Here is a 144,179-nt window from a genome sequence, read left to right on the forward strand (position 1 = left end):
CCAGATATTAGAACAGTAACACAGCGGATCATCCCTCGTATATTCTAAGGGCTTTCTTTCTACAAATAATAGTGTAAGGTTCTAGGCTGGACTTGTGTCTTATCTACTGCATTACTATGTCATATTACAATGGAATTCTGGGTGCTATTTCCCATGCTTTCTTATTTTTGTTGAGATATTTATACTTGCTTAGAATACTAATAAAAAAGCTGTGCAGGAATCCAATTGCATAATTGGGCAGTGTGCCGCCACCCCCACCCTCCCCAGCACAAAATACACACAAACCCACACAGGCCAATCAGTGCTAATCAGTAATAGGATAAGCTTCCAGCAAACAGACAGAGGGTAAATATGTTCCCACAATGCAATGGGTCAGTGTGAGTGGGTTTGGGAGGCTGCAGGGGGGGGGCACCCAGGGACTTCTTTATAAGCACCTCTGTCTCCTCCTCATTCAGCCCAAGCACCCAGCCAGGAACATGTGGAGCTGCGCTCTTACCCTGTGCCTGCTACTCACTGCCTTCCCTGGGGGGGACCCCGCACCTCCTGATCCGTAAGGAAATATTTAATCACTGTTTCAGTTGAGTGACTGTTACCCCAATGTTTAAATATATTTGTAACCTTGTTATGGGCTAAGAGGGCCCAGCCTGAAGGCCAGTTAGGGGGGGATTTGGGGTGAGTGCTTATTTGTGCCCTGGGTACCCCTGGAACTATAGCGGGGTGACTGTTACCCCAATGTTTCTATATATCTGTAACCTTGTTATGAGCTAAGGGGGTCCAGCCTGAAGGCCAGTTAGGGGGGGATTTGGGGTGAGTGCTTATTTGTGCCCTGGGTACCCCTGGAACTATAGCAGGGTGACTGTTACCCCAATGTTTCTATATATCTGTAACCTTGTTATGGGCTAAGGGGCCCAGCCTGAAGGCCAGTTAGGGGGGGATTTGGGGTGAGTGCTTATTTGTGCCCTGGGTACCCCTGGAACTATAGCAGGGTGACTGTTACCCCAATGTTTCTATATATCTGTAACCTTGTTATGGGCTAAGGGGGCCCAGCCTGAAGGCCAGTTAGGGGGGGATTTGGGGTGAGTGCTTATTTGTGCCCTGGGTACCCCTGGAACTATAGCAGGGTGACTGTTACCCCAATGTTTCTATATATCTGTAACCTTGTTATGGGCTAAGGGGGCCCAGCCTGAAGGCCAGTTAGGGGGGATTTGGGGTGAGTGCTTATTTGTGCCCTGGGTACCCCTGGAACTATAGCGGGGTGACTGTTACCCCAATGTTTCTATATATCTGTAACCTTGTTATGGGCTAAGGGGGCCCAGCCTGAAGGCCAGTTAGGGGGGGATTTGGGGTGAGTGCTTATTTGTGCCCTGGGTACCCCTGGAACTATAGCAGGGTGACTGTTACCCCCAATGTTTCTATATATCTGTAACCTTTTTATGGGCTAAGGGGGCCCAGCTTGAAGGCCAGTTAGGGGGGATTTGGGATGAGTGCTTATTTGTGCCCTGGGTACCCCTGGAACTATAGCGGGGTGACTGTTACCCCAATGTTTCTATATATCTGTAACCTTGTTATGGGCTAAGGGGGCCCAGCCTGAAGGCCAGTTAGGGGGGGATTTGGGGTGAGTGCTTATTTGTGCCCTGGGTACCCCTGGAACTATAGCAGGGTGACTGTTACCCCAATGTTTCTATATATCTGTAACCTTGTTATGGGCTAAGGGGGCCCAGCCTGAAGGCCAGTTAGGGGGGATTTGGGGTGAGTGCTTATTTGTGCCCTGGGTACCCCTGGAACTATAGCAGGGTGACTGTTACCCCAATGTTTCTATATATCTGTAACCTTGTTATGGGCTAAGGGGGGCCAGCCTGAAGGCCAGTTAGGGGGGGATTTGGGGTGGGTGCTTATTTGTGCCCTGGGTACCCCTGGAACTATAGAGGGGTGACTGTTACCCCAATGTTTCTATATATCTGTAACCTTGTTATGGGCTAAGGGGGGCCAGCCTGAAGGCCAGTTAGGGGGGGATTTGGGGTGGGTGCTTATTTGTGCCCTGGGTACCCCTGGAACTATAGAGGGGTGACTGTTACCCCAATGTTTCTATATATCTGTAACCTTGTTATGGGCTAAGGGGGCCCAGCCTGAAGGCCAGTTAGGGGGGGATTTGGGGTAAGTATTTATTTGCTGTCCTTGATACCCCTGGTTATAACTATAGTTGGGGGCTAGTTCTTGTGCTGACATGCAGACAGTTTAGAATTTAGCTGGGTTCCAACTGAGGGAATGCAATTCTAGACAGAAACTGAATGCTTTATTATAAATATGTATTTAGTACCACCATATCCTTCAGCACTATACAATAAATGGGTGTATAAATTGAACATAGAGGTTCCATACAAAAACAACCAATAACTGATAGTGTACGTAGAGGGCCAAACAAAAGTTGGACCATAAGGGGGGTAAAACCATAAAAACCTGGCAAAGGTTTGCATTCCGGACACAAAGAAAGCCAGTTTCACTCATACGCCGGTCGGTACCCAGAAGGAAAAGAACTAGAGCTGAGGCTGAATGGTAAATAAATGCAAAGTGGCAATGATAATGGAGTTTCTGCTCGAGGCTCACATTTCTGTTATAGGAATTGCCCTGATACCCGGGGGATAATGTTGTGCTCACACTCCTGTTGTGCAAGCTCAGACTCAGGGTCCAATGGCCTCTGCAAGGTGAGGGGAACGCTGTTGGTTTTGGACTGGATAGAACTTGGCCGGACTGTGACTCCGCTGTGCAATTAAAGAGCAGAGATCACCGAGCAAAGCAAAACAGCCAATGGGAGTCCGTTTATTGGGCACAAACACACTCGGCCTTGTACCCCTAAGGGTCTGGCAGTGTATTTATAGCTTATTCAGCACATATTTCCCTTGTTGCCTCCTGGAAATCTCTCAGGTTCTCTCTCTTCCAAGATCAGGCTGTTCCGCAGTCATTTACTGGATGGAGGAGAGGAATTTTTTTAATTGTAATTAAAGGGGAACTCCACTCAAATAGAAAAATATTATAGGGGGCAGTACAAACTTATAAAGCCATCTCTCATGGGTCATTAACCCAAATGATTTGTCCTGTTGACTGATTAACAGGGGAACTCCCGAAATAGAGTAATGCCATTACAGGCTCCTCCCACAACTGTTTCTGAATGAGATATATGGCGGATCTTTTAATTCATGGGCCTGAATGTAACATTGTTCTCTATCTCTGGACTTACAGACAGTACCTGCTGCTGGTACCCACGGTCCTGCATGGGGCAAGTGAGGAGAAGTTCTGCCTGCTGCTCTCCCATCTCAATGAGACCGTTACAATGACACTGACTCTCTACCTTCCGACACAGAATCACACCCTGTTGGAGAAGCAGGTCACAGAGAAAGAAGAGGATGGCTGTGTCACGTTTATGGTATGACTCCTCGGGCCACCGTTGTTATCGTCTTGTTCCCAAGATGGCGGATAAGCTGATTTCCTATACCTACACTTATGCCTTAGCATAGCTAGTTGGGCAGCTGAACCCATTTTAGCCTGGTTTCCCAATTACCTTTTGCCACAGCCTTATAAGTGTGGATGAATAATGGCTTTGCTGGCCAACATGGCTGCCTTTCATTATGCAATTTCTGCTTTTAGATCAGCGGTTCTCAGCCTGTAGGTCGGGACCCCTTTGGGGGTGGAACGACCCTTTCCCAGGGGTCGTCTAAGACCGTCGGAAAACACACATTTCTGATGGTCTTGGGAATAATTTTATGGTTGGGGGTCACCACAACATGAGGAACTGTATCAAAGGTTTGGAAGGCTGAGAACCCCTGTTCTAGATGCTGAGAACATTTTGCTATGGATTCTCTGCTTGACCCTGTGCTACGGCTCCCAGCTTGGCATTTCGGTTACAGGAACTGACGGACTATTTCTCTCTTCTCACAGACTCCCAAGCTGGAGGTGGCAGCAGTCGCCATTCTCACTCTGGACGTTCAAGGAGACGCCTTACACTTTAAATCTCAGAGAAAAATCCTGATCAAACCTCTGCAGAACCCTGTGTTTATTCAAACTGACAAACCCATCTACAAACCTGGGCAGAAAGGTCAGACCTCTGTGACTGATTTAACATTTTTATAGTTAGATTCTGAAAAGAACCTTCTCTCAAAGTGTCTCGGTTTCTGGCAATTTCCAACACTTGTCCTACAGGCACTTCATATGCCATAAATGAGGTTATTCAGCTAAAAGACTATGTATAATTGTTACCCCCCACATTAGCCAATGAATGGACAGAGTTCTGCCTTTTGCTCCCACACTACTTCCTGTTACAGTTAGAGCTGCATCACTTCCTGTCAGCTGATCTCTGAGGGAGCACACAGCCCATCACAAAATGGAGGCTCAAGGGAAAGGATATAAAAGGGCAATATTTACTGATACAGGTATAGGACCCATTATCCAGAATGCTCTGGACCAAGGGTATTCTGGATAAGGGGTCTTTCCATAATTTGGATCTCCATACGCTAAGGCTACTAAAAAATCAATAAAACATTAATTAACCCCAATAGGATTGTTTTGCATCCAATAGGGATTATTTATATCTTAGTTGGGATCAAGTACAAGGTACTGTTTTATTATTACAGAGAAAAGGGAATCATTTAACCATGAAATAAACCCAATAGGACTGTTCTGCCCCAATAAGGGGTAATTATATCTTAGTTGGGATCAAGTACAGGTACTGTTTTATTATTACAGAGAAAAGGGAATCATTTAACCATTAAATAAACCCAATAGGGCTGTTCTGCCCCAATAAGGGGTAATTATATCTTAGTTGGGATCAAGTACAGGTACTGTTTTATTATTACAGAGAAAAGGGAATCATTTAACCATTAAATAAACCCAATAGGGCTGTTCTGCCCCCAATAAGGGGTAATTATATCTTAGTTGGGATCAAGTACAGGTACTGTTTTATTATTACAGAGAAAAGGGAATCATTTAACCATTAAATAAACCCAATAGGGCTGTTCTGCCCCAATAAGGGGTAATTATATCTTAGTTGGGATCAAGTACAGGTACTGTTTTATTATTACAGAGAAAAGGGAATCATTTAACCATTAAATAAACCCAATAGGATTGTTCTGCCCCAATAAGGGGTAATTATATCTTAGTTGGGATCAAGTACAGGTACTGTTTTATTATTACAGAGAAAAGGGAATCATTTAACCATTAAATAAACCCAATAGGGCTGTTCTGCCCCAATAAGGGGTAATTATATCTTAGTTGGGATCAAGTACAGGTACTGTTTTATTATTACAGAGAAAAGGGAATCATTTAACCATTAAATAAACCCAATAGGATTGTTCTGCCCCAATAAGGGGTAATTATATCTTAGTTGGGATCAAGTACAGGTACTGTTTTATTATTACAGAGAAAAGGGAATCATTTAACCATTAAATAAACCCAATAGGGCTGTTCTGCCCCCAATAAGGGGTAATTATATCTTAGTTGGGATCAAGTACAGGTACTGTTTTATTATTACAGAGAAAAGGGAATCATTTAACCATTAAATAAACCCAATAGGGCTGTTCTGCCCCAATAAGGGGTAATTATATCTTAGTTGGGATCAAGTACAGGTACTGTTTTATTATTACAGAGAAAAGGGAATCATTTAACCATTAAATAAACCCAATAGGATTGTTCTGCCCCAATAAGGGGTAATTATATCTTAGTTGGGATCAAGTACAGGTACTGTTTTATTATTACAGAGAAAAGGGAATCATTTAACCATTAAATAAACCCAATAGGGCTGTTCTGCCCCCAATAAGGAGTAATTATATCTTAGTTGGGATCAAGTACAGGTACTGTTTTATTATTACAGAGAAAAGGGAATCATTTAACCATTAAATAAACCCAATAGGGCTGTTCTGCCCCAATAAGGGGTAATTATATCTTAGTTGGGATCAAGTACAGGTACTGTTTTATTATTACAGAGAAAAGGGAATCATTTAACCATTAAATAAACCCAATAGGATTGTTCTGCCCCAATAAGGGGTAATTATATCTTAGTTGGGATCAAGTACAGGTACTGTTTTATTATTACAGAGAAAAGGGAATCATTTAACCATTAAATAAACCCAATAGGGCTGTTCTGCCCCCAATAAGGGGTAATTATATCTTAGTTGGGATCAAGTACAGGTACTGTTTTATTATTACAGAGAAAAGGGAATCATTTAACCATTAAATAAACCCAATAGGGCTGTTCTGCCCCAATAAGGGGTAATTATATCTTAGTTGGGATCAAGTACAGGTACTGTTTTATTATTACAGAGAAAAAGGGAGTCAGTTATAAAATTCTGAATTATTTGATTACAATGGAGTCTATGGGAGACGGGCTTTCCGTAATTCGGAGCTTTCTTGATAACGGGTTTCCGGATAAGGGGTCTGATACCTGTATATATATTCCAGTTTGGGGAGATTCTTTAATAGGTCACTTAACATAATATAAACTGTCTGTTGGTTACGTATTCATTCTGGGGGGATAGTTTTCCATTAAAAGCCAAGGACAAAACCAAATGTAATATAAGTTTGGAAGGCAGGTAATGGCTCCTAATGAGTGTGGGTTAATTGGAGGAAGTGATATGACAGTTGGCTGAAGGGCATTAGTGCCGGAATTTACAGTAGTGAAGTCTGGGGAACAATCGTGTGTCTCTGTCCCGACTGACACTTTCATTCTCCCTCTTTAGTTCAGTTCCGCATTGCAAGCCTGGATGAGAACTTTCACCCTGTATCTGAGAAGGTGAGACATTTACAGTCCCTGAGAAAAGAACATTCCCAGCCCCCCATGAAAGGGCTAGTGCACCTTTAAATTAACTCTCAGTAAAATGTAGAGAGTGTTGTTCTAAGACAATTTGCAATTGGTCTTCATTGTTTATTATTCACCGTTTTTTAATTATTTAGCAGCACTCTAGTTTGGAATTCCAGCAGCCATCAGGTTGCTAGGGTCCAGTTTCACCTTGCAACCAGGCAGCGGTGTGAAGGAGACTGGAATAGGAACAGAGGAAAGCTTAAATAGAAAGATAAGGAATAAAAAGTCACAATGACAATAAAACTGGAGCCTTTTGACTGCTGCTGGAGTCAGAAGATGAAGGCAAATAACTCAAAAACTATAAAAAAATAAAGATATAGACCAGTTGAAAAGAATAGGCCATTCTATTACAGGTGAAGGTGAACCTCCCCTTTAATCTGACTTCACAGTAAATATTTTATTACACGTTTCAGAACATAAGATGGAAGCTTCCTCATCCCCTTGCTGGAGACCTTCAGGAGCCCGGCCTTTATTCTTTCTACCGCTCCTTTAACCAAAGCACCCAATGAAAACCTTAAGAATGTGAATTTATGAATTTATCATTGCTCTAAATCAGGGCTCCCCAACCTTTTTTACCCATGAGCCACACTCAAATGTGAAAAGAGTTGGGGAGCAACACAAGCATGAAAAATGTTCATGAGGTGCCAAATATGGGCTGTGATTGGCTATTTGGTAGCCCCTATGGGGACTGGCAGCCTACAGGGGGCTCTGTTCGGCAGTACAGTTGGTTTTTATGCACCAAAACTTGCCCCCAAGTCAGGAATTCAAACATAACTCCCTGGTTTGGGGGCACTGAGAGCAACACCCAAGGGGTTGGGGAGCAACATGTTGCCCTGAGTCACTGGTTGGAGATCACTGCTCTAAATAAAGACAATCAGTGACATATGTCTTCCTGCTTCATAATAACATTTGCCTTTCAATCCTTTATCCCAGTCGGCCTACAGTGCAGAAAGAGATGCAAGAGATGTTCTCTTCCAAAGAGCTTATTAAAAATGGTGTTTGCGTCTGATTCATGGTGCTTATTGGTACGACCCAATGTAGGAACTAGGGATGCACCAGGTTCGGCTGAACCCCCGAATCCATTGTAAGGGATTCAACTGAATACCGAACCACATCTGAACCCTAATTAGTATTTGCTAATTAGGATACGGAAGGGGCACACACGGCGAAATATTCACACAGCGACATTTAGGCTGATGCCACACGTGGCGTGGGGCTGATTTTTTCGGCAAGCGGAAAAACGCTTGCCGAAAATTCAGCCCTACGCCTGCTACTTTGCATTCTCTCGCGTTTTCATGCGTATATGAAAGCGTATATCCGCTTGCCGAAAAAATCAGCCCTACGCTACGTGTGGCATCAGCCTTAACCCTTCAAATCCTAAATGCTAATTAGGATTTGGTTCGGCCAGGACCATGGATTTGGGCGAATTCGAACCCTGACGACAAAGGCTGGATCCTGCCCGAATACCGGGCACCCCTAGTAGGAACCCTGGAGCTGCCACCAGGTCCGGTATAATTGTAGTGCCAGGGTTTCCCAGTATCAGCAGATGCATTTGCAAACCATTCAACAGAAAAGGCAAGATGGAGGCATCGTCAGCCATGTGTAAGTGTATGAGTCTGTTTACATGCAGGAGCCTTAATGATCAATACGTGCTCCCCCCATTGCGTCTATTTTGGAAAAATCTGAGTTTGTAAATAAAGCTTAACTTGGACAAATCCCATAGAAACTCACAAGCTTTTAGATGATGACGTTTTTTACATTTGAGTTTTTAGGTTTTTTGGACTTTATAGGTACCAGACATTTCATTTTGTGAACCATAATTCAAGTTGTTTGAGTTTTAGGCTGATGCCACACCAGGCGTAGGGCTGATTTTTTCGGCAAGCGGAAAAACGCTTGCCGAAAATTCAGCCCTACGCCTGCTACTTGTGCCTGCACCCGAATGAATGAGATACGCTCGTGTGAAGGCACATGTAGCCGATATACGCATGAAAACGCGAGAGAATGCAAAGTCTCGCGTTTTCATGCGTATATCGGCTACTTGTGCCTTCACCCGAGCGTATCTCATTCATTCGGGTGCAGGCACAAGTAGCAGGCGTAGGGCTGAATTTTCGGCAAGCGTTTTTCCGCTTGCCGAAAAAATCAGCCCTACGCCATGTGTGGCATCAGCCTTAGCGCTAAAAAACTTGAATTGTGTATAAAAAACCCACTCAAACAATAATAAATCTCCCCCAAAACTAGACTATGAGCCGTTACTGAACCGCAGGTCCTATATAGCTTATTTGTGTTCAAAATTCATCAGTATCTGCCAATAACATCTTTTCCTTCTTTTTTTTCCAGTTTCCTGCAGTTTATATTACGGTAAGTGGCCAGTTTATATTTCTCCGTGCCAATCAATACATAGTCCCCTCAAGATGGCCTCCTAGACTTGTGGGAGGGGCAGTTGTAAATGAAACCTATTAGGTTTGTATTCATTCTTGTGTAACACTTGTTTGGCTATATTTAGGCAAAACCCAGGCTAGTATTTAGGTTTAGAGCAATGTGTTACATGCGACCCTCTTTCCCTGGAGTGGGCCTTCGCTATATGAAAGGAAATTAGCTGGATGGTGTTGTTGAATTACAACTCCCACTACCACTGTGTAGTGTAATAGCTCAGATTAAAGGATAGATGGACGCCAGGAGCTCTTGCAAAACAAAGTACCTGTTTATTTGTCCAAGACAAAGGTGGTAACGCAGGGTTAATCAATACTCACTCAGATGAGGTATAAAAGGCATTCAGCAGTACAATTGATATTAAAGCAGATTAAGCAGATGAAGTATGGTGTCACCGGTTTCTCGCTTCGCATAAGGAGGTAGGACAGGGTTAATTGCTGGCCTTTGTCCCTGGCACTTCTGTGTCCCTAATCTAAGGCTAGTGAGCCTGTAGGAGACGACTCCTGTACTCTCTCTCCTGGGTGGGGCAAATGAGCTGCTCTTTCTATATAAATCCTACCCTTCCTCACTTGCCTAGAAAGTGCTATGATATTATTTAACCTGTTCTTACCTCATTCACGGGGCCCTGTCCCCGACTTCACTAAGGGTCCCCCTAGGGCCTAACACTCGTGGGCCGGTGTGGGTCCCAGGCCTCATGGAGCAGCCACACAGTAACCCAAGAAGGAAGAGCCACCCCTTTCCTATCACTACATTATAGTGTGGGAGGGGTCTAGCCTTGGGCCAATAATCAGGTATATGTAATTACCAACTAGATACATTCATCCTGCCTAGTGACAAGGAAGGAAAGGGTTAACACCATAGGGGCACATTAACCCTATGGGTCCCTACATTTGCAAAGGACTCCAACATATTACTCTTTATTCTACATGCATTATGTAAGATTATATATGAGTGCTCCATACAAATAAGGAGACTTACCTTGTATTTCTGTCTGCTATTAGTGTCTAGCGGCACTTGTATTATTTGTGGGTCAGGACCCCTAGATACCCCTAGATACCTCACGGATACCCCTAGATACCTCACGGATACCCCTAGATACCTCACGGATACCCCTAGATACCTCACGGATACCCCTAGATACCTCACGGATACCCCTAGATACCTCACGGATACCCCTAGATACCTCACGGATACCCCTAGATACCTCACGGATACCCCTAGATACCTCACGGATACCGTGGTGAATCTGAGTAGCTCACAGATTTGTTCATTACTAAGTAATATCCTCAGTCATTCAATATGGCCATCGTATAGATACAGATTGAAACAGAGATCTATCTATGGCAATAAAGAAATGGATATCTGGCATTTTATCAAGCTTTCCCCTACCCCTACCAGCAATTTGGCCATCGGTTGTCCTTCTAAAGACCAGCTACTGACACTATTTAAATATAGGCAAGGCTTGGATAAATATACATTTTAAATTTCCTTGAATGACGCCTATTTTGCAGGACCCACAGGGCAACCGGATAAGCCAGTGGCTGAATGTGGAGCTCAAGAAAGGGCTTACCCAGGAATCCTTTCAGCTCAGCTCTGAGCCCACCCTTGGGATATACAAACTGACGGTAGGAAGAGAGAAAAGTGCCCCTGTTACTCACAGCTTCAGCGTGGAGGAATACGGTATGTAGCATGTACCTCACATCTACACATCATGGCTGGCCCTCATAGAATGTTGCATCTGCTTGTATATGCCGGCATGCAGGGCCGCCATCAGAAATCACAACAAATTTTTCTGGGCCCCCCTCCCACCAGTACAAAGGACTCACAGACATGAGGCATTGGTAGCCAGCAGGCCCCCCCCTAATACATAGTAGCCAGCAGGGCCCCCCCTAATACATGGTAGCCAGCAGGGCCCCCCCTAATACATGGTAGCCAGAAGCCCCCCCCCCAATACATGGTAGCCAGCAGGGCCCCCCTAATACATGGTAGCCAGCAGTGCCCCCCACTAGTACATTGGTAGCCAGCTGTGCCCCCCCTAGTACATTGGTAGCCAGCTGTGCCCCCCCAGTACATTGGTAGCCAGCTGTGCCCCCCCTAGTACATTGGTAGCCAGCAGGGCCCCCCTAGTACATTGGTAGCCAGCAGGGCCCCCCTAGTACATTGGTAGCCAGCAGGGCCCCCCTAGTACATTGGTAGCCAGCAGGGCCCCCCTAGTACATTGGTAGCCAGCAGGCCCCCCCTAGTACATTGGTAGCCAGCAGTGCCCCCCTAGTACATTGGTAGCCAGCAGGGCCCCCTAGTACATTGGTAGCCAGCAGGGCCCCCCTAGTACATTGGTAGCCAGCAGGGCCCCCCTAGTACATTGGTAGCCAGCAGGGCCCCCCTACTACATTGGTAGCCAGCAGCCCCCCCCCCCCAGTACATTGGTAGCCAGCAGCCCCCCCCCCCCAGTACATTGGTAGCCAGCAGGCCCCCCCCCCAGTACATTGGTAGCCTGCAGGCCCCCCCCCCCAGTACATTGGTAGCCAGCAGCCCCCCCCCCAGTACATTGGTAGCCAGCAGGGCCCCCCCCCAGTACATTGGTAGCCTGCAGGCCCCCCCCCCCCCCCAGTACATTGGTAGCCAGCAGGCCCCCCCCCCCAGTACATTGGTAGCCAGCAGGGCCCCCCACCCCAGTTACATAGTTAGTTACATAGTAATGATTGTACTTGGAACTTTATTTTAATTCTACCAGTGTTAGTGGAGTCCTGCAGCATCTGCCCTGGTGCTTTTTAATATATTTATTAAGGTCCTGGAGGTGGGGACTATAACTACTGTTTCTGTCTTTGCTGATAACACTAAAGAGAAAATAAACTAAGAAAAAATACAGAATATAATTTCCCTTTTCTTAAATACAAAATTGCAGAGAAACATGCCTTTTTCTCTAGTCGGCCCTCCTGTCAGTGCAGAACGTATGGGGTTTAGTCATCCTTCACCTCTGGAGGCAGGACAGAAGAATAAGGCTCTTAACCCCTCCTCCCTTGTATATAGGCTGGCTCCGCCTCGAATTGCCCAGTTTCTTTTGTCCTGCCGGAGGTGAAGGACAGTTCTCTATCATCAGCACAATTTTTCTTTATTTTACTTAGAATTTTTATCTTATTTTGGAGGTATGCTGCCTGCCTCCCAACACTGGGCTCACTCTCCCTCCTTGCCTGCCTGGGTCGCCGCAAGTGGAGAAGTGTATTCCCTACATAGTAGGTGTTTAGCCCAGCTCAGCACAGCCTACTGATGTGATGCATGTACACTACCTAAAGGCTGACAAGCAAACGGTCTCTGTCTCCCCTGCCTAGTTGGAGGCGAGTCCCTTACTTATATCATTGGGATCCCCAGACGGCTAGCAGCACCGTGCCCTGCACCCTGGCTCCTGCTTCCCCCCCTCCCCCCTTTTCGGGTTGGGAGCGGGCTGCTCAAACCCACAGGCGCACAGAGGGTAAACGCCAGGTCTTTACCTCCCTAGAAGCACAGGGGCCCCCCCTCCTCCACGGAGCGCTGCCCTCCCCACTGCCGAGCGCGCCGTGTCCTCTCTCAGGCCGAGCACACACTAAAACCGGGAACCGCCGCAGCAGAGGGAAAACTTCGGTCGCTCCCGTGTGACGTCACTATGGGCGCGCCCGTGTGACGCGTCCGGGAGCCGACATCTTGCGCTACTACACAGCGCCACGAGGGAGACAAGTGCAGTACCTGCATAGCACGGCTCCCCACTGATAGTAAAATAGCAGCAAATAAAGCTAAACAGCTATTCTCTCAGCCATTACTCTGCCTGCCCATACAATACCCGCGCTAGTGAGCGCTCATATAGTCAGCAGAGCACTAAGCATCTTATCAGGTAGGAACCGTTTTACAGGGGAACATTACCCCTCTTCAGTATTACTGTGCCTATTGTGCTCTGGAGCACCCACTTAAGCTCAACCATGTCGGACTCACAGCCACTACTCCAGCTAGTGGAGGAGCTACAGCCCTCTGTACCAGCCAGCACTAAGAAGCCCAAAAAGGCTGACAAGCAGCTCAAGTGCAGAAAGTGCAAACACAGCCTCAGAAGGCTGGAAGTTGATATCTGCTCTGACTGCAGGCCACAGTCCCCTGAGGCCCCTATGCTATCTCCTCAGCCTGTCTCCATTGCACCTACTGCACCTCTCCCTGCCACCCCTTCCAGTGAGGGAGCCCAGTCTCAGCATATCACAGACCCTCATACAGAGGCTCTCCCTTCAACTTCACAATTTCCCCCCCAGCTTGGCAGCTTCCTGGATTTTGTTAAGCAGACTATCCAGTCTTCCCTAGAAACTGCAGCTCTGCCAAAGAAACGCAAGGCCCCACACCACACTGCCCCAGTTTCCTCTGACTCAGAGGAGGGCCAGATTTCTGACTCAGACCAGGACTCACTATACCTGTCAGACCAGGAAGGGTCCAGTTCATCTCACCCCAACTCCTCAGACGAGAGTGAGGGCAATCACACCTCAGCAAAACCCGAGACGGCCAAACGCCTACTTAGGGAAATGATGCATACCTTGGAGATCAAGGATGAATCTGTGACAGTATCAAAGGTGGACCGGGTCCTAGGGGTACAGCAGAAAAAGGCGTGTACCTTCCCAATTTCCAAGTCCCTCTCTCAGATAGTAGAGACCGAGTGGAATCAGCCCGAAAGACGCTTACCCCTCACTCAAAGATTTTACAACACCTATCCAGTACCTGAGGAATATCGCAAACTGTGGGACAAGGCCCCAAAAGTCGATTCATCGGTAGCTAGATTGTCCAGAAACACCACTCTACCAGCCGAAGAAGCCGCTTTCAAGGACCCGATGGATAAGAGACTCGAGTCCACTCTAAAGAAGGCATTTGTCCAGTCAGCCTCCATACTCAGGCCCGCGGCCGCATCAATCGGCTTGGCCCGTACTGCCAGACACTGGGCGCAGGAACTAGCCCGCAGCCCACCAACTTCAACTCGACAGCTCACATCTGAGCTCGACCGGCTCAGCACCACACTGACATTCTTATCGGATGCGGCCATGGACATAGCTAGACTGGCCGCTAAGTCAGCAGCCAGCGCAGTAGTATCCCGACGGGCACTATGGCTACGCCACTGGACCGGCGACAACGCCTCAAAGCACAGACTGATTGCACTCAAATTTACAGGCGAGTCACTCTTCGGCCCAGACCTCAAGCAAATAATTGCGGATGTCACCGGCGGCAAGAGCACATTCCTACCCCAGGGTAAGAAGCCCAGACTTGACCAACCAGGACGACAGTTCACCAGAAGGCCATGGCCCTCCCAGAACAGGTCCTTTCGCTCCCGCCAGCCTTCCTTTCGCACCAACGCCTCCGATTCCAGCCAGAAGTCCGGCAGGCCGGCATGGCGACAACAATCCAGAGGCGCCAAAAAACCAGCCGGCGCAAAGCAAACTTCCGCATGACTCCCTCGCAGTTGGAGGACGACTTCTACAATTTTGCCACGTTTGGGACACCCACGTCTCGGATCCTTGGGTACTCAACATCATCCAACGTGGTTACAGGATCCCATTCTCCCCTCATCTCCCCCGATCGAGATTCGTACCATCCTCCAGGCCGCGGGACCCCCGCAAAGCCCAAGCCCTAAGGCTTGCGGTCACATCCCTCCTACGCGCAAGGGTCATTACACCAGTACCCAGCTCGGAGAGATTCAGAGGTTACTACTCCAATCTCTTCTTGGTCAGGAAGAAGGATGGGACCTTCCGACCCGTTCTGAACCTAAAATCACTGAACCCGCTAGTTCACAAACAAAAATTCAGAATGGAATCCCTGAGGACGGTGATCGCGGCCATGGAACCAGAGGTCTTCCGTGGACCTCCAGGACGCATATCTCCACATCCCAATCCATGCAACTTCCCAGAAGTTCCTCAGATTTGCCACGGGGGAGCATCACTATCAGTTCACAGCCCTCCCCTTTGGCCTAACCACGGCCCTAGTCATAGCCTACCTCAGAACACTACACGTCCGAATAATACCTCGACGACCTACTCATATTGGCCCCCTCCACAACACAGGCCACACAGGACACGGATACCTGTCTGAAGGTCCTCGCCCAACACGGCTGGCTCATCAACCAGCAGAAGAGCAACCTCACTCCGTCCCAGAAGATACAATTCCTGGGCCTCAACTTCAACTCACTAACTCAAATGGTCTCTCTCCCAGAACAGAAGGTGCAGAGGCTGATCGACGCCACTCACCACTTCCTACATCCGGGACCCACCTCAGCCGAGGATTGCCTCAGGCTACTGGGCCTCATGGTAGCCGCTCTGGAGGCGGTACCCTACACAAGGTTCCATCTGCGACCGCTACAGAACAATTTCCTCCGACTTTGGAATGGGGATCATCAACGGCTCTCACAGCCCATCTCAATATCACCACAGACACGAGAGAGCCTACTCTGGTGGACAGTCCGGCACCATTTGGAACGGGGCTGCAGTTGGTCACACCCCCACTGGCAGGTAGTAACAACAGACGCCAGCCTGTACGGCTGGGGAGCAATCCTCAGAGAACATACAATACAGGGCCGTTGGTCTCCGGAAGAGTCGAGGCTACCGATCAACATCCTCGAGATCCGCGCCATTACCCTAGCCCTCCAGGCTTGGACCCATCTTCTGCACTCCCAGCCAGTTCGAATCCAATCCGACAATGCGACGGCCGTCGCATATGTAAACAAGCAGGGGGGAACTCGGAGCAGCGGAGCAATGGCGGAGGTGTCACGGATAATCGCTTGGGCGGAGCAACATGTACCCACAATCTCGGCGGTATACATCCCAGGCATTCAAAACTGGGAGGCCGATTACCTCAGCCGTCAGTCCATCGACCCAGCCGAATGGTCCCTCAACTCGGCCATATTCAACCAACTGGTAGCGAGGTGGGGCCCCCCAGACATCGACATGTTGGCATCCAGACACAACCACAAGGTACCGACCTACTGTGCCAGGTCCAGAGATCCTGGAGCAGCCTTCATGGACGCTCTGGTAATTCCGTGGAATTTTCACAGAGTTTACGCCTTTCCACCACTGTCAATCCTACCACGAGTGATCCGGAAGATCAAGTACGAGGGAACCACCACCATCCTTATCGCCCCAGACTGGCCGAACAGGGTTTGGTACACGGACCTCCTAGACATGTCAATTGCCAGACCATGGCGTCTACCATTACGACCGGACCTCCTCACCCAGGGCCCAGCCAGGCACCCCAACCTAGGGATGCTCCATTTAACGGCCTGGCTCTTGAAACCAGGCTGTGGGAACGGAGAGGATTCTCCCGGGAGGCGATAGGCCTGCTGCTACAGGCCAGGAAACCCTCCACAGCAAGATCTTATTACAAGACTTGGAGAGCTTTTATCAACTGGGGTGAATCCGCAGGCCTTGATTGGACGAGGGCAGCGGTTCAAGAAATAGTCGATTTCCTATCCAAGGGGTTCTCGAAGGGCCTCAGCCTTAACATTCTGAGGAGCCACTGCTCTGCGCTTGCCGCTCTTCACCAGGTGAGATGGGCCGAGGAACCAGCCGTCAGACAGTTTTTCCAGGGCGTCCTCCGAGTCAGGCCCCCCTACAGGAACCCCGCACCACCATGGGACCTCACTTTGGTCCTTTCGGCCCTGCAAAAACCACCCTTTGAGCCACTCCACTCATGCAGCCTCAGGTGGTTATCCTTCAAGGTGACGTTCCTTATCGCCATCACCTCAGCGAAAAGAGTCTCCGAGATCGCTGCCTTTTCCTCCAAAAGCCCATGGCTTACTATGCACCAGGACAAGGTGGTCCTACGCACCCCCCCTGGATTCCTGCCAAAGGTAGTTTCAGACTACCACATCAATCAGGAGGTTATCCTCCCCTCCTTTTGCCCGAAACCTACGAACGACAAGGAAAAATCACTCCACACCTTGGACGTCGTTCGAGCCATCAGACTCTACCTGAAGAGGACGGCCAGCTACAGGCGGTCTGATTCCCTCCTAGTCTCTTTTGCCACGGCCAGGAAGGGCCTACCTGTATCTAAAAGGACTGTAGCCAGATGGCTTGTTTCGGCAATCAACGAAGCCTATGACCAGAAGCACGAGCAGAGGCCTTTTTCCGTACGAGCACATTCCACACGGGCTCAGAGCACTTCCTGGGCTCTCCACAACTTGGCCTCTCCTGAGCAGATCTGCAAAGCTGCCACCTGGTCCTCAGTTCATACGTTCACCAAGTTTTACAATTTACATGTTTTTGCCTCCGCACCAGCAGTTTTTGGTCGGAAGGTTCTGCAAGCAGCCGTAGCATAATGCCAGACGTTACTAAGTTTTCCAAGTTACATTTTTGCTTCCACACCTGCAGTTTTTGGTCGGAAGGTTTTGCAAGCAGCTGTCGCATAGTGCCGGACGGCCACTGTGTACGCCTGTTCCCACCCTACAAAGGGACAGCTTTTGGACGTCCCCATACGTTCTGCACTGACAGGAGGGCCGCTAGAGAAAAGGGGATTTTAGACTTACCGGAAAATCCCTTTCTAGTAGGCCCGAACTGTCAGTGCAGTAAGTCCCACCCAGGCTGTTTTCAGTATGCGGTTGGGTTTCACTCTTTCTCGCTATCCTTTCCAACTTTGTCTCTGACTTCTCCTTCTATTCTGCTGTCTCCACCTACCTGAGCTTTACAACGAACTGGGCAAGTCGAGGCGGAGCCAGCCTATATACCAGGGAGGAGGGGTTAAGAGCCTTATTCTTCTGTCCTGCCTCCAGAGGTGAAGGATGACTAAACCCCATACGTTCTGCACTGACAGTTCGGGCCTACTAGAAAGGGATTTTCCGGTATGTCTAAAATCCCCTCTTAAGGAAAGCTAAAGCCAACAGTTCAGTGTATATACAGTATTTATAGCTGTAATCTTTTATCTTTGCAGAAGAAATCCAGCCCAGTATTTGATTCAGTAGAGAACCTTCCAGAGACAGGGGAAGGAACTAGATTCAGCTAAAATGTATTTATAGTTAAATATCTCTTCTTATTTGGATGCAAAAATGAGAATAAAGATATGTATTTCTTTTAGTTCTACCAAAATATGAGGTTCAAGTCAAACTCCCGCCAGTTGTTGGGATCATGGATAAGGGAATAAAGGTGACAGTGTGTGGCAGGTGAGTATTACGTGCACTCTCAGATATACAGCCTTGCTGGGTATGTTAGGGCACAGTGCAAGGAGCTACAGAATTACCAGGGCTATGGAGTCACTGCATAAATCCTACGACTCCAGGTACCTAAAATTGCTTCCAACAAATTGACTCCATAGCCCTGGCAGGTACATTAAATCCTTTGATTCCGACTCCAACTTCTCAGTTTATGGTACCTCCGACTCTGACTCCGGGTACCCCAAATTGCTTCTGACTCCGACTCCACAGCCCTGGCAGTGCTATTGAGTCGGTACATTAAATCCTTTGATTCCAACTGCAACTTCTCAGTTTATGGTACCGCCGACTCTGACTCCGGGTACCCCAAATTGCTTCTGACTCCGACTCCACAGCCCTGGCAGTGCTATGGAGTCGGTACATTAAAACTCCAACTCTGACTCCAACTCCTCAGTTTATGGTACCTCCGACTCTGACTCCGGGTACCCCAAATTGCTTCTGACTCCGACTCCACAGCCCTGGCAGTGCTATTGAGTCGGTACATTAAATCCTTTGATTCCGACTCCAACTTCTCAGTTTATGGTACCTCCGACTCTGACTCCGGGTACCCCAAATTGCTTCTGACTCCACAGCCCTGGCAGTGCTATGGAGTCGATACATTAAAACTCCAAATCTGACTCCAACTCCTCAGTTTATGGTACCGCCGACTCTGACTCCGGGTACCCCAAATTGCTTCTGACTCCGACTCCACAGCCCTGGCAGTGCTATGGAGTCGGTACATTAAAACTCCAACTCTGACTCCAACTCCTCAGTTTATGGTACCTCTGACTTTGGGTACCCAAAATTGCTTCTGACTCCGACTCCACAGCCCTGGCAGGGCTATGGAGTCGGTACATTAAAACTCCAACTCCGACTCCACAGCCCTGGAATTCACTGATGAAAAACTCCAATACAATGAAAATATATAAATTATGAAGATATGGACTAATGGAACTCCTCAATGACATATAATTTCCTTATATTCAATATTTGCCATTTATTTTCAGTATTGTTTAAGCCCTATATCCAACACCTGCCCAGACCAGGCTTTTCATACAGGGACCCCTTTGCTTAGTGTAACCACTTACACTGAATTTTACAGACCACCCTAAAGGAATCCAAAACAGAACAAAAGGTAATCACACAAAGTAGAGTATGGGAATAACTCTTACCCACAGTTATGGTGGGTCCAGGTGCTCATGCCCCAGACCTCTCAGCACAAGGAGCCATCATGGGAAAATCAAACTTGGAAAAGGCAGGCACTCCGGATTTTTTAAACAAAGTTGAGAAATGCAGCAACAAAAGTAATTTACATTAAAAATGTATAAATTTTATTGGATCCATATGTAAAAACAAGAAGCCTTACGCGTTTCGTACCATGAGGTACTTAATCATAGGCCTAAATCCGGAGTGCCTGCCTTTTCCAAGTTTGATTCACCCTAAAGGAATGTTGTACCTGTGGCCTGGTAAATGCACCCAGATGCACCCCAATCACTATTTAGTCTAAAACTTTGCATCTGGCACAAGATTTTGCACCCACAATTACAGTGAAACCCTGGGAAAAACACTGAATTCCTAATGGAATACATGAGTGAGGAAAAAGTTGCGGTTGCATTGAAAAAAGCTGTGATCGCATCAAAGTCACAATCACAAAAAAAAAAAAGTCGTGGTTCCATTAAAAAAGTTGCATGGGGAAACAGTCACGGTCACAGCAAAATAGTTGCTGTCACGTCAAAAAAGTTGTGGTCACATCAAATAAGTTGCTGTTGCATCAAAAAAAAGTTGCATGCATCAAAAAAATTGCGCGGTAGCTGTTTCCCGAAATTTTCAGCAGTTTTGTGAAACTTCCATGAAGCGAAACGGGACATACACTATTCGCTCATCACTACACAAGGTTCAAATTTTTCCAAAAGAGAAGGTTTCCTGAAAGTCCATAGCCTTTCCCATAGAGAGGAACCAACATGGAAACTCAAATGCTGTGTGAAAAAGTCATACTCAATCATACTCTTGTCTATCTGTCCCTTGTCTGTCTATCCCTATCTGTACCTACTCTATCATCTACCTTTGCAGTTATCGATACGTGTGGCTATATATCATGAGCGCTAGAGATGCTGGGATTGGGTTGATGCACACACTTTACATTTCCCCATATTCTATTTAATTTAATGAGCCTAAACTACTACTTGCTGATAGTCTTCATCTGGGATTGGCCATTAGATCTCCAGGAACATGGTGGACTTTCACAGGGCTATCTTTCTTCCTTATCAGATATACATATGGAAAGCCGGTGTTGGGAAGGATCAAGGTCCGAGTGTGCAGAAAGTTCTCTGACCGTTACAATTTATGTAAAGGGGAAGAAGACGGGGTGTGCGAGGAGATTAACCATCGTGTAAGTAACTCTAGTCAACATCATATCTCTGCCTAATGGAAGATCAGCCTTGCAGTAGATGTACATAAGCAGACATTTAGGAGCTGATATTATTGTACTTTTTAGGCTCCCCTACACTTTTACTGTCTCATACTCTTGGCTATATTCCAGAAACTAGAATTTGGATAAATGAAAAACCCCTAATCTAGTCGGCAATTATGAATAATATACGGTGCTGGTTTCCCTTTGGACATACCGTATATACTCGAGTATAAGCCGATCTGAATTTAAGCCGAGGTACCTAATTTTACCTAAGAAAACTGGAAAAACTTATTGACTCGAGTATAAGCCTAGGGTGGGAAATGCAGCCGCTACTGCTAAGTTTCAACAATCAAAATAAATACCTATAAAATGACATTAATTGAGGCATCAGTGGGGTATATGTTTTTCAATATTTATTTCAAAGAAAAACAGTCACTAGCTCTGTAAGCGGAGAAGACGGTCAACAAAAACAATAAAAGTACTACCCCACGCTATATTATGCTCATTGCACATTGGCAAACTGGCAGCAGACCCGGTCCCGGAGGAGATGTAAGGGTAAATAAGTATTGCTAGTGGGAGCCTAGGCCAGGGCACTGGAGGGTCTGGTTGCGGGGGGCCTAATTTGCACACAAAGGAGAGAGGGTGCTAGTCTAGAGGGACCCATGGCACCCGACTCGAGTATAAGCCGAGGGTGACTTTTTCAGCACATTTTGGGTGCTGAAAAACTAGGCTTATACTCGAGTATATACAGATACTGTCTGTAAAAATGGCCCCTTTATTGGAGCTCCCTACAGATCCTCTCAGGTCCCTGCCTGTGTTTCCAGTATGGGGTGGGCGTGTCCTAACGGTCCCTGCCAGAAGCACCGTAGGAGGGGAGTAGCCAATCCCAACCCTGCAGTCACACAAGCAAACACAGGTGTCAGTTCCCTATCAGGTCAGCCTAGCTGCTGATTGGTTCCTATACTACAGTGCAGTGTGCTGAGTGCCATTGGCCCCCCTGCACATTCAGAGAAATCAGCCAGCAGGAAGTGGAACAGATGGGCGGGACTAGTAGGGTTTTGGGGGAATTTCTCAAACACAACTTTTGAAAGCACAATCCTTCTACATATAGAGGAGTATAATGCCCTGGTACATTCTTAATTGTCACATTGTATGTCTCCTTTAAGACATACCAGACGAGCGAAACCAAACCTATAAGTAACAGCACTAAACCTCTTTTTTTTTAGGCCGGTCCTAATGGCTGTTTTTCAGAAGTGGTGAGCACCAGAATGTTTCAGATGAGGCGCTCAGGTTATGAGGATAAAATCAGAGCTTCAGCCACAATCATAGAAGATGGGACAGGTAAGAACGGTGAATAATGACGACACAATTAACATGTTAGGGAGAGGTTACCATAGAAACAGTGAAGGACCAAGGCAATTATGGGAATTATGAACATGACCTTCTGATCGGTGGAGATCTAGATAATGAAGGGGCCTCGTTGAATTGAAACTTTGGACAAATTTCTACATTTATTCTAGAACACCATGTCCAAGGCCAATATGAAACTGTTCTTTTCCTTCATCTCTTGTGTCTGTAAGTCATTTGCTAAAAGTGTAGGGGACATCAAGTGGATTTTGGTGTTTGGCAGGTGTGGAATTAACTGCAGCAGTTTCTTCAGAGATTAAGAAAACCCTGGCTAAGGTGTCTTTCAGGCACCTTGACTCCCACTACAGGAAAGGCCTCCCCTTGTTTGGACAGGTGAGTAGATAATGTATGGAGATGGTATAACCCATGGAGGTCACATCTCCAGTCGGGTGAATCAAGAGAAGTCTGTAACCATCCTGTTACCTTTTCTATAATAACTGTCCTTGATATTACTTATAACTTTTATACACAGTTATTTCTGGAGGATGCGTCTGGAAACCCAATGGCCAATGAGACAGTGGTGATCTTTGTAGGTTATGGAACCAATTTCACCTACACCACTGGGCAGGATGGAACAGCAGAGTTCTTGATTGACACCAGCAATGTCCAGAAGTCATCGCTTCAGATCAGGGTCAGACAAACAAATCAATTTTTTCGCAATACCTTCTAGAATAAAGTGGATCTTTAGGTTGTCCTTGGGGCAGAACCTTTTCAGAAAACTCTTGTTAGTTGGTCTCTTGTTCTGGAGGCCCTGGAAAATGCCCCATTTGACCATTTAAAGAGGCCTTTGATCTAGAATGCCTGTGTTCTGACCGTGGAATTCGTAGTCTAAGAATACTTATTGCCACATGTTCTCATCATTTGCCTTTTTTCAGGCCAGATATAAGGAAGGAGAATCCTGCTACCAATACAGGTGGGTGAGTGTATCCTATCAGGGGGATGAGAGGAGTGTTAAAGAGTTCTACTCAAGAGCCAAGAGCTATCTAAAAATCCAGCCCATCTACAAGATTCTAGAGTGCCAAAAGCAAGAGAAGGTCATTGTCCATTTTATTCTATCGGCTGAGGGTGTTGGAGAGACAACAAATGCAGTTTTTCACTACCTGGTGAGTACTTTTTATTTTTGGGTTAACCTGATGCGGTCCCCGATCTAAGGGGAAAATGAAACCCGCCTGATTGACATCTGATCAATTTTAAGGCCAGCTATAGGTTGGGTAGGCCCCTTGGTGGTCCCCATACATGTGCAGATAAGCTGCCGAATTAGTCTGAAAGACCCAAATCAGAAGCTTAAATCTGCCCGTGGCCAACTGTACCCACGCATACATACGCCCCAGGGCAAAGATCTCACTAGGGCCCCCCACAGCAATCCCACATATTTTTGGCAGTGTTACCTTCACGTAGCTTGAAATAAAAATATAACACAGGGATCTCCCCATTTTTGTGGGCCTGCTAGAAAACAAACAAAGGGAACCTCACAATCTACCTCTATAAAGGACACCACAAAAGAGATACCATTTTCTTTTTTATTTGGAGAATCTTATCAGGAACATTTAAAGGAATAAATATGCTCGGGCTGTAGAGTACTTGATTAAAAAGAGGAGATCTTTGGGCAACATTTATAGCAGATGAAAACTCTTATGTGTACCCTCATGTCCTGCTCAGGCCTGTGCAAATACCTGTCTTGTCCATTTATTAATATAACCCTGTATATTTCCCTCCCTTTTCTACTGCACCTGTGCCGGTATTTCACCAGCCTAACCAGCCAAGGGCCAGTATTACCAATGTACCAGCAATGTGCTTGCCAATAAATTTGTAATCCCTCATGTTCTGCCTTTGGTCCACCTCCATCCCACCCCCTACTCCCCCCTCCATCCCACCCATTACCTCTTCCACCTTCTAGTTCCATCCATTGTTCCTGACAGCTTAGAAGCTCCTCCCCCTTCTTGTCATAGTCCCACTCATTTTTGGTCCAGCCCCCTGTCTCCACATTATCGGCCGGTAAGAAGCCACGAAAATAGGTGGCAACCCTAACTGTACCCTGTGTATAAGCACGTAGGACAGCTTTGTTATTGTACCCCAATATACTAGCACTGACTCACTCACATATACACACAGTTGTGTTATTGTGCGCTGGTCTACCTGCATTGACTCTCACCCCCATTGTAACCTGATATACCCCTACATACACACAGCCCTGTTACTGTACCCTGATATACCAACATACACTTCTAGCTCCAATATGGAACCCCAGTATACCTACATTGACTCTCCCCGGCACATATCTTGGTCCTGTTATACCTGTACCAACCCTCACTCACACACAAAGCTTGATAAGACCTTACTGATGAGATCAATGTTACTTATACATTCCCTTCTTACATCAGGTCATGTCGAAGGGAGGCATCGCAGGACATGGGAGACATGAGATTGAGATCTCGCCAAATCAAAGTAAGCATTTACTGATATACAATGTGGCTATGAGTTGGGTTCTGCAGTTAGCTCTGCCACATCTTCTAGGAGACACCAGTCTTTCCAAGAACGGTGGAGGTAATATGGCCCCAAGGTAAGTTTTCCTCACCAAGTCTTATTACTTTATCCCAGATGCAAGTGGGACCTTCTGGTTTCGCCTCACCGCCGGTACAGATATTGCACCTTCTGCCAACTTCTTGGTCTACCTGATCCTGGAGAGTGGGGAGGTCATTGCCGACAGTATCAGCCTCAAGGTGGAAAAATGCTTTGGGAACAAGGTGAGGCCCATTGTGAGCTCTGGTTCTCCGGATGAGTAAGATCTTTATCAGTAAAAGTACAATTTGGAGTAGGAACCGTGTTGGAAAAAAAACGAGAGTAATTTTATCTCCGCACGCTTCGCCAACACAGTGCTATTCAACCGTAAATGGGAAAAAGATTGGGCATTTTTATACAAATTTTCATTTTTAATGTAAATTTAGCAAATTTTTCGCTTTGGGCTTTTTGTTGCCAAAAACTAGATCATGTAAAAAAAAAACAAATTTGTCACAATTATGAAAAAATCATGGCAATTCCGAATGGAAATCTACGCCAACTAAAACCTGTCAAGATCATATAGAAGTCAATAGCAGATGTCCCTTTTACAACAAGATCTCTCTTGGCTTTGTGGTTTTATGGGTTTTGGGGGTTTTTTGACAATGGCTTTTGGGTGACAGTAGGGTGATTTTCCTTCATCTTTATCCATTTAATGTGCCAAGAGGGAGGGGACCAGACCAAAGGCTGGAGTTACAGGGGAGGTCCTGGCCAAAAATGACAGCCACTGGTTTTATACCCATGTAATAGAGATGCATGAAGTATGTTTCCCTATTATCTGTTATATTCCTAAGGTTTCTATGTCATTTCTACTTGGGTATCCCTCGGTACAGACGCTCACATTCACAGCCTAAGTAAAGTTCTCATCCTGTGGCCTCTGCTTGAGAAGTGCACAGAATTCATCTCCATGGGTTGCACAATTGAGATATTTCCTTACAACTTATTCATTGCATATTCTCAGGCATGGTTCCCCCCCCCCCCCCGCCATTTTTTCAGTTTTGCTAATTCTGTTTCCTACCCGCAGGTGGAGCTTTCATTTTCCCCCAGTGAAGCCCTTCCAGGTGCTCCGGCTGATCTCCACCTGCTCACGGCCCCTTCATCCCTGTGTGCATTGAGAGCCGTAGATGAGAGCGTTCTGATTCTGAAACCAGAGGCTGAACTTTCCGCACAAACGGTACTAATTAGATTCACCTTCAAACTGTTATTCCATTATAATATACAGTTGGGTCATTTCCCTATGGGACCAAACTGTAAATTATATCCTTATAAACGGTGCTTAGTTATGTCTCAGAGTTTCATGACATTAAACTCCTCGGTGACTTATAATATCCCTATATGTTACAACAGGGGGTACTTTATTCACTATATATTATAAGGAACTCCTCTGTGACTTATAATATCCCTATATGTTACAATAGGGGGCACTTTATTCCCTATATATTATAAGGAACTCCTCGGGGACTTATAATATCCCTATATGTTACAATAGGGGGTACTTTATTCACTATATATTATAAGGAACTCCTCTGTGACTTATAATATCCCTATATGTTACAATAGGGGGTACTTTATTCACTATATATTATAAGGATCTCCTCGGTGACTTATAATATCCCTATATGTTACAATAGGGGGTACTTTATTCACTATATATTATAAGGAACTCCTCGGGGGCTTATAATATCCCTATATGTTACAATAGGGGGCACTTTATTCACTATATATTATAAGGAACTCCTCGGGGGCTTATAATATCCCTATATGTTACAATAGGGGGTACTTTATTCACTATATATTATAAGGAACTCCTCGGGGACTTATAATATCCCTATATGTTACAATAGGGGGTACTTTATTCACTATATATTATAAGGAACTCCTCGGGGACTTATAATATCCCTATATGTTACAATAGGGGGTACTTTATTCACTATATATTATAAGGAACTCCTCGGGGGCTTATAATATCCATATATGTTACAATAGGGGGCACTTTATTCACTATATATTATAAGGAACTCCTCGGGGGCTTATAATATCCCTATATGTTACAATAGGGGGTTCTTTATTCACTATATATTGTAAGTGACTCCTCTGTGACTTGTAATATCCCAACGCACCAGAGGTCACCCCTTTAAATTAGAGGAACGGAGCTTCCATTTGAAGCAGAGTAGGGGGTTCCTCACGGTGAGGGCAGTGAGGGGGTTGGGGAATGCCCTGCCGGGGGATGTTGGGTAGGGGGTTCCTCACGGTGAGGGCAGTGAGGGGGTTGGGGAATGCCCTGCCGGGGGATGTTGGGTAGGGGGTTCCTCACGGTGAGGGCAGTGAGGGGGTTGGGGAATGCCCTGCCGGGGGATGTTGGGTAGGGGGTTCCTCACGGTGAGGGCAGTGAGGGTGTTGGGGAATGCCCTGCCGGGGGATGTTGGGTAGGGGGTTCCTCATGGTGAGGGCAGTGAGGGGGTTGGGGAATGCCCTGCCGGGGGATGTTGGGTAGGGGGTTCCTCACGGTGAGGGCAGTGAGGGGGTTGGGGAATGCCCTGCCGGGGGATATTGGGTAGGGGGTTCCTCACGGTGAGGGCAGTGAGGGGGTTGGGGAATGCCCTGCCGGGGGATGTTGGGTAGGGGGTTCCTCACGGGGAGGGCAGTGAGGTTGGGGAATGCCCTGCCGGGGGATGTGGTAATGGCAGATTCTGTTAATGCCTATAAGAGGGGCCTGGATGAGTTCTTGAACAATCAGAATATCCAAGGCTATTGTGATACTAATATCTACAGTTAGTATTAGTGGTTGTATTTATAGTTTATGTATGTGAGTGTATAGATTGGTAGGTGTGGGTTAGGTGTGCTGGGTTTACTTGGATGGGTTGAACTTGATGGACACTGGTCTTTTTTCAGCCCTATGTAACTATGTAACTATGTAACTATATGTTACAATAGGGGGTACTAAATAACAATATATAACAACCTGCACAATTTCCCACCTTCCAGATATACAACTTGCTGCCGCTACAAGACCTCAGTGGATATATTCATGATGGAAACTTTCTTGAAGAGCTTTGGGACGACCCTTGCATAAAAATGGAGCCCCTCTTTATAAATGGCATCTATTACATGCCAACAAATCCAGAATGGGACACAGACACCTACACAATCTTAAAGGTCTTTTTCTACCAGATGAGCTTTTCTCTAATGCTATTTGAGATGCATATTATGTGTATATTATATTCAAAATATTTGCACAATGATGATCCTAAAAATATTTAAGAAATCATTCAAGCCCCTCTTATAGGCTTGAAAATTCAGCAGATTTCTGGTTGCTAGGGTCCAATTTAGCTTAGAAACAAGGCAGTGGTTTGAGAGAGAGACTAAAACATAAATAGAGGAGGGCCTAAATAGACTAAAAAGTAACAATAAAATTGCAAGCTCACAGATCAATAGTTGTTTGGTTGCCGGGGTCAGTGACCCCCATTTGAAAGCTGGGAAGAGTCAGACGAGGTAGGCAAATATATGAAAAAGGAATCACCTACAAACATTATTTGAAAAGGAAGGGGCAGAAATGATGCCAGTGCCGACTGGGATGGGCTATTGGGCGATACTGTCCATCTGTATGAGCCACTTACCTGCATATCATTTTGGCTTCTAGAACCTGGGCCTGAAGGTTTTCACTAACGCCAGGATAAGGCCCCCACTTGTATGTGGACCTCGGAGTTTTTATGAACATTACGGTACAGGTAGGTTACAGCATGAACATGTGATGAGCCAATCTGACGCAAAGTTTGCTAAACGCATTGAAGTCAATAGGCGACTTTTTTTCTTTTTCGTGTTTACAGTTTTTACGCACAACTTTTTTTCTTACTCCAAATGCATTAAAGTCAGTAGGTGTTTTGTTTTGTTTTTTTTTTACTCCAAATGCATTAAAATCAATGGAGAAAAATATGGCGATGGCGAAGTGTGGCATTTCGCTGTAATCCAAGCCTGGTGAAAAAAGTCGTTTATCACTAGTCTCATTTAATTAGCCCCAGACATGATGATAACAGCCCCTAAATGTAGTTGGTAAATGTAACCGTTACCCTCAGTTCATGCTCTTTCATTACAGGTGGACCTTTTGCAGTTCCAATGAGTCTGTCAGCGGGAATGGGTGTGCAAGCGGGAATGGGTGTGCAAGCGGGAATGAGTGGGGCAGGTTTGCACATCGGAAGGAACATTCCGGTGGCTGAGCCTGTGATCGAGACTGTGAGAAAATATTTCCCTGAGACTTGGCTCTGGCAATTGGTTGAAACTGAGTAAGTAGAGTTGGCGTCGCCGGCATTCTTGAAAGCTCCCGTAGCGGCGAGCGGTGTAGTAGTTTGCCCGCCCCTCAGCACTACTGCTGGTGATTAGTGATATATATATGCAATATTCATACTCCAATCTTACTTTTAGTGCTGATGGGAAAGCTGATCTGGCAGTGACTGTCCCAGACACCATAACGACTTGGAAAGCCGGAATGTTCTGTACCTCACAGGGTGCCGGGTTTGGTCTTTCTGAAACTATATCCCTGGTAGCTTTCCAGCCCTTCTTCCTTGAACTTACCCTGCCGTATTCTGCTATTAGAGGAGAAATATTTACCCTCAAGGCTACAGTGTTTAATTACCTCTCACAGACCATAAGGGTAACTAACTACATACTGATAGAATCTCTATTTGCCTTTGGCCACACACTCCTTTACCAGTCCCTTTTCCTTCTTTTCAGGTGGGTATTTTACTTGAAGACTCAAACCAGTTCTTGGCTAAACCCACAAAGGTGCAGGAAGATGGTTACTGTGTCACAGCAAATGGGCAAGTCACGCTGTCGTGGGAGGTGACCCTTAAGTCTTTAGGTAAATAGTTTCTGGTGTAATATTCTTGCAGTGTTTGTATGGACAATTGTCCACAACTGATTGTAAATACAACATCTCCACGTGAAGATATCATGAGATGAATTTCCAGTCCTACAGTTCCAACTGCTTCTCAGGGGTCTACAAGGTTAGCGATGAGCAGCCCTACTCATGAGCAATTATTTTCTAGAAGAACCAATAAAAATGCGATATACATGAAAGATACCATGTTAGGCTAAAAAAGCTAGAATGACTACTTTCCTTGGCCGGTGTCTATACCTCAGAAGATGGTTAATGCTACGTAACTGAGACAAGTCTAAGCTTCTTACTTTAGACTTGGGACTGGGTAGCACACTGTGAGTGACTGTGAGAGTCTATGGAGAAGACCTCCCAACCTGGATTCCAATGTTCTCCCGTATCATTTGTCATTTCTTTCTTTCAGGGGAAGTGAACTTTACAATGAGTGCAGAGACCCTGAATGGAGAAGGCCTGTGTGAGAATGAGATTGTTAGCCCAGCACAGGGAAGGAAAGATACCATCACTAAACATATCATTGTAGAGGTAGGTGCACTATGGGGCAAACGTGCTGGCTATGCAGAAACCGTGGCCGACAGAGTATGGTTATCAGATTTCCTATGTGAGATCCAGGGACAGGAAAGTGCAGCACTATATGTGCCATGCCCAATTTTTGGTTAATACGTCATTTCGATACTATACCCACTCAACATCACAACCACACATTATAATCTCAATATATTTCCCTAGAAAATAGAAGTGAAGCAGTAAGAGCTAGTGATGAGCGAATCTGTTCCGTTTCGCCGAAAAATTCACAAATCTTTCAAAAGATCCGCAAAACGGCGAAAATGTCGTGCGGCAAAAAAAATAGTCGCCCGCGGCTATTATTTTGTCAGGCGACTATTATTTTGTTGCCCATGGCTATTATTTCGTCACACGGCTATTATTTAGTCGCACGGCTATTGTTTTGTTGCACGCGGCTATTATTTTGTCGCGCAGCTATTATTTTGTCGCCCGCGGCTATTATTTTGTCGCACGGCTATTCTTTTGTCGCCCGCGGCTATTATTTTGTTGCACGGCTATTCTTTTGTCGCCCGCGCCCATTATTTTGTTGTACGGCTATTATTTCGTTGCGTGGCTATTCTTTTGACGCCTGGGACTATTCTTTTTTGACGCCAGAGACAATTTTTGGACGTGCGGCAAATTTTTTCATCCATTTCACGAAACAATCCGCCAATGGTGAAACGCGGAAATTTGCCGCAAATCCATGCCTGACGAAACATTTCGCCCATCACTAGTAAGAGCCAATGACAGTCAGTGTTTATAGTGCAGATGGCTTTCTGCAGAGTGCAGTGGAGACAGGGAACTTCCTCCCTGGATGTGGGAGGAGGGAAGGGGGTCAGGTGATAAAAGATCACCTTCTTCCTTCCATGTGTCCTGGAGTTGGGGGAAGCTCTGTTGCTACGGGGACGGATTTCGGAGGCGGGGACTCTTGCTCAGGTCGGTTTTTTCATGGGGGCAGGGAGTCTAAAACAGGGTCAGTCCCCCTGAAACGGGGACAGATAGTAAACGTACAATAGAACATTAAACACTGAGTTCAACTTAAATGTCTATCTGTCTTTATTAGCCAGAGGGAGTGAAAAAGGAGGAGACACATAGCACCATGATCTGTGGGAAAGGTAAGTTCCCCTCTATAAAACCTTTATCTGATTCTCACCGTTAGTTCTGACCATGACACTTTCTCATGCCATCATTGGTGGGGGCCACTCAGGCACGCCCACATTGAGAAGTTATGTTCTTGTGTTGACAGTTGTGTCTCACACCATTTATGTGGCCAATGCAGTTTCACAGGAATGCTGGGTAAAATGTTGCATTGTGGATACAAACATGTTGCAATAAGCCGGATTTTGAACTTTTGCCTATAGTGCCATCTTAATAAATGAACCCTAAAGAACAGAAAATGATGACCAGTTGGTAATTATCTAAGAATAGCGGTGCCCACACAAAATTCAAGCAAGTCTTACCGTCCCTTATAGTGACCGATATATAAGGATGTTAATTGGCTCAACTGTTCCCCGTTAGACTGGGTTCCAGGACACATTTCACGGCTCGGCCATATAACCTGCAGGTAATTTTGTACTTTTGATTGCAGGTTCTGAAATTACTGAGAATATTCCTCTCAAACTCCCAGAGAAGGTTGTAGAGGGATCAGCGCGGGCCTATTTCTCTGCCGTCGGTGAGTTACATGTTCCAGTTGTCTCTCTCTGTACTCCCTGAGGAGCCAACTGTCTGCTCCACTCTCTTCCAACCCAAGCAGCTCTGTATTGTCTGACCTTCAGCTCTCTACGGCTGATTCAGTCTCTTTATAAGCACAATTTCTACTCTTCACTTTTCTGTTGCAGTTTGTTGCTTTCCCACATTTGCGTAACTGGTGCTGAGATTCTATTTTTATTGTCAGGGTCACATGGAGCACCTTATACTGAGCAGAAGTTACCCTGATCCCTCTGGTACCTCTCTTACAGGTGATATTCTAGGCACAGCCATGCAGAACTTGGGGAACCTCGTTCAGATGCCGTACGGTTGTGGAGAGCAGAATATGGTTCTCTTCACCCCAATTATCTACATCTCGGAATATCTGAACAAAACGAATCAGCTGACTCCAGAAATGAAATCAAAAACCCTCAGCTACATGAGCACTGGTAGGAGGAAACAATGTCACCTCCAATGTTCAAGCCAATAACAAGTTAAAACTGGCAAAGGCAGGGCCTCCCTATATTAGATCTAACAATTAAAGAACAAAGGAAGTCAAAACTGCCACAAGGTGCCATTTTTGAGGCCTCTCTCCGTAGACCACAGTCACTAACCTCCAACTTCTCAGTGATGTTCTCCTTATCTAAAATTCTTCCAGACTGTGATTTATTTACCTGGTGGCGCCTAATCTCTGGTCTTCCTTGGTGCCATATAGGTTCATTACAAATGTTAATAAGCAGCAGGGCCTAATGTGTATATGTTTCCTAATTGACTGTGTATAGTACATGCACAGCGGCTATGCCAGCCACATAGGACTCTACTTGGCCTGCTTAAATGGCGGCACTGCTGGATAAGAGAAGGCCACTGGGTTTGGCAGATTTTTACAGAAAAGGAAAACAGAGGGAGACGGCAAGGGCCACCAGTGAGAAGCCTTGCTATAATGCCCTGGAACGTACCAACTCCATGAAGATGATTAAGTTTGAAAATGAACCCAAGCCCCTAGCTTTACCAGGGAGCAGTTCAAATACACATTTGCCTTTGTTACATCAATACATAATAGATGAGCTTGAGATAAAACACACCTTTTAGTCCAGGTGAGACCTATCTACCTTCTAGATCAGTGATCCCCAACCAGTGGCTCCTCTGATGTTGCTCCCAGTGGCCTCAAAGCAGGTTTTCATTTTTGCTGACTTGAAGACAAGATTTGGAGGCATAAAGACCATGTGTACTGTCAAACAGAGCCTCCTGTAGTCTGCCAGTCATCATTGGGCTATCAAATAACCAATCACAGCCCATGTTGGTAACCCCCTAGGACATTTTTTAACACTTGCGTTGCTCCCCAACCTTTTTTTACATTTAAATGTTGCTCATGGGTAAAAAAGGTTGGGGACCCCTGTTCTAGATGATCCAGAAAAAGGCAAAACGTCTCCCTTTGTTGCCATCTCCAGTTTGACTCCAAGTGGGATATAACTGTTTCCTAAATCCTGATGCCTGTAGACTACTGAACTCTTCCTTTCTAAAACCATTATTGCTATGAATATTTTTCAGGCTACCAGAAGCAGCTTTCATACAAACACCCCGATGGATCTTACAGTGCATTTGGACAACGCTATGGAGAGGGCAATACCTGGTATGCACACAAGAGTGAGCTGTAGGCCAAGATGAAGATTAGACATTGCATGTTAATGGAAACTCAAGGGATATGAAAACCTTCATAAAAAGTTATTTAATCAGATCCCTCTCTTTCCAGGCTGACTGCATTTACTATGAAGTCTTTTGCCCGAGCTCGCGCTCACATTTATATTGAGGAGAAACTGATCACGGGAGCTCTTCTGTGGCTCTCCATCCGGCAAAAGCCCAACGGCTGTTTCCATAGTGTCGGCAAACTCTTCAACAATGCCATGAAGGTGCGTGGCTGCACCAAAGGGGGAAATAGGAGGCATCTTACTGTGAAGGGCAAAAGTTTCCATACTGCCAGCTGTGTTTTTCCATGATAGATGGGGCAGGGGCTCAACTTATAAGAAAAGTAGCAACCTAAGTTTACAAAGCATACTTGCCAACATTTTTAATATAAAAAAAATAAATAATTTAGGCCCTGATCACATTAAGCAACTTGCCATTGTCAGTTGTCCCAGGTTTCCAATACAGCAGCTCTGAATGTGACCTGAAAGCATGGTATTAGCAGTCTAGAACTGCTAATATCTTTGAAACATCTAAAAATAGAATATTAATGCCAATTGCCAAGGTGCTATCTGAGGCACAATCTGAATAAAGGTGGCCATACATTGTAAGATACGCTTGTTTGAAGAGGTCAACAAGCGAGCGGATCTTCTCCCGATATGCCCACCTATGGGTGGGTGATATCAAACTAATTCAATTGTTTGGCCTCAGGGCCAAATGACCAAATTAAAATGGCAGGCATGGGCCCTGTTGGTTCAGGGACCTCATAAACAAGCCAATATGATCCTGTATCTAATGGAAAAATCAAACCTTGCCGATTGAAATCTCTTCAATTTCAGGCCAGATGTCAAAACATAATCAAAACAACTGCAGGGCATGCTGTCAAAAACACTACAGATGAACCCATAGATATAACAATAGTTTGACAGTACCCCTGATATTTTCCAAATCGGCCACTCAATACGTGTGTATTCATGGCTACTCTAATCGGGGCAAAAAGTCTTGCTAACCTTATTTTCCCGGGCCTTGCTCTTCTTCGCCCACTTTTCAAATGTCTCCTAACAAATTATTTGGGACTTGGGTGGTAGGAATAACAGAAACAACAGGGGCAGAAAGGAAGAGGACCTCTGCTGGGGACAGGCCAACCACTGTATGTATGTGAGGCTTCATCTGGGTGTTCCAGGTTATTCCTACATTACAGAAAGCGGCACTGGGGATTGGCAGATTCAGCCTATGGTTGTGGGGCAGTACCAATCATTTGTTATATGTGTAATAAGTTGTTGAAAAAGAAACGTAATCTTTTAAAATCGTTCTCAAGATTGGGATCCATATCCTTGGGGAAGATGTTCCTAAGCCACAAATGAATGCTAGCGGGTGATTCTGTTGCCTAACTTTACACTCAATGGTATCATTATATTTATTTCTCATGTTCCCCGTAGGGAGGAGTAGATGATGAAGTGACATTGGCTGCCTACATAACGATTGCTCTTCTGGAATATCCGCTCCCTGTCACAGTATGTACTGTATATCGTAATCACTGCAGCTCTGCCTTCTTACTGTCACAGTGTGTATTGTATATAGAGATCATTACAGGCTCCTGTATATGTATTTGGGGCATATGTAGTTAAATGGTTACATAGGGTTTATAAAAAGACCATCAGGTTTAACCCTTCCAAGTGAACCCAGTATAATTACCTACTCATTCACTATCCAGTTTCTTATTTAAATGGTTATTAAATAACACATAATTATAATGTGGATCACTGCCTCACTCTCCCCATAGCATCCTACTGTCCGAAATGCTCTCTTCTGCCTGGAGAGTGCTTTGGGAGGCAAGAACGGCATCTACACCAAGGCCTTAATGGCTTACGCTTTCACTCTTGCTGGAAGGATGGACATCCGCCGTCAGCTCCTACAGTCATTGGATGAACAGGCCATAAAGAAGGGTGAGAGCTATAGAATCAGCAAAGTAAATAATGAAGTATGGGTGCAGTGTGACGATACAGCTCAGTGTGTATACATACCCTGTATCACGCCAAGCAGAAATACTAAGTTTGGTTGTAGCACTCAGTGTCAGGAAATGGCTGCAAAGGCTAATAAGTATTACTCTACAAGGGAATGATTACAGGGAAGCAGGTACAATTCTGCCTGTGTATTAATGATTGGTTAAACCACACCTTGAATATGGTTTATAGTGTTGGACACCGCAATATAAACTAGTCAAGGAAGAACCAGAAAGGGCTAAAGGCAAAGCCACTGGGATTGGAGGTTTAGGAAAGGGTAACAGGCTATAAATATATTGTTAAAGTATCACCGTCCAGGGAAAATGACCAAGGTGCATAAATAAACCCTGTTACAGGGAAAAGCCTGCCTGCAAAGCACCGGCCTGTTCTTCATTTCGGCTTCTCCAGCTTGGACTCATTTCTAGCTGGAAGCCTTTCTATGGCTCTGTGGCACATAACAATGTAGGGATCACTGTATGGAATCTATTTAGCTTTTGGCTGGTCTACCAGTTCGGAAAAGGTCATTCAATTATTTTCCTTTAAAGGTCAATAATGAATTATAAGAACGACTTATGTAATCTCTCATTATTTAGATGGCACAGTTCATTTGCATCGTCCAGAGTTTTCTGATGATTCGGGGGTGGATAGGTTTCCTTACAGACGCGCCCCCTCAGCAGAAGTAGAGATGAATTCTTATATGTTACTGGCTCTCTTGTCCAAACATAATGTCTCAGATGAAGATCTGACCTTGGCCACCCAGGTTGTCTCCTGGATGATAAAGCAGCAGAACCCTAATGGTGGCTTCTCCTCAACTCAGGTAGACTTTTCTCCTTATGTCCTTGTCCTTCAAGCTTAAAGATTTTAGCACTGTTGAAATATGTATCACTTGCTCTCCCTGGCTTCTGTAGGACACAGTTGTGGCGCTTCAGGCTCTTTCTCTCTATGGGTCTCTCACTCTCAGCCATGATGCCATGAGAACGGTTTCACTTTCTTTGGACAAAACTCCAGTTGCAGAGTTCCATGTAGAGGATTCAAACCGGTTGCTTCTCCAACGTATTGCCCTGAAGGAAGTCCCAGGGGATTATTTGGCTACAGTCAGTGGGTCAGGGTGTCTGTACCTACAGGTGAGAATTCTGATATCTCAATAAAAGGTCAGTTTTTTCAGAGCCACTATCCACGTACAGTTCCATATGAGTTCCAAAAAGTTGTCTTATCCAGAACATTGATCAGAGTATATTTACTGCTCTGTGATCTCATCTGTTATCTCATCTAATCTGTGTTTCAGACGACCCTGAGATATAATGTTCCCATTCCCAAGGAAGATGCGCCTTTCACAATATCAGTAACCACTGACCCTGAGACCTGCGACCGGAAATCCTTGAAAACATTTACCATAGTAGCCAATGTAAGGTGAGTATGGAGATATAGGTGGCCGTACCAGCTGGGCAGATATGACCCTTTGCGGGATCTGTCCCAGACTAAAGATTTAATTTTCTTCTCTGCATGTTGATGTGGCATTGTTGATTCCAGAAAAGGGGTGGAGCCACAGATCCCTATGGTGGCAATTTACTAACCATCTGATTTTGTTTTTTCCGATTTGGATTAGACTTTTTTGAGATTCATTTTGCATCAAAATGCCTACAAATCCGAATTCAACAAATCACCAGCTAAAACCAAGATCATGTAGAAGTCAATGGCAGATGTTCCCTTTTCCTGGAGGATCTTGCCTTTCCTGGAGGATCCTTCTTATACTTCAGAGATTTCAGACTTTAGATGCTGGTTTTTTGTGCGACAATTAAAAAAAGTACAGGTTGCGATGCAACACTTCGAAAGATTGGACTGGCTGTTGGATGGATCAGTTTGCATCTGTTTCATCAGATTAATAGGGATGGATTTGGAGGAGAACACTGCCATGACTATAGGTTTCAAAAGAAGCTGAAAAAACACACTGGAGGGTCATTTACAAATGAGTGTGCAATTTTGACTACAGAATTGCCCTTTTTCCCATAATTATAGTGTAACTTAGGTTACACTTCATGCTGGGCCCCCTGGGAATCCTGAAGCTAGCGGCAGGTCCAGGGTGGCAACAGTTCCATGGTTTCTTGGCACACTCACTCACAATAGGATGATGCTCACTTAGACCTGTCGCTTGGCAATCTTGCAACTTGGAACCTCCATGGAGGGAGAGGCTGGGAAACTGGGATTTTAAAGAGAGATCTATCGCCGACGACTGAACCATTTCTTCTTACCCTTAGTCTTTCTGTTCTAACTGGAGTCCCAAATGCACTGACCCATCCTATATTTCTCTCATCTTATAGCTACGTTGGCAAGAGGTTGAACTCAAACATGGCTGTAGTGGAAGTAAAACTCCCATCAGGATACATCCCGATTAAGCCTTCTGTCAAAAAGGTAAGAATAAGCTTTATAGCCTCAGGGTGAAGATATCCCAAGAGCTGCTGATCATTGTCCCATTCTCTCCTCCTCCAGATGACCGCTTCAAACAGACTCATTCAAAGAGCAGAAGCCCACGCTAATGAGGTCATAGTCTACTTTGAGTCGGTGAGTGTTGAACTATAATGCGACAAAGACTTACCCTTTAGGAAAGAGAAGTCACATGGGGAAATTCTGACTAGGGATTACAATAAATAATTTATAGTAGATGTGCAAACCAGCATCTTGTGGTGTTACACACCATTGTGGTTGTATTGCTCTTTTTTCTTCTGTTTATATGGTTGGTTGGGTCACTAATTAAGTATTTGGTAGAATGAAGTCTAAAGAAACTGGACTCTCTGAATTTTCTTTAAACCGTTTCACAACTCATCCGAAAGGACAGAAGAAGCCACTTGGATGAGGGGTGAAACGTTCTCAAGAAAGTCCGTGACCTGGATGAATGAAGAACCTTCATAGACGTCAATAATAGAAAAGATGGATCAAACCTTCACTTGTCATTTGTATTTTTTTTTTAAATTTATTAGCACAATTTCTGTTGACTTTCATCTACATGACTCTCCGCAGCTCTTCAAAGATATTCAGAGTTTTAGGTTCTCGGTGGAGCAGGAAATTCCCATCGGTAACCTGCAGCCAGCCACTGTTGTTGTCTACGATTACTACGAGACAGGTAACATCAGTAGCGCTTTGTAAGAGCTGAAATGTTCTGAAAATATATCTACTGGTGAATCTGAGGGCATGTTCTGTTTTTGTATTTCTTGTAGATGATTTGGCCATCACCAAGTATGATGCCCCCTGCAGCGCAAAAGGTACAACATTGTATTTATTGCTGTTAATGGGTTTTTTCTTTACATCGACCCATAGGTCTCGTTATAATGCCTACACTGAGAAGTGCCTACGCCACAAGCTGAAAAAAACAAGTTACTTTTCCCTTTAGCCCTCCAAGAAATCTGTCTGTGGGTTTTAGGTCGTAACTTAGAAAAAAAGTTAGCACAAATATTGATCTAGGCAAAAGTAGTAGAGCAGTGATCCAAACTCGGGTAACTCAGTGGCCTGTTCTGACTCGTATACTGTTCTAGATATTCCTGGAACTATCATTGAATGACTGATCTAACCTTGTTATGGGCTAAGGGGACCCAGCCTGAAGGCCAGTTGGGGGGGATTTGGGGTGAGTGCTTATTTGTACCCTGGGTACCCCTGGAACTATAGCAGGGTGACTGTTACCCCAATGTTTCTATATATCTGTAACCTTGTTATGGGCTAAGGGGGCCCAGCCTGAAGGCCAGTTAGGGGGGATTTGGGGTGAGTGCTTATTTGTACCCTGGGTACCCCTGGAACTATAGCGGGGTGACTGTTACCCCAATGTTTCTATATATCTGTAACCTTGTTATGGGCTAAGGGGGCCCAGCCTGAAGGCCAGTTAGGGGGGGATTTGGGGTGAGTGCTTATTTGTACCCTGGGTACCCCTGGAACTATAGCGGGGTGACTGTTACCCCAATGTTTCTATATATCTGTAACCTTGTTATGGGCTAAGGGGGCCCAGCCTGAAGGCCAGTTAGGGGGGGATTTGGGGTGAGTGCTTATTTGTGCCCTGGGTACCCCTGGAACTATAGCGGGGTGACTGTTACCCCAATGTTTCTATATATCTGTAACCTTGTTATGGGCTAAGGGGGCCCAGCCTGAAGGCCAGTTAGGGGGGGATTTGGGGTGCTTATTTGTGCCCTGGGTACCCCTGGAACTATAGCAGGGTGACTGTTACCCCAATGTTTCTATATATCTGTAACCTTGTTATGGGCTAAGGGGGCCCAGCCTGAAGGCCAGTTAGGGGGGATTTGGGGTGAGTGCTTATTTGTGCCCTGGGTACCCCTGGAACTATAGCAGGGTGACTGTTACCCCCAGTGTTTCTATAATGTTGGACCTCCATGGGAGGCTTAAGAAAGTACATCACTGCGCTAGATGGTAAGGAGAAGTAAGTAGCATTTAGGGTGAAGACATGGGATATTAGTCCCAGTGACATTAAAAAACACAGTTGCAACAACTCATCATGATGATTCAGCTGCCATAGATTAACATACGAGTCGCCTATGTGCCAATTAGTAGTTTCAACTTTTTCAAAAAGTTACGGCAACTAATCGCCCCAAGTGTCTTCGTCCTTGATAGAATTGTTCTGTTTCACTCTATAAGTACATAAATAAGATCTATAGAGGGCTCTCTCCTTATTCAGTTATTCTCACCTTAGATGGAGCAAACAAAGAACAGCAATAAAACGGGCCCAGAAGGACAAAAGGTGCAGAACCCACCAACTAAATGACTTGTCAGTGGATTTGGAGAAATTAGATAAGTGCATTGTTTTTGTCTCTCTGTCAATTTGCCAACGTGATTCATTTCTAGAATATTTTATAATGGACAGGAGGAGATATTAATCTGACCCCCATTAATTTTATAGCTGCAGATCAATCTATTAAATGTATATTTTATCCATGTACATACAGTATATTAAACATTGTATTTGAAGGAACAGTCCCACTTTTGCTCATAGCCGAAATGGAGAAACAATGGGGCCATTTACTAACTGTCTGATTTTTTTTACCGATTTGGATTTTTAGCGGTAAAAGTCTGAAATTTTTTAAGAAAGAATTTTTCACCTCAAAACTTTTTAGAGGTTTTCGATTTTTGACCCTTGTTTTTGTGCGAAAACTCGAATTTTGTGTTTTCGGGGCGGCAATTCTAAGTCAAAGTTTCCCGCGTTTAGTAAACGTGGAAATGAGTTTAGTCACTTTTTTCGAAATAAAAAAAGGAGAAATGTTACAGTTTTAGTAAATGTGCCCCTAAGACAGCATAGGGATTCCTCGGAACTAAACACAGTTAAGTAGAGGCAGCCCCAAAGCAGAGAAACGCAGCCAAATTTTGTGTCCCGACAAATTTTTCCAGAATTTTCTGTTTGCTCATCACTAGTCCCGATAAACAAGACTATTGCAGGTAAACAAAGCAAGTGAACATACAGGGTTACCTTTATTTTCTTTCATGTTGATTGGTTGAGGGAAAAGGAATGTATTGTGCCTCACTGATGCTGAATAGAGCAAGTAAACACACTGATGGCACGATGCCGTTAGGCACAATCACAAGAAATGAATAACGAGATTACTTAATGTACCTGCCTGTTTACAAGAGGATGATCCAGGAAGCTCTTGAAAATAAAAACATCACAACCACATTGTCTGAAGGAGGTTCTACCGCCTGAATCATCTAAAATAGTTCATAAAATTCATAGCAATAAAACATGACCATGATGAAGATCTAATACTTTTGGATTATGGTAACTTCCCATAATTAGTAACCTCCTCACATCTACAGTATTTATTAATTAAAAAACCTTGGATTCAGAAACCTTGTAGACTTATCTAAACCCACCAAGATACCGGAAGATCTCCAAGTTGATCCAGGCTTCAGTGGGTCATCTAGTCTACTCCATCACTGGAAGTTATGGGAATCAGTAACCCCCTCACATGTATGAAATACAGTGGTGAGTTAGAAATGGAAACACTGTATGACCATGAAGAAGGTCTATACTTTTAGATTATGGTAACTTCCAAGAGCTGAAGTTACGGGAATTAACCTCCTCACATGTATGAGTTAAGAACACAGGACTCAAATTTCTTATCAATGACCTTGGATTCAGAATCCTAGTAGAGGAAATGACGCAACCCCACCAAGATACCAGAAGATCTCCAGTTGATCCAGGCTTGATTGGCCCATCTAGGCTACTCCATCACTTGGTTCTACTCTCTTACTCAAGGCCACTAGAGGAAATTCAGATGCCTTTTGAAAAATTTTGCTCATCACTACTTAATAGTAATAGCATAATAGTATCTTGGCCAGTAGCACCTCATATGATAGCTATTTTTTAACCTAAGGGAGTTATATAGACAGATAATTAAGAGAGGAAGAGACTCCCCAATAGGAATGCCTTTATTAAACTGCAATATGATATTTCACTGTTCTTATGAGAAGGAAATCTCAATTATATTTGTCCCTACTGGATTCTAACTAATTCTGAGTATATGTAGCTAGTAAGGTTAGTTTAGTTGCGGTTACTCTGATCCACCCCAATATTTGTAGCAATGGAAAGAGTGAGGGAGGAGGTGAATACAAATCTATCTGCAGGGATTCCACACTTTTTTCTTTTACCCACGAGGCACATTCAAATGTAAAAGTTGGGGAGCAACACAAGCATGCACAAAGTTCCTAGGGGTGCCACATAAAGTTTATGATTGGCTCTTTGGTAGCCCCCTATGTAGACTGACAGCCTACAGTAGGCTCTGCTTGACATTACACTTGGATTTTATACAACCTGCTTTGAAGGTACTGGGAGCAACATCCAAGGGGTAAGGTGAGTGACATGTTCCCCTGAGCCACTGGTTGGGGATCACTGGTATAGTGTAACCTCCATATCATAGGCATGTGCAAAGATTAGCATATATATATATATATAGACAGAAGATCCAGAAAACATAGAGGGTGCCTAGAAGTACTGAAGACAATGTCAGTACACACAAATTGTGGTGTGCACAAAGAATTTTGTGGGACAACACAACATATTGTATTTATTTTGACCTGAGCACATAGTTTTTAAAAACTATGAGAGAACATTGGCTGAAGGCCTAGTGAGGGTCCTGATTCTTGCAGACTTTCTATATGTGTGCAAAATTGGTCAGTAGGCTTGGCTAGGGTTCATCTAGTGGGGATCCGTAAGAGGATCTTGCTGTGCGGCTAAGCACCTATAGTCCACCCCAACATTGGCAATCCATTGCATTCCAGAATCAGCCATGTTCTGCCCTGTCTTCCAGGTTTGGAAATAAAATGGCCTGGGGGCCTTGTTGAGGGAAGAGCCGAAGAGCCGGCAATGCTGGTTTGGGAAAGAGTAGGGAGGCAAAGCAGGTGCGTTGTGTTGCCTTCGGCTCTTTGGCGAGCCACACCCTTAACATTTACAGACAAACCCTGATTATGTAATCCTTATCTATCTCAAGACTCGGTAGCATAGCCAGGAGGTTGCATAAGCAATAAATTGCCCAAATAATGCAACTGTAACATGCTATTGTACGTGATAGACATGTAGCAATCACACTGATTGGCCTGTCTTGGCTTAACCCTTACAGCTCCCTTATTGCCGGCTGATCCCATACAATTTATGTATCTGACACCCAGAAAGGACATCTTCTGGGGTATAAGAGGTCTCATCTGGGGTATAAGAGGTCTCATCTGGGGTATAAGAGGTCTCATCTGGGGTATAAGAGGAGACTGCTGCTACAATAGACTGCTCCAGTTTGTGCCCTGCAACATCTGCAATGAGTATTTACATTCAGGCCAAATATTTGCAAATGTTTATTTAATGTAAATCATTGCCAACGCTAATGCAATCAGCGGGCGTGGGAATATACAGTTAGGTTTATTGACCTTTACGTTTGAACTGCTTTTTCTTAGGTTCTGTAGACAACAGCACAGTTGTCCTTTCCTACTTGATGATCCTGCTCTTCATTGTCTTCTGTAGAAGTATTTGGCCTCACAACAAACATCCCTCATGTAGGCTCTAGAGTCCTCTGGATCTGGTTTGCACTTCTTAAGCTTTATGGTTACCTACTATGGTTCCAATCTGTTTAGTGTCTGCTGGGTCTGTTGAGCTCTTTTCCTACTTGCCCTCCTACAGAACAACTTTTGTTTAAAGTTCCATCAGCCATCTCACCTCCCATTAGCCTCCCTCAGCTAGGCTCCTATCAAGTTTTCTGAGCTTCTACATTGGCAACGGTTGCTACAGTCACAAATGGTTCAATTTCAATTCTGCAATGAAAGGAACAATACTTTTTGCAAATGGCAAATCAGCTGTACAGATGACAACCATATTTTAGACCGTGTCCCATATATGGCATAGAGGTCAAGCCTAATTTCAAGGACTTCAGGCACTGCTCAACCTGTATTTTTAAATATCATGGTAGCACTAGTGAGCCTTAGCAGGGTTGGAACTATGGGTAGAAATGGTAGGCACATATGTGGGGGTGCACATACCTCAGCTGCCTACACTAACTCCAACCCTGCACATCCAGAAGAGGGAACACAAGCAGGCAACTGGGATTAGTGGGGAGAGGTGCTTGGGAAAGGGGCTTAACATGGGTGTCTTTTTAATTTAGCCTGGCTCTTATGGTTAATACTGTTTGCCAGATGGGCCAAATGGTTGGATTTGTTAGTATAAAAGAGAGCAGCTTTGTGCACGGCAAGGTGACTGGTGGAAAGTGGAGGAGGGTGCGGAGGCCACTAGATCAGCCATACTTTATTAGCTGCCTGGTCTTAAAAAACACAATAAAGAGAACATACATGATTCTATAACAAACCCAATGTCATTCCAAAAGTTTATGAATAAACCAGGTCCCCCATCTTTTGAGGGTTCTCTACTGGCAGCTTAACCCCAGTCTTAACCATTTGACTAGAAAACTACCCACCAGATATCCTCAATTCTACCCACCAGATATCCTCAATTCTACTCACCAGATATCCTCAATTCTACCCACCAGATATCCTTAATTCTACTCACCAGATATCCTCAATTCTACCCACCAGATATCCTCAATTCTACTCACCAGATATCCTCAATTCTACTCACCAGATATCCTCAATTCTACTCACCAGATATCCTCAATTCTACCCACCAGATATCCTCAATTCTACTCACCAGATATCCTCAATTCTACTCACCAGATATCCTCAATTCTACCCACCAGATATCTCCAAGGGAACCCCAAATTGCCACTACAGCTCCATATACCTGTCAACCTTATCCAAAAACATAGGGGTGCGTTGTAAGCTATCTATAGAGGTGCACAAACACAGCAGCACTATACATCCCATTGCACCTTGCAATGCCGTTATATAAACATACCAGTGTGTAACTATGGGCATGGTGACACTTGCTCCCAGCCAACCAACTGGCACCCATGCTCATACCCATCATGCTCATACCCTGGAATGGTGCATTGTGGTATCCTCTGTAGGCCCAGGTGCGGTTACACCCCCTGTCCAAGTGGAAGTTATGCCACTGAAACAAACAACCACTATACCTGCACCCACTGTTGTAGAATCTCCTCACACTTTTGAAGACTTAAATGAAAGTAATCATAATTAATATATATATAATATACAGGGGCTCATTTATCCATAGCAACCAATTAGCAGTTAGTAGTTGATCAGTCTACTACAAGTTAGAGCAAGAAAACAAAGATCTGGCTGTGTTGGGGTATTTCAGATATAATGTAGATACGCCCAAGGTGCTAACCTATCTTCTCATATCTGCCTACACGGGCGTGCATCTCTCTGTAATTATCACTTCATGAATAGATTGATTTCATCTTTTCATCAGTGAATCAGAATGAATGATATTAGTGTTACAGATAATTAGCTCTTGTTTTGTAATGTACCTGTTGGTTATATATATACAGGAACGTGTGAGCCCCATGAACCCCGGGGATTCACTGATATGTTCCATCACATGATTCCATCCTGATATTTGTTTTGAGATCATCTGTTCAAATCTACCCTAGTTCCACCAATGGGGCAGGACACAAACTACCCTAGTTCCACCGCTGGGGCAGGACACAAACTACCCTAGTTCCACCGCCGGGGAAGGACACAAACTACCCTAGTTCCACCGCTGGGGCAGGACACAAACTACCCTAGTTCCACCGCTGGGGCAGGACACAAACTACCCTAGTTCCACCACTGGGGCAGGACACAGACATGCATGTATTGCCCCAATCCCCAACATGAGTTGATCCCCGACTGACTGCCTTGAAGAATTCAGCTAATTTACCGGCTTGCAGTCCTGGGGTCCTTGGTTTGACTGCAGCCAGGGTACTATCTGCAAGTTTGTATGTTCCCCAGATGTCTCCATGGGTTTCCTACGGGTACTTCAGTTTCCCCCAACACTCCAACTGCCCCTAGTGTGTGCTGGGGAGAGGTTGTTACAATTGGTATCAGTGTTTTAGTCCCTCCTCCCCTGCCAGGATCTCAAATGATGCAGAAAGAGAAGAACTGTTTTGCAGCTGGATTTCAGCATATAAATGGTATTTATTCCTACTGTTTGAAGGAACAGATTACAGGGATAGGGATATTAGGGGTTTCTGTGTTGGGTGGGGCTCTTTAACACATTGTGGTTCGGCTGCAGTTCCCCTTTCAATAAACCCAATAAAATGATTTTGCCTCCATTAAGAATGACAACTTAGTTGGGATCAAGTCTACGGGAGACGGCCTTCCCATCATTTCTGTGCCGCGGAGTGAGGCTACATGCAAGGGAACGCATAACAAGAGCCAACATGTAAGACCTTATAATAAAATCACTGCTAGGTTTAAAGGGGAGTACCATTTATTCTCTGTGACTATTCCGTTTCTGGATAAATAACCTAAATGACCTGAACATACATGGTGCCTCGCTATCAAGTGGCTGATTGACCTGTGCCCATTTCAGGGTTCATTAATCAAGAATAAATGCTTTTTAGCTGAAATTTATAATGAAAGTTTCTGAAACGGCAGTTTAGCGATTATTGTGCAACGGCACCGCTGGTTTTACTAATGAAGCTACTGTAAGCTGTGCCATGGGCCCTCATTGGCTGATCCTGCTGGTATCATGGCCACTCAAATGGAAATATATAGGTGACCCTTTTGCAACTGTTTTGGGGTAACAATCTCCCCCTAACCCCCAAAGCCTGAGCCACAAGTGATAGAACATTTACCCAAAATGCTATTTTATTTCTTTGCCTCTGCTGTATAATATGGGGCAAATTGTGCTGCACCCTTAGAGAAGCGCAGAAGGATACTCTACTCTTCATCAGCAATCCAACGTTGGGGCTTTTCTCCCTTCTAAGAATCAATTTCTTCAAAAGTATTTGACAGTGTATGTCCAAACCTGCACGAAAAACAATTACAGGCTCACTGCACCTACTGTATGTTGGGTACCTACTGTATGTTGGGCCCCTACTGTATGTTGGGCCCCTACTGTATGATGGGCCCCTACTGTATGTTGGGTACCTACTGTATGTTGGGCCCCTACTGTATGTTGGGCCCCTACTGTATGTTGGGCACCTACTGTATGATGGGCCCCTACTGTATGATGGGCCCCTACTGTATGTTGGACACATACTGTATGTTGGGCCCCTACTGTATGATGGGCCCCTACTGTATGTTGGACACATACTGTATGTTGGGCCCCTACTGTATGATGGGCCCCTACTGTATGTTGGACACATACTGTATGTTGGGCCCCTACTGTATGTTGGGCCCCTACTGTATGTTGGGCCCCTACTGTATGTTGGACACATACTGTATGTTGGGCCCCTACTGTATGTTGGACACATACTGTATGTTGGGCCCCTACTGTATGTTGGGCCCCTACTGTATGTTGGGCCCCTACTGTATGTTGGACACATACTGTATGTTGGGCCCCTACTGTATGATGGGCCCCTACTGTATGTTGGACACATACTGTATGTTGGGCCCCTACTGTATGTTGGGCCCCTACTGTATGTTGGACACATACTGTATGTTGGGCCCCTACTGTATGATGGGCCCCTACTGTATGTTGGACACATACTGTATGTTGGGCCCCTACTGTATGATGGGCCCCTACTGTATGTTGGACACATACTGTATGTTGGGCCCCTACTGTATGTTGGGCCCCTACTGTATGTTGGGCCCCTACTGTATGTTGGACACATACTGTATGTTGGGCCCCTACTGTATGATGGGCCCCTACTGTATGTTGGGCCCCTACTGTATGTTGGACACATACTGTATGTTGGGCCCCTACTGTATGATGGGCCCCTACTGTATGTTGGGCCCCTACTGTATGTTGGACACATACTGTATGTTGGGCCCCTACTGTATGATGGGCCCCTACTGTATGTTGGGCCCCTACTGTATGTTGGACACATACTGTATGTTGGGCCCCTACTGTATGTTGGACACATACTGTATGTTGGGCCCCTACTGTATGTTGGGCACCTACTGTAGGTTGGACACATACTGTATGTTGGGCCCCTACTGTATGTTGGGCACCTACTGTATGTTGGACACATACTGTATGTTGGGCCCCTACTGTATGTTGGGCACCTACTGTATGTTGGACACATACTGTATGTTGGGCCCCTACTGTATGTTGGGCCCCTACTGTATGTTGGGATTACACGTCTTCTCATCTTAAAATAGCCCACAGCCTTGTCAGAGGTGCCCGTGCCGGATCATTGGCTACACAATTGCTCCTCAGACTATGAGGATCACTCCTGCTCCCTGTATGTTCATTTACTCCTGACTTGAGTTTCTATACTAGAATCCCTTTTGACCTATTTGTGTATCCCCACTCCTGGCTCTCCCTAAGCTGATCAGAAAACCCTGCACTACACTGATGAGCCCCAAGAAAGGTGAAACCGGTCTGTAGTTGGGAATTTGATCAGCTATTATCCCGGCTTCTGCTTCAAAACCCAGTGGGAAAGCATTAGTCTATAGGATAAACCCATGTAAATGGGACTTTTCTAGGAGCCTTAAGGAATTTGTTCCCAGAATTCCTTTTGACTTATTTGCATACGTATGAGGGGGTCTCCTCAACCCTTTTGACCTATTTCTATACTAGAATGGAGTGTCCATCATAAACGGAGCCAAGATCCGCTAATGTGCAACCCTCAGAGGGGCCCCTGGGGCCAAAGCCAGGATGGTATCAATAGACACAGTTGCTCAAACAGAACAGAGAGGCGGGTTGGACACACTGGCGACCGTTGGCTGCATGGAGCTTGTCTCCATTTCATCTTTTCTGGAGTGCCTGAACTTGAGGGCACATTCATACATGGCTTCTTGCTGGTACAAAGCTTCCTTTCCTTTGAACAAACCCCTATACAACAAAATGGGTCACTACTAGGGGCCCATTTACTAAAGTTTTTTGAGAAAAGTTTGAATTTCCTTCTATGTTTCGTTTTTTTTTTCTCGAAAAATTTGGATAATTCGGAGTATTTTCTCGAAAAAAAATGTGCTTAACTTTTTTTTTTCAAGATTCGTAAAACTTTAGGTGACTTTTTTAGACTGGCACAAATGCCGAGTCCTATGGTGGCTTTTAATATACAAATACCTTTGAAAAACATGAAGAAATAGAATAGTCAGTGGCCTTGACACACTTTCAAGGGGAAGTTAACGCACTATTGTTTTCTGTTTCACACACTTTCAAGGGGAAGTTAACGCACTATTGTTTCTGTTTCACACACTTTCAAGGGGAAGTTAACGCACTATTGTTTCTGTTTCACACACTTTCAAGGGGAAGTTAACGCACTATTGTTTCTGTTTCACACACTTTCAAGGGGAAGTTAACGCACTATTGTTTCTGTTTCACACACTTTCAAGGGGAAGTTAACGCACTATTGTTTTCTGTTTCACACACTTTCAAGGGGAAGTTAACGCATTATTGTTTTCTGTTTCACACACTTTCAAGGGGAAGTTAACGCATTATTGTTTTCTGTTTCACACACTTTCAAGGGGAAGTTAACGCACTATTGTTTCTGTTTCACACACTTTCAAGGGGAAGTTAACGCACTATTGTTTTCTGTTTCACACACTTTCAAGGGGAAGTTAACGCACTATTGTTTTCTGTTTCACACACTTTCAAGGGGAAGTTAACGCACTATTGTTTTCTGTTTCACACACTTTCAAGGGGAAGTTAACGCATTATTGTTTTCTGTTTCACACACTTTCAAGGGGAAGTTAACGCACTATTGTTTTCTGTTTCACACACTTTCAAGGGGAAGTTAACGCATTATTGTTTTCTGTTTCACACACTTTCAAGGGGAAGTTAACGCACTATTGTTTTCTGTTTCACACACTTTCAAGGGGAAGTTAACGCACTATTGTTTTCTGTTTCACACACTTTCAAGGGGAAGTTAACGCACTATTGTTTCTGTTTCACACACTTTCAAGGGGAAGTTAACGCACTATTGTTTCTGTTTCACACACTTTCAAGGGGAAGTTAACGCACTATTGTTTCTGTTTCACACACTTTCAAGGGGAAGTTAACGCACTATTGTTTCTGTTTCACACACTTTCAAGGGGAAGTTAACGCACTATTGTTTCTGTTTCACACACTTTCAAGGGGAAGTTAACGCACTATTGTTTCTGTTTCACACACTTTCAAGGGGAAGTTAACGCACTATTGTTTCTGTTTCACCACTTTCAGGGAGTTAACGCACTATTTCTTACACACTTTCAAGGGGAAGTTAACGCACTATTGTTTCTGTTTCACACACTTTCAAGGGGAAGTTAACGCACTATTGTTTCTGTTTCACACACTTTCAAGGGAAGTTAACGCACTATTGTTTCTGTTTCACACACTTTCAAGGGGAAGTTAACGCACTATTGTTTCTGTTTCACACACTTTCAAGGGGAAGTTAACGCACTATTGTTTCTGTTTCACACACTTTCAAGGGGAAGTTAACGCATTATTGTTTTCTGTTTCACAAACTTTCAAGGGGAAGTTAACGCATTATTGTTTTCTGTTTCACACACTTTCAAGGGGAAGTTAACGCACTATTGTTTCTGTTTCACACACTTTCAAGGGGAAGTTAACGCACTATTGTTTCTGTTTCACACACTTTCAAGGGGAAGTTAACGCACTATTGTTTCTGTTTCACACACTTTCAAGGGGAAGTTAACGCATTATTGTTTTCTGTTTCACAAACTTTCAAGGGGAAGTTAACGCACTATTGTTTCTGTTTCACACACTTTCAAGGGGAAGTTAACGCACTATTTTTTTCTGTTTCACATACTTTCAAGGGGAAGTTAACGCATTATTTTTTTCTGTTTCACATACTTTCAAGGGGAAGTTAACGCATTATTGTTTTCTGTTTCACACACTTTCAAGGGGAAGTTAACGCACTATTGTTTTCTGTTTCACATACTTTCAAGGGGAAGTTAACGCATTATTGTTTTCTGTTTCACACACTTTCAAGGGGAAGTTAACGCGCTATTGTTTTCCAAGATGCAAGTGAGGAAAATGCTCTTACAATGGCCGGTCGAGCACTTACTCTTTGGGAAAATTCACAGATTCACAAAAATGAACTTCCATTTAAATTTCACTTTCAAATTTTTTATTTTTTTTTAAAAAGGCTGAACATTTTGCATAAAAATAACACAAAATCTGAAACTTTAGTATGATCGGCATGCAAAGTATTGTAACTATTAATAAATAAAAATTCTCAAATCGCATTAAAGCCAATAGGAGACTTTTTACACGCAACAAAGTTTTACGTGCAACTTTTTTTCTTACTCCAAATGTGTTAAAGTTTGTCGTGACATTTTTCTTGGCAACTTTTTTGTTTTTCTCACTACAAATCTATTAAAGTCAATGGGCTTTTTTATGGTGCCTTTTTGTCTCTGCCACATTTTTCTTTGCGACTTTTTAATTCGCTGAACACTATGTTCGACCAATATCCTCAATCTATGAGAAACCCAAGGCAAAGACCCCGCGGCCCCTTTCCCGACACAGGGGTAATGTCGGTGCAAGTTAATGGCGAGCAGAGATGGGAATTAGATGGGAGGATCATTCCATAAAGCCAGCGTACCCAGCGACGCATCTCGGCGCCTACAATTATAGATCTGGCAGTCGATGGGGTCCAGTAAATCAATGCACCACAGTTTATGTGCCGCATATATAGCCATTGTATTGGCTCGGCTCTATCAAATAAACATCCCCATGGAAATTAAAGTCGGCGTATGTATATCCACCCATTTGCACTGTGGCTTGTTCTGTAGGAAACAAGATCCAACGTGTGAAAAGTTGTCAGGGAATAACTGGTCTGGGAAGATAATGGCACTTTTATGTATTGAGTTACATATATTAACCCAGTCCTGCAAGGGAGGGTAATAAACGTGTGTAATAGTAGCACCCTGGGCACAGTCCATGTATACAGATCCCCATCACTGATCATTGAAGCCCCCCCACTGCCCCACCAATCGCTCTCATAATCCCTCCGGCTGCAACATCCCTTCTCCCCCACCCGTTGCTCCCTCCATTCAAATGGTGCCCCCCCACCCGTTGCACCCAAGCAGCTGTCTATTCTGCCTACTCCTAGTTCAGCTCCTGCCCATCTGCATTAGGGGTCAGAACGTATATGTATATTGGTACCTCCTTGCAATGTGCAGCCAATGAAAGTGATGCTAGAGGTTCAGGGCTGGGGGCCTGCAAAGCTGATAGTAGGAATTCAGTGTTAAATGGGTGGTTCACCCTTTAGTATGTTATAGAAAGGCCAATTTAATTGGTTTTCATTATTTATTTGTTATCGTTTTTGCCGCCTTCTAACTCTTTGCAGCTTTCAAATGGGGGTCACTGACCCCGGCAGCCAAACCCTATTGCTCTGTGAGGCTCCGGTTTTATTGTTATTGTTACTTTTCTATTCAGTCCCTCTCCTATTCATATATCAGTCTCTCATCCAAACCACTTCTTGGTTGCTAAGGTATCTTGGACCTTAGCAACCAAATAACTGCTGAAACTGGAGAACTGAAAATAAAATAACTAAAAAACTATGAATAATAACAAATGAAGACCAATGGCAAATGGTCTCAGAATATTACTCTCTACATCACACTAAAAGGTGAATAACCCGTTTACAGGCACAGTGAAAAACAGTAAAGCAACTGGGGTCCAGCTTTAAATAACCAATGGGTATTAGAGATTTAACTGCCCCTATTCTCAAATAGAGCCCATAATCTCCAGCTTTTCCCATGAAGCCGCAGCCCCCCCTCCCTCACCTGTTTATGTAGGAACCTGATCCACGCGCAGTCCCTATTGCATCACGAGAAGCAGAGAAACCGGTCGTACTTGTCATTCTGAGCCGGTCCTGTATACCCTAAGTGCTGCTTATCCCATAGAGCCTTTCTGTGTATTTATCCCATAGAGAGCAAAGGGGCTGCTCACAGCCAGCAAATACCCAGCAGCCGTAAAGCCTTGGAAACTGCAGATCATTGTCCCAAACTTTATTTCGAAATGTTCACCTTTTTGTTTTCCCGATATCAGTAGTGAGGAGAGAATAGAGAGTAAAGCGTCAGCCTTTTGGCTCATTTCCATTTGCCTGTAGGAAGCTGTTCCCGGCTCCACTCTTGCCTAAGTCTCCATTCTTCTCAGCCGGGATCACTAAATCACCCACTGAATTGTGACATCCATTCTCTGTGACTGTAACAAAGCTTGTTTATCTTGTGCAAACCCACTGTGTCCTGCTGTTTGCTTACATTTCACAATAAACCACAAACAACCTGAAAGGGCTGCTATTTTAAAGGGCCAGTTCACCCATGAATGAAGTTTTGATACGGTGTAGACCCCCAACCCCTTGCATGTTGCTCCCAGTGGCCTCAAAGCAGGTGCTTATTTTGTCCTGACTTGGAAGCAACTTTAGTTGCATAAAAACCCATTTGTGCCGCCAAACAGAGCCTCCTATAGGCTGCCAGTCCCCATAAATAGCTTCCAGTAGCCAATCATATCCCCAATTTGGCACCTCCTGTCTCTATACTTGTGTTGCTCCACAACGGTTTTATATTTGACAAAGATTGGGGGCTCCTGGTGTAGACAATGTTTAAGGCTAATTTTCATTTTGTATTCATTATTACATACTTCCGATTTTTGGAATTATTCACACATTTTGTCCGGGGGCTCTCAGCTTTACTCTGGTTGCTAGGGCTTAATTACCCTAACAGCTAGACAGCAGTTTGGAAGATGAGTAGTAGAGCGTTTTTGGTAGGTTCTTGAGTTAGAGCCTTGTGCTTTGTTGTATCACAAACCCAGCCAGAACTGCCCCAAGACCCGCCATTAGTGCTGTGTGTATTATGTGCTGATGGGTGCAATATTGTGCTTTATGCTATTTCTCCGGGGGTCATTTACTACCTGCAGGGTAGGGTATAAAATACAAAAACTGGCACAATCCACCATGTTTTTTTGCACTTTGCTCTTAGAAAAAGTGCTGCAGTGCAGAGACTCCATTTGGCAGCACTGTATTCATGAGGGGTGGGGGGTGGCTATAGGCAGACACATAGACACCTCCTCTCTCTCCTTGTTCCCTTACCTGCGAGCCAATGAGATGTGCAGTTTAGGGAGCGCTGGCAGACGCAGACCATTAGCGCCCACCTTGTGTCCTGTATTTTGCTTCCCCTCGTTCCCTTCCCCTTTGGCCATTGTTTCCATTTTGTTCCCCAGCTTCTTTATCTGTATTCTCTTTCCATTCTATCACTCAGTGTTATACTTAGCTACAAACTCATTCCCTTTTGCTCTGTTACTGCCTTTCATTAGGAAGTTTCTGTATTCTTCTTCCCTTTCTCTTCTGTTTGTTCCTTTCCACCCTCCGCCTGTTGTCTGCCTAAAGCAGAGTCCTCAGCCTGCACTTTGGCCATCAACTTAGATGATTGTTTGTGATCTGTTTGGTCCACCAAAGGTCTGTGTGTGTTGAGTAGGTTGACCTAAAGCATGCATAGGTTGGGCAGGTCTGGGCCAGGTGGAGGACCAGGCAAATCAAACCTTAAGCAGAACCCCTCACCTTTGATGGCCCTGGTATGAGTCAATGAGAGGAAAGTAAGGCTGCTCATATAGTAGAAGAAGACTTTAGACTGGGTTGGGTGAAGATTAGGATCAGGTTTAGGATTAGAAATGTTGGTCCACCAAAGGTCTGTGTGTGTTGAGTAGGTTGACCTGAAGCCTGCATGGGTTGGGCAGGTCTGGGCCAGGTGGAGGATCAGGCAAGTCAAACCTTATGCAGAACCCCTAACCTTTGATGGCCCACGTATGAGTCAATGATAGGAGAGTAAGGCTGCTAATATATTAAGACTTTAGACTGGGTTGGGTGAAGATTAAGATCAGGTTTAGAAATGTTTGACCTGCTCATCTCTACCTCTGCTCTCTTTGTACTACAGTGACTGGCCACCAATCATGTACCCTGCTCTACAGTGAGCAGTCTCTTTCAGGGTTTCGAGGACATGCAGAACTCAGAAGGGACTTCGGATGTAGAAACGACTTGTGCCTTGTGATGTAAAGAGTTGTAGGTCAATCTGCCACTTGGATACTGGGCACCTCTCTCCAGACACAGTGCATTGCTCAATTTGCCCTGCCTTTTGAAGGCAATAACGTCTTTTTCTTGGCAATCAACTTTAGTACTTAGATGACTGTTTGTGATCTGTTTGGTCCACCAAATGTCTGTGTGTGTTGAGTAGGTTGACCTGAAGCCTGCATGGGTTGGGCAGGTCTGGGAAAGGTGGAGGACCAGGCAAGTCAAACCTTAAACAGAACCCCTAACCTTTGATGGCCCAGGTATGAGTCCATGAGAGGAAAGTAAGGCTGCTCATATAGTAGAAGAAGACTTTAGACTGGGTTGGGTGAACATTAGGATCAGGTTTAGGTTTAGAAATGTTTGACCTGCTCATCTCTACCTCTGCTCTCTTTGTACTACAGTGACTGGCCACCGATCAGGTTACCCTGCTCTACAGTGAGCAGTCTCTTTCAGGGTTTCGAGGACATGTTAAACTCAGAAGGGACTTGGGATGTAGAAACAACTTGTGCCTTGTGATGCAAAGAGTTGCAGGTCAATCTGCCACTTGGATACTGGGCACCTTTCTCCCGTCACGGTGCATTGCCCAATTTGCCCTGCCTTTTGATGCCAATAACGTATTTCCATCGCAATGCAGCTGCCGTCAGCAAATACATTTTAATGATCGCCTATTAAAATATGAAGCAGTTCAGACGATGATATATTGTAAACTCAATTTCATGTCCCAGCGCAGTGATAATTACACACAGCGGCATTTACTTCCTTAATAAGAAAACTGGGATTCTTCATATTCAGCCCCGTCTGTAGGCGCTTGCACAATCTTCCCAAACAAATCACCGATGTGCCACGAGCAGGGAGGGATTCCTTTGGCTCTAGCGCAATCTCTTGTTCTTGCTCCATGTTCTGCTTGGGTTACAGGATTGGGAAATAGGTGTTGTTGTTCATTAATGCAGAAGTTTTAGATTATTTCTTGCTTCATTTTGTCTTTGTTTAGGGTTTCAGTTTAATCAATGTAGAATTATCACGAGAGGAGAAGGAAAGGTAAAACCTCAGTAAGCTTTATCAGAAAGTTAAATCTAAATACAGCCACAAGCACTCACAGAAATGCTGCACTGAGTCCTCTATCAAATGAAACTCAGGATTTCTTGTCTTCTTCTTCGTACACATGTTCTTCTGTATCAGACTTCCTTCTCTCAGAAAAATATTTCAGGGCACGGGCACGAGTCTGCTCAGTTTGCTCCTTTCTCCCTCTCCCCCTCCAATTAGAATTCGCTCCCCCTCTCCCAACTGTTCTGTATAATCTGAGCTAAGACCAAGCTAAAATGGCAGCTGCTATCTTAAACAAACAGAGGAAGCTTCTATGGCTTTATACTCAGGTATGGTAAAGCTTTCTGCAGAATAAATAGAGAATTCTAGCTCGCACTATTGTGGCTAATGTATTGGCAGTAAAATTCCAAAATGCCTTTCCTTCTCTTACTTGAAGTAATGTAAGGTGGCACCAACTGGACCCCTTTGAAGCTTGGAGCAGTCTATTAATTGAACGTATTCTTGGCCCCCCCCAATATAATAACTCATACTGGTCATGCTGAGGTGGGTTACTCAAACAAGCAAGAAGATGTGACTCTGTACACTGACCCAAGGCACGATTTAATAGAAAGTGGTCACATTCTCCATGCTTTCCATGTCAATTGGAGTTTGGAAGTTGAGGGACCCTAAAAGAGTTTTCCCTGGCCCCCATTAAATCCAGTTTACACCACTACAAGTTGTTTTATACAAAAAGACTCCTTTATTTACAATAATGCAACATGTTTCCCCAACAATTCCAGTGCCATTGCGGCTGAGTGTTCATTGAGTGCATGGTTTCCCATTATACCAAAACGAACATGGTTGCACAAGCTTTTGTCAATTGGGCATCTATAATTTCTCTAGTCGTTAATGTGTCAGTGTTAAATCGACATTAGAAAGTGATAGTTTGGGGTTGGGTTGTGCCTATGAATACAAGCAGCCGTGGGAACCCTAGTATTACCATTATGTGTAGGGTGGAGGTAACTCCAGGGTTTCTTTGTGCCAGTAGGCTCAAAGAGAGGCAATTTTAGGTGCAAGTACAATATCTGCTCAGCCATCAGTTGAGGCACACTTGCACTTGCGCCTGTAAATAAGCCTTATAAGGCCCCTCCCACACACATTACTAGATTTTAACATGCATTAGGCTATTATGGTATGGAGTGCCACCGCAAAACTTATGACCCTGCCACCAAATATCCCCACAGATGGTCAATCCAGTCTGGTTGGCAGCCTTCTAGCTTTTGATTGCTACCAGATAAACCTGATGCCCCCCGATATGAGCTAGCTCCCAAGAGTAACTCGAGGCACATTTTAATGTCAGTTTGTCCATCTGCTTGCCCGATTCCTAAGCTTCAACCAACCCCACCTGCACTATGTATGCAGTGGTGTCACAATAGAAGAAGCAGAGCCTATGACCACAGTGATATGGGGCACCAGAATGATCAGTTATTGCAATATCAGACCTAGTTCCCATGCTAAAGGATTTGCAAGGGGAGCAAATATAGTTTTTAGGGAGGTCCAGATAGGTCTACATCTGTTATCAACCACATCTTCCCCCCACATCCCACCACACACATATACAATGCTCAGTTCTAAAGGCAGGGCTTGTGACGGTACATAGCAGAATGCTATTGAGTAACTAGCAGGTGGTTCCTATATGGGAGTTCCCTCAGTTTGAGTCAGGATTATAAAGGCAGGGAGCAGCAGGAGCAGGTTGGCACAGTAGGAACCAGCCGGCTCCTCTCACTGGCACTATGACCCCAAGAAGGTTCCTCCTGTTCGCTTGCCTACTGGGTCTCATTGCTGGAGCCACATCAAAGCTGTGAGTGATATATCAGATGGGGGGTTGGAGCCTTCATGCTGTGTGTATGTGTCTGGTAGACTCTCCTGCCCTGTTCTACTTACATACATGGTGATAGGCTGGTGTCTTTTTCTGTCTTTCTGTATTATACTTTGGAATCATCCTGGAGCCCCCCACAGCCAGACGTTCATGCAGATTATAGAGAGAAAGGGGGTCCTGGTCTGGAGTCCTCAAGAGCCAGACCTTCATGTGGATTATAGAGAGAAAGGGGGTCCAAAACTGGAGCCCCCAACAGCCAGACCTTCATGCAGATTATAGAGAGAAAGGGGGTCCTAAATTCAAGCCCCCAACAGCCAGACCTTCATGCAGATTATAGAGAGAAAAGGGGTCCTGGCCTGGAGCCCCCAACAGCCAGACCTTCATGCAGATTATAGAGAGAAAGGGGGTCCTAAACTCGAGCCCCCAACAGCCAGACCTTTATGCAGATTATAGAGAGAAAGGGGGTCCTAAACTCGAGCCCCCAACAGCCAGACCTTCATGCAGATTATAGAGAGAAAGGGGGTCCTAAACTCGAGCCCCCAACAGCCAGACCTTCATGCAGATTATAGAGAGAAAGGGGGTCCTGGTCTGGAGCCCCCAACAGCCAGACCTTCATGCAGATTATAGAGAGAAAGGGGGTCCTAGCCTGGAGCCCCCAACAGCCAGACCTTCATGCAGATTATAGAGAGAAAGGGGGTCCTGGCCTGGAGCCCCCAACAGCCAGACCTTCATGCAGATTATAGAGAGAAAGGGGGTCCTAAACTCGAGCCCACAACAGCCAGACCTTCATGCAGATTATAGAGAGAAAAGGGGTCCTGGTCTGGAGCCCCCAACAGCCAGACCTTCATGCAGATTATAGAGATAAAGGGGGTCCTGGTCTGGAGCCCCCCACAGCCAGGCCTTCATGCAGATTATAGAGAGAAAGGGGGTCCAAAACTGGAGCCCCCAACAGCCAGACCTTCATGCAGATTATAGAGAGAAAGGGGGTCCTAAATTCAAGCCCCCAACAGCCAGACCTTCATGCAGATTATAGAGAGAAAAGGGGTCCTGGCCTGGAGCCCCCAACAGCCAGACCTTCATGCAGATTATAGAGAGAAAGGGGGTCCTAAACTCGAGCCCCCAACAGCCAGACCTTTATGCAGATTATAGAGAGAAAGGGGGTCCTAAACTCGAGCCCCCAACAGCCAGACCTTCATGCAGATTATAGAGAGAAAGGGGGTCCTAAACTCGAGCCCACAACAGCCAGACCTTCATGCAGATTATAGAGAGAAAGGGGGTCCTGGTCTGGAGCCCCCAACAGCCAGACCTTCATGCAGATTATAGATAGAAAGGGGGTCCTAGCCTGGAGCCCCCCATAGCCAGACCTTCATGTAGATTATAGAGAGAAAGGGGGTCCTGGCCTGGAGCCCCCAACAGCCAGACCTTCATGCAGATTATAGAGAGAAAGGGGGTCCTGGCCTGGAGCCCCCAACAGCCAGACCTTCATGCAGATTATAGAGAGAAAGGGGGTCCTAAACTCGAGCCCCCAACAGCCAGACCTTCATGCAGATTATAGAGAGAAAAGGGGTCCTGGTCTGGAGCCCCCAACAGCCAGACCTTCATGCAGATTATAGAGATAAAGGGGGTCCTGGTCTGGAGCCCCCCACAGCCAGGCCTTCATGCAGATTATAGAGAGAAAGGGGGTCCTGGTCTGGAGCCCCCAACAGCCAGACCTTCATGCAGATTATAGAGAGAAAAGGGGTCCTGGCCTGGAGCCCCCAACAGCCAGACCTTCATGCAGATTATAGAGAGAAAAGGGGTCCTGGTCTGGAGCCCCCAAGCCAGACCTTCATGCAGATTATAGAGAGAAAGGGGGTCCTGGCCTGGAGCCCCCCACAGCCAGACCTTCATGCAGATTATAGAGAGAAAGGGGGTCCTGGCCAATAAAAAAGCAAATGTAATACTTGGAATGGAATTGTGTCTGTGACAGTTTAATATTAAACTGCCGGCGGCTAATTAGTGATTGTTGTGGCACTGGGATGTATCGCCCAAAGGAATTCGAAATAATTAACAAAACAGAAAAAAACAGGCTTCTTCTTTAAAATGATGAACTGAATTCTCAGGTCTTCCCAGAGGCTATTATCCCCCCACTTCCCACAACCCCAGTCCCTTCCCGAGGCTATTATCCCCCACTGCTACTATAGGCACCATCTCTCCTACTATACCTGCTATCCCACAGCCCCAGTCCCTTCCCCCACCACTGCTACTATAGGCACCATCTCTTCCTACTATACCTGCTATCCCACAGCCCCAGTCCCTTCCCAGAGGCTATTATCCCCCACTGCTACTATAGGCACCATCTCTCCCTACTATACCTGCTATCCCACAGCCCCAGTCCCTTCCCAGAGGCTATTATCCCCCCACTGCTACTATAGGCACCATCTCTCCCTACTATACCTGCTATCCCCACAGCCCCAGTCCTTCCCAGAGGCTATTATCCCCCCACTGCTACTATAGGCACCATCTCTCCCTACTATACCTGCTATCCCACAGCCCCAGTCCCTTCCCAGAGGCTATTATCCCCCCACTGCTACTATAGGCACCATCTCTCCCCTACTATACCTGCTATCCCACAGCCCAGTCCCTTCCCAGAGGCTATTATCCCCCCACTGGCTACTATAGGCACCATCTCTCCCTACTATACCTGCTATCCCCACAGCCCCAGTCCCTTCCCAGAGGCTATTATCCCCCACTGCTACTATAGGCACCATCTCAGTCCCTTCCAAGGCTATTACCCCCTGCTACTATAGCCCATCCTCCCTACTATACCTGCTTCCCCAGCCCCGTCCTTCCAGAGGCTATTATCCCCCCACTGCTACTATAGGCACATCTCTCCCTACTATACCTGCTATCCCACAGTCCCAGCCCCTTCCCAGAGGCTATTATCCCCCCACTGCTACTATAGGCACCATCTCTCCCTACTAACCTGCTATCCCACAGTCCCAGCCCCTTCCCAGAGGCTATTATCCCCCCACTGCTACTATAGGCACCATCTCTCCCTACTATTACCTGCTATCCCACAGTCCCAGCCCCCTTCCCAGAGGCTATTATCCCACTGCTACTATAGGCACCATCTCTCCCTACTATACCTGCTATCCCACAGCCCCAGTCCCTTCCCAGAGGCTATTATCCCCCCACTGCTACTATAGGCACCATCTCTCCCTACTATAACCTGCTATCCCACAGTCCCAGTCCCTTCCCAGAGGCTATTATCCCCCACTGCTACTATAGGCACCATCTCTCCCTACTATACCTGCTATCCCACAGTCCCAGTCCCTTCCAGAGGCTATTATCCCCCCACTGCTACTATAGGCACCATCTCTCCCTACTATACCTGCTATCCCACAGTCCCAGCCCCTTCCCAGAGGCTATTATCCCCCCACTGCTACTATAGGCACCATCTCTCCCTACTATACCTGCTATCCACAGCCCCAGTCCCTTCCCAGAGGCTATTATCCCCCCACTGCTACTATAGGCACCATCTCTCCCTACTATACCTGCTATCCCACAGCCCCAGTCCCTTCCCAGAGGCTATTATCCCCCCACTGCTACTATAGGCACCATCTCTCCCTACTATACCTGCTATCCCACAGCCCCAGTCCCTTCCCAGAGGCTATTATCCCACTGCTACTATAGGCACCATCTCTCCCTACTATACCTGCTATTCCACAGCTCCAGTCCCTTCCCAGAGGCTATTATCCCCCCACTGCTACTATAGGCACCATCTCTCCCTACTATACCTGCTATCCCACAGCCCCAGTCCCTTCCCAGAGGCTATTATCCCCCACTGCTACTATAGGCACCATCTCTCCCTACTATACCTGCTATCCCACAGCTCCAGTCCCTTCCCAGAGGCTATTATCCCCCCACTGCTACTATAGGCACCATCTCTCCCTACTATACCTGCTATCCCAAAGCCCCAGTCCCTTCCCAGAGGCTATTATCCCCCCACTGCTACTATAGGCACCATCTCTCCCTACTATACCTGCTATCCCACAGCCCCAGTCCCTTCCCAGAGGCTATTATCCCCCCACTGCTACTATAGGCACCATCTCTCCCTACTATACCTGCTATCCCACAGCCCCAGTCCCTTCCCAGAGGCTATTATCCCCCCACTGCTACTATAGGCACCATCTCTCCCTACTATACCTGCTATCCCACAGCCCCAGTCCCTTCCCAGAGGCTATTATCCCCCACTGCTACTATAGGCACCATCTCTCCCTACTATACCTGCTATCCCACAGCCCCAGTCCCTTCCCAGAGGCTATTATCCCCCACTGCTACTATAGGCACCATCTCTCCCTACTATACCTGCTATCCCACAGCCCCAGTCCCTTCCCAGAGGCTATTATCCCCCCCCCCTGCTACTATAGGCACCATCTCTCCCTACTACCACAGTCCCTTCACAGTTCAAAATGTGTAACTCTTTATTTGTTGTCTTAATGCTTTTGCAGGAGGCATATCCTGACCATCCCAGTACAGCTGAGCAGTGGTGGGACACAGAAGGCATGTTTTCACCTAGATGGCATTAATGAAACAGCCAGCCTCCGTGGAGTCTTAGTGCACAATGGAGTTGAAACCCCCATCGTAGAAGAAACAGTTCAACCTCCTCGTTACTTTATGTGCAAAGAGTTCCCAGTAAGTGTTTCTCTGCTAAACCATAACATACATTAAGGAGACAACAGGGGCAGTCAACACAAAGGGTAAATAAATACAGCCAAATGGAAACTTGCTGGGGCATTAATGGTAGAATATATCAGTAGATGCTTCTTCATTGTGCCTCAACAAAAAATATTCCTAGGATTTAGTTCATGTCAATTTGGGCCAGTGCGGGCCATACACATGTATTATATAAATCAATGCTGACACACTGGTCAAGACAATAGAGCAGGTCAAGGCACAAAAAAATCCACCGACCTAGTGGACAGTCAATAAATCTGTTTCACAAAACTTTTGAATATTTTCCTTTTCTTGGGAGGAGGCCCTTATTCTGTCACATTGGTCCTTTGGGATGAACTTATGATTTTCTCTCATTGAGGGATACCTGGCCATTTGGGATGAATTTCTAGTTGTTGTGGACTCAGGGTCCTAGTGGTGTTTTGGTAATAATCTCTAATTCTGTTTCAGTGAGGTATCCAATTGTTTTTTGGGTTGAACCTCTAATTCTCTCTTAGTAAGGTAACCAGCAGTCTTTTGGGATAAGCTCCTAATTCTTTCTCAGTGAGGTACCCAGTGATCATTTGGGATGATCCCCTAATGATCTCTCAGTAAGGTATCCAGTGTTCTTTTGGGATGTACCCCTAATTATCTCTCAGTACGTTATCCAGTGTTCTTTTGGGATGAACCCCTAATTATCTCTCAGTAAGGTATCCAGTGTTCTTTTGGGGTGAACTCCTAATTCTCTCTCAGTAAGGTGTACATTGGTCTTTACATTGGTCTTTGGGATGAACTCCTAATTCTCTCTCAGTAAGGTGTACATTGGTCTTTGGGATGAACCCCTAATTCTCTCTCAGTAAGGTGTACATTGGTCTTTGGAATGAACCCCTAATTCTCTCTCAGTAAGGTGTACATTGGTCTTTGGGATGAACTCCTAATTCTCTCTCAGTAAGGTGTACATTGGTCTTTGGAATGAACCCCTAATTCTCTCTCAGTAAGGTGTACATTGGTCTTTGGAATGAACCCCTAATTCTCTCTCAGTAAGGTGTACATTGGTCTTTGGGATGAGCTCCTAATTCTCTCTCAGTAAGGTGTACATTGGTCTTTGTGATGAACTCCTAATTCTCTCTCGGTAAGGTGTACATTGGTCTTTGGAATTAACCCCTAATTCTCTCTCAGTAAGGTGTACATTGGTCTTAGGCATGAACTCCTAATTCTCTCTCAGTAAGGTGTACATTGGTCTTTGGCATGAACTCCTAATTCTCTCTCAGTAAGGTGTACATTGGTCTTTGGAATGAACCCCTAATTCTCTCTCAGTAAGGTGTACATTGGTCTTTGGAATGAACTCCTAATTCTCTCTCAGTAAGGTGTACATTGGTCTTTGGAATGAACTCCTAATTCTCTCTCAGTAAGGTGTACATTGGTCTTTGGAATGAACCCCTAATTCTCTCTCAGTAAGTTATACATTGGTCTTTGCATGAACCCCTAATTCTCTCTCAGTAAGATGTACATTGGTCTTTGGGATGAACTCCTAATTCTCTCTCAGTAAGGTGTACATTGGTCTTTGGAATGAACCCCTAATTCTCTCTCAGTAAGTTATACATTGGTCTTTGCATGAACCCCTAATTCTCTCTCAGTAAGATGTACATTGGTCTTTGGGATGAACTCCTAATTCTCTCTCAGTACGTTATCCAGTGTTCTTTTGGGATGAACCCCTAATTATCTCTCAGTAAGGTATCCAGTGTTCTTTTGGGGTGAACTCCTAATTCTCTCTCATTAAGGTGTACATTGGTCTTTGGGATGAACCCCTGATTATCTCTCAGTAAGGTGTACATTGGTCTTTACATTGGTCTTTGGGATGAACTCCTAATTCTCTCTCAGTAAGGTGTACATTGGTCTTTGGGATGAACCCCTAATTCTCTCTCAGTAAGGTGTACATTGGTCGTTGGGATGAACCCCTAATTCTCTCTCAGTAAGGTGTACATTGGTCTTTGGAATGAACCCCTAATTCTCTCTCAGTAAGGTGTACATTGGTCTTTGGCATGAACCCCTAATTCTCTCTCAGTAAGGTGTACATTGGTCTTTGGAATGAACCCCTAATTCTCTCTCAGTAAGGTGTACATTGGTCTTTGGCATGAACTCCTAATTCTCTCTCAGTAAGGTGTACATTGGTCTTTGGAATGAACCCCTAATTCTCTCTCAGTAAGGTGTACATTGGTCTTTGCATGAACCCCTAATTCTCTCTCAGTAAGATGTACATTGGTCTTCTGGTATACAGTGTGATCTTTTTGGATCCAAAATTCTGTTTCAGTGGTGGTTCCAGTTGCCTTTTGGGAAGAAACCTTAAATCTCTCTCAGTAAAGGATCCATTAGCCTTTTGGCATGAAAGTTCTACCAGGAGAAATACACTTTGGACTTTCTAGTCAGGATCTCTAGATGGCCTTTCCTGTGAATTCAAATGTGTCTACAGAAGAATTAAAATGTCATAATTGTTAAAAAAATATAGTTTTTACACCCATTTTTATCAAGCTGACATTTTGACCTGAGGACTGAATGTATAGCAATGCCATTCCCCGCTAAAGTCCTTCCTCTCTCTCTCCGAGGTTCCGGCGGTGGAATCAGATACCCCCGTCGCTGTCACATTCTCTGCCGCCAGTGGAGAAGAGAGAATCATGGAGCGTAAGACCGTGGTGATCGTCCAGCGGGAGAAGAGCCAAATTATTACATTCACTCAGTACGACAAACCGATCTATAAACCCGGGGATAACGGTAATTGACGGCCATAGAAGTGAACTATAGAAATGTTCAAGCCAAGTATGTGGGAAAGTTGTTTTCCATCATCTGCTTTCTCTATTCAGGGTGTTATTTGTGGGATTACAACTCTCCTTGGTATTTAGGTTTATGTTTTTGTGTTTCAGCGACGCCTCCATCAACGTTTTGAGATTTTGTAATATATATATAAATGCCAACCCATTCTTGGCAAAGTCAAATGTCAAAGCATGTAATTACTCATTGCTTCTATGTACTATCTCAGCCGGATCTGCAGGTTTTAGTTTATAGGCGGAGCTTATTGGCATCCTTCCAGTCATCCTGCTATTCTTATTCTTTTGCTGATTCAGGGTACATTATATGGTTCTACTACACCCTTCCCGGCCCTCAGCTATTTCTGAGTCTATGAGTCTAGATTACTACAGATGTTTCTCTAAACATTTACACAAGTGCAGTGTGCAATGTGCAATTTTGGGTGCGGTTGGCCAGGGTTCTTTCCCACAAGTCAGTATTTCTCCCATATCTGCAGACATGAGGGGGACTATTGCTTCCAATGCATTGCGCTTGCACTTCTACATGAACCAGATGCAATTCTGCCTAAAATATTTGACGTTAGAGTGCCATCATTTCTGCCACTAGATGTCAAAATGACGTCTGTGGAACCCCTTCTAGGCCACCCTGGACTTTCCACCACCTTTGAGGTGGCAGTAGGTCCACAGTTCCAATTCATCAGTAGGGGCACCAAATGCAACTATATGGAAGTGCAAGTAGAGGCTTTGTACGCAAGCTCCTTAATGAATGGCCTCAAACCCAATTTAGAGCAACCGCAACTGCAGTTGTGGTCATAAATGAGCCCTCAAGTCAAAAGCTGATTGGTGCTTGGAGAGAACAGCAGTTAGAAGGTTTTTGTGAAAAGGGGCCACCAGGAATTGAGTTGTCCAGATCAAGTCATTGACTGTCAAAGGAGATTGACAGTAGCAATAATAGCTTTGGCCACACCTAATCCATCGGTCCTCAGACAGGTCTCAGCTGACGCTTGCTCATCTGGCAGCCATGGGGTGAAAGTAAGAGGCATCTTAGGAAGCAGGCCAAACTAGGGATGATTGTGCATAATGTTTACTTTGTTTACATGGAACTATAATTACACTTGGGAGTGTGGAGACAGGAATTGAGGTAGAAGAGATCCGGTTACTGGATGCTCCCATGAAGTCCTTATTGTAATTTCTTCCTCTACAGTGCAATGGAGATTGATCACATTGAATTCCCTGCTGCGCCCACAAAACCAGACGGTAAAGTGCCCCTATGACTCCCTGGATGGGGGGGTGTGATACTTTTGTGGTGAATGGATAAATGTTTAGTGCCTTTGTGCACATAGGACTCCTTCCTACACATCATACAGATGCACACGTTAGCAGACATGGTCTGTACAGACTATTGCCCCATTACAGGGGGTAGGGACAGGCCTAGCCGGCACTCCCCAGCGCTGCACATTTCACAATCTACAAAGCACAACTATAGACCCCGGGCAGAAAGAGTTGCTCTTGGCTGTGGCACTTCTGCCCAGGGTCATAGGAAAAACCCCCTAATGTTAATTTGGGATGAGCTCTGATTTTTTGTAATTAAAAGATCAATTGATCTTTTTCGATGAACCCCAATTCTTTTTCATTGAGGGCTTCATTAGTCTACTGGGATGAACCCCAATTCTGTTTCATTGAGGTATCCATTGGTATTTTGGTGTGAACCCCAAATCTATCTCTGTGCATGATTCATTGGTCCGTTAAAGTGAACTCCAATTCTGTCTCAGTGAGGGATACATTGATATTTTGGGATGAACCCCAATTCTCTCTCAGTGAGGGATCCATTGGGCAGTTAGGATTACCTGTAATTCTGTCTCAGTGAGAGATCCATTGATCTTATGGGATGAACCCCAATTCTCTCTCAGTGAGGGATCCATTGGTCAATTAGGATTAACTGTAATTCTGTCTCAGAGAGAGATCCATTGATCTTATGGGATGAACCCCAATTCTCTCTCAGTGAGGGATCCATTAGTCAATTAGGATTAACTGTAATTCTGTCTCAGTGAGAGATCCATTGATCTTATTGGATAAACCCCAATTCTCTTTAGCAAGGAATCCATTGCTCTTAATTGTGAAATCCAATGGTTGTGTGCGCTACTTACATGTGTGTGTGTGTGTGCGCTACTTACATGTGTGTGTGTGTGTGTGTATGTGTGTGGGTGTGTGTGTGGGTGTAAATGCTTATGTGTTGGGTTCTGACCCTTATACCAAAGGGAATAACATCTCACATTTTATCTTTCAGTTCTCAACTGTTTACCTTCAGGTAAGAAAAGAACTGCTCCATGAATCAAAAGGTCTTGTTATCCAAACAGAATGCCATGATCATATTGCACAGCCCTTCTCAGAGCATTTATTCATCTGTATCTATGTCTAAGTTCCCCAGAGAACCCAAGTCTTATATAACCCTAACCTACATATACACACACTAGGGCCCATCTCCACAGCCAATAAGCCTACAGCATTCTTTTTATGGTGACCTATAGACAGGGCCGCCATCAGAAATCACTGGGCCCCTCACAACAAAATTTTCTGGGCCGGGCCCGGGACGATTGTCCCCTCTGTGCCCCCCTGATGGCGGCCCTGCCTATAGAACATGAGTAAGGCCTATCCCTAGTCATGGCAGGGAATGGTGCCATAGAGACTGTCTATCATCAGGGCCAACAGTCAGATCATAATGGGTTTAAGCAAACCTGATGAAAGAGAACCACATTGACGGGTGGTTGCATGTCTCACCCATCGTTATTTACTTATCCGAAAGATATATTTCTTGTTGGTTATTGGTCAGATATCAGTCAAGCAGGCTGTCAGTTTATCCCTATACTGACTGTGCTTGAAGATGCCAAATTGGCAGCTTATATTGTCCCATGTAAGTTTTATTGGCATCCGGTTTTTGTAGACTAGATGGTCACAATGTATAAGAAGTTACTGTTGCAATATTGCCCTGCCGCCTGCAGGTCTGCGTCATTTAAACACATAAATCCCAGGCAAGTAGGGACCAGGTCAGAACAGAAGTTAAGACTGGAAGAACCACAGCTACCCTACCTCTACCACCAAATACTGGGGACCCTATTGTTGCGTTAGCCCTGACATCGAGTATTTAGTATGGTTCAATGTATCACATGGGCCATAAAGGTTACACTAGTCCTGGGCCCTATGGGGAAACCCTGTTTTTTCTATGGCAGACCTGGATAGGTTCCAACTTTTATAAAAAACAACTATATTCATAACATCTGGCAAAGCCATTCCATAGGGTGGTTATGATTCCAGATGGATTCAGTTCCATGGCCGTCATTCATGCTATGTCCTTGCTTTCTTCTGTAGGATCCTTCTGGGAGCCGCGTAGCCCAGTGGCTAGATGTGGTTTCTCCGGGCGGTGTGGCACAAATGTCCTTCCAGCTGATCAGCGATGCCACTCCGGGCACCTACAATATCATTGCTGAGAGCACACCAGAGAATATTGCTCACATGGATTCTTTTAGAGTGGAAGAATACAGTATGAACCAAGTTCCTTATCATTTAATATAGCAACTCCCTAGGCCTGTGGGGTTCTATATAATATTAATGTTCATATCAAGTCAATATCATTTCCCTATACTGGGAGACTAACCATTTCAGTGCTGCCGAAGATCTCACCTATCAGTTACAAGAGTTTCAAAAGCACCCATTCAGCTGTAGGTGCAACTGCAGGATCCCTAAGGTCATCTACCCTTAGTAGATTAGCCCTTATATACTGGTGTAGGTAGTCTGCAACTAAAGCAGCAGACTGGATACACTAATGGCAGCATACGGGGGGTGGGGCAGGGAGTGTGTAACGTAAGCAGTGGGTGGGACTTGAATACACTCATGGGAGTATACAGGGGGTGGGGCAGGGAGTGTGTAACGTAAGCAGTGGGTGGGACTTGAATACACTAATGGGAGTATACAGGGGGTGGGTCAGGGAGTGTGTAACGTAAGCAGTGGGTGGGACTTGAATACACTCATGGGAGTATACAGGGGGTGGGGCAGGGAGTGTGTAACGTAAGCAGTGGGTGGGACTTGAACACACTAATGAGAGTATACAGGGGGTGGGGCAGGGAGTGTGTAAGGTAAGCAGTGGGTGGGACTTGAACACACTAATGGCAGCATACAGGGGGTGGGATAAAGAGTGCTATCAGGTCATCTCTCACTATGTCTCATTCCTCTTTGTACATCTTTTCTCAGTGCTCCTGGTTCTGTTTAACAGTATTTGCTTGTTCCCTTTCAGTACCGCCCAGATTTAGCGTCTCTGTGGTTTCCCCTCGTACTTTATCTGTATTGGATGAGAGTATGAAAGTGAATGTCTCGGCTGAGTAAGTAATATTGCATGTTATTTACCATAGTGATAGCCTAATACAGAACTATTATATACTCATACATACAAGACTTGCTAACTAGCCATCAGCCCCTTGAGTTCTGACTATAGTAGACAGTGTGGCCTACTGCAGGTTCTGATGGTAGGAACTGCTCTTTTCTATGGACTTGAAGTACACAGTGTGGCCTACTGCAGGTTCTGATGGTAGGAACTGCTCTTTTCTATGGACTTGAAGTACACAGTGTGGCCTACTGCAGGTTCTGATGGTAGGAACTGCTCTTTTCTATGGACTTGAAGTAGACAGTGTGGCCTACTGCAGGTTCTGATGGGAGGAACTGCTCTTTTCTATGGACTTGAAGTACACAGTGTGGCCTACTGCAGGTTCTGATGGGAGGAACTGCTCTTTTCTATGGACTTGAAGTAGACAGTGTGGCCTACTGCAGGTTCTGATGGTAGGAACTGCTCTTTTCTATGGACTTGAAGTAGACAGTGTGGCCTACTGCAGGTTCTGATGGTAGGGGCTGCTGTTTTCTATGGACTTGAAGTAGACAGTGTGGCCTACGGCAGGTTCTGATGGGAGGAACTGCTCTTTTCTATGGACTTGAAGTACACAGTGTGGCCTACTGCAGGTTCTGATGGTAGGAACTGCTCTTTCTATGGACTTGAAGTACACAGTGTGGCCTACTGCAGGTTCTGATGGGAGGAACTGCTCTTTTCTATGGACTTGAAGTACACAGTGTGGCCTACTGCAGGTTCTGATGGTAGGAACTGCTCTTTTCTATGGACTTGAAGTAGACAGTGTGGCCTACTGCAGGTTCTGATGGTAGGAACTGCTCTTTTCTATGGACTTGAAGTAGACAGTGTGGCCTACTGCAGGTTCTGATGGTAGGGGCTGCTGTTTTCTATGGACTTGAAGTAGACAGTGTGGCCTACGGCAGGTTCTGATGGAAGGAACTGCTCTTTTCTATGGACTTGAAGTACACAGTGTGGCCTACTGCAGGTTCTGATGGGAGGAACTGCTCTTTTCTATGGACTTGAAGTACACAGTGTGGCCTACTGCAGGTTCTGATGGTAGGAACTGCTCTTTTCTATGGACTTGAAGTACACAGTGTGGCCTACTGCAGGTTCTGATGGTAGGAACTGCTCTTTTCTATGGACTTGAAGTACACAGTGTGGCCTACTGCAGGTTCTGATGGTAGGAACTGCTCTTTTCTATGGACTTGAAGTAGACAGTGTGGCCTACTGCAGGTTCTGATGGTAGGAACTGCTCTTTTCTATGGACTTGAAGTACACAGTGTGGCCTACTGCAGGTTCTGATGGTAGGAACTGCTCTTTTCTATGGACTTGAAGTACACAGTGTGGCCTACTGCAGGTTCTGATGGTAGGAACTGCTCTTTTCTATGGACTTGAAGTACACAGTGTGGCCTACTGCAGGTTCTGATGGTAGGAACTGCTCTTTTCTATGGACTTGAAGTACCCAGTGTGGCCTACTGCAGGTTCTGATGGTAGGAACTGCTCTTTTCTATGGACTTGAAGTAGATAGTATGGCCTACTGCAGGTTCTGATGGTAGGAACTGCTTCTTTTCTATGGACTTGAAGTAGACAGTGTGGCCTACTGCAGGTTCTGATGGTAGGAACTGCTCTTTTCTATGGACTTGAAATAGACAGTGTGGCCTACTGCAGGTTCTGATGGTAGGAACTGCTCTTTTCTATGGACTTGAAGTAGACAGTGTGGCCTACTGCAGGTTCTGATGGTAGGGAACTGCTCTTTTCTATGGACTTTGAAGTACACAGTGTGGCCTACTGCAGGTTCTGATGGTAGGAACTGCTCTTTTCTATGGACTTGAAGTACACAGTGTGGCCTACTGCAGGTTCTGATGGTAGGAACTGCTCTTTTCTATGGACTTGAAGTACACAGTGTGGCCTACTGCAGGTTCTGATGGCAGGAACTGCTCTTTCTATGGACTTGAAGTAGACAGTGTGGCCTACTGCAGGTTCTGATGGTAGGAACTGCTCTTTTCTATGGACTTGAAGTAGACAGTGTGGCCTACTGCAGGTTCTGATGGTAGGAACTGCTCTTTTCTATGGACTTGAAGTAGACAGTGTGGCCTACTGCAGGTTCTGATGGTAGGAACTGCTCTTTTCTATGGACTTGAAGTAGACAGTGTGGCCTACTGCAGGTTCTGATGGTAGGAACTGCTCTTTTCTATGGACTTGAAGTAGACAGTGTGGCCTACTGCAGGTTCTGATGGTAGGAACTGCTCTTTTCTATGGACTTGAAGTGGAAGTGGGTGTAGGACTAGACTAAAACAGTCTTTATTTTCCTTGCGCACCACAAGGGTCATTGCAACAGGCAAAAACACGCTAAAGGGCAGATCCATAATAAATAAGGCTGTTTTATCAACAAGATAAAGATTTGGCTTAATGGCACCATAAAGTCTGTAGCATCTCAATGGCTCTTCATCCTCAGATACACATATGGGCAGCCCGTGCCGGGGAATGTCACACTACAGATTTGCAAACAAGTTTTCTCCTATGGAAGAGCACAAAACTGCTTAAAAGACAAAACACAAAAATGCTTGAACACAACTGGCCAGGTAAGTACCCAGAAGCCTCCATAGATTAATGTCGATCTACTGTAGCATTGCTAGATGTCAGCTGTTTGCAGATGTACAGTCACCAAAATACTGCGACTCACACTGGGGTGAACATGTCAACATCATTTAGATTTGTCAAGTGAACATACTGGGTACTGTTACCCCAATGTTTCTATATATCTGTAACCTTGTTATGGGCTAAGGGGGCCCAGCCTGAAGGCCAGTTAGGGGGGGATTTGGGGTGAGTGCTTATTTGTGCCCTGGGTACCCCTGGAACTATAGCAGGGTGACTGTTACCCCAATATTTCTATATATCTGTAACCTTGTTATGGGCTAAGGGGGCCCAGCCTGAAGGCCAGTTAGGGGGGGATTTGGGGTGAGTGCTTATTTGTGCCCTGGGTACCCCTGGAACTATAGCGGGGTGACTGTTACCCCAATGTTTCTATATATCTGTAACCTTGTTATGGGCTAAGGGGGCCCAGCCTGAAGGCCAGTTAGGGGGGATTTGGGGTGAGTGCTTATTTGTGCCCTGGGTACCCCTGGAACTATAGCAGGGTGACTGTTACCCCAATGTTTCTATATATCTGTAACCTTGTTATGGGCTAAGGGGGCCCAGCCTGAAGGCCAGTTAGGGGGGGATTTGGGGTGAGTGCTTATTTGCAATTAGATGCCACATGGGGATAGAAAGGTACAATGTGGGGAAAGAAACAAAAAACACTGTTTCATTGTTTTTTTAAATGATTTTTTTGTGCCATTAGTGAATCAGATGGGAAAATAAAAGTATTAGCCTGTATATATCACCCCCTTCACTGTTTAATCTCTCTCTTCTCCTGAACACTTATTGCAGCTGGGCCCTGATGGAATATACCATGGTGAAATTGATCTGAGCCCTTTAAACATAGGGCTTTCTGTCTTTGGGTCATCCCTGAATATGATCATTGCAGTGGCTGAGGAAGGCTCAGGTAAGAGAGGCCTAATTTCACTTTGTTGTCTCATGAAGGAACAATTTACCCCTGTGTTCATCGTGAGCCAAAATAGGGCTTCTATGGAAAATATGTTCTGCCTGCACAAAGTCTTAACAGTTATGGTTTTGTTCTTCCCCCATCTCTAAACATGGTGTCAAAATGTTCAATTTCATCTTCTGCCGCCCTGGATCCTTTACAAGAGAACACTTGAATGCAATGGAGACATGAGACTTCTTTAAAGATGGGCATTACTATTAGTTACTGTATCTTGGAGGATTCTGGGAATCATAATGCAATAGCATTTAGATATCCAAAGTAAATAAACAGAGATGGTGTATATGGGATACCCCAAACATAATGGCTGTCAGGACTGTCCAACTGGGGAAACATGTAGCCCTCAAGGGGTTCTTCATGGCTGTACTCTTGAATTGTGTTACCATAGATTCTTCCTATGTAACAAATCATGATTGAATCATAACCCAGTCATATAGGTAACTAACTAAGTAGTAGACCAGGAAGAAAATCTCACTTTCTCCTCATATGATAGATCTTCTCTCATAATGATAATTAATGTATTAAGAGTATGTTTCCATGGGCATTTGGAGGGGAATCTCACCAACTGCTGGGAATGGAGCCCTAGAGCTTAATTGCTTGAGTTTCTTCATTCAACTGAGCCTCCTAATACCCAAGGGCTGTCCCCCTAATTGTGTAATACAGTTAATCCTTGCAGAGCAAGATACATAATCTGGTTTTGCCTTACGTTGCAGGGGTTCAAGTAAGAGAAAACCGTTACATTGGGATCAGTAGCCAGCTTGCCAGTCTAACGCTTGACTACGAGTCTCTGCAGCAGCATTACAAGCGGGGGATCCCTTACACTGGCAAAGTGAGTGACTTCTTTTTTCTGGCTATTTAGCAGAACAAAATAACATCATGAGTTGTAGTTCATGCGTGTAGCACGCCCTACTGTAGCCCCACCCACACAAGCTTGACGTACATGTAGCACATTCTGTATATCTATTGCATAGGGTGCCATGATCTTTAGAACAGAATAGGGTTTGTGTTATATTATTATATGACTGATGTTACAGATGACAAATGCAAATAATGCACTTCTTAATTACAGGTGAGGTTAACGAATGAGAAGGGCGAGCCTCTTGCTCATGAAGAAGTCGAGCTGCAGGTTGAGGGATTGAGGCCTATTCAGAAAATAATCACAGACCAGGCTGGAGTGGCAGAGTTTCACATTGATACCTCCAGTTTTGTGATGCCCAATTTCACATTCAAGGTAGGTATTGTATAAAAAAGATCAGTGTTTATATAGCAGCAATGGTATTCACCCATGATCTATTATTTCAGGGGCCCCCAACCTTTCTTACTCGGGAGCCACAGTAAAATATAAAAAGACTTGGGGAGCAACACAAGCACCATAACAGTTCATGGAGGAGCCAAATAAGGGCTGTGATTGGCTATTAGGGGCCTCTATGCACCCTATCAGCTTACAGGGGGCTTTATTTGGTAGGAAATCTTGTTTTTATTCAACCAAAACTTGCCCCAAGTCAGGAATTCAAACATAACTCCCTGGTTTGGGGGCACTGAGAGCAACATCCAAGGGGTTGGGGAGCGACATGTTGCCCCTGAGCCACTGGTTGGGGATCACTGTATTATTTATATGCCCCTGAGCCATAAGCTGGAGCAGAAATAGTTTGGATCAAGTGGAAGTAACACATTTGGAGGTCCTCATTCATTTAGGGTGACAGTCATGTTTCATAACTGCCCTTGTGCTGGGCCCTGGTCCTGCTTGGCAGAAACCCGACGGGCCTAGTAAGAAGTAAATGGGCCGCTGTAGACGGCAAAACTGACTGGTTCCATGTACTGTTCCCCCCTACCACCTATCCCAGACTGTGATCAGCAGCTAAAAATGTAGGAAAAGTGCAAGAGATGAGGGTGGATAAACACAATACAGGGCAATGAGAAGGAAAGAGAGTTAGAGGAGTATAAAAGGCAGAAGAGTAGGTGGAAGTGGTAGAAGGATTAGGGGTGGAGAGGAATTAATAACGGAATGGCAGATAGGACAGTTGGTAGGAGCACAGAAGAAGAGACAGAAAGCAGATGAAAGCTCCTTCCATTCTGCCTTTGGCACATACCAGCCAGTGTTCTTTTCTGTTCCTTGGCTCCCATAGGCCAAGACAAACCACTACAAAAGTACAGATCCCACACTACCATTGTTTTGGATACACTTTAAAGCCTCTCCTCTTTCCCTAGGCCACTTATCAGAATCCAGCCCTGTGTTACTATGCCCAGTGGGAAACCACTCCCTATCCTTCTACTGAATATCAAGTGCTACGGTTCTACTCCAAGACTGGCAGCTTCTTGCACATTAATGGCCCCAAGGAGACACTGAGTTGTGGGAAGAGCTACAGCATCAATGTGCAGTATATTGTCGGCTGTGATGCGGCGGGAGACAAAACTACCTTCTACTTCTTGGTGAGTGGCACTAGGAACCATACCCATCCGGCCAACACTGCCGTGATATTTATGGGGTACTTTCTATTTCTAAATGACACTCCCTGCCATTTAACCTTTTATTCTTGTACCAACAAATGTATTTGTAGCTGTAATATTGGTGTGTAGGCGCCATCTCAGTGCCTTGTGCCTGAGTCTGAGCTTTCAGCCAGCGCTACACATTAGAACTGCTTTCAGCTAACCTATTGTTTCTCCTACTCCCATGTAACTGGAGGAGTCCCAAGCCGGACTTGGATTTCTTACTATTGAGTGCTATTCTGATACCTACTGGGAGCTGCTATCTTGCTCCCTTCCCATTGTTCTGCTGATCGGCTGCTAGGGGTGAGGGGGGGGGATATCACTCCAACTTGCAGCGCAGCAGTAAAGTGTGCCTGAGTCTGAGCTTTCAGAAGGAGCCAGCGCTACACATTAGAACTGCTTTCAGCTCACCTATTGTTTCTCCTACTCCCATGCAACTGGAGGAGTCCCAAGCCGGACTTGGATTTCTTACTATTGAGTGCTATTCTGATACCTACTGGGAGCTGCTATCTTGCTCCCTTCCCATTGTTCTGCTGATTGGCTGCTGGGGGTGAGGGGGGGGGGGATATCACTCCAACTTGCAGCGCAGCAGTAAAGTGTGCCTGAGTCTGAGCTTTCAGAAGGAGCCAGCGCTACACATTAGAACTGCTTTCAGCTAACCTATTGTTTCCCCTACTCCCATGGAACTGGAGGAGTCCCAAGCCAGACTTGGATTTCTTACTTTTGAGCAGTATTTGTGAGCAAATATTCTTTTGGGCAGCTTTTTATGAAAAAGTGTGAAGCATGGGGCTTGTCCACTGAGTATGAATCCAAGGTTGGTCCTTTGGCACAGGGGCCACAGTTGAGCAATCTCATACCCCCCTATAGCAATCCTTGCTTACCTCCCCATTGGTTTATATAAAAACAATATATATTTTCCATGGTTTACTTTGATTTGCCATCCAGATGCTCAATACACAAACACATTGTTACTGCAGGTGATGTCCAAAGAAAAGATCGTTCTCTCTGGGGCACAGGATGTTGATCTTACTACATGTGAGTACAAGGGGCTTGCTGGGTATGGGGGTTCGGGCGGACTGCGTTCAGCCATCTTTAATTGAAGCAATGCCCCCTCTGTTTTGTTCAATGGAGGCTTATGATGCTACACACACGACTTCATGCTTTATTGGTATAACACGGCCTATGGGAACATTTTGTCACAAAAGCTTTATGGAATTGTATTTTGTTGGTGTGACTTTCCCTTTAAGTGAGCAATGCCTTCTCTTCCTACAGCTAAAAATGGTTCCATTTCTCTAAATATTGATGTTACTTCCGAACTCACTCCCTCTGCACGAGTTATAGTGTATGGCGTATTGGACTCCGAGCTCATAGCGGATTCTATTAATCTGTTTATTGAAACCTGCTTCCAGCACCAGGTCAGTTGATACTCGATAGGCAAAAGTTTGGGTTTCTGTGAGAGAAGTGTTGGTAGTAAATCATAATCAATACGCAAAAAAAGGTAAATATCTTCCAAAACGTAGTACTGTACCCCCTACAGTAAATGATAAGGATATTAGAAGTCAATAATAATAAATAAAACAAATGATATGTCTTTTTAAGGTTTCCCTTAGCTTCTCAGAGGCTCAGGGCCCACCAGCCTCAAATGTTGGCCTGCAGCTATCAGCAGCTCCCGGGGCTACGTGTGGAGTTCGAGTCATTGATTACAGTCTCCTCTTGCTCAATCCATATGAAAGATTCTCGGCAGATACAGTGAGTATAAGAAATGGTTTTGCTCATTCCACTTGCCATTTTGACTATATGAATGACTTTTTGAAGTTTTACATTTAGATTTGAGGTCAGTTTCATCTCCTACGTTGGTCGTAGGTTGACTTTATTTGGTTCAAACAGTAATGTCAGGTTGACTATTCCAAGAACTTTGTATTCTACTGTTGTCAAGTGTCGCAAGGGCATCCATAAGGTTGGCCAGACCAACGGTAAGGAACTAAAGTCTCCAAAACAGACAAAAAGAAGAGTAACCATAAAACTATAAAAGAGCAGAATGCCAGCAAACCAAATAAGCAACAGCAAGCAGAAATAGTACAATGTACTTCGCAGCATGCCAAGAAGTGTTCCAAAAACAAGAGCCAAATGCCTGAGGGGAGCGAGCCAGGAACTGGGCAACGACAGGGCTCTGACAGGGCTAGGGAGGAGGGAACTGGGGGATGTGTTAGGGTTGTAGTTTGTTGGGTGCCTGTTAGGAAAGGTGGAGACACAAAGGGTTAAAAGAGGAAGGAAATTAAGGTGGGTTCTCTCTTCTCTTGAATAGGTCCCATCCACCCTCTCAAGAGCAAAGTAGGGATGGTAGATAGTATGGAGTCGCAGCAGGGGGGCCTCCCCTGGGGTGGAGCCAGTGATAGGGGTATGAAGTTTAGGGCGTAACAAGGGTTAGGCCTGTCTTCAAAGTGATGGCAGTGGCCCGGTGGAAGGCATGAGTTATGGAGGAAAGCTGCCGTTATGGAGAGACAAAAGGTGGGCCCCTCACTCTTGGTTGAATGGTTTGGCCTTCAATGGCTATCGGAGGTTACAAGGAAGTTCATTGTTAAATAATTTATCAGTGTAATTGTTTACATTGCCTTACACTTAACTGATGTTTATTTACGTTGCTTGTTAAATATGTAAACAAACCAGGTGTGGCCTTGCCTTTTTCCCCCAAAGTGTTTTGCGTAGTTTAGTATGTTCTCTTAATAAAGGGGGGAGGGGCTTGTAGTTGTAGGGAGGGACTCGTCAAATTGGCACTGCCCCTGTCCTGCAATGTAAGGAGTCAATGACAATAGATAATGTAGGGAGAATAATGTTGGTAGAATTCAGGCAATGAGCTTCACCTTAATGCATCACACTGATGAACTCAAAATGGGGGTGCTATAGGTAGAAAGCATAGATGGTGGGTGCCAAAGCACAATGGCCAGTGCTATTACTGTATTATGGCTATATGGTTACAGTAATGGTTCATAGTCAATCAAACTATTTTATTTAGCTAAGGTTCACAAGGAGAACCTGAGCAGCACATCTTTTGGGGTGTAAGATGTTTGGGGCAGACTGGGGTCACGCATCCATAGAAAACAGGTACAGCGCTGAGGGGTAGCCATAAATCAGGGGTATTTGGTACACATGTCAACTGTCAGGAATCAGAAAACTGAAAATCAGAGATGAGGAAACAGAGAAATAGGCAAATCTGGCACCAAAAGATTGTGTGATGATGTCACGATGTGTGGTGATGTCATGCAGTGTGGTGATGTCACTGCCGTTCATATACCTGCTAAAGAACAGTTTTAAGAGCAAAAAGAGATATTTTTCACCTCTCAGTGTTGCATATGTAGAGGAAATACATAGAAACATGTGCCTTATTTGTATTACAGGTCTACAACTCCATTCCACATCTGTCACTCTATGGCTACCAAGTTGGAGACTTTAATTTGGAAGACTCAACGCCTCCCTGTGAGGATCCTAACAAAGAAATATTTTATAACGGGGATTACTATAAACCAATAAGCAGCTATTCAGAAGGAGACTCCTACGAAATCTTTAAGGTAAAAACTAAACTCAGAAAGTAGAAATCAGAGAGGCAGTCCAATGTGGTTCTAGGTACTTCTAGATTCAGAGAGTTCGGGCCTACAAATGTTGTCCACAATATTTGGCTAAAGATAAATGTGCTGGATTTGTTGGATACGTTCTACAAAAAACATTAAGCCAAAAACAAATCAGAATGCAAGGACCTATCACATTGCTCAGTTCTTAGTAAATACTTCTGTGCATCTTCCATTATGGATTGTTAGCGATAAAGAGAAGAGCTGACTCGCTCAAAATGAGGGGTTCACCCAATACTGGGAGGCTGACCCCACCTAGGGGGGCTGAAAGGGGGCTCGTTACTGTGAGATTTTGAGAGAATGCCTTCTGTGCTCTCCTAGACCTTTAGAAGGCCATCAAGAAGATCAGTTAGGTAGAGATCTGGTCAGTTAGGAAGAGAAGACAAGTATGTTTTCCTACATCTGTAGACTTGTTGGAGTTAAACAGTATCCATATTAAATGTTGGACCCCAAAAAGTGCAAAAATGCTTTTATAGGGAAAACACAAGGACATAGTGAGAGGACAAAATGTAGAGTTGGAGGTACTGGAAAAAAACAAGAAAAAAATATATACAGGTATAGGATCTATTATCCAGAATGCTTGGGATCTGGGGTTTTCTTTCCGTAATTTGGATCACCATACCATAAGTCTACTAAAAGTTAATTTATACAGTAAATGAACCCAGTTGGGATCAAGTGCAATAATATAATATTATAATATAATACTTGTATAACATGTTGTAATATATGAGGATATTAAAAGTCACCTTGGAGTTCCATGACCTCGGCTTCCCTTTATATGGCCATGGAACTACTCAGTATCCATATATGTTACAATAGGGGGTACTTTATTCACTATATATTATAAGGAACTCCTCGGGGGCTTATAATATCCCTATATGTTACAATAGGGGGTACTTTATTCACTATATATTATAAGGAACTCCTCTGTGACTTATAATATCCCTATATGTTACAATAGGGGGTACTTTATTCACTATATATTATAAGGAACTCCTCGGGGGCTTATAATATCCCTATATGTTACAATAGGGGGTACTTTATTCACTATATATTATAAGGAACTCCTCTGTGACTTATAATATCCCTATATGTTACAATAGGGGGTACTTTATTCACTATATATTATAAGGAACTCCTCGGGGGCTTATAATATCCCTATATGTTACAATAGGGGGCACTTTATTCACTATATATTATAAGGAACTCCTCGGGGCTTATAATATCCCTATATGTTACAATAGGGGGTACTTTATTCACTATATATTATAAGGAACTCCTCGGGGGCTTATAATATCCCTATATGTTACAATAGGGGGTACTTTATTCACTATATATTATAAGGAACTCCTCGGGGGCTTATATAATGGAGTATGGGAGACGGCCTTCCCATAATATGGAGCTTTCTAAATAATGGGTTTCTGGATAACGGATACCATACCTGTATATATAGTTGGGGGGTTGGTTTTACCAGGATTCATGGCACCATTTCATCATTTCTGTAGTTCATTGGCAATTTACAATCTCTTTCAGCAACTGGGTCTGGTGGTTGGGACTGAATACAGCCTGAGAAAACCAGTTGTCTGTGGGTATGAGATACCGGAGCACGTTGGACCTATATTTCCAAGTAAGTGCGGGTTTTTGGCATTTATACCCTATAAATAGATATACCCTGCTTTCTAAAGTTTGAACTTACAATGTGCAAAAATGACAATCTGCATGGATGTAAGAGATGCTCATGCTTTTTAAATGATTTCCCTCCAATTCTCTGTCTTCGTTAGTAAGGAAAGTTGCCTTTGGTGGTATGGCTCCTGTGCTAATGGCTGACGCATCTGGAAACAGAGAAAGCATTGAAACGGTTCGGCAAGACTTCAAGGAGACCTTTGTGTGGAAAATGGTGGTCGTTGAGTGAGTATTTAATATATAACCAGATTCTGATGTAGCACATATACGTAAATCCACCCGTTATTACCCCTGTATCTCTCTGTATCTCTCTGTATCTCTCTGTATCTCTCTGTATCTCTCTGTATCTCTCTGTACAGCAGCATTCAAATGTAGAACCAGTTGGGGAGCAATACAAGCATAGAAAGAGGTGCCAAATAAGGGCTGTGATTGGCTATTAGGGGCCTTTATGCACACTATCAGCTTACAGGGGGCTTTATTTGGTAGGAAATCTTGTTTTTATTCAACCAAAACTTGCCCCCAAGTCAGGAATTCAAACATAACTCCCTGGTTTGGGGGCACTGAGAGCAACATCCAAGGGGTCGAGGAGTGACATGTTGCCCCTGAGCCACTGGTTGGGGATCACTGATCTACAGGCTTTGTGCACTCTCAGCGACTGTTGGATGTGCTCTGTTCTTAGTACAGGTATAGGACCCATTATCCAGACCGCTCGGGACCAAGGGTATTCCGGATAAGGGGTCTTTCCATAATTTGGATCTCCATACCTTAAGTCTACTAAAAAATCAATAAAACATTAATTATTATTTATATCTTAGTTGGGATCAAGTACAGGTACTGTTTTATTATTACAGAGAAAAGGGAATCATTTAACCATTAAATAAACCCAATAGGGCTGTTCTGCCCCCAATAAGGGGTAATTATATCTTAGTTGGGATCAAGTACAGGTACTGTTTTATTATTACTGAGAAAAGGGAATCATTTAACCATTAAATAAACCCAATAGGACTGTTCTGCCCCCAATAAGGGGTAATTATATCTTAGTTGGGATCAAGTACAGGTACTGTTTTATTATTACAGAGAAAAGGGAATCATTTAACCATGAAATAAACCCAATAGGGCTGTTCTGCCCCAATAAGGGGTAATTATATCTTAGTTGGGATCAAGTACAGGTACTGTTTTATTATTACAGAGAAAAGGGAATCATTTAACCATTAAATAACCCCAATAGGACTGTTCTGCCCCAATAAGGGGTAATTATATCTTAGTTGGGATCAAGTACAGGTACTGTTTTATTATTACAGAGAAAAGGGAATCATTTAACCATGAAATAAACCCAATAGGGCTGTTCTGCCCCCAATAAGGGGTAATTATATCTTAGTTGGGATCAAGTACAGGTACTGTTTTATTATTACAGAGAAAAGGGAATCATTTAACCATGAAATAAACCCAATAGGGCTGTTCTGCCCCCAATAAGGGGTAATTATATCTTAGTTGGGATCAAGTATAAGGTACAGAGAAAAAGAAAATCAGTTTTAAAATTCTGAATTATTTGATTAAAATGGAGTTTATGGGAGACGGGCTTTCCGTAATTCGGAGCTTTCTGGATAACGGGTTTCCGGATAAGGGATCCCATACCTGTACAGGGGAATCCCTAAGCAGCCCCGGTTTTATAATATCTCTCAGGCCAGGCAATAAGCAAGCCTTGGGCTGTCTTCCTGACGAGCAATGCCTTGTATTTCATGTAACAGTCATCATATTCTATTCAAATGCAAAAAATAACCATTTTTTATTTATGAGTGACTTATATAAGTCCCTCCCCTTTTACTCATTTTAAGGATTTTAGTTAGACATGAAAAAAAAATTCCTATCAAACTCCCAATGACTGAAACCAATCTCTTCTTGCGTCCCTCAGCTCAGAAGGCAAATTAACTTTGACCGAGAAGGTTCCAGACACTATCACCGAGTGGAAAGGTTCCATGTTTTGTCTTTCTGATGAGCAAGGAATTGGGATAACTACACAAATGGCCAACTTCACTTCATTCCTGCCGTTCTTTGTGGAACCTTCATTGCCTTTTTCCATCAATAGAGGAGAGACCATGGTGCTGAGGGCATTCGTGTCCAACTACTTGAAGAAATGCATTACGGTAACAGACTATACTGTTAATGTAATAAGGAGCCCATAGTTGGCTCCAGTTTTAAAAACAAATAACAACCAATCAGCAGTTTTGTTTGAAAGCAAATATCTGATTGGTCACTATGGGTAACTAGACCTGGAGCAAACCTTGTGACCACGGCTGTGTATGGTGTAATTCTGATTTGGGGTTTTGTGCTGAGGTCCTTGGTCTAATGGACATTTCAGGAGCAATTTCTCTATTTTACCCTTCCAATATATGTTCCTGTTGCTCCCAGTGGGATCTCAGGCGATGCAAGCTCAGGAAACAATTACAGGACTGTGGCCTAGGAATGAATGTCTTGGAAAGATCAATCTTGTTTAGACCAGGCATTTAGCTTACCAAGCATCTCTTGCATTTCTGCTAAAAGATTTGGTATATTCCTTCTGTAGTTCCACCCTTGAGAAGTATTGGTACATGCAGAAAGAAGATGTAGGTCTGTTCTGTAGTTCTACTCATGAAAAATCTGAGCCAGTGCTTAGCAAGCATGTTGTATGTCTTTTCCTCATGTTCCACCTATAAGGAATGTTGATATAGCTTGCGTAAATACACCCGGTTTACACTTAAGAGGCTTGTTGTGTGTTCCTCCTTGAGGAGTATCGGTACTCATAGCAAGAACACTGTATTCGTCCTGTAGTTCAAGCAAGAACATTGTATTCATTCTGTAGTTCAAGCAAGGACACTGTATTCATCCTGTAGTTCAAGCAAGAACACTGTATTCATCCTGTAGTTCAAGCCAGAACACTGTATTCATCCTGTAGTTCAACCCAGAACACTGTATTCATCCTGTAGTTCAAGCAAGAACATTGTATTCATCCTGTAGTTCAAGCCAGAACACTGTATTCATCCTGTAGTTCAAGCAAGAACACTGTATTCATCCTGTAGTTCAACCCAGAACACTGTATTCATCCTGTAGTTCAAGCAAGAACATTGTATTCATCCTGTAGTTCAAGCCTGAACACTGTATTCATCCTGTAGTTCAAGCCAGAACACTGTATTCATCCTGTAGTTCAAGCAAGAACACTGTATTCATCCTGTAGTTCAAGCAAGAACACTGTATTCATCCTGTAGTTCAAGCAAGAACACTGTATTCATCCTGTAGTTCAAGCAAGAACACTGTATTCATCCTGTAGTTCAAGCAAGAACACTGTATTCATCCTGTAGTTCAAGCAAGAACACTGTATTCATCCTGTAGTTCAAGCAAGAACACTGTTTTCATCCTGTAGTTCAAGCCAGAACACTGTATTCATCCTGTAGTTCAAGCAAGAACACTGTATTCATCCTGTAGTTCAAGCAAGAACACTGCATTCATCCTGTAGTTCAAGCAAGAACACTGTATTCATCCTGTAGTTCAAGCCAGAACACTGTATTCATCCTGTAGTTCAAGCAAGAACATTGTATTCATTCTGTAGTTCAAGCAAGAACACTGTATTCATCCTGTAGTTCAAGCAAGAACACTGTATTCATCCTGTAGTTCAAGCAAGAACACTGTATTCATCCTGTAGTTCAACCCAAGAGAATTCTGGGATAAAGCTTAGCAAGCATGATATATGTTCCTTCTCTAGTTCTAGAATGTATTATGCTTTAATGTAACATCTTTTGTTCCACGATACATGCACAGATCCACGTAACACTGGGACAATCTGCTGATTTTGACGCTACGCCCCAGGACGTGCAACAGGATAAATGTATCTGTGCTGGTGGAAGAGCTGTTTATTCATGGAATGTAAATGCCAAGTCTTTAGGTGAGGATATTGTATATGCCCCCTGAATGGCACTAATTGCTCTTCCTTAGAGCTTCCACCCATAGAACTTCCATAGAGCTACATTATAGATATATATATAATAATAAGAGTTATGGCTCACTCCATGCTAATCTGTCTTTAACATGATAGCCACTTTTAAAAATGTTTTTGCTTTACCATGTATAAAGTCCCACAAGCACAACATTTAGTTTTTTCTATATCTATGTGGTAGGTATATATTCTGCCCTCCCTATTTCCCTCTCTCTTGCTGAATAAGGCACATCTCTCATCTACACCCCACTCATTCCAGGTCAGATCAGCTTTACCCTGTCTGCTGAGACAACTCACATTGGAGACACTTGTGATGGGCCCAACGACCCATCCCAACAATCCCGCAAGGATACAGTGATCAGAACTGTCTTGGTGGAGGTGAGAGCCAAGTATATGCCTGAGAAGGTGGACAAAGTGGGAGATGTAGAAGTAAATCAAACCCTGTGTGAAACAGTAGTGACTTATGTTCCTTTCCTTATCTTCTCTATAAGGCTGAAGGCATCAGACGAGAATTGACCTCCAGCAATCTTGTCTGTGTGGATGGTAAGGATAAAAACTTTCTATTCTATCTCAATGATCCCCAAAAAGCCCCCCACGAGCAACATGTTGCTCACCACCCCCTTTGATGTTGCTCCCAGGTGCCCACTTTTACATTTCTGGCTTGGAGACAAGTTTTGGAAGCACAGAGACTCCAAGCAGAGCCCCCTGCAGGCCAGCAGTCCATATAGGGCTACCAAATAGCCAATCACGGTCCTTATTTGGCATCCCCAACAATTTTTTTTCATGAGTATGGGGCTCCCCAACACTTTCTACATATGATTGTTGGTCAAGAGTAAAAAGGGTTAATACTTTAAAGGCCCCAAGTTGTATGGGCTCCACAGATGTTTTTTTGTATGATGTTTATTTACTATTATTTCAGTATTTTCTGTCACCCAATCATGTTGTCAGAAAACTAACCTTCTGTGTATGTAGGCTGAAGAACTCTCTTGGTTCTTCCACCCCGATGTTTTATGAAACCCATATGAACTACTGCAACACATTAATCAGTAAAGACCAATTCCAGTGCAAACTAGAAATCATACATTTCATTGCTTCTTAATTCATCAAGCCTTTTTCCCAATTATAAGCCTAAATATATAACCAGTAGATACCTAATATTTTAAAAATGATGCCATATCCCACCCACTAGCAGTGCTTCACGTCACAGGCACATTTCTAGTGCAGATAAAACATAGCAACAATCTCTAAAAAAATCTATTTGGATATTGCAAATTCGAAATACTCGATTTTTCGAGATTTATCAATCAAAAAAAAAACCTCGAAACTTTGTATGACAAAAACTGGGCAATAGTGATGAGCGAATCTGTTCCGTTTCGCTTCACCGAAAAATTTGCGAATCTTTCAAAAGATCCACGAAACGGCAAAAAATTCGCGAAAGGGCGAAAATGTTGTGCGCCAAAAAAAAATTGTCGCCCGCAGCTATTATTTTGTTGCACGGCTATTATTTTGTTGCCCACAGCTATTATTTTGTCGCCCGCGGCTATTATTTTGTCGCACTGCTATTATTTTGTCGCAAGGCTATTATTTTGTCTCATTGCTATTATTTTGTCGCACTGCTATTATTTTGTCGCACGGCTATTATTTTGTCGCACGGCTATTATTTTGTTGCATGGCTATTATTTTGTTGCACAGCTTTTATTTTGTCGCCCGCGGCAATTATTTTGTTGCACGGCTATTATTTTGTTGCACGGCTATTATTTTGTTGCACTGCTACTATTATGTTGCACGGCTATTATTTTGTCACCCGTGGCTATTATTTTGTTGCACTGCTATTATTTTGTTGCACGGCTATTATTTTGTTGCACTGCTATTATTTTGTTGCACTGCTATTATTATCTTGCACGGCTATTATTTTGTTGCCCACAGCTATTATTTTGTCGCACGGCTATTATTTTGTCGCCCGCGGCTATTATTTTGTCGCACTGCTATTATTTTGTCGCAAGGCTATTATTTTGTCGTAAGGCTATTATTTTGTCTCATTGCTATTATTTTGTCGTACTGCTATTATTTTGTCGCACGGCTATTATTTTGTCGCACGGCTATTATTTTGTTGCATGGCTATTATTTTGCTGCACAGCTTTTATTTTGTCGCCCGCGGCAATTATTTTGTTGCACAGCTATTATTTTGTTGCACGGCTATTATTTTGTTGCACTGCTATTATTATGTTGCACGGCTATTATTTTGTCACCCGTGGCTATTATTTTGTTGCACGGCTATTATTTTGTCACCCGTGGCTATTATTTTGTTGCACGGCTATTATTATGTTGCACGGCTATTATTTTGTCACCCGTGGCTATTATTTTGTTGCACGGCTATTATTTTGTCACCCGTGGCTATTATTTTGTTGCACAGCTATTATTATGTTGCACGGCTATTATTTTGTTGCCCGTGGCTATTATTTTGTTGCACGGCTATTATTTTGTTGCCCGTGGCTATTATTTTGTTGCATGGCTATTATTTTGTTGCACGGCTATTCTTTTGATGCCAGGGACTATTTTTTTTTTACACTGGCGACAATTTTTGGATCGTGTAGAACATAAGTTGGAAATGGAATTATATAGACATGGCCTTCACAGAGAAGTATAATAAACTGCAGTAGGTCAACATTGGTATTGGTCTGTTCTTAGCATAATTGTGCAGGAAAAAATATTGTAAATTGGATTTATATACCTGTTTAAAGTGTATTTGTGTCTTATTCTTAGGTTCTAATTCTGAAATACCCATCGGTATTACTCCCCCAGATAATGTAGTCCCGGGCTCAGCTAATGGCTACGTCATTGCCCTAGGTGAGTAGATGATTTGTGGATATTCAGCTGCCATCTCTGTTGCTCTTTACATTTTATCATTCTTCTCTCCTTCCATTTCTCTTTCATTCAGGTGATATCATTGGCCTCCCACTGCGTAATCTGCAGAATCTGCTCCAGTTGCCCTATGGGTGTGGTGAACAGAACCTTGCCCGTTTGGCTCCCATTTCAGATGTTCTGGATTATCTGAACACCACAGCACAGCTCACTGATGAGACTCTTCAGACTGGGATTAGATTCATGAATGAAGGTGAGACCAGTGGAAAATTGTGGAAAGTCAAACATTTTCTATAAATACAAAGAACTTGTTCCGTATCATATATATTTGTAAGTGCGCTCACGTATCTTCAGGTACAGCATGTCTAGCCGCTTCAAAAGTCAATAGTTGAGGTGATTTCCACCGTTTTAAAATAGTGATTGCAGAAGGTTTGGGATACAGCATTGTGTGGGAGAATAGAGGAAAGAAGGGGGCAGGTAGGAGCTGGGGAACATGATGGCAACAATACACTGTATGTAGGAGAAAAAGGAGAAGACAAGAGGTTAGAAGGCACCACCTTTCACCATAGATATTTGAGCTGGCAGCTAGCAGCTACCCAAGCATATAGTTATCTCCAACCAGTGGCTCGGGAGCAACATGTTACTCACCAGCTCCCAGTGGCCTTAGGAGGTGCCTATTTTTGAATTCCACACAAGTTTTGGTTGCATAAAAACCAGATGTACTGACAAACAGAGCCTCCTATAGGCTGCTAGTAGACACAGAGGCTACCAAATAGCCAATGACACCCCTTATTTGGCACCCCCAGGAATATTTTCCATGCTCTTGTTGCTCCCCATCTCTTTTTACATTTAAATGTGGCTCATGGGTCAAAAAGGTTGGGGATCCCTGATGTAGGGGATTTGATTAAGAACAGAAGCTCTGAACCAGAAAACTACAGTAAGAAAAGGGGCTAAGTGAAGTGATCTGGTCCAAAGACAGACCACACCAGCAGACTTTACCTCTCAGCCACTGTTACCATTTATGTGGGTACCACAGAGGGCAGTGAGGTATGGATAATGACACAACTAGCAGATCAGTATAAAGATCACTAGTGAGGGAAGCAACGTTTGGTAGTAGCCCCAAAAGCTCTACCAACCAATCAGCAGTTAGCCTTTGGTCATCTACTGTAGTGTGATTGGTTACTTTCTGTTACCAGAGCCAATGTTGCACTTTTGTTTTTCTCTGTCTCATATTTATTAACAGAAATAGCTCCTTGTCTGTCTCTTCTCTGACCCGTCTCTTGTTCCTTGTCAAGTACTAAAACTGCCCGAAACTGGGACTTTATAGGGAAAAAATATTTTTGGTTTCTGAATATGTCATCCAGGATAGAACGTTTAAGTGTATTTTTGGTGCAATATGGCAATCTTTCTTTGTGATGGTCTCCAGTTGTCTCTCCGACTGTTCCACTTGTCTCTCTAATTACAGGTTATTACCGGCAGTTGAGATTTAAACTGTGGAATGGAGCCTATTCTACATTTTGGGGCTGGGATTCCCATCCAAATTCTTGGTAAGAGCAAATGTCTGCAGCAGCAGTTCTCTTGATGCAATTGTTCTAGGGTTCCCCTCCATTAATAGATGCAACTGCTCCGGATTAGAAGAGGAAGGCAGAAAGTACTGAGCATAATTATATAGAAGTGCAAATAGCACATTTTAATGAATTTAGGTGGAATTTATTATGGGGAAAAGCCCATTCCCCTTGCAGATGTCTGATGAAGGCAAATAATTAGAAAACTATGAAAAATAAATAATGAAGACTAATTGAAAAGTTGCTTAGAATTGACCTTTCTATAACGTACTTAACATGTAGATAACTAAAGCATGACCTGTCCCTTTATGCCCCAGTCCTGTTACGTATCAGTGAGACCTTGCGTTTCCATGTAGCCCTGCCCATAGGCCCCAGCGACTGACCTACTGTATGACAAGTTCTTAACAGAGAGGTCTCGCTTTGTTCCAGGCTCACCGTTTCTACCTATATAACGCTGGAAAAATGTAAGAAACGTATTTTTATTGATCCACAAATCCAGCAGCAAACGTTAATTTACTTGCAAGAGAGGCAGAAGTTGGAAACCGGCTGCTTTGTGCCAGAGGGGCATCCGTACATATACGAGGTAAGAAAGATGGATGCGGAGTTACGGGGTCCCCTCTTGGGTTGTGTAGTGGCTGCAGTAGTTCCACTGGCAACATGTAACCTTTCTAACTGCCAACCTGTATATCTTGAACCTACGTGGCAACATATAACCTTTCTATCTGCCAACCTGTATATCTTGAATCTACCTGCCAACCCAAAACCTTTCTATCTGCCAACCTGTATATCTTGAATCTACCTGGCAACATATAAACTTTCTATCTGCCAACCTGTATATCTTGAATCTACCTGGCAACATATAACCTTTCAATCTGCCAACCTCCAAGTCTTCAGTCTACCTGCCAACCTGCAACCTCACCCTCCTTGTTAACTTATAGCCTAATATGCCCACACTTGCTCTCTCTGCCAACCTGCAACACCCTACTCTCCCTGCCAGTCTATAGCTACTTATTCCATCTGAGAATCTCAAGTTACTTGTTCTCCCTGCCAACCTGTAACCCTCTTACTCTTAATGCAAACATGAAGTTCTCCCATCTTTTTATAATGTAGCTCCTCCCCCTGCCAACCCCCATTTACTCTTTGCTCATTCTGCCAACCTATAGACCCTTATTATCTTTAGAACCCATGGACCCTTGTTTTTTTCTGACAATTTCTTGCTTCTTACTTTACTTTGGCCCTTACTCTCCCTGCCTTCATGGGTGTATATAGGTTTCTGTATTTCTCTTATATCTCTTGAACAGAATGAGAAAGATGAGGAGGCAATCAGCGTCCAGTTCACAGCTACCCTCGCTATTGCTCTTCTGAAGTCTGACTACAGCCTTGGGGTAAGTAAGAATTAAAGGGGTGACCCCCCCAGTACAACTACAGGGTTCTTTCTCAGCAAGACACAAATATCGGATCTATATGAACAACACTTAGAGGGATACTGCCAACTTGCAGAGTAGCAGTAAAGTGTGAGTGAAGTTTATCAGAGCACAGGTCACATGGCTGTGGCACCCTGGGAAATGAAGAATATGGCTAGCCCCATGGGAAAAACAGATTACAATGCAGGATTCTGCGGGAGAAGCTCTATTAACTGATGGGTTTTATAACAGACATGGCTTCCCATGACATTGTTCCTTGAAGCTATCCCTTTAACGTCTTGTCTAAGCTTGGACAGGCACATACTCTGTTACCTACAGTACCATTACATGCACCCAGGCTCTCTATGTGCCCACTCTATGTGCCAACTAACATCATTTACAACACAGTGTACATTTATGGTCTATGGGGTGTATTTCTTCCCTTACCCAATCACCAGTCCTCCTCACATAAATATCCCATAAAGCAAACACAACACTTAGGGACACATTTACAAAAGCACGAATGCTCGAGCGTATTTTTGCCGTTTTTTTTTTCGGGCGTCCGCGCGACTTTTTCGTACAGCGCACGACTTTTTCGGACGTTTGCACGAAAAAATTCGGAAAGGTTTTACCGCTGTTTACAATTGTTCGGTATGAAAATTTCATGACTTTCGGATTGCCAATACGATATTATCGTGACTAATACGATTTCTTTGTAAACATTTTCGTGATATTTGCGATCTTCCGAAATTTTCGTTTCCAATACGATTTTTTCCCATTCGTGATTCGGATTCGTGGATTAGTAAATGTGCCCCATAATGTATGGCTGTTCAGTCTCCAAAAAAAACATTTTTTTTCTATATCAGCCTGCTACCCCATGTCTTACCAGCAGAATAAGCCAACCCCACCTACCCCAGTCGCCATCCTTACCCAGATGTACCGTACAGCACCCCTATCAGAAACACACATTACCTTATATAATTCCCACACACCTTATACCGGCCCCCCAACCTTTTTAACCAATGAGCCACATTCAAATGTAAAAAGAGTTGGGGAGCAACAAAAGCATGAAAAAATGTTCATGGGGGTGCCAAATAAGGGCTGTGATTGGCTATTGTATTGGTAGCCCCTATGTGGGCTGGCAGCCTACATGCAGCCAAAACTTGCCTCCAAGACAGAAATTCAAAACTAAGCCCCTATTGGGCCTTATACATTCACTGTATACTGTATACAGGCAGTGGGTAGCATGACCGTTCTGGGGTCTTGGGTTCACCAATGCATCTTCAAAGCTTTCGGCTGAGGTTGACCCGCTACTCTGAGCAGTTCAATTTGTACAAGTGCCGTTCCCTCTTATTCCATTGCAGAAGACAATGCTGGAAGGGGCTATGGCGTGCCTCAGAAATGCCTCTACCAGGGGGCAGAAGAGGATCAATCAGGCCCTGATGCTCTACGCCTTCACCTTAGCCGGGGATGAGGACCGCAGGGCAACTCTACTGGCGACAGTGAAGCAAGAGGCTGTTTCTGAAGGTACTGTTCCATACATACTGCAGCCATCAGTTCCCCCACACTTTTTAGTAGGGATTCCTAATGTCATGATAGGGGTTGCTCACAAAAAGACATTTCAGAAAGGCTTTTAAACCAAAATGTGTTAAAGAACCCCACCCAACACAGAAACCCTTAATATCCCTATCCCTGTAATCCGTTCCTTCAAACAGGAATAAATACCATTTTATATGTTGAAATCTCCATTTTGTTTCCTCCCACCCAGGAGGCACCTTGCACTGGGAGCAGGAAGGTACAACTGGAACGGGGTCAGTTCCTTTCTTTTACCCCCGTCGCCCAGCAGCGGATGTGAGAATCACTTCCTACATCCTTCTTTGTATGGCCAAGGCTTCCACTGTCACCCAGGATGACCTTACCTACATGGCTCAAATAGCAATTTGGCTTGTCCGCCAGATGAACGCATATGGAGGCCTCAGGTCAACTGAGGTAAGTGAGAAAGCAAAAATATTAAAAATGAGTGAAGAGGGGCAGATCCATAGGGGTCTTAATTCAGATTCCTCCTGGTTCTATTGTACTGGTTGGACATAAGGTCAGTGCTGTTGAGTGTTTACCAGCTGAGATGCACTCTGGGTTATTCGCAGGACCATGAGTTATTGAAATACTTTCTAGATGACCCGAAGAACCATTACTAACTGAAATACACTATGGGGGGGGGCACAGTGCCATAAGATTCACTGCAAATCAGCTATAAAGCTATCATATAGGCCTTCCTCCCCTCCAAGGCCATTTGTTCCTGTGGCTATCAGTCCATCTTGATTTCCCATTCTATAAATGCCTAAACGTGCAAGTCCTTCAGACGAATTCCGCAGCTTATATGCCCATGTATGGGGACCCCTGACTGAAAATTGGCCACATTGGGCAGGTTTGATTTTCCATTGGATAGGAGAACGCATCAGCTTGATAATGTGGCCCCAATCCTACAGTGCCTATGCCCGTCATTGTAATTCAATCACTTGGCTTTAGGGCCCAATATTGCCCACCTTTATGTTGGCATTTTTGGAGAAGATCCAATTGCTTGGCAGCCTCACCAAACGAGCAAATCTTCCAGTGTATGGCCACCTTAAGAAAGATCAGACTATTAATGTCCAATCTTATGTTCCATTGAGAGGAGACCTGCGACTATCCATGGCTTCTTCCCTACCCAGTCCTATGCCTGTAGGTAATGGCCATTCTCTAACTGCCTGAGAAACTTCAGACTATTTATGCCCCATCTTTCCCCTCGTTCAACCCTTCATTCCAATTTTCTTGACTTTCACTTATTGTGTTTTCTGAAATAATCCTTTTCAAATATGATACTGAATGGATTGTATGCTTTGCTCCTCCCCTTGGGCCAAACAAGAGGTTCTGAAGGGATGACCTTTTCATTCATATGCTATTTCCCCATTCTCTTTCAGGACACAGTGGTGGCAATAGAGGCTCTCACCGCCTATGGTCTTCTGATATTTAAACCTAACGCCAATCACAATGTGGTCATCAAGAGCGGAAATGGACAAGTTGGACAACTGACACTGAATCAAACTAACAGGCTCTTAGTACAGAGACAGCCACTCCCCGCAGTCCCTGGGCAATATGCCATTGATGTCAGTGGCACAGGATGCTGTTTGGTGCAGGTAAGAAGGGTGAGAGTTTGAGGAATCCCCTGCTGGGGGTAACAGTGTCCCATTAGGAGAGGAATCCCCTGCTGGGGGTAACAGTGTCCCATTAGGAGAGGAATCCCCTGCTGGGGGTAACAGTGTCCCATTAGGAGAGGAATCCCCTGCTGGGGGTAACAGGTGTCCCATTAGAACAGGAATCCCCCTGCTGGGTCGGTAACCAGTGTCCCATTAGAACAGGAATTCCCCTTGCTGGGGGTAACAGTGTCCCATTAGAACAGGAATCCCCTGCTGGGGGTAACAAGTTGTCCCATTTAGGAGAGGAATCCCCTTGCTGGGGGTACAGTGTCACATTAGGAGAGGAATCCCCTGCTGGGGGTTAACAATGTCCCATTAGAACAGGGAATCCCCTGGCTGGGGAGGTACGGGTAACAGTGTCCATTTAGGAACAGGAATCCCTGCTGGGGGCAACAGTGTCCATTAGGAGAGGAATCCCCTGCTGGGGGTAACAGTGTCCCATTAGGAGAGGAATCCCCTGCTGGGGGTAACAGTGTCCCATTAGGAGAGGAATCCCCTGCTGGGGGTAACAATGTCCCATTAGAAGAGGAATCCCCTGCTGGGGGTAACAGTGTCCCATTAGGAGAGGAATCCCTGCTGGGGGTAACAGTGTCCCATTAGGAGAGGAATCCCCTGCTGGGGGTAACAGTGTCCCATTAGGAGAGGAATCCCTGCTGGGGGTAACAGTGTCCCATTAGGAGAGGAATCCCCTGCTGGGGGTAACAGTGTCCCATTAGGAGAGGAATCCCCTGCTGGGGGTAACAGTGTCCCATTAGGAGAGGAATCCCCTGCTGGGGGTAACAGTGTCCCATTAGGAGAGGAATCCCCTGCTGGGGGTAACAGTGTCCCATTAGGAGAGGAATCCCTGCTGGGGGTAACAGTGTCCCATTAGGAGAGGAATCCCCTGCTGGGGGTAACAGTGTCCCATTAGGAGAGGAATTCCCTGCTGGGGGTAACAGTGGTCCCATTAGGAGAGGAATCCCCTGCTGGGGGTAACAGTGTCCCATTAGGAGAAGGGAATCCCCTGCTGGGGGTAACAGTGTCCCATTAGACAGGAATCCCCTGCTGGGGAGTAACAGTGTCCCATTAGGAAAGGAATCCCCTGCTGGGGGTAACAGTGTCCGCCATTAGAACAGGATCCCCTGCTGGGGGTAACAGTGTCCCATTAGAAAAAGGAACCCCTGCTGGGGGTAACAGTGTCCCATTAGAACAGAAACCCATAAATACCATTTATTTACCAACTTCTGTGGTTCTATTTTCAGAGTACTGTGCAATTCCAAACATACCCGGTGCCAAAAGACATTCCTGCTTTCTCTGTGGTCCTGTAACATCCTCCGGAAACTGCCTGAATGGAGTCGCATTGTTATTGGTCTCACCGTCACCCTAAGGTATTCTTTGCTCTTTGGGTTGCTTTTCAGTACAGGCACAGGACCCGATATCCAGAAGGCCATCTAAAAAGTCCGCTTTAACATTGAATAAATCTAATAGCCTGGTTCTGCCCCCAATAAGGGGTAATTACATCTTAGTTTGGGATCAAGTAACAGGTACTGTTTTATTATTACAGCAGAAAAGGGAATCCATTTAACCATGAAATAAACCCAATAGGGCTGTTCTGCCCCAATAAGCGGGTAATTATATCTTAGTTGGGATCAAGTACAGGTACTGTTTTTAAAAGGAATCATTTAACCATGAAAAACCCAAGGTCCCCAAAGTAATATTAGTGGGAAGTACGGTATTTTTTAAAAATCATTGAACATGAATAAACCCACATAGGGCTGTCTGCCCCAGATAAGGGTAATTATATCTTAGTTGGGATCAAGTACAGGTACTGTTTTATTATTACAGAGAAAAGGGAATCATTTAACCATGAAATAAACCCAATAGGGCGGTTCTGCCCCCAATAAGGGGTAATTATATCTTAGTTAGTTGCCTGCAGCTATTCTTTTGACAATTTTTGGTCGCGCTGCAAATTTTTCCATGGCGGATTTTTTCATCCGTTTTGCAAAACAATCCGCCATTGCGAAATGCGGAAATTCGCCGCAAATCCATGCCAGGAGAAACATTTCGCCCATCACTATTCATATTCCAACAAATAAATAAAGTTGTTGGAGACAGTTCTCATTGACTTCTACTGAGGCTCTTTGTTGCGCCTTTTGCTCCCCTATTTCTATTAATGACTATTTATGTTTCAGTTACCAAGGCAACCAGAATTCAAGCCGCATGGCGATCGTTGACATTAAACTGTTTTCAGGGTACCAGGTGGATTACATGTCCCTTAATCAGGTAAGAGGGGGGGGAAGTATGAGATTCAAATTAAGGGGCTCATTTACTAACCATCAATGGTTTTTTTTTTTCAAACTCGAATCGAATTTTTAGCACAAAAAGTCGCAGAGAAAATACTTTTCCGAGATTTACTATGCGTCTAAACGGCTAAAAATCCAATTCACCGATTGGCCAGGGTAGACTTGCCAAGTTCATGTAGAAGCCAATAGCAGAGGCCCCTTCCCTTTCCTTTCCTTGAAGTATTTTGTCCGAAAACTCGACTTTCTCAATTTGTTGCAGCGACAATTAAAAAAAGACGTTTTTTTACGACTTTTCTCACATCGACTTTTCCTTGAGACTTTCTTTAGTAAATTTTAGACATTCAGGAAAACAAGTTTAGTCGAATTTGAAGATAAATTTAGAAATTACTAGGGATGTACCGAACCCACTTTTTTGGGTTTGGCCGAACCCCTAAACCCACCCCGACGGATTCTGCCGAATCCCCAATCGAATCCCGGTTAAAAATCACCGCGTGTGGAAATTTTTTCCCCCCGGCCATTTAACCCTTTTCGGATTTGGTTCGGCCGGGACTGTGTATTCGGCCAAAACGAAATCCTTCCAAAAAAAAGCCTGGATCGGGCCCGAACCGAATCCGGGATTTGGTGCATCCCTAGAATTTATGGAGTAGATACGCCCCTAAGAGTTTTTTTATTTGGGATTGGCTGTTTGAGGCCTATAGCGTAATGTTGACCAATCACAATTACGCAATGAACACGTTGGGGATAGACACCACTTGGGTTTTCTTGATTATTTGGTTTTTAGGCTTTTTAGGGACAGAGCATTGATAGTAGGTTTTGTGAATACACCACGTTATTTGGATGGAGCGGGTATAAACACTTACTACAGCAATTTGTTTTCATTAAATTCACACCCAGTAGGGAAGTCAGTTTTCCAAATATCAGGAATGAATGTTACTTATTAGCGCCAAAGGACAAGCACATTCCCGCCCAGCGCCTACTGGGCCCCACCAACAGCGAACAGTCTCCGCTGGCATTCAGCCTACTGACTGTTGTCCTGTTATATTAATATACAAATAAAGGCTATATTTACTCTTGCCCCCCTTAATGTAATGAAATGCATATCAGGAGCCGCTACCCCAACATTCTGCCGCCATTATGTGGGGTGAGGGCTCTCCCCATTTTACTAAATACAGGTTTATGGCCGACACGGCAGAATGCGGGAAGTATGGGACCCAACAAAGCTCATAGATGAAATAAGAGGGCTGATTATATCAAATAACTTTGTTCTTATAAATGATCTCCTTTTTATTATATTTATAGCTGGAGAATGAAAAATTGATTTCCAGATATGAACTGAAGAACAATCATGTTTTCCTGTATTTAAGCTCTGTAAGTGAACTCCTCCCTGTGTTTATAGGGTCTTTCCTCTCCTCTATCTCTCTCTCTGGGCTAGTCTTAGGCCTATGACCAGGGCTGTCATTGGACCAGGGACCTAAACAGGAAGTGGGAGTGACACCCCCGCGGGAAGTGGAAGTGATGTCGCTATGCATGATGTCACTTCCCCCCTTACTTCTCCCTCTGAACCTCCCTGCAGGTTAAATGTTAGTATGTTAAAGAAATGGTGAGGGCACAATGTCATTGTTATTGTTACTTTTTGTTACTTATCATTCTATTTAGTCCCTCCTCTATTCATACTTTTGTTTCTCTTTTAAACCGCTGCCTGGTTGCTGGGTTAAATGGGACCCTAGCAACCAGATAACTGCTAACATTCCAAACGGGAGAGCTGCTGAACAAAAAAAGCGAAATAATTCAAAAACCCCAAATAATATAACATGAAGACCAACTGCAAATTGTCTTAGAATATCACTCTCTACATCGTAATAAAAGTTAATTTGAAGGTGACCAACCCCTTGAATGTATCTATTGTATAAAATACACAGCAGGGGATTATACACTCATTATAAGCAGTAGCTTAATCCCATCCGTGCTGTAAAGTAACTAACCCAGTTTGCTCAGTGTTACTGTAAGGGAATGACTTCTTTTCTCTCAGAATGTAATGGGCTGACAGGGAGCCTGGGGAGCTTGTCAGATAGACAGCACAGTGGGTTTTCTCTATTTTAGGACTTATTAACCTAAAAAGAAGTAATAATGCCTTTCCCAATCGTGTGTGGTTCCCCCTAGGTTTCCAGCAAGACAGTTGAGCTCCCTTTGAAGATGGAGATGGGTAACCGGGTGCTGAATGTGGCGCCCAGCTCGGTTTATGCTTACGACTATTACGACACAGGTAAAGTGGGGTTGCTGGGGGGGGGGCTGACAGATAACTGGATGGAGTTTAAGGGTTCAGACTTGTAATGTTCTTCCTATGAGGGTTCCTCAGCTCATACTCCTGGTATTGTTTCTTACAGATCAAAATGGCTATGCGGCATACAGTCACCCCTGCTCAGGGGGGCAATAAAGTAAGTACAGCTGCTGCCCGGCTACTGACCTTTGCAATTTTCCTTCAATTTTCCCTTCTTACTTTGGCTAATAACAAGCCCCCCAATGTTATGCTTAGTGGCCTTCTGGCTGTTATTGGCATTCTGTACTCACCCTGTTCATTTGTTTTATTTTTCAGGAAATATTGCTGCCCCCCCCCCCCATGTGTGAACAGATGTAATTCCCAACCTCACACTCCTTGTGCTCAACAATTCCCATCTGATTTGTCTTTATACCCATGGAGAATGAGGCTACTCCCGGCCCGGCCTATAAGGAAGCATTACATTTCCTGCTTTTTATATCAGTTATTCCCATTGGCTCATCTCCCATTCCTTTGCCTTTAACTAGCACTCTTTATATACACGGGCTGAGCCAAAGTGCACTGAGACCTCTGCAGAACCAGGTTTACTCCTATGGGTTCCTGTTCTTTACATCACAATTCACTAAGTATTTTGGGGATACTCCCTTTGTACTCGGCCCTGTCGGCTGCTCCACTTCTGGTTGTGTAAACATCTTAATTAAACAGATAATAAAGTCATGTTCACACCCATCTCAGCCTTTTATGTATTTTGTAACAACTAAAATTGTGCAAAGACTTTGCTGCCAATAAAGTCCATAGACTAATTGTGGAACAGGGAGCCAACCTGCTGTTCCATCTGATCCCTTGTGTAATGACAAGATGTTACACAATGTGGGTTGGGTTGGGTTAGTAAATTAATCCGATCTGGCTTTACAATGGACGCTGCTTGGCTTTAGAGTTACAGATTCAGACATTCTGGACTAATAAATTGATGTTGATTTGACAACAAATACACAATTCCCTGCAGGGGCCTACATTGTTTTTTTAACAGTCTACAAGTATTGGGGTGCTCCAGTAGCCATACTGTCAAGGCTGAAAGACTTATGTCTACCATCTTCCAGGGGTGTCTCCTGACAAGTCTACAACTTCTTATGGGTTGACAAAGTAGGTGCCATTTTACATTTCTGGCTTGAAGACAAGTTTTGGAATATACATACAACACTGTTTGACTCCAAGTAGAGCCTTCTTCAGGCCAGCAGTCGACATGGGACTACCAAATAGCCATTCACAGCCCTTATTTGGCATCTGCAAAGAACTTATTTTCATGGTTATGTGGCCCAGCAACACTTGTCCTACAGCATCAATATGACCAGCACACTTGTAGACTTAGTTGAATCTCCTCTTCTTGTAAACCTTTGGATGAGGTAGCTTTCAGGCCACCTTCTAGTTCTAATAGGTGGACCCTTATGTTCTCATATTATGTCCTAAGTAGGTGACTTCCAGACCATTCTACCTATGGTGCAAATGAGGATATCCTTGAAAATTAATATATGGGTTGCAGGTGCTACTACTACCAGCAAGTGATTAAATATTATAGGAACCCTCCCAACTAGAAATCCTTGAGAAGGAGAGTAAGTACCAGCCATTGGGGGGGCTGCATGCTGGGCGTTATGCCTGAAATGGTAAATGATAATATCCCATCAAATATTTATAAGGTGACAGTGCTTTGATCCAAGAAACTATCCATTTACCAAACAAATCAATAAACATGCAACCTTTTTATCTCTGGAATTAGGCCCTCGCGTATCGTTAGAGGAAGGGTAGCACAGAACTACGGGTTGAACAAATAAATTGGGCACCACCAAGGAGAATTAGAACGATTCATGGTTTTCTTAAATGCAAATAATAACTCTTTATTAACAGAAATGTAGAAGAACCTCCAGGGGGACAGTCACAAGTAAATGAAGTGCCAGTATTCAGCAATTACATATAAAAGTTCAAGCCAATGATTTACCCATCAGGGGTCAATATTTGAACATTGGATTTAGTCAAATCAGAAGTGGCCAGTCCTCAGTATCAGGCCCTTCTGGACCTAGGCTAGGTACAGTGGCCCTAAGTCTGTACACTTGTGTCCCTACCCTGAGAGTGGAACACCCAGGACTCTAATGCTTCTAATTCTCCTCTGTGGAGCTTCTGGCTTCTCACTAACTAGCCTGATCCTAACTCTTACTCCTTGAGTGGCTATTACATATCTATCCTCACACTATCTGCACCTACTGGGCCTGACTCCACCCATCCACCCTAGTGAGGCCAAGCCGAGCACATGTTAGCTTCCCCTTTTATAAAAAAAAGAACAATGACATCTACTGGCCAGTTACTGAACTGCCAGGAACAATATTTAATCCCAGGAAAAGGGAGCAGCTTCCCTTTCCAACTATACTGTAAATTAAGCCCACTCTTTGCTGTCTGAACGTTTAGGGGACTGCCTGAATAAAGGGTAACTACCTTCAGTCTCCTACATTTGCAATTATTAATCTTATATGTACCATACGTATGCCCAGAAGCACAAGAATATGGAGTCTTTAGTACTAATGGGGACCTGGGAGATATAGATAAAGAGAAAATTGTTGTTGGGCAGCACTAATATAAAAATGTCCCAATTTGCCATACTAGCCCCAGCTTGCACTACTGGCCACAACTTTTAATAGTAGACCTGCTGCCCCTTTCTCCTCATATCGACCACTGGACCACAGGGCCTAGGGCAGTCAGCCCCCTTCGGACCCCCATAAGATAGCTCTGTATATGTCTCTTATTTCTCTGATTTTCTTTTTAATCACTTAAAGTTACATCACGCACATTAGTATTTATGAAAGAGAATTGTTATCATATATCATTACTACCAATAAATATGAATATTTCCTTTTCTGAGTATAGAAGCTTTTATGCCATTGTAGGGACCCAGCCTGCCCACACATGCACAGGAGCTCCCTTGCAATGTATAATCCCATCAATAAATCAGTCGGCTCATTGGCCGCCGCCCCATCGCTACCTGCTGAACCTGCCTATTGGCGCGTGGGTTAACGACTAGGGATTATCTGCGGTTACAAAAAAAAGTTTGGAAAATTATTTTTATTTGGTTAAGTCCTTTTTCTAAGGGCCAAAAATAACAAAAATATCCTTTATAGAAGAAATGTGCTTGTGTAAACAGTATCTGCCTCTGGCACTGCCGGGTCATACTGAGTACAGAGACAGAATGGGCAGGCCCGGATTTGTGGCGAGGCCACAAAAGCCCGGGCCTAGGGCGGCAATGAAATTGTGAAATTTTCTCCCATACGGCGCAATGGGGATTCCTCCCCACTGCTCCGTATCAGAGTTTAAATGGGCGTGCATGCGCCCTGCGCGGCGGCGTGGAGGGGGTGGTACGGGGCGAGAGGGTTTGTTTGTGCATGCGCGCGCATGGAGAGGGCGGGGGGGGGGGGCGCGAATGGGGGGGCGGCCTTGGGGCGCCCGGATTTGAAATCCGGCGCTGAGAATGGGAGCAGCCCTGCAGTGTGAGGCGTCTATAAGTGCTGTGTAATAAAGCAAATAATACAGTCATACAAGTTAAATACCAAAATAAAGGCAATGCTTGAGGGTTTCAGAGCTGTAGAAGCAGCTTCCCCTTTACAGGTGCCTTTCTGAGATGAGCAATGTAAAATGGTGCAGCAGGTTAGCTCCTCACTAGGGTTAGCTCCTCACTAGGGTTACCTCCTCACTAGGGTTACCTCCTCACTAGGGTTGCCTCCTCACTAGGGTTACCTCCTCACTAGGGTTACCTCCTCATTAGAGTTACCTCCTCACTAGGGTTACCTCCTCACTATGGTTACCTCCTCATTAGAGTTACCTCCTCACTAGGGTTACCTCTTCATTAGAGTTACTTCCTCACTAGGGTTACCTCCTCACTATGGTTACCTCCTCATTAGAGTTACCTCCTCACTAGGGTTACCTCTTCATTAGAGTTACCTCCTCACTAGGGTTACCTCCTCACTATGGTTACCTCCTCATTAGAGTTACCTCCTCACTAGGGTTACCTCCTCACTATGGTTACCTCCTCATTAGAGTTACCTCCTCACTAGGGTTACCTCTTCATTAGAGTTACTTCCTCACTAGGGTTACCTCCTCACTATGGTTACCTCCTCATTAGAGTTACCTCCTCACTAGGGTTACCTCTTCATTAGAGTTACCTCCTCACTAGGGTTACCTCCTCACTATGGTTACCTCCTCATTAGAGTTACCTCCTCACTAGGGTTACCTCTTCATTAGAGTTACTTCCTCACTAGGGTTACCTCCTCACTATGGTTACCTCCTCATTAGAGTTACCTCCTCACTAGGGTTACCTCTTCATTAGAGTTACCTCCTCACTAGGGTTACCTCCTCACTATGGTTACCTCCTCATTAGAGTTACCTCCTCACTAGGGTTACCTCTTCATTAGAGTTTCTTCCTCACTAGGGTTACCTCCTCACTATGGTTACCTCCTCATTAGAGTTACCGCCTCACAATGGTTACCTCCTCACTAGGTTACCTCCTCACTATGGTTACCTCCTCATTAGAGTTACCTCCTCACAATGGTTACCTCCTCACTAGGGTTACCTCCTCACTATGGTTACCTCCTCATTAGAGTTACCTCCTCACTAGAGTTACATCCTCACTAGGGTTACCTCCTCACTAGGGTTACATCCTCACTAGGGTTACCTGCTCATTAGGGTTACCTCCTCACTAGAGTTACCTCCTCACTAGGGTTACCACCTCACTAGAGTTACATCCTCACTAGGGTTACATCCTCACTAGGGTTACCACCTCACTAGAGTTACATCCTCACTAGGGTTACATCCTCACTAGGGTTAGCTCCTCACTATGGTTACCTCCTCACTATGGTTACCTCCTCATTAGGGTTACCTACTCATTAGGGTTGCCTCCTCACTAGGGTTACCTCCTCACTAGGGTTACCTCCTCACTTGGGTTAGCTCCTCACTATGGTTACCTCCTCACTAGGGTTGCCTCCTCACTAGGGTTGCCTCCTCACTAGGGTTACCTCCTCACTAGGGTTCCCATCTGGCTTGTATTCGACTGACTAACCTAGATGGTAAGTTACCAGCTAGGGCCGGCACCTGTATTATAACTTTACCAGAATTAAAAAAAATTGTAATGCCCTATAAATTCCTCCCTTCTCTAACGCTTTCAGCTGCTGATCACCCTTTATAACCACGGGCCCACCCAGGGTCAGAGCGTGCCAGAAAAAAACCCGGTGGGCCCCGGCCCTAGTGGGCCCTGTGGACCCCGTCAGTTTAGCCTGTTCCCCAGCTGTGGCCCCTGACGGGTCACTTTTATCGCTCCCCAACTGCAGCCCCCGCCAGCCCACACCTACTGTACCCCAACTTAGGCCCCCACTGGCCTGCTCCTCCTGGTCCGCCCAACTGTGCCTGTGCTTCCCCCCCCCCCACCTGTCTGGAACTGTGAAGTATGTGGTGTGTGGACTAGGGTGGGGGCCCCTATGCAACAGCCCCGGTGGGCCCCTGGCACCCCAGTCTGACACTGGGCCCACCATTGCTCACCCTATTCCCCGCCCAGCCCAACCATTTTCCAGCCCCATCCACCCATTTCCCAGCCAGTATTAGGGAACAAAATGGCGGCAACCCTACTCTTCACAGAGCTCCATATGAAAGGCTGAAAATCTATGGCAAGTCTCTTTATAAAATATATCAAAAGTATATTTCTAGAAGTATGTGCCAGTGGGTGATCCCAATATGTAACTATTCCATATCCAGTTCCCAGTCCCTCTGGCTGGTATGAGGCCCTGTGCTCACACACAAACCAAGGGCACACACACATGCTGGGTTCCATCAGCCAATGGCTGGACAGAGGCCTACACTCCCACACTACTTCCTGTTACAGTTATAGCCTCCATTTTAGCTCCTCATTCCTGTCAGGGGATCTGTGAGGATTTAGCCAGATCATGGCAAAATGATTGTCTGAGGTAAAAGATATAAACAGAAATGTTTATTCATTTTTCTTACACTATACATTACTGTTGGTTACATTTTCCTTTCAGAACATATAACCATATTTCTGTCAGAATCTCCCACATTTATACCCCATAGTTTGAGGGGAGCAAGTGGCGGGGTCAGTGAGTAACTGGGGCGTAATGGGTGTGGTCACAAACCACATTTACTCAAGTGTTTCCTATGTCTGGCACTTCACATTCTCTCACAAATCAGATTAGGATCATTTTGTAGCGATTTTTCCCAAATTATGTGAAGCCACAAACTATTTATTCTTATTATTTTATTTGAAAACAATTTCGGAGCTTCCCTGCCCTTGTCCCCTCTGGTTCCATGAGTACTGTACTGTATATATGCATCAGTACCGAGTAAGGACCCCCCAAAACGCCTGATCCAGAGAGAACTGGACCTTACTGGCTCGTCACTTTGGTCTTATAATTCTCTCCAGATCCGGAATAAAGTCTCACAAGCTACACAACATGGCTTCTCTTTGTATTTATATTTCTATATGTATGTGTGGGAGCTGCCATATTGCTTCTTATAGACAATACAGCATCAGCACAAAGCCTGTGTTATGTAGGGAACATTAATTTCACACTATAAACACTGGGCATATCTGCACCTTGGCAGTTACCAATGGCAACCAATCAGAGATAAGATTTTTCCAGCCAGCTGCAGGTTGAACACTGAAAGCAATCGACTGATTGGTTGCCATGAGTTACAGCCCAGGTACGAATGTATTTACATTTTATACTTTCCACACAGCTCAGGAGTCAGGGGCAAGTGGAATAAATCCAAGTGCTGGACCCGTGCGCCCCCTACTGAGCAACATTACAAACAACAGTACTAATAGGATTTAGTGCCAATGTCGCTGCCCTGTATATAGGAGTTGGTTGTTGGGCACTTACCCCCAGGAGCTTTACATTGCACAAAGGGGAAAGTGATATAATGGACTAATGAGGGGCTGGGGAGAAAGTGAAACACCTGTCAGAATCTCCGGCCCACCCAGTCCCCAGTGCAGATGTGCCCTATAGGTGGCAGGGAGACCCAAAAGTGTTTAAACCTTCCCACATATCCGGGGCCTGAACTTGCCCCACGTCACTTGGGTGATACTGATCCGCTCCGGCCATTTGTGAAAACTTAAAAAGGGCAGTTCAACTTTAGATTCACTTTTAGAATGACGTAGAGAGCGCTATTCTCAGACCATTTGCAATTGGTCTTCATTTTTTAATTATTTGCAGGTTTTTCGTTATTTTTCTTTGTGTTCACAGCAGCTATCTGGTTGCTAGGGTCCAATTTAACCTAGCATCCAGGAAGCGGATTGAAAGAAATATAAATAGAGGAGGGACTAAATGATAAGGAATAAAGAGTAAAAATAAAAATAAAACTGGAGCCTCATAGAGGAATAGTTTTTGGCTGCTGGGGTCAGTGACCCCCATTTGAAAGAGAAGAATATTCAAATACTATAAGAAATAAAAAATGAAGACCAGTTGGAACACTACAACAATAAAAGTTAACTTAAATATGAACCACCCCTTTAAAGTTGGCTCTGGGTGTGGCCCCCCTCCCCATGCCTGGGGCCCCTCAGAAAACCTCTGCGTGCAGATTGGATGAAGTTTGGCTAAACCCGTTACTCACTGCTTTGGAACTGTTCCCTAAGTAGTCGGGGGCCCCTGAAATATTACCCATCGCTCATCTACATTCTAAGAAACTTTATTTAGAGGGTGAATTTCCCCTTTAAGAGAGGGCACCCATAGCTTATTCATTCTGCAGGGTGGGGCACATTTGCTCACAGGTGCTTACGACTGCAGAGAAATCATGGCCCCTATATGCTGCAGACTGCACTGGCTTTTATCATGGGAGCCTCGGAAGCAATCACTAATCAGTGCTAAACCAAGTGAGGCTCATTGGTGGCAGTTGAAGGGAAGGAGTGGCAAAACCTATAAGCCTATCCCATGAGTATGAGGCAAAGGCCCGGGACTGAGCTTCACTAACAGGAAGGGGCCCATTTACTTACTCACGAACGGGCCGAATGCGTCCGATTGCGTTTTTTTCGTAATGATCGGTATTTGGCGATTTTTTCAGAAAATTGTCGCAACTTTTTCGTTACCAATACGATTTGCGCGAAAAAACACGAGTTTTTCGTAGCCGTTGCGATGCGCTCGTATTTTGTCGCGACTTTTTCGTAGCCTTCGTGCCGAGTACGAAAGATTCGGATTCATTCAAGCTTCAGTATGGTGACTTTACTTGGGCCAGGTTGGAGCTGCAGAGTGCCATTGAGTCCTATGGGAGACTTTCCTTGGGCCGGGTTGGAGCTGCAGAGTGCCATTGAGCCCTATGGGAGACTTTCCTTGGGCCGGGTTGGAGCTGCAGAGTGCCATTGAGCCCTATGGGAGACTTTCCTTGGGCCGGGTTGGAGCTGCAGAGTGCCATTGAGCCCTATGGGAGACTTTCCTTGGGACAGGTTGGAGCTGCAGAGTGCCATTGAGCCCTATGGGAGGCTTTCCTTGGGCCGGGTTGGAGCTGCAGAGTGCTATTGAGCCCTATGGGAGACTTTCCTTGGGACAGGTTGGAGCTGCAGAGTGCCATTGAGCCCTATGGGAGACTTTCCTTGGGCCGGGTTGGAGCTGCAGAGTGCCATTGAGCCCTATGGGAGACTTTCCTTGGGACAGGTTGGAGCTGCAGAGTGCCATTGAGCCCTATGGGAGACTTTCCTTGGGCCGGGTTGGAGCTGCAGAGTGCCATTGAGCCCTATGGGAGACTTTCCTTGGGCCGGGTTGGAGCTGCAGAGTGCCATTGAGCCCTATGGGAGACTTTCCTTTGGGCCGGGTTGGAGCTGCAGAGTGCCATTGAGCCCTATGGGAGACTTTCCTTGGGCCGGGTTGGAGCTGCAGAGTGCCATTGAGTCCTATGGGAGACTTTCCTTGGGCCGGGTTGGAGCTGCCAGAGTGCCATTGAGCCCTATGGGAGACTTTCCTTGGGCCAGGTTGGAGCTTGCAGAGTGCCATTGAGTCCTATGGGAGACTTTCCTTGGCCGGGTTGGAGCTGCAGAGTGCCATTGAGCCCTATGGGAGACTTCCTTGGGCCAGGTTGGAGGCTGCAGAGTGCCATTGAGCCCTATGGGAGACTTTCCTTGGGCCGGGTTTGGAAGCTGCAGAGTGCCATTGAGCCCTATGGGAGACTTTCCTTGGGCCGGGTTGGAGCATGCAGAGTGCCATTGAGCCCTATGGGAGACTTTCCTTGGGCCGGGTTGGAGCTGCAGGGTGCCATTGAGCCCTATGGGAGACTTTCCTTGGGCCCAGGTTGGAGCTGCAGAGTGCCATTGAGCCCTATGGGAGACTTTCCTTGGGCCGGGTTGGAGCCGCAGAGTGCCATTGAGCCCTATGGGAGACTTTCCTTGGGCCAGGTTGGAGCTGCAGGGTGCCTTGAGCCCTATGGGACTTCCCTTGGCGCAGGTTGGCGCTGCAGAGTGCCATTGAGCCCTATGGGAGACTTTCCTTGGGCCGGGTTTGAGCCGCAGAGTGCCATTGAGCCCTATGGGAGACTTCCTTGGGCCGGGTTGGAGCTGCCAGAGTGCCATTGAGCCCTATGGGAGACTTTCCTTGGGCCGGGTTGGAGCCGCAGAGTGCCATTGAGCCATGGGAGACTTTCCTTGGGCCAGGTTGGAGCTGCAGAGTGCCATTGAGCCCTATGGGAGGCTTTCCTTGGGCCGGGTTGGAAGCTGCAGAGTGCCATTGAGCCCTATGGGAGGCTTTCCTTGGCCGGGTTGGAGCTGCCAGAGTGCCATTGAGCCCTATGGGAGACTTTCCTTGGGCTGGGTTGGAGCTGCAGAGTGCCATTGAGCCCTATGGGAAGACTTTCCTTGGGCCGGGGGTTTGGGAGGCTGCAGAGTGCCATTGAGCCCTATGGGAGACTTTCTTGGGCCGGGTTGGAGCTGCAGAGTGCCATTGAGCCCTATGGGAGACTTTCTTGGGCCAGGTTTGGAGCTGCAGAGTGCCATTGAGCCCTTGGGAGACTTTCCTTGGGCCGGGTTGGAGCTGCAGAGTGCCATTGAGCCCTATGGAGACTTTCTTGGGCGGGTTGGAGCTGCAGAGTGCCATTGAGCCTATGGAGACTTTCCTTGGCCGGGTTGGAGCTGCAGAGTGGCCATTGAGCCCTATGGGAGACTTTCCTTGGGCCGGGTTGGAGCTGCAGATTGCCATTGAGTCCTATGGGAGGCTTCAAAAATCATGCTAAGTCTGAAAGTTTCAGCCGCCGCTTACGGGCGCTCAATACGAAAAAGTCGCGACAAGATACGAGCGCATCGTAATGGCTACGAAAAACTCGCGTTTTTTCGCGCAAACCGTATTGGTTACGAAAAAGTCGCGACAATTTCCGGAAAAGTCGTAAAGGCGCCGAAAAAAATCGCAAAAAATACGAAAAAGTCGCAAAATGTTCGTTTTCCAATCGGATTTTTCCAATTCGGATTCAAATTCGTGTCTTATTAAATGTGCCCCTAAGTCTAATGGTGGGGCCTGTGTTTGAGCTGCTGGAGTGTCTGGGTGGGTGGCACAGAGTGGGATAATAAAGTGGGAGGCCTCATGAGCTAAAACTGACAGAGGATTCTGGGAGTTGTAGTTTATAAGTAGGTTTGGGAGAGCTTAGTCTAAAGTACTTGCAGTCTTCATATTGGGTGGGCTAATGTCTAGAGAGTAGGGAGACCCCAACATGGTGGCTCTTGTACCCCACTGTAGTATTGTAATGTATGGTAGTCCTGAGTGGGAACAGGTGGTACCAGCACAAAGTCATTGCTGCTGCATGGAAAAACCTCATTTAGAATTGGGGCCAATAATATTTCTAGTGGTTCCCAGAGGCAGAAGTTAATGATGGTGGCCCTCCAAAAGTTTCTTTGTTATAGGGGTTGTTGGCCTTTAGTATGACCTAGACATTGATTTTCTGAGACAATTTGCAATTGTAACATACATAGTAACATAGTAAGTTGGGTTGAAAAAAGACATACGTCCATCACATTCAACCATAATGCCTATATATAACCTGCCTAACTGCTAGTTGATCCAGAGGAAGGCAAAAAACCCCATCTGAAGCCTCTCTAATTTGCCGCAGAGGGGAAAAAATTCCTTCCTGACTCCAAGATGGCAATCAGACCAGTCCCTGGGGCAACTTGTACTAAGAGCTATCTCCCCTACCCCGTATTCCCTCACTTGTACTGAGAGCTATCTCCCCTACCCCTGTATTCCCTCACTTGTATGAGAGCTATCTCCCTACCCCTTATTCCTCACTTGTACTGAGAGCTATCTCCCTTACCCCTGTATTCCCTCACTTGTACTGAGACTATCCCCACCTTACCCCTTGTTATTCCCTCACTTGTTACTGGAGCTATCCCCCCTACCCCTGTATTCCCTCACTTGTACTGAGAGCTATCTCCCTACCCCTGTATTCCCTTCACTTGTACTGAGAGCTATCCCCCTACCCCTGTATTCCCTCACTTGTACTGAGAGCTATCTCCCCTACCCCTGTATTCCCTCACTTGTACTGAGAGCTATCTCCCCTACCCCTGTATTCCCTCACTGGTACTTACGAGGCTATCCCCCCTACCCCTGTATCCCTCACTTGTACTGAGAGCTATCTCCCCTTACCCCTGTATTCCCCTCACTTGTACTGAGAGCTATCCCCCCTACCCCTGTATTCCCTCACTTGTACTGTACTGTGTCTGAGAGCTATCCCCTACCCCTATTCCCTCACTTGTACTGAAGCTACTCCCCTACCCTGTATCCCTCACTGTGTATGAGAGCTGACTGAGAGCTATCCCCCCTACCCCTGTATTCCCTCACTTGTACTGAGAGCTATCTCCCCTACCCCTGTATTCCCTCACTTGTACTGAGAGCTATCCCCCTCCCCGTATTCCCTCACTGTACTGAGAGCTATCTCCCCTACCCCGTGTATTCCCTCACTTGTACTGAGAGCTATCTCCCTACCCCTGTATTCCCCTCACTTGTTACTGAGAGCTATCTCCCCTACCCCTGTATTCCCTCACTTGTACTGAGAGCTATCTCCCTACCCCTGTATTCCCTCACTTGTACTGAGAGCTATTTCCCCTACCCCTGTATTCTCTCACTTGTACTGAGAGCTATCTCCCATACCCCTGTATTCCCTCACTTGTACTGAGAGCTATCCCCCTACCCCTGTATTCCCTCACTTGTACTGAGAGCTATCTCCCCTACCCCTGTATTCCCTCACTTGTACTGAGAGCTATCCCCCTACCCCTGTATTCCCTCACTTGTTACTGAGAGCTATCCCCCTACCCTGTATTCCCTCACTTGTACTGAGAGCTATCTCCCATACCCTGTATTCCCTCACTTGTACTGAGAGCTATCTCCCCTACCCCTGGTATTCCCTCACTTGTACTGAGAGCTATCCCCCTACCCCTGTATTCCCTCACTTGTACTGAGAGCTATCTCCATACCCTGTATTCCCTCACTTGTACTGAGAGCTATCTCCCATACCCCTGTATTCCCTCACTTGTACTGAGAGCTATCCCCCCTACCCCTGGTATTCCCTCACTTGTACTGAGAGCTATCTCCCCTACCCCTGTATTCCCTCACTTGTACTGAAGCTATCTCCCCTACCCCTGTATTCCCTCACTTGTACTGAGAGCTATCTCCCCTACCCCTGTATTCCCTCACTGTGTACTGAGAGCTTCATTCTCCCCTACCCCTGTATTCCCTCACTTGTACTGAGAGCTATCTCCCCTACCCTGTATTCCTCACTTGTACTGAGAGCTATCTCCCCTACCCTGTATTCCCGTCACTTGTACTGAGAGCTATCTCCCCTACCCTGTATTCCCTCACTTGTACTGAGAGCTATCCCCCCTACCCCTGTATTCCTCACTTGTACTGAGAGCTATCTCCCCTACCCCTGTATTCCCTCACTTGTACTGAGAGCTATCCCCCTACCCCTGTATTCCCTCACTTGTACTGAGAGCTATCTCCCCTACCCCTGTATTCCCTCACTTGTACTGAGAGCTATCCCCCCTACCCCTGTATTCCCTCACTTGTACTGAGAGCTATCCCCCCTACCCCTGTATTCCCTCACTTGTACTGAGAGCTATCCCCCCTACCCCTGTATTCCCTCACTTGCTAAGAATCCAATCCAGCCCCTATATAAAGTTATATAATGTATCAGCCAGCACAACTGATTCGGGGAGGGAATTCCACACCCTCACAGCTCTCACTGTAATAAATCCTTTCCGAATATTTAAATGGAACTTCCCTTCTTCTAAACGAAGTGGGTGCCCTCGTGCCCGATGGAAGGACCTACTGGTAAATAAAACATTAGAGAGGTTATTATATGATCCCCTTATATATTTATACATAGTTATCATGTCACCTCTTAAGCGCCTCTTCTCCAGTGTAAACAGACCCAACTGGGCCAGTCTCTTCATAACTGAGACTTTCCATACCCTTTACCAGCTTAGTTGCCCTTCTCTGGACCCTCTCTAACTCAGTAATGTCCCGTTTGAGCACTGGAGACCAAAACTGAACAGCATATTCTAGATGGGGCCTTACCAGCGCTCTGTAAAGGGGAAGAATAACCCCCTCCTCCCGTGAATCTATACCCCTTTTAATACAGCTCAAAACCTTGTTTGCCCTACAGCCGCTGCCTGGCATTGCTTGCTACAGCCAAGTTTATTATCTACAAGGCTCCAAGGTCCTTCTCCATTATGGATTTGCCTAGTGCAGTCCCATTAAGGGTATAAGTGGGGGCATATTTTTACATCCCAGGTGCATGACCTTACATTTATCCACATTAAATCTCATCTGCCACTTAGCTGCCCAGGTTGCCAGTTGGTCAAGATCCTGCTGCAGGGATGTCACATCCTGGATAGAACTGACTGGTCTGCAGAGTTTTGTGTCATCTGCAAACACTGATACATTACCCATAATACCCTCCCCTAAGTCATTTATGAACAAATTAAACAAAAGTGGACCCAGTACAGAACCCTGAGGGACCCCACTGAGAACCTTATTCCAAGTAGAGAATGTACCATTAACAACCACCCTCTGTACCCGATCCTGTAGCCAGTTTTCTATCCATGTGCAAACGGCTTCACTAAGACCAATAGACCTTAGCTTAGAAAGCAGTCGTTTGTGGGGAACGGTATCAAATGCTTTCGCAAAATCCAAATAGATGATATCTACTGCATCCCCACTGTCCAGCTTCTTACTTACCTCATCATAAAAAGCAATTAAATTGGTCTGACATGACCTGTCCTTCATAAAGCCATGCTGATTACTGCCCATAATGCCATTCTACACTACATCATTTTGTATGTGATCCCTGAACAAACCTTCAAATAACTTGCCCACCACGGATGTCAGACTTACAGGCCTATAATTGCCAGGCTGAGATCTTACTCCCTTTTTAAATATAGGAATGACATTCGCCTTCTTCCAATCCCTAGGTACCATACCTGATGAAAGCGAGTCTGAGAATATCAGAAACAAGGGCCACTGCAATTCTGCCCCTAGCTCTCTCAGTACCCGAGGGTGTATTCCATCTGGCCCAGGTGCCTTGTTTACATTTATCACATCATATTTCCGCTCCAACGCTAGTACCTCCAGCTCTCCCATTTTACCAGTCAGAGTCCTTGCATTGGTAAACATACATTTAATACTGGTTCCGGCGTGAGAATGACGTGTAAACAACTTATGGGCCTCCCTGCCATTGTCAGTATCCCGAAGCAAGTCTCCTCCCCCATTTTCCCTTACTATGCCCACTACCTCATCTATCCTGTCCAGGGCTGCCATCAGAAATCATGGGGCCCTTCACAACTAAATTTTCTGGGCCCCCCTCCCATCAGTACAAAGGACTTACAGACATGAGACATTGGTAGCAAGCAGGGCCCCCCTAATGCATTGGTAGCCAGCAGTGCCCCCCTAGTACATTGGTAGCCAGCAGTGCCCCCCTAGTACATTGGTAGCCAGCAGTGCCCCCCTAGTACATTGGTAGCCAGCAGTGCCCCCCTAGTACATTGGTAGCCAGCAGTGCCCCCCCTAGTACCTTGGTAGCCAGCTGTGCCCCCCTAGTAAATTGGTAGCCACCTGTGCCCCCTAGTACATTGGTAGCCAGCAGTGCCCCCCTAGTACATTTGTAGCCAGCAGTGCCCCCCTAGTACATTGGTAGCCAGCAGTGCCCCCCCAGTACATTGGTAGCCAGCAGTGCCCCCCCTAGTACATTGGTAGCCAGCTGTGCCCCCCTAGAACATTGGTAGCCAGCAGTGCCCCCCCTAGTACATTGGTAGCCAGCAGGGCCCCCCTAGTACATTGGTAGCCAGCTGTGCCCCCCTAGTACATTGGTAGCCAGCAGGGCCCCCCCTAGTACATTGGTAGCCAGCAGGGCCCCCCTAGTACATTGGTAGCCAGCAGGGCCCCCCCTAGTACATTGGTAGCCAGCTGTGCCACAGGCCAGCACAGCACAGCCCTCCGCGTCTAGTTTGGCTCCTCCGGCGTCTTCAGCAGCGGCGTTGTCTTTAGCGGCGGCATCTTCTTCGGCGACGGCTGCTTCGGACTCCCCCGGCGAGGTCCTTCCCGGATGACACCTCTGCACTTCTGAATGCCGAAAGAAGACAGGCCCTTTTATAAGGTTGCGCCCCGTGTGTACTGACGTGCATGTACGCACGGGGCACGACCAATAGGAATACCCGCTGACCACCAATGACAGGGGCCCGGAACTGATTAAAGGGGGCCCGAGCTACTAAGAAAACTTTAGCATGGCCGGGCCCCCTTTTAAAGTTAAAATCGTTTGGGCCTGGGATGACTGTCCCCCCTGTGCCCCCCTGCTGGCGGCCCTGATCCTGTCTACCACAGAATTTCCCGCTGCACCCCCCCCCCCACTCCTAGTTTAAAATCTCCTCCAACCCGCTAGCCATCTTTTCCCCCAAAGCAGCTGCCCCATCATCATTGAGGTGCAGCCCATCCCTGGCAAAGAGCCTGTAGCCGATTGAGAAATCAGCCCAGTTCTGGAGAAACCCAAAGCCCCCCTCCCTGCACCAATCTCTCAGCCACGCATTAATCTCCCTGAGCTCCCGCTGCCTTCTTAATGTTGCTCGTGGCACAGGTAATATCTCTGAGAAAATTACCTTGGAAGTCCTCGCCCTCAACTTCGCACCTAGCTTTTTAAAATCGTTCTTGAGGACTTCCCCCCCTCCTCTAACTTTGTCATTGGTACCTATGTGTACCCCCAACCGCCGGGTCTTCCCCAGCCCCTCCCAACAATCTGTCCACTCGTTCCACCACATGCCGAACCCTAGCACCGGGCAAGCAACACACAGTTCGGCATGTAGGGTCTTTGCGACAAATTACCCTATCCACCTTTCTAATAATTGAATCCCCTACAACTATAGCCTGCCTTCCCTTCCTAGCACTATTCCCCCCACCTGTATTAGAGGTGCCGGCTCCCAGGGTGCTCTGAGAGTCAGCCCGCTCCATACATGCCAGCTCAGAGCTGTCTTCCCCAGCATCTTCACCTAAAGCGGCAAATCTATTGGTTTGTACAAGCTGTGAACCAGCCCCCCTACCCTTGTGTCCCCTACTGCCCCTCTTAACTGTCACAAATTTGTCTCCCTCATTAACCTCCACTGTCCCTTCTCCCCCCCCCCCACTACACCGGCCCCTGCCAGTGATTGCTCAGTGAGCCTCCTGTTCTCCCCCATGTTTGCCCCCTCAGTGCTGCCAGTTCCCCCCTTAGATTCTGCACCTCAGATTCCAAGAGGAAAACCCACCTGCATCTCTCACAAGTAAATGCTGCATGGAACTGCTGCTCCAGGACCCCATACATGCGACAAGATGCACACTGAGTAACACCAGCAATCATACTGCAACTCATATTGCCACTGGTACTTACAGTCTCCCGAGTGCAATCCCTTGTATAGTGCCTTTTAAGTTTCAAACGCCTTTTTTGTTTATAACGCCTACTATACACTTAATCTACATGCAACACTCGCTAGCAGCTCCCAAACTCGCTGTGCAGTTAGAAACTGATTGAGGTTCAAAACCTAGTGACACTAAATTGTATTGTGTGTTTATGGGAGGAGAATAACTAACCATTACAGGGGAAAGTGGCGCGTCCGCCTATTGTGCCCCAGGTAGAATAACCGCCAATATACGGTTTCTAATTATACCTCGCGCCTCGTCTTTCAGCCTCTGCACCGACACCAACAAAGACTCCTTTTCATCCAACTCGCTCTCAAAGAAAGCGTTCCTTTTGATGGCCTGATTCAGCCTTTGTTCGAAGTCTTCCAGAGACACGATGGTCGCCCTACAAGGGGACAGAGAAAGGCGTTGGGTTACAGTTTCACAGGAACCCAGTTGTACTGCGCTGACAGCAGTTATGTAATAAAGGATTTGCACGTACTGAGTGAGAACTCGCAGTGGATGGAACTCTCACTTCCACTAAAGGACAAGTACCTGCTTGGCTGCCATTGTAGGGAACCCTCGCTGCTCCCCGGGAACGTTACGTAACGCGCAGATATAGCGACAGGGCAGCGTCCCTTACTATAAATAACCGTATGAAGAAGATCCCCAATTAAAAGAGAACAGGGAGTTATTGTGTTCATATCCTGCGTGACGCCGCGCCCTGCAGACAGAAGTCACAGACAGAGACACATCCCTACTGCCGCCCACGCATCTCGCAGGCCGGGGCCTATTTATAAAGCTCCTTAGCCACGCCCAGAATGATTGATAGGAAATACATTGGGTGCTAAGCAGAGAAACAGATTTATGGAGACGCTTCCCGGCAATCCCAAACTGCCCAATGACATCACAGATTGTGACACCATTTATCGGAATCTGGCCAATAAAAGTGCCCGAACTGTGGGGGAGGAGCTGCTCTGTCCAGTTTATCCCATTAACACCCATTAAGGTGAAGACACACAGAGCTACTAATAGCAGCTACTTGTTATGGCTACTAAAACAGACAATGCTGATCAGTTACTGATAATTGTCCCTACGTGTGTTTAGCAGAGGCAATTCTCAGTACTGTCTATGGCAGGGGATTTTCTGGCATTTAGTAGCCGTGACAAGTAGCTGCTACTAAGTAGCTCCCGGTATCTTCACCCTAAAACATAAAACTATGGGGACAAACAAATTCCTTTAGGGCAAAGACACACAGGGCAATTAGTTGCTGCTACTTTTAATTAACTTAGTCGAAACAAATCACGTGCTCATTTTCAGCATGCAGATTAGTTGCCGCAACTTTTTAAAAAGTCACAGTGACAAATCGCCACGTGTCTTTGCCCTTAAGGTAGCACTGTGGGCATGCTCCTGCATTACATGGCACTAACTGGTACCCCGAATGCCTGGGATACCATGTGATAGGGTGAAGACACACAGAGCTACTTAGTAGCAGATATCTGCAAATATAGGTAGACGTCCTGACGTAGCTTCCAGTGTGTTCAGTAAGTACTCCTCAACCGGTAGCAGTCCCCGTGCTGGCTGTATATCTTACAAATACGATTCCCAGAACCCGGAGAGTACACTTATTTGTAGTGAAGCAGTGTAAATTTTATTGAGACATCTTTGAGCACTACATGTTTCGGCTAAACAGCCTTCCTCAGGTGCATACAGAAGTGAAAATAGCAGAACGAATAAATACCCTACACCCACCAACAAGTTACACCAGCTCCACAGTGTGGCCAGGTGTATAGATTTTTAGGGAAAGAAATTGTACTGCCATCTAGTGGCCTACTGACAATGTAACACCTTAGAAGTAGTATACAATTCTTGAATCCATTTATGGTACAGCAACAATGTATTCAATATTTAGTAACAGTGTCTGCAAACAGCAATGTATTCTGTGTTTGCAACAATTATATAAGGAAAGTAAAGCTTCTCCTACCCGACACCAATTAGGTAGAGAAATGGTTCTTTTTCTGAAAGGAGTCCCTCATGCAAAAGTTCATTGCTGTAAGGATAGAAGGCATATTATTATAGGAAACATTTAAAGCTTAAAGCCTCATTCATGCCTAGTGGCTCCAATGTATCCAATGTGTGTATCCATTTTGCCTCCTGTTGTAAAAGCAGGCGTGTTCTATCCCCTCCCCTCTTTGGGACAATTACATCCTCTAGGACCAACCAGCGTAATGTTGCTGGTGTATGTTTATGTGAATAGAAATGCTTGCCCACGGGTGTTTGTGTTTTCTTTTTTTCGGGGTCATAAGTGGTTATGGAATATTTGTGTTCACGTATCCGTGTTTTAACAGGTCTAGCAGTCTGACCTATGTACATCTTACCACATGGCCACATTAAGCTTTAAATGTTTCCTATAATAATATGCCTTCTATCCTTACAGCAATGAACTTTTGCATGAGGGACTCCTTTCAGAAAAAGAACCATTTCTCTACCTAATTGGTGTCGGGTAGGAGAAGCTTTACTTTCCTTATATAATTGTTGCAAACACAGAATACATTGCTGTTTGCAGACACTGTTACTAAATATTGAATACATTGTTGCTGTACCATAAATTGATTCAAGAATTGTATACTACTTCTAAGGTGTTACATTGTCAGTAGGCCACTAGATGGCAGTACAATTTCTTTCCCTAAAAATCTATACACCTGGCCACACTGTGGAGCTGGTGTAACTTGTTGGTGGGTGTAGGGTATTTATTCGTTCTGCTATTTTCACTTCTGTATGCACCTGAGGAAGGCTGTTTAGCCGAAACATGTAGTGCTCAAAGATGTCTCAATAAAATTTACACTGCTTCACTACAAATAAGTGTACTCTCCGGGTTCTTGGAATTGTACTTAGTAGCAGCTACTAAATGGCAGAAATTCCCCTGCCATAGACAATACTGAGAATTGCCTTGGCTAAACACACGTAGGGACAATTATCAGTAAATGATCAGCATTGTCTGTTTCAGTAGCTGCTACTAGTAGCTCTGTGTGTCTTCACCCATGAATGCCAGTACAACAACAGCATTTATAGAACTACATAGTATGCACCTTTTCCAGCCCACTGTGGGACGGCCAAGCCATGTCTGGAGTTGCAATGAAGACTCCCCCCTCCCAGTCCATAACTCACCTTTTGGCTCTTTCCAAGTCGTTGTTGGCCTGTTCCAACTCCCTTACGTACTTGTGCAACTGATCCTTTATGCTGCGAGCGCGGGCCAACTCATCCTCTAGCAGCGACACCTGTTTGTAGCTCTGTGCGTACTGGTGCTCTAGCTTCTCCTACAATAAAGGGCCCCAAGGGGTTACTATGGGCAATGGTGGGTGCAGGCCCGGATTTGTGGCGAGGCCACAAAGGCCCGGGCCTAGGGCGGCACAAACATAGGGGCGGCATGCCGCCCCGCCGCAGGCAAAATTGAACATTTTGCTCCCATACGGAGCAATGGGGAACTCTCCATTGGGTCATTTCCCTATGAGACCAAACTGTAAATGATATCCTTATAAACGGAGCTTAGTGATGTCATTTGTCACATGACTCACCGAAACTTGTATATTATATTAAATAAAGTCCCCCCTGTTGTAAAATATGAGGATATTAGAAGTCACTGAGGGGTTCTGTGCCCATATAAAGGCACAAGGCTGCAGGCTGAGTTATACAGGGAACTCTGAGTATCACTCATGTATTATAAGGGATAATGTACCCCCTACTGTAAATGATAAGGATATTAGCAGTCACTGAGGGGTTCTGTGCCCATATAAAGGCACAAGGCTGCAGCTGAGTTATACAGGGAACTCTGAGTATCACTCATGTATTATAAGGGATAATGTACCCCCTACTGTAAATGATAGGATATTAGCAGTCACTGAGGGGTTCTTGTGCCCCCCATATAAGGCACAAGGCTGCAGGCTGAGTTATACAGGGAACTCTGAGTATCACTCATGTATATAAGGATAATGTACCCCCTTACTGTAAATGATAAGGATATTAGCAGTCACTGAGGGTTCTGTGCCCCCATATAAGCACAAGGCTGCAGGCTGAGTTATACAGGGAACTCTGAGTATCACTCATGTATTATAAGGGATAATGTACCCCTACTGTAAATGATAAGGATATTAGCAGTCACTGAGGGGTTCTGTGCCCATAAAGGCACAAGGCTGCAGGCTGAGTTATACAGGGAACTCTGAGTATCACTCATGTATTATAAGGGATACTGTACCCCCTACTGTAAATGATAAGGATATTAGCAGTCACTGAGGGGTTCTGTGCCCCCCATATAAAGGCACAAGGCTGCAGGCTGAGTTATACAGGGAACTCTGAGTATCACTCATGTATTATAAGGGGTAATGTACCCCCTACTGTAAATGATAAGGATATTAGCAGTCACTGAGGGGTTCTGTGCCCATATAAAGGCACAAGGCTGCAGGCTGAGTTATACAGGGAACTCTGAGTATCACTCATGTATTATAAGGGATAATGTACCCCCTACTGTAATGATAAGGATATTAGCAGTCACTGAGGGGTTCTGTGCCCATATAAAGGCACAAGGCTGCAGGCTGAGTTATACAGGGAACTCTGAGTATCACTCATGTATTATAAGGGATAATGTACCCCCTACTGTAAATGATAAGGATATTAGCAGTCACTGAGGGGTTCTGTGCCCCCCATATAAAGGCACAAGGCTGCAGGCTGAGTTATACAGGGAACTCTGATATCACTCATGTATTATAAGGGGTAATGTACCCCTACTGTAAATGATAAGGATATTAGCAGTCACTGAGGGGTCTGTGCCCATATAAAGCACAAGGCTGCAGGCTGATTATACAGGGAACTCTGAGTATCACTCATGTATTATAAGGGATAATGTACCCCCTACTGTAAATGATAAGGATATTAGCAGTCACTGAGGGTTCTGTGCCCCCCATATAAAGCACAAGGCTGCAGGCTGAGTTATACAGGGAACTCTGAGTATCACTCATGTATTATAAGGGATAATGTACCCCTACTGTAAATGATAAGGATATTAGCAGTCACTGAGGGGTTCTGTGCCCATATAAAGGCACAAGGCTGCAGGCTGAGTTATACAGGGAACTCTGAGTATCACTCATGTATTATAAGGGATACTGTACCCCTACTGTAAATGATAAGGATATTAGCCAGTCACTGAGGGGTTCTGTGCCCATATAAAGGCACAAGGCTGCAGGCTGAGTTATACAGGGAACTCTGAGTATCACTCATGTATTATAAGGGGTAATGTACCCCCTACTGTAAATGATAAGGATATTAGCAGTCACTGAGGGGTTCTGTGCCCATATAAAGGCACAAGGCTGCAGGCTGAGTTATACAGGGAACTCTGAGTATCACTCATGTATATAAGGATAATGTACCCCCTACTGTAAATGATAAGGATATTAGCAGTCACTGAGGGGTTCTGTGCCCATATAAAGGCACAAGGCTGCAGGCTGAGTTATACAGGGAACTCTGAGTATCACTCATGTATTATAAGGGATAATGTACCCCCTGCTGTAAATGATAAGGATATTAGCAGTCACTGAGGGCACAGGGTATGGAATGGTCGGCTGTAGGTGCAGGTACGGGCGCTGCCATGGGAAACATTAAACAAATATCACAAGAGTTTTTTTTTATTATGAAGAATCGGTTGTTGCTCTTCTTGGAAAAAGCCTCGCAGGGGCTGCCACCCCATAGCCCTCCTGATTGTGCCCCGGTGCTCAGCGCGGTGCCCACGTGGGCAGGACAGACGCCAGACAGTTGTTACCTGGGAAAACCTCTGTGCCCTGTTGCCTCCCAGAGTCTGGGACAGGGGCAAAGGGCAAACGGAGAGGTTGCTTAAGGTGAGGGAGGAGGGAATTTAACCCCCAGCAGCAGGACAAACAGGACAAAGATCTATTCAGGGCTGGGGGGGGGGGGTATGGAACCTATAGCTGCCTGTATACTGTGGCCTCAGCACCAAACAAACACATTTTGCCTGATTTGGCATCAAAATAGTCAGTGGTCAGATCAATGTCCTCGGGGGAATAAATACATGGTTCCAACTGCCCCCAGGGGCACCAAATAGAGCCTGCGCAATAAATCTACCTATGGCAGGGGCAGTTTTCTTCCGAGAACAACAAAAATATCTCTGAGCAGCAATAAGGCATCAGACAGAACACAGTGACGGCAGTTACAGACCTCAGACCAGGTAGGCGTGTGTGGCCAGGCACATAGACTTCTATGCGTTGAGTTCCCAGACCTCTCTCAATGTCTATTTCACTCGAAGAGAGCTGTGAGACTGACCAGCCAGGGTTCTAAGGGCTACTGATTAGCCACCTGGGGCTACTAACCCCAGCTGGTCAGCCTGTAGCACCTACCCTGCCCCTGCCCAAGTGCCCCGCCCAAGTCCTTGCATTTACATTTGTTTTTCAGGTGCTGGAGGGTGGAAATAGTTTCTGCCTGGGGGGACATTGGGAAGGGAAAAAGGAAATTTCCAACATCCCTGTACCCCCCCATGAGACATACTGCCCTGCACTAGGGTCTTTACATGGTCCCCGTCCCCCCCATCTCCCATGCTTGACCCCTGCTCCTGTTGTATTGTTTATAGGGTGATCATATGACTTGTGCTTAGCAGAACCAACATGGCCGCTCCCACTTCCATGGAAAAATTTAAATTAATATAAATCATAAACATGATGGGGTGTCTCTCTGACAGGGGTCCAATTATCACCATCCCCCCCATCTCCCATGCTTGACCCCTGCTCCTAATGTATTGTTTATAGGGTGATCATATGACTTGTGCTTAGCAGAACCAACATGGCCGCCCCCACTTCCATTGAAAAATCTCACTTTGGCCTCTCCTGCTCTGTGCTAAATAGGAAATGTTCCTTATACAAATGTACCTGCTGATCACATCATGCCTACAGTGGCCCTTTTAGGGGCCCATTTTGTTTCCTTACCCCAACAGAAAGCCAATCCGTATTGCCCCTTGCTATGTGTGTGTATGATTATTTATAGGCGGCTGCTTGTGTGCGCAGAACTGTACGTTTGCACCAGTCGTATGTAACCAATATAATTTTGCCCTTTCTCTTTGCAGGCTGGGAACCAGCACATATACCAACCCGTTGGAAAGCCAGGTAAGTAGGTTCTGGGTGAGGGCCAGTTTGAGTGACAGGAGGGCCACACACAGGGCTCCTCACATACAGCACTTAGTTGAACTCCAGCTCAACGCAGCTCTGTTTATGCGCAGATCACTCGGCTCCACCAAAGAAACCTCCACGCCCTGGGGCCCCCAGCCACCTGGGGAACCTGCCTGCACACAACAGCCTGGTGGACAGCTACAATGAAGGTGTCAAGGTAGGAGCCAGACTGTTTCTCCAAAGCAGGGAAAAGGGAACGTTTGATACATCTGGTGATGCACAACTACATTACCCAGCATCCCCTGTCAACAGCTGTACTTAGCTTCCCTGTAGCAGCAGAATGCAACAGCCAATTGGTACCACAATGCATGGTGCTGCCCTCCTCAGGGACTTCCCAGAAGGGAACTGGAAGCAGCTCCGGCCTGTACCATTAGCGCTGGGGTTCTGGTATGACCTGGTTCTGTGCCAGCCAAGCATGGGTATTTCCATTTATGTCACAAATGCCCATAGACTGTTATTGCAGCTCACAGCTTTGAGGTAGAATAGCACATAAATGTCAAATGCAGTTGCAGATAGCAGAAATAGTATGGCACCACTGCGGAGATAGGTATAAGGGATAGCCATGAGTCCCAAGGGTGGTGTCTGCCTTATCTGGACCAGATCCCTACAGCGACGGTGGTTCAGGGGTTAATAACAGCCTAAATCCTATGTCTGACACTGGGTCCCTACAGTAAGGCAGCAGAGCCTTGGGTGTACTAAACCCTCTATTTTCTCCTGTGTGGGAGCGTATAGCTGCTCATACTAAATAGCCCTGAACTCAGTCACACTCCTAAAGCGTGCTATAACAGAGTCTAACAGACTTCTGGGCCTATTGGGTCCCAGGCTCAATGTGCAACCTGTTCTGACAGATAGGAATGCCAAAGAGGAAGAGCCCACATCCTGCAGGAAGTGGTCATCCTAACTAAAGGTCCCCATACACAGGCCGACTATAGCTGCCGATATGGGTCCCTTGGACAGATTCGGCAGCTAATCGGTCTGTGTATGGGCACTCCCGACTAGCCTGCCCGACCGATATCTGGCCTCAAATTGGCCAGATCTCGATCTGGCAGGTTAGAAAATCTGGTCGGATCGGGGACCGCATCGGCTCGTTGATGCGGTCCCCGAACCGACTGCCCCATTGCCGCAATATAATCCGATCGGATTATTTTTTTTTTTACTACAAGCTCCCCGATATCACTCACCCATAGGTGGGGATATCGGGGGAAGATCCGCTAGCTTGGCGATCTCGCCAAGTGAGCGGATCTTACAGTGTATGGGGACCTTAAGGGCCAATAAGTGCATAGTGACACATAACTAAAGTGACAACATAACAATCTGCTCAGTAACAGCAGATAACACAGTGTAGGACTAAAGCCATAGGGAGCTTAGTTCCTATGGGTCCCTACATTCTCCCCCGGGAAAACCCATTCCGACCCGGCAATGGTGAGAGAATGCAAACACATATATCAAAACATTAGTTTGAAGATATTGCAAAATAAACAGTTCCATACAACCGCTTCAGATAGTCTCTCCTGAGATCTATCACGACATAATGGATACTGCAAGAAAAAGGCATAGTTAAGGCACAATAGTGAACTGTTACTGTTACGTTACTGGAACATATATACAACCCACATGAGTGTCTACCAGAGAACACTCAGGCCTATACTTAGAGAACCATGGGATAACTCCTGTCCCTGCTCAGGGTTTCCCAGGCACACACTTACATCTTGGGAGAGTCCTGCTGCCATCAGGCCCACCCAGGCACTTTCTTAGATTGTGGTGAGGTTTTACATAGTTCGTTACACAACCCCGGTTGGGTGTTTCTGAAAAGGAAAAGTCATATAAAGCACATCTTAGCAGTGCAAACATGTAAGTGCAAACTTTAATCAACTGGCCCCACCAAAAACCATTTTTCAGTCAGTGCATCTCATCCCACCCTAACCCAGTGTTCATAGAGTGCCAATTCTATGCACTTTGTAGGATATGAGAAGAGGTAGTAAGTCCCACCTTAATAGGCAAGTAGAAGTTGTGTTGTGGTGGGGGCTCAGCAGTCTTTTTAGAGCCAACTATTTACAAAGCTCAATATTAGTCTCTTTGGTGAGAGAAAAATGAAAATGATACAGCCCAACAACTTTGGGGCAACTGAGGAGATATGATGCAAATCTCTAGCTCATGTGAGTGAGTCCAAGCAAAAACTTTAAAGGGAAAAGGTTCCCAATACTGCAAAATTATTCAGGCATCCTAGAGCCACTGTGGATATTCAGACTAGGGTCCCAAACCTCTCAACAGTGTCCTCGTAGGGGATATAGTACCTGGGATGGGGTTTGTCTATGCGGGCACTGCTGGGAAGCAACGCATTGATACTGAAGTGCTTCTCCTCGCTGTATTTGCCGCAACTCCTAACATAATGCTTCATGATGGTACGGCCGTACCACCACTCATTTACGGTGTCGCATAGGTAAGTGAGGTCTTTCTCTCGTTTCTTTGGGTTTGCGCGGAACAAGCCAGCCGGCCCGATATCCTCCCGGCGACATAACTCCCCGTACAACCACTCCTCCAGGTGTCGATCCACTTTATCGAACACCCACTCGGGTGCATATGGCATGAAGTATCCGTATAGATCTCGAATTTTATTATACGTTGCACCCGGGAGACTGTGCGGAAGACTTCTGGATTTGCTCTACCGGGGAGGACCCAAAAGGTACTCTCATCCACGTCTGGAAACCTTCTCACTTGAAGGGCCTACTTTGGTGCTGGTTGTAGCGGTTTCAGTTATTTGAGTCTCTGGGGGGTCATCCTGATCTCCCCATCCTGGGACTGACTCTGGGGCAGATTGTTCTGCAGAGGTTTCAAGCACACTCCCTGATGGTGATGCACCCGGAGCCAGTGATGGTCTGGAGGAGCCATGGCCGCGACTCCTGGCGGGTGGCTTGTTCTCGGCCACATCTGAGTCGGAGGACCCCATGATGAATGGGCCTTCCCCTGGTTGACTCCCGCCAATTTCGGACACTGACATGGGAAATGTGCCCCTTTTTCTCGCAATGGTATAAGATGGTTTGCGTAGGGGTTTTGGAGACAGTTCAGTGATAGGCGCCATTTCGGGTGCTGTAACAGACTCTTTAATTTTGGTCTTTTTGGGCTCTGTGGGTGGCTCTACAGGTGACTCAGTAGTATCCACTAGAGGGGTAGCTTCCCCTTTAATCTCTGTGTCTGTGGCGGTGATGGCCTTTGGAGACACGCTGTCCAGGGCTGAGACCACTGAGGAGGCTGGTTCACTGTCCTCTGGCTCCACAACAACATTGAAGGGGCCATTCCAGCACTCCTTTGAGCAATGGGGGCAGATGGAGCTAAACTTGTCAAACTCCTTTATGAGCGCTTGCCCGCACTTCCCACAGTAAGGGGTTACTAGGTGGATGTTATCCCGTATCACCCTTATGCCAAAGTTCCCTGCCCATGTGTATCTGGGCTCAAGCTTTACTTTGTCGGGCTCCCGGAATGAAAAGGGATACTTTACCCGGGGCATATTCAACTCCTCCCATCCGTCCCAGCCGGCGTCCGCCATTTTGTTATCTGGGTACGGGTGCTGTGGGGTCCTGGAGGTAGTATCCGCCAGTAAAATGTCCACAACAGCAGCCGCTGTGTTTGGTAGGTGTGGACTGAGCGCTGTGAAAGCTTGGGTAGCTGTTAAAAGCTTTCTTAGCTAATGCAGGTAGCGATGCTGTCAGAGCTAGCTGATGTGCGTCCGCACACGCTGGAGATCTGGCACAAAATGGCGCTCGTAACATCATGTCCGGGCACCTCCCTAAAGAACCGCACCTAATTCGCTGCTTTCCCTCACGTGACGGGGAATGGGCGGCGGTTTCTGCAGCGCGTCTCCTTTACCAAGATGGCGGCGGTTGCTTGACGCCAATATGGCGGCGCCCACAACTTGCCTCGTGGAGTAGGAGGTGAGCGCGAAAGTCACAAAATACAATTTTAGTAGTCTGGGCACATGGGGCAATCGGGAAGAACCTCAAACCGAACCCACAGCCTTTTTTACAGGTATTAGTTTAAAGATCAGGCGCTTTGCTTTAGTGAGACCGTAGTGCAGAAGCGCTTGTCAGTCACTTTAATAAAGATAATACACGGCAGTGTGCAATAAGGGCCCCACGTTGGGTGCCATAAATATAACCCTATTCTGGCTAGTTTTTGCCAGTACCGGCTAGTAGGTATGAGCACGGGCACATGTGACTCCAACACACAGGCTGGGCCTTCGCAAAACAGAATAATTACACTTGAGAGGTGTTGCAGAACTACAACTCGTGTATATAAGTAATTATGGACGCCAGAGGTTCTTTTGCATTGAACTAGAACTTGGTTTATTGATGGTACACAGCATATGCAGGGTTAATACTCACAGCTTTGAGGTAGAATAGCACATAAATGTCAAATGCAGTTGCAGATAGCAGGAATAGTATAGCACCACTGCGGAGATAGGTATAAGGGATAGCCATGAGTCCCAAGGGTGGTGTCTGCCTTATCTGGACCGGATCCCTACAGCGACGGTGGCTCAGGGGTTAATAACAGCCTGAATCCTATGTCTGACACTGGGTCCCTACAGTAAGGCAGCAGAGCCTTGGGTGTACTAAACCCTCTATTTTCTCCTGTGTGGGAGCGTATAGCTGCTCATACTAAATAGCCCTGAACTAAGTCACACTCCTAAAGCGTGCTATAACAGAGTCTAACCTGCAAATGACTACACCTCATTCACGGGGTCCCTGATCCCCGACTTAGAATCACTAGATGGATTGGCTTCCTCTAGGGCACAGACTTCTGGGCCTATTGGGTCCCAGGCTCAATGTGCAACCTGTTCTGACGGATAGGAATGACAGGAGAGGATAGGAGAGGAAGTGCCCACATCCTGCAAATCACTATATTACAGTGTGCAGGAAGTGGTCATCCTAACTAAGGGCCAATAAGTGCATAGTGACACATAACTAAAGTGACAACATAACAATCTGCTCAGTAACAGCAGATAGCACAGTGTAGGGCTAAAGCCATAGGGAGCTTAGTTCCTATGGGTCCCTACAGCCGTATCCACTCAGTACCACATTGCCATTGTTTCCGTGCTCAGCTGCTGCGGTGGTGACTGCGGGAGGCTGGAGGGCCGACCCCTCCTGTGCAAATGGGTCGCTCCAAACCACATTATAGGTCCCACCACACCTGCCCAGGGGCATGAGAATAGCAGGGCAGGGATGCAGTATTACCGATGGTCGCAAAAAACATCGTCAGATCGCCACGTGTATGGCCAGCTTTAGGAAAAATATCTTAAGAGGCACCCTCAAAATAATGGGCTACATTTTGCCTTTAACGCACACCAACAAACTTGAGCATAAGGAGGAATACTATTGAACTCCATGGCACCAGTGTTCTAGACCCTGATATTCGTGTGAGACCTGAACTCTCAGTGGCGGGGATGACCAAGACAAGGCTAAAGCTATTTAGATGGGGAAGAGGGTAGTGGTATTATCAAACACAGCCAGATCCATTTATTTGTCAATGCGCTGGGCTAGGTTGGGCTTTTATGATTGGCAGACTATAATACTATAGTACAGTGAGGCCTATGGACAGAATTTTTACATATGTCTAACATATGACCTGCATGTGGTGTTGACTTGGCAGAGAAGAATACAAAATAATTTTTTGTTTCAGATTAGGAATGGCCTTGTATGGCTGAGCCAGCGCATTCTTGGTCCGTGCACTATTGTTCAAGGAGCCACAAGAGTTCTATGAAAACACCATCAGTTAATAATGATGCTATTACTGATTGTATCTTTGCCCAAGGGTGGATTGTGACCATAAGTGTTAGCCAGTCACTGTAGCAAGTCTCTTAAGAAGTGCCCCCCCAAACCACCCCCAGCCTATTAGTGTTACACTGCCAGCTGCAGTTCCGACAAATCCAGCGGGCAAGGCATTGGCCTGGATTTGGTGTGCTTCAGTAGACCAGCAGTACTGCCTGCATTTGTATCTCAGACTGTGAAAGGATTGCCCTCCTCCCACAGACCATTGTTACCAAAGGAAGAAAAGAGACTGCTGCCTTCTGTCTCGATCATCTTGCAAATAATGCTGGGGCTGCTTCAGAGGAGCTGTTCTGAGGGAAATAATGTAATGCAAATTGTTTTTTAGTAGGGATGTACCAAATCCACTATTATGGGATCCGGTCAAACCCTGAATCCTTTGTGATATGTTCAGCCAAATACCAAAATGAATCATCATAATTTGCAAATGCAAATTAGGCCACGGTGTGACATAATGTAAAGTGATTTTAAGGATTCAGATTCTCCCAGATCTTAATCTTGCTGAAAAAGGGTGAATCAAGCTTTATTTATTTGTAAAAAATGTTTGGAATCATGTATGATTTTCCTTCCACTTCTCACGTGTACCCCACTTTGTATTGGGCTTTCACGTGGAATTCCAATAAAATGGATTCATGTTTGTGGCTGTAATGTGACAAAATGTGGAAAAGTTCAAGGGGGCTGAATACTTTTGCAAGCCACTGTATATAGACATGACACATCCACAGACCAACTATAAACTTACAACCATAACCTTCTATTTGAAGGCCTCTGTATCTCCTATAATTGGCAGCTCCTTATTTTTTAACTTGAGTTTCTCTTTATAATCAGTTTTGTTTCAAATGAATTACAGTCTTATTAACTGTGTTTGTTTATTTCTACATGTAACTAAGCATTTTCTTTGCAGTAGACAAGATGCTGCTTAAGAGACATGTTTAGGAATCAGCCTTATTTGGTCAGACTGTAGGGGATGAAAGACCTGAGGCAGAAAATCACTACGAAATCATCAGTGCAGAAGATATCACAAGTAAATGTGAAAGTGCTGGAGCACTAGGGCCCTTACGCAGAGCACTTGCCTTGTACCTGTGGCACTGGCAAATGGCTGTACTCTTTGCATTAAAATGCAGTCCATTGCACCATGCACAACTTACTGGGGTTTACTTATAAACACTGGGCAAATTTGCCCCTGACAGTAACTTATGGCAATCAATTAAATGTTTGCTTTCATTGTGTTTCTAATCATATTTTATTACTTTAGATATTTGAAATTAAGTACGACAAAAGTGATTTTCCCCATGTAGAATTTGATGAGAAAGAAATGGCTGAAGGTACAGAAACATTTTTAACAACTTTAAAACAACTTAACAATGAAAATGTATTTCTTTGGCTGTAGCGGTTTGTGTGCAATTCTGTGCTTTAAATATAGGTTTATGAGACAAAGCCTGGAATCTACCCTTTCTCTGCAAATCTGTTGCTTCTTTCTGGAGCCTTGCCTTTCTTATATGGACCTATCTTATCAAAAATAGATATTCTGCATATTCCTATTTCTGCTAATTATGTACTGCTCACTGCCACTTTTGTATGCCTAATAAACTAGTCTCTCAAATACATTTGTGTTTATCTTGATGATGTTTGCTTCGTTTTTATCTAAGTTGTCCTTAATTTTAACCCTTGTCCTTCACACTGCACCAAAGGGTGATTTTTGGGTGCTATTTGATAGCACCTGAAATCAACCCTCAGGAAGCAATAATAGATGTTTAACAATATAAAACTAATATTGTTAAATTCCCACACTGGTGTCAATTGTTGGATCTCCCTAAAATGCATATAATTTATAGGGCACACATTTTTATGATGAAACTTCTTTTCTGTAAGCTAACCCTAAAAAACCTGTACAATCTGTTTTATTTTTCTAAAATACACACCCTTTCCAACCTTCTTTTAACTCCCACATTTTACATTGTATTTCTTGTTTTGTTTTTCCACACAGCTGGTGTTCAGATATTTTGGCCTTCCTTCTACATGATCGTGCACACCAACAAAGGCCTCTATTTGCAGGTGCAGCTAACTCTCATCATGCAACTATATGTCATTCTAGACCCATCTTACAAGAAAAAAACATGTGGTAGGGAGCTCTTTTTTATGGTACAAATAGTACTCTTTACTTATTAAAGGACATGTAAACTCCCCACACACAAAAACATTTAATCAGTAAAGAGCCTTTTTGAAATCTTCAAATACCTGCCACTCTGGGTGTTGAAAGGTTAATAGTAAGGCTGCAGCATCCCCTTAATCACTTGGGATTCATTTCCTGGACTCCTTGAAACAGCATATACCATGGGTTATCCCCGCCCCTTCAGTTGATAGGACAGGCCCCCACCTCTACCTTCCCAATTAAAAATGCATATAAACCATCCCTCCCCCCAGACTCACTGTCTTTTTTCCTGTCCTGGTTGGTAGTGCAGGCGTTTCTTTGTAACGCTAAATTTTTCTTTTTGACTCACCTGGGTGTCAGTCCATACACCCGTCCGGAGCCAGTTCTCTCTATTCTCTCTCTGCTCCGAGGTCCCTTCTTAACCCCGCCTTTAGGCTGTGGACAGTTGGGAGCCCTGTTAGGTGGCCAGGGCTGGTAAGGTTGGTAAAAAACTTGTATACCAGGGGGAATTTGGCTTGGATTGATTAGGGGTGCACATTCTCCCGTTTGCGCGTATTCGCGCGGTGGCGCGAAGTCGCGCGTCTGCGCGCACGGGGGCGCGCGTCTGCGCGTGTTCTAGCGGTGGCGCAATGTCGCGCACCTGCGCGCACAGAGTCGCGCGTCGGCGCGTGTTCGCGCGCGTCGGCGCGAAGTCGCGCGCCACAGGCGTAATGACGCAGGAGCGTCGGCGCGAAGTCGCGCGCCTCTGGCGTAATGACGCAGGAGCGTGACGTCATCCAGGTGCGTCTATTTCTTCCGCGAGTCACGCTGGCTCGGCGTCCTGTTGACTTCTGCTGACTGCTGGTTACTTTCTTCCATCTGACTGTAAGTCTTAAGCTTTAAGTTTTAAGTTATTGATATTTCTTGGAAAAAGAGAAAATAAAAAGAAAAAAAAACGGAAAGTATCGCACCATCTTAGACCTAAAATTGATGAACCAATATTTGAACATTCGTTCATTCAAAATGGAGTCCCTAAAGCTGATATGCGCAAGTATTCTTCAGGGAGATTGGATAGTATCTATAGATCTCAGAGATGCATATTACCACGTTCCAGTAGCTCTTCAAGATCAAAGATTTCTGAGGTTCGCAATAGGTTCTTTCCATTTCCAGTTCACTTGTCTACCCTTCGGGCTTTCAACTTCACCAAGAACGTTTTCGAAGATTCTGATTGCTCTAGTAGCTCATCTGAGGATGTGGGGAATACAGATATTTCATTATCTGGACGATCTTCTGATAAAGGCTACTTCCAAGGAGAAGCTGATAACAGATGTTCAGATAGTTCTGCAGAATCTTCAGTCTCATGGATGGATTGTCAATTGGGAAAAGAGCAATCTATTTCCTTCACAGGAGATCAAATTTTTGGGGGCTATCATAAACACAAGATACATGACTGTTTCTCTTCCGGTACAACGAAGATTGTTAATAGTTCAAGAAATCAGAGAACTATTGGAATCTTACCAGGTGTCGACCAAACAAATTATGAGGATTCTGGGCCTCATGACATCCTGTATAGAGATGGTTCCTTGGGCTCAGTGGCATTCCAGGGTGCTTCAGAACTGGTTCCTCAGGAAATGGAACAAAGTGAATCTGCTCCAGTCCTTCATTTTACCCCCTTATGTACGACAACAGTTAATATGGTGGATGGTTCCGAAGAACCTAGAGAGGAAACAACCGTTGGGAAGGATTCAGTGGGAAGTATTAACCTCAGATGCTTCAGCCACAGGTTGGGGGGCACATTTGACGATGGAGTCTGCTCAGGGTCTTTGGAAGTACAGACTACACGAAGTCCCTTCGAATGTTCTAGAGATAAGAGCACTTTGGGAAGCAATCCAGATATTTGGCCCAGTTCTCAGAGGGAAGGCTCTTCTGTGCAGACTGGACAATACGGTAGCAGTACAATACATAAAGAAGCAAGGTGGAACCAGAAGTCTATCTCTTCTGAGCGAGATCACACCCATTATGAATTGGGCAGAGCAGAATGTCTCCAACTTGTCGGCCCTCTATTTACCAGGCAAACAAAATATTTACGCAGATTTTCTGAGCCGAACACAAGTTCAGCCGGGAGAATGGGAGTTGGAGGAAAAGGTGTTCAGTTTATTACCAAAACAGGGGGTCTTCCAGAAGTAGATCTTTTTGCAACTTCTTCCAACAGGAAAGTGAAGAGATTTATGACAAGATTTCCTTCGAAAGGTGCGGAGGCAGTGGATGCCTTAACTGCCCAATGGCAGTTCAAGAAGGGATATGCCTTTCCTCCCTTTCCCTTGTTACTCCCACTTTTGAAGAGAATAGCCGCAGAAAGAGTAACGATAATTCTGATAGCACCCCTTTGGCCACGGAGAGTTTGGTTCCCGATCCTGAGGAATTTGGCTTGCTGTCCACCTATCATGTTGAACCAATTTCCCTGTCTGCTACATCAAGGTCCCATTCAACATCCAGATCCCCAGATCTTCAATTTAGCGGCTTGGAAGTTGAAGAGTCTAGATTAAGAGAAGTTGGGTGTTCGGAACGGGTTATATCCACCCTCATGGCCTCTAGAAAACCTTCAACGAAGTCGACATATTACAGAATCTGGGATAAATTTGTTCAGTGGTGTCGGGATAAAAATCTTGATCCAATTAAACCAGCTACTGTCGAAGTATTGGAATTTCTTCAGATGGGACTAGATAAGGGACTAAGTCCTAGTGCTCTAAAAGTACAGATATCAGCTATCTCAGCTCTTTCAGGAATAAGACTTTCCAATGATATACTCATTCAGAGATTTTGTGTGGCCATGGCGAAACTTAAGCCTAAGGTGAGATCTTTTTGTCCTCCATGGGATCTTACAAAAGTACTTGCTATGTTTAGCGGAATCTCCTTTTATCCCATTGGAAAAAACTGTCTGACAACCTAATGTGCTGGAAAGTCGCCTTCCTGATCGCGATTGTCTCTGCCAGGCGTATCAGTGAACTACAGGCCTTATCAGTTAAGCCAGAATTTTGTCAGTGTCTTTCGGATAAAGTCATTTTAAGACCAGATCATTCATTTTTACCAAAGATTATGTCAAATTTTCATCTTTCACAGGATATAATTATTCCCAAAATTCCTGAAGAATTAGTTAAATCACATCCCAAGTTAAGGGAATTGGATCCAGCTAGAATCCTGGAAGTGTTTATTAAAAAAACCGAACCAATTAGAAAAACTGATCATCTATTTGTGATTCTTCAGGGATCGCGTAAAGGCAATGTGGCTTCTAAAAAAACAATAAGCAGATGGATTACATCCTGTATTTCTAAAGCATATAAGGAGCAGGGGCTACAAATACCTCAAAATTTGAAAGCTCATTCCACGAGAGCGGTTGCTACTTCTTGGGCTGTTAAAGGGGATGTGTCGGTTGAGGAGGTGTGCAGGGCGGCCACTTGGGCCAGTCCAGAGACCTTTATTCGATTTTACAAGCTGGATGTCCGTAGTCAGCAGGACTCGACCTTTGGATTATCTATTTTGAATTCTGTTAATGAGTAAAGATATTTGCAGCATAATATAAGTTTTGTTTCTGTCTTTTTTCCCCCCCTGCTAGCGTTGGTAAATCCCATGGTATATGCTGTTTCAAGGAGTCCAGGAATGAGGGAAATTCTATCATACTTACCGTAATTTCTCTTTCCTGGACTCCGAAGAAACAGCATATACCATGGGTTATCCCCGCCCCTTCAGTTGATAGGACAGGCCCCCACCTCTACCTTCCCAATTAAAAATGCATATAAACCATCCCTCCCCCCAGACTCACTGTCTAGTTTTAAAGCCCTTAACCTGGGCGAGCATGGTATATGCTGTTTCTTCGGAGTCCAGGAAAGAGAAATTACGGTAAGTATGATAGAATTTCCCTCATTTCCTCCCCTAACCCACTTGACCCCCTCCCTTAGTAATTGGGTAAAATGGGTTTTAGCTTATTATTTTTGTTTTCTTTCACTGTAATGTAACCATGTCAATGAGACACCCTCATGCAATAACTACTTATTAAAAGACTTAAAGGGCACATTGTAGGTCTCTATAAAAAATATATTGGATAAAACAGCTGTAAAATGCTGATTCATATAAATAAACCATTTTCATAAAAATATACTTTTCTACTAGCATGTGCCATTGGGTAATCTTAAATATATATATATATTTTTTTTAAGTACTAAAGGACCAAGCCTGGGATCATATGATTCACAGTGCACACAAACAAACCAAGGGCACATATGTGTGCTCGGTCACATGAGCCAATGATTGGACAGAGTTCTGTCTATTACTCCTTTACACTATTTCCTGTTACATTTGGAGCATTACTTCCTGTCAGGTGCTCTCTAAGGAATCACACAGACCATAATAAAATGGTGGCTCAAGGTAAAAGGGCAATATTTACTTATATATATATTCCATTTTGGTAGGATTCTGTAATAGGCTAATGCTTATCAGTGTAATCTGGTGCCTACCAGCTGGACATTGTAGCTTGGAATGCAGCTAGACATAAGTTGATTGAAAAGCCGTCCCTCTTTTACTTTTATTGTGGTATAAAATAATTTACCCCTTTAGAGCCATGGCTCTTTAAAAATGAAAGTAAATATAACATTTTCTATTCCTACATAATATTAGTGTATAGTGTCTAAGGAATTAATTATAAAGACACAGACAGTCCATCATTCTCATCAGTCCCTGCCCCAGTGAGCTTACGATCTAAGGTCCCTATCCCATTCCCATCAGCCCCTGCCCCAGTGAGCTTACAATCTAAGGTCCCTATCCCATTCCCATCAGTCCCTGCCCCAGTGAGCTTACAATCTAAGGTCCCTATCTCATTCCCATCAGCCCCTGCCCCAGTGAGCTTACACTCTAAGGTCCCTATCACATTCCCATCAGTCCCTGCCCCAGTGAGCTTACAATCTAAGGTCCCTATCACATTCCCATCAGTCCCTGCCCCAGTGAGCTTACAATCTAAGTTCCCTATCACATTCCCATCAGCCCCTGCCCCAGTGAGCTTACAATCTAAGGTCTCTATCCTATTCCCATCAGCCCCTGCCCCAGTGAGCTTACAATCTAAGGCCCCTATCACATTCCCATCAGTCCCTGCCCCAGTGAGCTTACAATCTAAGGTCCCTATCACATTCCCATCAGTCCCTGCCCCAGTGAGCTTACAATCTAAGGTCCCTATCCCATTCCCATCAGTGCCTGCCCCAGTGAGCTTACAATCTAAGGTCCCTATCACATTCCCATCAGTCCCTGCCCCAGTGAGCTTACAATCTAAGGTCTCTATCCTATTCCCATCAGTCCCTGCCCCAGTGAGCTTACAATCTAAGGTCTCTATCCTATTCCCATCAGTCCCTGCCCCAGTGAGCTTACAATCTAAGGTCTCTATCCTATTCCCATCAGTCCCTGCCCCAGTGAGCTTACAATCTAAGGTCTCTATCCTATTCCCATCAGTCCCTGCCCCAGTGAGCTTACAATCTAAGGTCCCTATCACATTCCCATCAGTCCCTGCCCCAGTGAGCTTACAATCTAAGGTCCCTATCCCATTCCCATCAGTCCCTGCCCCAGTGAGCTTACAATCTAAGGTCCCTATCCTATTCCCATCAGTCCCTGCCCCAGTGAGCTTACAATCTAAGGTCCCTATCACATTCCCATCAGTCCCTGCCCCAGTGAGCTTACAATCTAAGGTCCCTATCACATTCCCATCAGTCCCTGCCCCAGTGAGCTTACAATCTAAGGTCCCTATCACATTCCCATCAGACCCTGCCCCAGTGAGCTTACAATCTAAGGTCCCTATCACATTCCCATCAGCCCCTGCCCCAGTGATCTTACAATCTAAGGGTCCCTATCCCATTCCCATCAGCCCCTGCCCCAGTGAGCTTATAATCTAAGGTCCCTATCACATTCCCATCAGCCCCTGCCCCAGTGAGCTTACAATCTAAGGGTCCCTATCCCATTCCCATCAGTCCCTGCCCCAGTGAGCTTACAATCTAAGGTCCTTATCACATTCCCATCAGCCCCTGCCCCAGTGAGCTTACAATCTAAGGTCCTTATCACATTCCCATCAGTCCCTGCCCCAGTGAGCTTACAATTTAAGGTCCCTATCACATCCCCATCAGTCCCTGCCCCAGTGAGCTTACAATCTAAGGTCCTTATCACATTCCCATCAGTCCCTGCCCCAGTGAGCTTACAATCTAAGGTCCCTATCACATCCCCATCAGTCCCTGCCCCAGTGAGCTTACAATCTAAGGTCCCTATCCCATTCCCATCAGTCCCTGTCCCAGTGAGCTTACAGTCTAAGGCCCCTATCACATTCCCATCAGCCCCTGCCCCAGTGAGCTTACAATCTAAGGTCCCTATCACATTCCCATCAGTCCCTGCCCCAGTGAGCTTACAATCTAAGGTCCCTATCACATTCCCATCAGTCCCTGCCCCAGTGAGCTTACAATCTAAGGCCCCTATCCCATTCCCATCAGTCCCTGCCCCAGTGGAGCTTACAATCTAAGGCCCCTATCACATTCCCATCAGTCCCTGCCCCAGTGAGCTTACAATCTAAGGCCCCTATCCCATTCCCATCAGTCCCTGCCCCAGTGGAGCTTACAATCTAAGGTCCCTATCACATTCTCATCAGTCCCTGCCCCAGTGAGCTTACAATCTAAAGTTGCTACCACCGTACTATGGTCTGATTTTAAAACCATAAATTAATTGCTTTAATGCTAAAACTAGAGCAGGGATATTCATTTCTATATTTAAATGTATTGTGTGCTTGAAAATGTGAGATTATTGTGTTGCAGTGTTAAATTTGCACTGTTTGCACACTGGCCTATCAATAACAGAGTATTCCCAGATGTTAACTCTTTTTCTCAGATTTCAAGTGTTTTTGATGCTTTCTTTTAATTTGAACAAGAAACATTTGGCCTTGTAATATATCTTAGAGATAACCTAGCTTTGGTTACAGAGTTCTGAGGCCTTGGGCTTAATTTTAGCAAGAGCACAATTTATACAAGATAAATGAGCAAAGGATTGCAGTTCAAAGGAGCCTACTGATTGCATGGGCATACCTCCCCTCTCACCCCCAAATGCACAGATAAGGTTATGTCAATATCATTAATATTATTAAGTACAAACATATAGAAGAATATTATCATACATATACAGTAAGTCCTGCAGACAGAGGCACACTCAGCACTGGGATGACCCTACATTTAATATGAGACACAGCACAGGTAAACAAGTGTTGTCCATGAATAGAAAAATGGTCCTCTGTTACGGTCAGTAGGCATATTTTGGGACTGGGATGGTCAAGTTATCCTCCTTGTATTGAGCTACTTTTTTCCAATAGACTAGTGGTGGACATTACCATGCCATACTATCATCAACTTGCTGCCAGCAGGGTTGGCATATATAAATCCAAATTATTTCCCCACCATCACTGATATTCTTGAAAACTAAAACAAGGAACAATACAAAAGAATGGTAGAAGGCATTGTGTGTCAAGAGGGAAGCAATGAGGATAATTGATTGTTGTTTGATTGAGATTTTTGTTTGTTGATTGAGTGCTAAACTATGTTTTCTCCAGTGGGTGGGAGTCAGGCCCGGACTGGCAATCTGTGGATTCTTGCAAATGCCAGAGGGGCTGCTGTAAGGTGCCATCAGCGCCGGATTTGTGACGCGGGCGCCCCGAGGCCACCCCCTCCGGCCTCCCCCTGTGCTCATGCGTGAATCGCCAACCCCGCCCCCCACACAGCGAGCGCATGCGCGAACCCTCCCTCCGCGACAGCTGCACATGCGCATACATTTCATCTCCCATACGGAGCAGTGAGAAGAGGTCCCCATTGCTGCGTATAGGAGCAAAATTTAAAAATTTAATTGCGGCGGGGCGGCATGCCGCCCCTAAACTTTTGCTGCCCTTGGCCCGGGCCTTTGTGGCCTCTCCACAAATCCGGGATTGGGTGCCATAGACAGTCAGCTGGGGGGGCTGTTTGTGCCTCTGGGTACTGGGAATGCCAGGGGGGCTGTAAGGTGCCAAAGACAGTCACTATTTATTGGGCTGGGGGGCTGTTTGTGCCTCTGGGTACTGGGAATGCCAGGGGGGCTGTAAGGTGCCACAGACAGTCACTATTTATTGGGCTGGGGGGGCTGTTTGTGCCTCTGGGTACTGGGAATGCCAGGGGGGCTGTAAGGTGCCACAGACAGTCACTATTTATTGGGCTGGGGGGGCTGTTTGTGCCTCTGGGTACTGGGAATGCCAGGGGGGCTGTAAGGTGCCACAGACAGTCACTATTTATTGGGCTGGGGGGGGGGGCTGTTTGTGCCTCTGGGTACTGGGAATGCCAGGGGGGCTGTAAGGTGCCATAGACAGTCACTATTTATTGGGCTGGGGGGCTGTTTGTGCCTCTGGGTACTGGGAATGCCAGGGGGGCTGTAAGGTGCCACAGACAGTCACTATTTATTGGGCTGGGGGGGCTGTTTGTGCCTCTGGGTACTGGGAATGCCAGGGGGGCTGTAAGGTGCCACAGACAGTCACTATTTATTGGGCTGGGGGGGCTGTTTGTGCCTCTGGGTACTGGGAATGCCAGGGGGGCTGTAAGGTGCCACAGACAGTCACTATTTATTGGGCTGGGGGGGGCTGTTTGTGCCTCTGGGTACTGGAATGCCAGGGGGGCTGTAAGGTGCCACAGACAGTCCACTATTTATTGGGCTGGGGGGGGGGGGCTGGTTTGTGCCTCTGGGTACTGGGAATGCCAGGGGGGCTGTAAGGTGCCATAGACAGTCACTATTTATTGGGCTGGGGGGGCTGTTTGTGCCTCTGGGTACTGGGAATGCCAGGGGGGCTGTAAGGTGCCACAGACAGTCACTATTTATTGGGCTGGGGGGGCTGTTTGTGCCTCTGGGTACTGGGAATGCCAGGGGGGCTGTAAGGTGCCACAGACAGTCACTATTTATTGGGGCTGGGGGGGCTGTTTGTGCCTCTGGGTACTGGGAATGCCAGGGGGGCTGTAAGGTGCCACAGACAGTAAGTATTTATTGGGCTGGGGGGGCTGTTTGTGCCTCTGGGTACTGGGAATGCCAGGGGGGCTGTAAGGTACCACAGACAGTCACTATTTATTGGGCTGGGGGGGGGCTGTTTGTGCCTTTGGGTACTGGGAATGCCAGGGGGGCTGTAAGGTGCCATAGACAGTCACTATTTATTGGGCTGGGGGGCTGTTTGTGCCTCTGGGTACTGGGAATGCCAGGGGGGCTGTAAGGTGCCACAGACAGTCAGTATTTATTGGGCTGGGGGGGCTGTTTGGGCCTCTGGGTACTGGGAATGCCAGGGGGGCTGTAAGGTGCCACAGACAGTCACTATTTATTGGGCTGGGGGGGGCTGTTTGTGCCTCTGGGTACTGGGAATGCCAGGGGGGCTGTAAGGTGCCACAGACAGTCACTATTTATTGGGCTGGGGGGGCTGTTTGTGCCTCTGGGTACTGGGAATGCCAGGGGGGCTGTAAGGTGCCACAGACAGTCACTATTTATTGGGCTGGGGGGGCTGTTTGTGCCTCTGGGTACTGGAATGCCAGGGGGGCTGTAAGGTGCCACAGACAGTCAACTATTTATTGGGCTGGGGGGGCTGTTTGTGCCTCTGGGGTACTGGGAATGCCAGGGGGGCTGTAAGGTGCCACAGACAGTCACTATTTATTGGGCTGGGGGGGCTGTTTGTGCCTCTGGGTACTGGAATGCCAGGGGGGCTGTAAGGTGCCACAGACAGTCACTATTTATTGGGCTGGGGGGGCTGTTTGTGCCTCTGGGTACTGGGAATGCCAGGGGGACTGTAAGGTGCCACAGTCAGTCACTATTTATTGGGCTGGGGGGGCTGTTTGTGCCTCTGGGTACTGGGAATGCCAGGGGGGCTGTAAGGTGCCACAGACAGTAAGTATTTATTGGGCTGGGGGGGCTGTTTGTGCCTCTGGGTACTGGGAATGCCAGGGGGGCTGTAAGGTGCCATAGACAGTCACTATTATTGGGCTGGGGGGCTGTTTGTGCCTCTGGGTACTGGGAATGCCAGGGGGACTGTAAGGTGCCACAGTCAGTCACTATTTATTGGGCTGGGGGGGCTGTTTGTGCCTCTGGGTACTGGGAATGCCAGGGGGGCTGTAAGGTGCCACAGACAGTAAGTATTTATTGGGCTGGGGGGGGCTGTTTGTGCCTCTGGGTACTGGGAATGCCAGGGGGACTGTAAGGTGCCACAGTCAGTCACTATTTATTGGGCTGGGGGGGGCTGTTTGTGCCTCTGGGTACTGGGAATGCCCAGGGGGACTGTAAGGTGCCACAGTCAGTCACTATTTATTGGGCTGGGGGGGCTGTTTGTGCCTCTGGGTACTGGAATGCCAGGGGGCTGTAAGGTGCCACAGACAGTAAGTATTTATTGGGCTGGGGGGGCTGTTTGTGCCTCTGGGTACTGGGAATGCCAGGGGGGCTGTAAGGTGCCATAGACAGTCACTATTTATTGGGCTGGGGGGGGCTGTTTGTGCCTCTGGGTACTGGGAATGCCAGGGGACTGTAAGGTGCCACAGTCAGTCACTATTTATTGGGCTGGGGGGGCTGTTTGTGCCTCTGGGTACTGGGAATGCCAGGGGGGCTGTAAGGTGCCACAGACAGTAAGTATTTATTGGGCTGGGGGGCTGTTTGTGCCTCTGGGTACTGGGAATGCCAGGGGGGCTGTAAGGTGCCATAGACAGTCACTATTTATTGGGCTGGGGGGCTGTTTGTGCCTCTGGGTACTGGGAATGCCAGGGGGGCTGTAAGGTGCCACAGACAGTCACTATTTATTGGGCTGGGGGGGGCTGTTTGTGCCTCTGGGTACTGGGAATGCCAGGGGGGCTGTAAGGTGCCACAGACAGTCACTATTTATTGGGCTGGGGGGGGGCTGTTTGTGCCTCTGGGTACTGGGAATGCCAGGGGGGCTGTAAGGTGCCATAGACAGTCACTATTTATTGGGCTGGGGGGCTGTTTGTGCCTCTGGGTACTGGGAATGCCAGGGGGGCTGTAAGGGTGCCACAGACAGTCAGTATTTATTGGGCTGGGGGGGCTGTTTGTGCCTCTGGGTACTGGGAATGCCAGGGGGGCTGTAAGGTGCCATAGACAGTCACTATTTATTGGGCTGGGGGCTGTTTGTGCCTCTGGGTACTGGGAATGCCAGGGGGGCTGTAAGGTGCCACAGACAGTCACTATTGGGCTGGGGGGGCTGGTTGTGCCTCTGGGTACTGGGAATGCCAGGGGGGCTGTAAGGTGCCACAGACAGTCACTATTTATTGGGCTGGGGGGGGCTGTTTGTGCCTCTGGGTACTGGGAATGCCAGGGGGGCTGTAAGGTGCCATAGACAGTCACTATTTATTGGGCTGGGGGGGCTGTTTGTGCCTCTGGGTACTGGGAATGCCAGGGGGGCTGTAAGATGCCACAGACAGTCACTATTTATTGGGCTGGGGGGGGGACTGTTTGTGCCTCTGGGTACTGGGAATGCCAGGGGGCTGTAAGGTGCCACAGACAGTCACTATTTATTGTGCTGGGGGGGCTGTTTGTGCCTCTGGGTACTGGGAATGCCAGGGGGGCTGTAAGGTGCCACAGACAGTCACTATTTATTGGGCTGGGGGGGCTGTTTGTGCCTCTGGGTACTGGGAATGCCAGGGGGCTGTAAGGTGCCACACACAGTCACTATTTATTGGGCTGGGGGGGGCTGTTTGTGCCTCTGGGTACTGGGAATGCCAGGGGGGCTGTAAGGTGACACAGACAGTCACTATTTATTGGGCTGGGGGGGCTGTTTGTGCCTCTGGGTACTGGGAATGCCAGGGGGGCTGTAAGGTGCCACAGACAGTCACTATTTATTGGGCTGGGGGGGGGGGGGGGGCTGTTTGTGCCTCTGGGTACTGGGAATGCCAGGGGGGCTGTAAGGTGCCACAAACAGTCACTATTTATTGGGCTGGGGGGTGTTGTTTGTGCCTCTGGGTACTGGGAATGCCAGGGGGGCTGTAAGGTGCCACAGACAGTCACTATTTATTGGGCTGGGGGGGCTGTTTGTGCCTCTGGGGTACTGGGAATGCCAGGGGGGCTGTAAGGTGCCACAGACAGTCAGTATTTATTGGGCTGGGGGGGCTGTTTGTGCCTCTGGGTACTGGGAATGCCAGGGGGGCTGTAAGGTGCCACACACAGTCACTATTTATTGGGCTGGGGGGGCTGTTTGTGCCTCTGGGTACTGGGAATGCCAGGGGGGCTGTAAGGTGCCACAGTCAGTCACTATTTATTGGGCTGGGGGGGGGGCTGTTTGTGCCTCTGGGTACTGGGAATGCCAGGGGGGCTGTAAGGTGCCACAGACAGTCACTATTTATTGGGCTGGGGGGGCTGTTTGTGCCTCTGGGTACTGGGAATGCCAGGGGGGCTGTAAGGTGCCACAGACAGTCACTATTTATTGGGCTGGGGGGGGGGCTGTTTGTTGCCTCTGGGTACTGGGAATGCCAGGGGGGCTGTAAGGTGCCACAGACAGTCACTATTTATTGGGCTGGGGGGGGGCTGTTTGTGCCTCTGGGGTACTGGGAATGCCAGGGGGGCTGTAAGGTGCCACAGACAGTCACTATTTATTGGGCTGGGGGGGCTGTTTGTGCCTCTGGGTACTGGGAATGCCAGGGGGGCTGTAAGGTGCCACAGACAGTCACTATTTATTGGGCTGGGGGGGCTGTTTGTGCCTCTGGGTACTGGGAATGCCAGGGGGGCTGTAAGGTGCCACAGACAGTCACTATTTATTGGGCTGGGGGGGCTGTTTGTGCCTCTGGGTACTGGGAATGCCAGGGGGGCTGTAAGGTGCCACAGACAGTCACTATTTATTGGGCTGGGGGGGCTGTTTGTGCCTCTGGGTACTGGGAATGCCAGGGGGGCTGTAAGGTGCCACAGACAGTCACTATTTATTGGGCTGGGGGGGCTGTTTGTGCCTCTGGGTACTGGGAATGCCAGGGGGACTGTAAGGTGCCACAGACAGTCACTATTTATTGGGCTGGGGGGGGGCTGTTTGTGCCTCTGGGTACTGGAATGCCAGGGGGGCTGTAAGGTGCCACAGACAGTCACTATTTATTGGGC

General features: G+C 45.6%; 3 protein-coding genes across 3 annotated transcripts; 2 read left to right on the forward strand and 1 right to left on the reverse strand.

The window, feature by feature from the left end:
- Positions 1-439: 439 nt before the first annotated feature.
- Positions 440-41,279, forward strand: LOC100489060 (alpha-2-macroglobulin). The gene is made up of 36 exons (XM_002938503.5): positions 440-550; positions 3,238-3,421; positions 3,934-4,090; positions 6,726-6,778; positions 9,185-9,205; positions 10,789-10,957; positions 18,335-18,419; positions 20,715-20,835; positions 22,083-22,197; positions 22,487-22,596; positions 22,736-22,894; positions 23,139-23,366; positions 24,645-24,708; positions 24,862-25,007; positions 25,844-25,993; positions 27,805-27,975; positions 28,460-28,547; positions 28,913-29,099; positions 29,239-29,467; positions 29,548-29,674; positions 30,114-30,232; positions 31,314-31,365; positions 31,839-31,922; positions 32,209-32,385; positions 33,485-33,566; positions 33,687-33,843; positions 35,056-35,130; positions 35,400-35,562; positions 36,213-36,436; positions 36,528-36,743; positions 36,905-37,029; positions 37,938-38,028; positions 38,107-38,178; positions 38,635-38,737; positions 38,832-38,876; positions 40,307-41,279. Exons 1-36 carry the CDS (start codon positions 477-479, stop codon positions 40,330-40,332), a joined length of 4,449 nt encoding a protein of 1,482 aa, XP_002938549.2. The 5' UTR covers positions 440-476; the 3' UTR covers positions 40,333-41,279.
- Positions 41,280-57,939: 16,660 nt separating this feature from the next.
- On the forward strand, positions 57,940-99,664 carry LOC100488897 (ovostatin). The gene is given in 38 exon segments (XM_031905384.1): positions 57,940-58,050; positions 62,562-62,745; positions 65,367-65,532; positions 66,769-66,821; positions 67,852-67,872; positions 68,931-69,102; positions 69,853-69,937; positions 72,410-72,536; positions 73,384-73,498; positions 74,269-74,384; positions 74,625-74,786; positions 75,764-75,985; positions 77,020-77,077; positions 77,315-77,457; positions 77,642-77,791; positions 79,438-79,608; positions 81,199-81,292; positions 81,447-81,573; positions 83,261-83,492; positions 85,141-85,264; positions 85,575-85,693; positions 85,807-85,858; positions 88,079-88,162; positions 88,254-88,430; positions 89,643-89,724; positions 90,172-90,325; positions 91,044-91,127; positions 92,510-92,672; positions 92,914-93,134; positions 94,103-94,318; positions 95,620-95,676; positions 95,679-95,715; positions 95,718-95,745; positions 96,550-96,640; positions 97,960-98,028; positions 98,821-98,923; positions 99,045-99,095; positions 99,254-99,664. Coding segments are annotated over 37 exon segments (4,377 nt in total). The 5' UTR covers positions 57,940-57,982; the 3' UTR covers position 99,095; positions 99,254-99,664.
- A 16,380-nt stretch (positions 99,665-116,044) lies between these two features.
- Positions 116,045-122,461, reverse strand: LOC105946701 (nuclear distribution protein nudE-like 1-A). The gene is made up of 3 exons (XM_031905754.1): positions 122,435-122,461; positions 119,032-119,180; positions 116,045-116,269 (listed from the first exon to the last, which is right to left on the reverse strand). The coding sequence occupies exons 1-3, from the start codon at positions 122,459-122,461 to the stop codon at positions 116,083-116,085; spliced, it is 363 nt and encodes a 120-aa protein (XP_031761614.1). The 3' UTR covers positions 116,045-116,082.
- Between the last annotated feature and the right edge of the window lie 21,718 nt (positions 122,462-144,179).

Source organism: Xenopus tropicalis, chromosome 7, assembly GCF_000004195.4.
Source record: "Xenopus tropicalis strain Nigerian chromosome 7, UCB_Xtro_10.0, whole genome shotgun sequence".
NCBI classification, from domain to species: domain Eukaryota; kingdom Metazoa; phylum Chordata; class Amphibia; order Anura; family Pipidae; genus Xenopus; species Xenopus tropicalis.

Coding starts and splice junctions, on each gene's coding strand:
- LOC100489060 (XM_002938503.5), top strand. CDS start 477: ATGTGGAGCTGCGCTCTTACCCTGTGCCTGCTACTCACTGCCTTCCCT. Junction 29,468..29,547: donor ACCTCTCACAGACCATAAGG/GTAACTAACTAC, acceptor CCTTCTTTTCAG/GTGGGTATTTTACTTGAAGA. Junction 31,366..31,838: donor CACCATGATCTGTGGGAAAG/GTAAGTTCCCCT, acceptor TTTTGATTGCAG/GTTCTGAAATTACTGAGAAT.
- LOC105946701 (XM_031905754.1), bottom strand. CDS start 122,461: ATGGGAGATGGGGGGGACGGGGACCAT. Junction 119,181..122,434: donor ATGGGGGGGACGGGGACCAT/GTAAAGACCCTA, acceptor CCTTTATTGTAG/GAGAAGCTAGAGCACCAGTA. Junction 116,270..119,031: donor GACTTGGAAAGAGCCAAAAG/GTGAGTTATGGA, acceptor GTCCCCTTGTAG/GGCGACCATCGTGTCTCTGG.